Here is a 144,179-nt window from a genome sequence, read left to right as displayed (position 1 = left end):
GGTTTCCCCTTGAATGGAGATTTAGTCATTTTTCCTTTCAGGCAGGATTCACAAGTAGGTAGAGAGTTAATATCAGATATATCAAACATGTCCTCTCCCACTAGCTTGTTCATCCTCCTTGAGGAAATATGACCTAGCCTAACATGCCAAAGATTTGCCGGGTTTTGACTATCGTTTTTCTTTTTATTTGTTGTTACCGGTTTATCGACATAATTCATTGAAACGTCTTTTAATTTTAAGTTATATAGATCGTTTTCAAGTTGTCCATTTCCAATCAAACATTCATTCTTGTAAATATTGCAAATCCCATTCACAAAATTGCAAGAATAACCATCTCTATCAAGCATAGAAATAGAAATAATGTTTTTGACCAAATCCGGAACATACAAAACATCTCTCAAAAATAACTTAAAATTGTTTTGCAAAATTAAATAAATGTCTCCTATCGCTTTGGCTTCGACTCTTGAACCATTCCCGAGTCTCATTTGGGTCTCACCCATCCTTAGCTTACGACTTCTTGTCATCACCTGCAAATCATTGCAAATGTGAGATCCACGTCCGGTATCCAATACCCAAGAAGAAGTATTAAGAGAAACATTTATTTCAATGTAAAACATACCCTTTTCAGTTCGCAACTGATCGAGGTATTCCTTGCAGTTACGTTTCCAATGACCGGGCTTCTTGCAGTAATGGCAAACGTTTTCATCCTTCTTCTCATATGAAACCTTGGCCTTCCCCTTCTTATTCGGTACACTCTTCTTGGGCGGGGAAGAATGCTTCTTACCCTTTCCACTTGGCCCCTTCTTCGAGTTAGAAGAGGACCCAACCAAGAGTACCGGTTTATCCTTTTTTAGTGTGGTTTCATATGTGACAAGCATATTGACCATCTCTTCAAGGGTGGCCTCTATCTTGTTCATGTTGAAGTTCACCACAAAACCGTCATACGATGAAGGAAGTGAAAGGAGTAACAAGTCCGAGCTGAGTTCATGCTCCAAAGTCAAGTCGAGTGTTACCAACTTTTCAATGAGCCCAATCATGCGCACCCCATGCTCACGGACAGAAGTCCCCTCTCGCATGCGGCTTGTCATGAGCTCTCTGACAGTGGCATACCTCTCCGACCTTGACTGAGCTCCAAATAGCTCCTTGAGTGCTTTGTAAATGTCAGCAGCATTCACGGCATCCTCAAATCGCCTCTGGAGTTCATCAGACATCGAAGCCTGCATGTAGCATTTGGCCTTGATATCATGGTCCCACCATAAATCAAGTTTGGCCAACACTTCCGGACTTGTATTAGCCGGGGCTTCCTTCGGGGGCGGCTTCTCTAACACGTAGAAAGCCTTTTCCGAAGTGAGAATAATCTTTAACTTACGGAACCATTCCGTATAGTTTGCGCCAGTGAGTTTGTTTTGTTCGAGAATTGCAAATAGTGGATTACGCGAATTCATTGTAACGATATACTGAAAAGGAAACAGACAATAATCAGTGATTGTTTAATTAATTTACTAAGACATAAAATATGGCGAATTTTAATTTTATGAATTACACTCCCACTATTTTAACGATTTCACCACCCTCTAGTGAAAACGGAAAACTTTTTCCTTAGTGAGAACATGGAGTCCAATTGACAAATCATAGTCCCGAATAATATCAGCCAACCATAATTTTCAAAAGGTAGAGCCCAATTACTTCTAAAGTAACCCCCATGTATTTACCTCATGTCCAATAAGGGCCCAATAATATGACGCCGTTTATTGTGACATGTCAAGATGACCCATCAATATTAAGTTGTGATGGACGGTCGCCATATGGATCCCCCAATAATATGAGCCGATCCCATAGGAGTTCCACCCAACTTACAACATTTGTCGATCCAATGTACAGCTTTCCGACGAACGGGCCCCCCCAATAATATGAGCCGGACCATATCCGCGGGTAGCATCTTATACATTGATCGTTGATGGAAGGTAGGAAAATTTAAACTATATTTAAATTCCCTTTTATTAATCTTGATATAAATTTTAAATCATATTTAAAATGAGGGATTTTTAATTTTGAAAATTTGTCTCATCATTCATTTTTATGTATGCTTGCGGGATTCATACAATTTGTTCTAAACATGCATACATCAATAATATCATATATTATTTAAGGATGATCGATCTCATTATCTATTCGACCCGTGGTTGCCAATCACGAGTCTAAGTCAAATCCTAGGTAATATGCAGGTATGCAATGCAATCCTATTACATTGAGCTTCTAATTTACATTTTTTCAGTCTTCATTGTCTGCTGGGCCCACCATTTCTTCAAATATTTGTCTCCCACTAAGTCTAATAAATTTACAATAAATTTCGATAACAAATATGGGATACATTTGTAGGGTGGGAACGGGCCATAAACCAGGCCCATTTTTATTACATATGACAATCATATTGGGCTATAAACCAAGCCCATTAATAAACACCAACAACAATAAGACAAATGTAAATTCCTAACATACACCTACAAAATTGGTTATGGCAATCGATCATCCCATTATCCAATTTTAAATTCAAAATTTAAATAATTGGATAAACATGCCGTGGCATCATAATTTAAAAGATAAAATCATATTTTATCTTATCCATCCATAAGATCACATCTTATCATCAATTGTACCAAAATAATCAATTTTCAAAATTTAATTTAACGGATAAAATATTTAAATTTTCCAAAAATTTAAATTTATCCAAAAATCAATTTTAAAAATTTCGGACTCGAACAATTCGATCCGATGCCTCGTGATCTTATCAAAAACATTTTTCGATCGGATCAAACACTAGAATTTCAAAAATTCAAAATTTTCAAAAATCAATTTTTAATTTTTCCGGGCTGCCCGGGACAATCCCGGGCAGCCCGTGCCCTGACCGGGCGTGGGCTGGGCAGCCCGCCGCTGCCCATTGGGCAGCGCCGTGCGCTGCCCTGCGCAGCGACGATCGCTGCCCTTGGATCGCTGCCCTTTTTTCTTGCCCGTCAGAAAAATAAAATTTTTGATTTTTTTTAAAAATATGTTTTGTTTCAAAAACCCGAGGCCAAAATTTTTTTTGTACAATCGATTAATTTAATCGTTTGATCTGAGCAACCTTGCTCTGATACCACTGTTGGAAAACCGTGTTCAGATCAATTGAATCGATACCCGGTGCAGCGAAAGTTTAAAATTTTATTTTTCTTTGATATGAAACAATTTCATATCATGGGTATCAAAACGTTTAACGATTAAATCACACAAGTAAAATAAATAATAATTAATTAAATATTTTACCTCCAATCTCGAAGCGAGATTATGGACACCAACAGAATTTAATCTGCTCTTTTTGTATATCCCGGGAACCGATGGCGTCACGATCAATCACCGGAATAAGGTCCACGAACAGAAAACAAAAACCCTCTGATTGACTGCACTAGAAATCAATCAGAAGTTTTGCGTAGAGAATAAACAGATATGATCTGTTAATTCAGAATTGTAATTTTTCGCAAAAATCACAAGTCTGAATTTTCTCCGGGAGGGACAAGGATTTCGAAAAACCCTTAGAATATTTAGAGTGTAATTTCGAAAATTATAAGACACAAAGTGTTTGATTTTCGAATCCAACACCTCTATTTATAGATAATTTCTAGTTATAATTGTATCAGGACTCCAACTCCTTAAAGCCCACAATCCATAACTTAAGCCCAACAAGCCAAGCCCGTTGTTATAGAAATTAATATAAAATTCATCGTGACTCCGATTGATAAACTGATTTCACCAATGTGCACAGAAACCATTTCTGCATCTTTTAGAGTCAAGATAATTTTTCTGAATCCGAATTCAGTGATTTCCAAAAATGCCCATCACTATGTCATTTTAGGAAATTCCACTCCCTTTAGTTGAGAAATCCAATTTCTCTTTCATTAAATTTAACTCTTTAAATTCAACTATCTCTACGGGGTTTTAGTAATCCATTACTTGTGTAACCCTCAATGGTTCAGGAATACAGCTAGCCGTGGGCTCACAACTCCTTGTGACTCGGAACAACAATTTCCGACTTACCCAACAAATCATGGTAAGAGCGTCTAGCAACATCGCCCCATGATTCCCTAGGTATTACTGATAGTGCCTGCAAGAACCAGTAGATTTTGGTTAGCGTACAGTACGGTCCCTTCAACCAAATATCCCGATCGAATCAACAACCATTGGTGCATCGAGAGTCGTTCGAGATTCGATAACTATGCACAACATCTTGGAGATCTATTAGTGACATCGCATGTGTTACTAGGATAACCATTAACCTAAAACACATCATGTACTCTGGCCAGAGATTCGTCACACTAATATCTCCTCAGATCGCATAGGATATCCACACTCGCAAGTATGTGGTGAATCCTTGACAACAAAGCATTGACTCCTATATGCGTCGTAACTGTACCCAATCCCGACACCTGATGACCCCCATAGAGTCGGTAAACGAGTCAAAGCACAGTACTAGCATATAGAGTCTCAACGATGTTTCAAGTAATAAGGACTAATGGTGTACAACCAAAAACGCGGACTTTATCCACTCGATAAGTGATAACCACTTGGAAAGTTCGAATAGGGTAGTTCGATCATTCATCATATGAATATCCATTTGCATGCTTCGAACATCTCTATGTTCCCTACCAATGAAACGTGGTACTTTGCATCGCAAATGCTAGTCTCAAACTCGAGCGATCCTTATCCTTATTTTCGGACGGCTCAATCGACTAGGAACTGTTTAGAATATATAGTGACTATAAGATGTGTTTCATGATAGTCATCCCCATGTACTACCACATCTTACATACACTATAGTATATTCAAGGTCTTTATCAAAACAACAATAGTATGTCACAATATAACAATATGAAGAAAGATAAAGTCATTGCCATTAATAAAATGTAAATTATATTAAACAAAGATTGTTTCTACAAAGAGTCATAAAAGCCCTTAGCCACAAGTTGGCTATCCGGGCACCCACTCTTTCAAAGACAACTTGTTTAGCTACTCATAGTAGTCTTGTTCTTGAAATACATAAGAAAATTTAATACAATAGAAAGAGAAATATTACAACAATTTATTTGTAAAAAAACTGAAGGGAATTATCGATGTCTTCAGCTTCCTTGAACGCTTGTATTTATAGCTGATGTTCCACTCGTTTCACCGAGAAACTTCATGGAATCTTACAGCTGTCTTATATTTCTTTAAGTTATTATTGATGACATCTTTTACTAGTGAAGGAGGCATATCTTTTATTTTTTATGCCATTATTGATGGCATCTTTTACTAGTGGAGGAATCACATGTCTGCCACTTTCTTTTGACTTTATTCTCCTCACATGTCTGCTTTATTGTTGTCGGGGCATCTTTTGCTTCTGAAGTAAGCCCCTATGAAAACGCATCTTCAGTGGTCCTTGTCCATCTTTACTTGTCTCTAAAAAATCCTTTCGATCCGTTCGGAGTCTAAAGGTTTTTCCAAATTCTGGCTCCTTCTGATTTGGGCATTCTGGACAGATATTCTCTGACCATCGTCCAATATGAGCCATATTACACAATTTTCGGCGAGTTTCTTTACTCTCCGACAGCTTGTTGTTCCACAAAAGATTTCTCTTCTTTTCAAAGAGTTCTTCCGCAAAGGCTGTAGTTTTTCCTGTCATTGTGTTTAACAGGAACAATCCATTCACATAATTCTGATAAAATTTAAATGGAAACTTGACTTTGTCCATCTCAGTAAAACAGACCCAAATACCCCATGCCCTCCTGGTTGAGATCTCATTTTCCCCGAAAGTGGACACTAAGGGTATTTCTTCAGTTTTAGGATCCTTGATAAATTTATAACTATTTATATCAGGTCTCCTTAGCTTGATGAAATGAAAGGGTTCGTATGATCCTTTCATTGTTGGTTCTGGAGCTGCACTAAAAAAATATAACTCAAGCACATCTCCTCTGGACAAATGGTCGTTATTTGCCCATGTTTCTTGGACTGCTTCCTGAATCCATTTCGGTAACTGTGATATCTCCGGAAAGCTTAATGACGTTGTATAAACTGAGGTTAAGGCTCCAAATTCATACCAGAGCTTTACATCCTTAGGATTGACATTGTTTTTTAGCCAAACCCTTGGATATATCTCTGCCACATCAACCCTACAAGTGTTAGGGTTAATTTCACTTCTTGTACTTAATTTCTCTCACCTTTGTTGATAAACCTGAAATAGAGAAATAATAGCTGGGTTAGTATCGATCTTAGATTTGCCCTTGCCAGTGTTGAGTCTAAGATTGATCTCTTCCTCTTTTACCCCAGACTCTTCCTCTTTTACCCCAGAGGCGGAGGGTTGACTTGATGAAGAATCCTTATCAATTGTTGCTTCATCTAGATCATCAAAAGCTGATGATAGATTAGCACTTGTTTCTTGAGTTTTATCTTCCTCAACATCTTGTTTCCCAACCGGTGGTTGTATTTCTTGTTTTTGTAAAACCAATGGTTTTATCATATCTTGTTTATGAGAAACCAATGGTTTCTCTAATACCTTCACAATTGGCCCTTGAATAGCAGCTCATAGTTGTGTTTGAGCTTGCATACATCATGTAATTCGATTAGATATTTTGATCCGATCAGCTTGTTGTAACCTGCCGGCCATTTCAGCATTAATGGCTAACTGGTTGAACTCGGTTTGAAGCAACCCAATGTATTCCCTGAGATGCCTCTGTATTTTCATGATGGAATCCACGTCACTGCCTTCCACCTCTTGTTAAGAAATCTGCAAGAATATTTTCATGAGATTTAATAATAACAATATCAAAAATATAATTTTGACATAATGCTTGCCATCTTAATAACCTAGCTTTCTCAGGTTTAGATTCAATTTTATTTCTTACAAAATCTTTTACCTGGGTGTTATCAACCTTCAGAGTGAATTTTTTAGCAAGTAAAAATAATGGTCATTTTTCAAAAGCCATTTTAACTGCATAAAATTCCTTTTCGTTGATATGCCATCTGATGGCCTCTGATTCTGAAAAAAGACAGCTACAGTATCTGCATGGTATTTCCCCATCTGGAGTGATCTTGATAAGGACTGCTGTCCACCAATCGTCACTGGTATCCGTAAATAATACCAGATCATCTTCATCTATGGGTATAGCCATTTTTGGGAGATTCTTACATATCTCTTTTAATTGGTTTATCCCTTTAGTATGGTCATCGGTCCATATAAACCTAGCATCCTTTTTTAACAAAGGACTGAACACCTTTCTGTAAATTGCTAGGTTGTTAATGAACATCCCTGCAAAATTAACTACTCAAAGAAAACTCTGGAGATGTTTTACGTCTTTGAGTTTATCTGAAAAATTCTTTACCTTTTTCACAATATGGGGTTGCAGAATTATTCCAGTTTCATCAATCTCAATACCAAGGAATTCAATTTTCCTTGTTGCTATGAATGTTTTCTTTTCAGATAAGACCAGTCATTCTTGTTTACAAATTTTAGAGAAAATCTCTAAGTGTTTAACGTGTTCGTCTATGTTTTTTGATGCTATAAGAATATCATCAATATAAACAAACATAAAGTTAAAATAATCTTTAAAAAGTTTATCCATCTTTCTTTGAAATATCTGGGGTGCATTAGCCAATCCCATAGGCATAACTTCCCAAATATAGTGTCCTTGTGGAGTAGAGAAGGCTGTGAATTTCTTACTGTCATCTTCCATTCGAATCTGGTAAAATCCAGACTTACAATCAAATTTTGAGAACACTCTAGGATTTCGTACACAGCTAATTAGATATTCTCTACTCGGTATGAAGTATCCATCAAACTCCAGGATTTTATTAATACCTTGGTAGTTAATAACTAGTCTTTTTATTTCACCATGATTTCTAACCAGAAAACCTGGGCTGCTATATGGTGAAACTCCTTCTTTGATTAAACCAAGGTCCAAATGTTCCTTGATAATCATTCTCATATCCCTTTGATCTGTTATATTCATCGGGATAGGCTTATATCTGACGAATTCATACTCTTTGCCTTCCTTTAGAGTAAGACTGGCTTTGAATTGATTTCTATCCCACCATGCCAAAGGTTGCTCGTTGTGACTTTCTTTGAGCCTCTTTTTGACATCTTCAAGGGATACTTTATTCTCTAACTCTATATCTCTGTGATTTAGAGTTACCTTGAGAAGCTCCATATCCTCTATTTGGAGTTTTTGTTCTGTTGTTATTTTCAACATGGTTTCTCCAAACCTTCTTGGATCTTTCCTTTTTGGGTGAAAAAGTTGTCCTTTATCACCACGCTGGCTGCGAAATATTATCGGCAATTGTCGATAAAAAGCAACCTTGAGTCTTTGAACGATAATTTTATGATCACAAATTGTAGTGAACATAAGTCTTCTTGACTCATTGTCTTGTGTGTATTTCTTAAACATTTGTAAGAAGTTATTTCTTAACAGGATATCAGCTCATGTATCATGAAAATAGATTGGTGGTGTTTTTACCTTGTACCAAGGTGTTTGACCTGCACCTCCCATAAGGATCTCTGCTTGTTTTATTCATTTGCAAAGAATTAAAATTCTTCGAGAGAAATCTCGTCCAGCAATTTTTGGCAATTCTTCTTCACATTCTTCAGAGAAGACTCCTCTTTTTGCTGTACAAATTCCTGCTCCCGAGTCAATATAAGCTGCAAAATACTCAGCCTTATATTGTTCATATAACATCCCTATCGTTATGTATATAGAGAAAGGACTTGTTGTCATTTTTTTAAGGGATTACTGAATGGCCCCGCCATTTTTAACAGATTGTGTTGTAACTCAGTAATCCGATTAAGACTATTTACCTTTATTTTTCCTAAGGCCTCAGAAGGTAGAGTATGGTTACTCATTTCTACTTTATCAATGCGTTCTAGTAAATCATGTTTATGACTTACTAATTTCAATTGTTGCTTCTTCCTCTGTTTGTGAACAGAGTTCTCGAATCTGATTAAGAGATTGTCCCTTATCCAATTCTATTGGTTTTTCATTTCGTTGAATTCTTATTGAATCCTCCAAGTCTTTTCCTTTGCCATGAACTCTATTCCTTTTTCAAGGCGTTTCCATGGTTTATGGTCCTCCAGGAATTCTAAACCAAGAATGAGTTGATCCATTTATTTTCCTGGAATTCCCCAGATTTGAACTTCCAATTCTCCAATATTTATCACTCTTTGGTAAGTTCCTTTTTCCTGTTGTTCCAAATAGTAAATCGAGTTACAAGGGAACAAGTTTCGACGACTTGTAATTTCGAATACTATTTTCACTTCTTTCCATCCTTCTGGAGATCTAATTTTTCCTATTATAGAAAACTCTTTTTCTTCTGGTGGAATTTCTTGAATAGGAGATTTGTCCCATCTCCTGCTTGTCATTCTGTCTCCTTGGAAAGATAACATTCGGGGTTCTATTTTAAGGTCACTGTATAGAACCGGTCTGTCTTAAATTTGAATGTCTGTCTCCTGAATTAAAGAAAACTCGATTATTTCCGGGTATATTGCTTGAGCAACTTTTTCAAAGATCTCTGGAATTTCAATGAACTCATTTCTAATAAATAATTCAGAACGGTGAGTATTAGAAAGAGCATATAAAATTTGACACGTAATAGAATATGGCCTATTACCTTCCTTCATTAGTATTTTTTTCTTGAAGTTTTGATGCAAAGTCAAGGCTCGACTAAAATCTCTATCAGCTAAATTGTAGGCTATCCTTGGATAAATAACTCCCACAATTTTTCCTGCACACAAATTTCCCGAGATAGTTCCTAGAACCGCATCTTGTATATTCCCCATTCTTTTATCGCATACTACGATATCTATAGGTGAATCTATTTTCTCTTTAAAAGTAGCTTTGATCATAATCTGGATTGCTCCAATATGAATCCAAGACATTGTCTTTGCTACTTCTGCTTTTATTTTTTTAATTCTTCTTGAATTTCTTCAAAGGGAATTAACTGCATTTCAATTTGATTACTGGTTAATTCCATAGGGATCGCCATTTTCCTTCTGGATACCTTATAAATCAAATTATGTCTTCTTTGTCTTAGCCCTAGGTTTCCTAAGACTCTTTCAATTTGTCCTGCCGAAAATCCTTGGTACTTCTGTAATGTTGGATTTTCTCTCATAATCCTTTGGACCATATTATGAGATATCGTGGTTTGGCTAAAGAACCCAGCCAAACTTTCATGTGTTTCATGGCGAAACACTTCCTCTTTACTCTGATTCTGATTCATCCTCAGAAACTTCTCGACTAAACAATATCTCTTCTTCGTATATGCTTTCATCTGAAGGGATATCCTCAAATTGATATACTTGGACTAGATCTTGAAAAAAGACCGCATCATCCATATCTGGTGTTGCTTCAAAGAGTTTAACTCTTTTTTTCTCGTTTTCCGGACAATTTGTAGATATATGTCCTCTTGCTCCACATGTCCAGTAGTTGCAATCCTTGAAACTTTCACTTGCTCTTGTATGAGTTCTTCTGAAAGTTCTTCTTGATGGTGTTCTTCCCCTACTTTGTGATGAGCCTGTTGCTGGGGATGTTCTTGTAGTTCCACTTCTTCTACCTGATCTATAGGATCTGGCCTTTTGTTTGGACCAAAATGTTCTTGGTTTCCAAGAACTTTTCATTCTTTTATTATAGGGATTATTTCTGAATTTCTTCCTTTTAAATCCCTGTGATCTGTTTCCAATGATCGTTGGAAGATCATTTCCTCTACAACACAAAGGTGTACGCTTATCTATACCCCTTATTTTCTTGTAGTTCTTCTGTAATGCTGCCATATGACACCATTCTGCTAATTTTCCTTTCAAAAAGGAGGCACGTCTTGCCAATGTATCAAGATTACCTGGAACAAATTCTTTAATCAACATTTCTCTCCAGGAACTTGGCATTTTTGCGAAAAATAGCTGAATAGCTATATTTTTCTCGACTCCCGAATTCCATCTGTATTTAGTGAATAACATAATGTATTCATCAACTAAACATATATCATGTAACTCGAGGCTATAAAAAGCTTGAGTATATCTTCTCTTTTTCTCTGTATCTTGATTATTGAAATAGTCTATCCCTATGAATTGTGCTTTAAATAGGGTGGTCATTCTTCCTCCAATCTCGCTGAGGGATTCTCCTGCCAAGATTGATTCCTTAGTTTCTGGCATAGTCATCTCTCATGCGATCTTAACAGATCCCATTAGACTCATTTCTATAAGTTTAATGAATCCTTCTTTATTGAGATTTAATGTCCCTGCTGCTATTCTCATAGCTGACGTCCAATCATCTATAAGATCTTCTCTGTTTTTGAAGTCCAAAACATCAAGGTTTAACATAACCCCGTAAGGATGTATTGGATCTAAAATAGTTTTTCCGTAAGGAGTTTGATGGAGTGAGATTTTACTCCTTTTTGATCTGGTTTCTGCTGGATGTGAATTTTTCTCCAACCTGAAACTCACTATGCGGTACTTCTGTTTTAACCACATATTTTGGGGGATTTTCTATGGGTTGTTCACCCTCAGGGGGTTTCATTTTTAGATCTACTACTTTGAGATTCGCAAAAGAATCCGCAAGATCTTGTAGATCCTCGAGATTTAATCTTTCTAAAGTAGTCATCAGATAGTGTTTTTCTCTGATACTGCTTTTATAAGATTAATCATCATTTCATCATCGGTTAAAGGTTTTTGGACCATTTTGGTTTTACCTTTCTGATGTAACAAAGGTTCGGTACCAAATGAGAGTGGTAACCTTCCTCCTGTATTTCCTTTTCTAGAACCCGAAGTGTATTCTAGATTTATGATTTTATTTTGAAGATCATTTAGAGTTCCAAGAATTTTTTCAATTTGCCGAGGTATTTCATACAGCTGATTGCTGTAATATTGTACCGTCTTTTGAATTTCTCTAAGATCTACGGAGAGTTTAGAGGAATCTGGGTAATCTCTAAAAATTGAGAGTTAGAAATTATTTTTTCTTTATCTCTTCAAAATTAAGAGCATTAATCACAACCTGTTGTAAGTAATCTATTGTGAATAGATTAACTTGTTTATAGGATTTCATATGAATAAAATCCTCTTGATTCAAACTTTCGTTTGAAGTCATCTTTTGTAAAAATCTTCTTCTCAACATAGAAAAGCATGAATTAACGAATAATATTATGTCCGAATAATTAACCTAAGGCTCTGATATCATTTTTGCGGATAAATCTTTGTACCGTGATTAAGCACAAAATCTTCAAATTTTAGCATAAAGTCTTTAGATTTTATGCATAAAAAAGCATAAATCCAGTACAAGAATTTAAACAATTAAATATTCAAGTTTGGTGGTCCTAGGGAGCTATTGCAAAGAATCTTATGGGTAGAGAGCTAGAGCAAAGTTAAGTTTGAGTTTGGGAATTTATCACCAATTTGCTCATATATATTATTATATATTTGTAAAATATGCAATTATAGTGCATAAAATTACAATTATTTCCATTAAAATAACGACAAGCATGCTTCGCCTCGGACTAAAACAGTAACAATGACCAAATAAGATTGCAAGATAAAAACAACTTGACATTGAGCCGACAGGTTTTATCAAATTTCCCAAAAGGAGATCTTATTCCACGACATGGTGTCTATATATAACTTGGCAGCCTAATAGATAAAAACTTCTTCTTGTTGTTATAGTACGTCTTTTAATTCAATATAACTATAATATTACCTTATTTATTATATGAATCCAACTCACTATAAAATTTTTTCAAAACTCCAAAAATACAAAACGTATGCATCGAAATAATAATACATGAAAAACTTGAGATGTAGAGTCTATCGACTTGTTATAAGTTCTTGAAATCAAACCATGTGAATTGTTTTTAAAAACAATATCAAGTACCTAAAAACAATCATAACGCAAAGTTGATCATATGCTTTTCCCTTAATTACGATACCTTTTCTTGATTTTACACAGAATAGATTCATTTTGTCTACGGACTTCTCCTTTGAAAAGAAAAAGGTGTTTGCATATTTAAAACCACTTACCTCTCCCTCAATCATATCAACACATTCACCAATCCATCACCAAATCTCATCTTTAAATTGTCTTTTCAGTTTCGTTTCTTCTTTTACATTTTGACTGAAAAGATACCCTTGCATCATCATCAATAATTATACTAAAGTAGTATTTGTAAATGGTTTTTTTTTCGAAATAATTATGAAATTTTCTTTATATGTATATATTATACTAAATATGTCATTAATTATACAATACAAAATCTAAATATATCAAAAAACCAAACATTAACATATTGTATGAGGGGGATATTATAGGATGTGAGTGTCTACCCCCGAAAAAGAGAGTTTCTCCAAGATGCCACAAAGGGTGAGTTTTACCCGATGATCTATCCGACGTTCAACGGTTCGGGGTTCATACATTTTGTGATAGTCTCACGTCAATCCAAAGCTCATGACTATAGTCTATAGATGTAGCATAGAATCGATCCTTCTGCTCGAATATATGATGATATTGACATATATATTCTGAGTATGCAATCTCGATGTAACTTCAAAAGAGGAAGCAACAATAGGAACTTTGACAAGATATGAAGCATTGGTGAAATACATTAACTTAAAATAATTTTATAGATACAAGTGGAGAATGTCCTTCAATATGAAAGTACTTTATGTTTATAATTAATGACATAGTGAAAAGGAAGAAATAGCAAATTAAATAACTGAATAAATGAAGGTGCCTCTAAACATGTCCATAAAAAATTCCAGTCATTTTAATCGTTCTTACCACGGTGAACACCATAATGCTGTAACATGTATGTATCAAAAGGATAGAATCTTGATTGCGAGTGTGGCCACAGGAAACAGACTCGACCTCGACTCAGCTAAGATTGGATCTCATCCACTCAACAAAATTGTCCAGGATCAACGGCCATGCGAGTTCTGGATCATAATTGTCAAGATCTGGGAAGCTGATCTGTTAAAAGATATCAATGATAAGTGTTTATACAACAGTGAAGTTTCTAACACAGACGAGATACGGCTACAACGGGCAAAGGGGATAACTGGAATTGATCATACAAGGAGGAAGATAAAAATTGAAGGGGGTCAATTAAAGTTTTATTATCTGTATAAAGAGATTATATATTTGCTATCCTATTAAGGAGAAGCACAATTACCTCATTGCAAAACCGATAGAATCCCATCCACTGATCCATGTTGATAACCTTGTAATCAATTTGTATCTGCAATCAACCATAAGCAGGCTTATAGAATAAGCATCTCTTGTATGTGTTATAATAGCAATCACACACACGATGTATTGTCTTCTGCGTTTTTATTTAAGAAAAAACCCATACACTGCCAAATGTTTATAATGCTTATGTTTTGTTTACTCCCAGCAGGGCTAATAAATTTATGAATTGTTCAATCAAAAGCACAAAACATCAAAGCTCTAACCTTTAGATATTGAATGAGAGCATCGACTTGAGGTGGAAAATGTGATCCTAGGACAAGATCCAACAGGACACAAATACTTTCGATGTCAATGCTTTTCTGCTTCTCCTCTGGAAGGACATAGAATGCAAACTAATAAGGGGAAGAAACAAAAACTAAAGATTCTAAAAGAATTAGAGCTATGAATTAAAGTCCATGTAAACCTACCAGTCAAGCAATATCTAAAAGCAAAGGAGTAGAAATCCGCAAAGTTCACTGGCCGTCTAACCTTTTGACAAGGAAAACACAAAATTTCTCAGTTCCAGATACGAGTAGGCAATTCAAACATCAGATCAGCCCCAGCTTCAAAATCCACACGAGCACTCAAATGTTCACTTAACATGCTGGAAGTTCCAAAAACTAAGAGATCATACCTCTCTATCAAGATCCAGTAGCGCCTTCTTCAATTTAATTGTTGTGTCAGCTCTCAATGCTTTAAGGCCTCTTCGCCACTCATCCTAGAGAAGATGTTCCATGGGAAGACATTTTCAAGTAGGTAAATTTTTTGAAAAAGATGACATGTTCGCATGAGAAACATACAGAGGTAACACTGGTTACAAGAAAAGAAATACATTTTTTCATGAGTCCAAAGACTCCAAACAACTTCAAAAACTTCCATCTTCGCCTACCCCAACCATATGTTTACACAAAAAAACTGACAGACGAAAATGACAAAAAACAACTAAACAGCAGTTTAAAAAACAGTGACCCTGAACCCCAAATATAATTTATTTCATCCCAAAGTAACTACTGAATAATTTGAAAGTTGAAATATCCTCAGATTATGTAACTAATTAGAGCAATTATTTCCTGTATAAAGGATACTTAAAGTAAATATGCATTCGTACCAAGGTGAAGTATCCTTGTTTCTCCGCTTGCATTTTCCTATGACCATGAGCACAATAGTCGATTTAAAGTACAGGGGATGGCAACATTGGACAGAAGAATAAGATAATGGAACTCACCATGCAAGCATCAAAATTCGTACATCCGTATGATCAACTTCCAAATCTGAGCAGAGTGACTCAATTCCCTCAGGACTACGCATTGAAATTCAACAAAGTAGAGCAACTTTCAAGTACATTATAAAAACTCAAAAACAAGAGTAAAAAGAAAAAGAAAAAGAAAAAATTGCTCGGTGATTCAAACATAACGAATCTTAACACATCAAGTGATTGCAGCAAACATATCACATCAAAGTAAAAGAAAGAAAAATTCCTCGATATAAACTTCTCTCCAGATAAATAAGAATAGTAGAGCTTATAAAGCCAAGTATAAGATTTTATCATAACTAAAAGGATGCTTACTCAATCAAACCAGAAGAATTGCTGGCATATGAGTAGAATAGATGATCAATTCGCTCCAGCTCTTTAGTCGCCGCCTTACCAGAAGCTGGGGGACAAAGGCATTCTATTCAGTTAAGCACTATAAAAACACTCTTAAAGAAAACGCAAAAAATAGGATGCAGGTACGTATGTTTTAAATGTAATATTGGTCGAGAATAAAACTAATTTATCAACACAACAAAACTTGATACAGAGCAATTATTACTTGTTGCATCATAAACTTACTAAAACTCTGGATAGTAAATTATGAGAAACTCAAACAGATCATACTACCAACCAATTTATTAAACAGTTTCTTGGATTCACCATCCACCGTATAGACACGGGTCATCGGGCTGTGGGCATGACTGAATAACGTGCATTACCTAGTAGCACATTGACCACGACAGTTATAACAAAGTGGTGAAAATGATTTTTTTTGGGTCTATTAACTTGTCCAATTTTATGTTTTGGTCCGTTAAGTTTTCAAAGTACGGTTTTGGTATATTAATTTCTAATTTTCGTCTATTTTGGTCCAATTACCACTCATCAACTGGACCAAAATAGCAAAAAAAATTAAAACTTGGTGTACAAAAACAAAACTTTGAAAACTGAGTCGATCAAAATCCAAAATTGAACCGTTAGTGGAACCAAAAAAACTCATTTTCTCTGACAAAGTGCGTGTGGTGTGTGTGTGTGTCAATCAAATTATTTTTGGTAAACGAAATCATACAAGCACCTCAAATTAAATAATCCAGTTCCCAAATAAAAATCTCAGAAAATCTAAGGTTGACAAATAACATCGTATTCAACCTGAAAAAACCCACAAATAAAAAAGAACTAGGACACTCAAATAGGTATGGACTGATATCCACAGAAACACTACATCCAAATTACGAACTATCTACAGCTTTCCTCCCCAGTTCCAAAGAATAAAATCCACTCCATCTGATGTTCCTAGCTAACCAGCTCAACCTTCACTCAATCAACAAAAGCAACACAAACTGAACATGGGTCAAGTAAATTCATCAAAACCAATAACAAAGATCGTAAATTTGACTGCATCAACAACGATCGAGCAATAATTAAGCCTCATAACGTCAAAAACCTCAAAAAGCAATTTCAATTCAGACAGATGACCCACCGGCGCGAAGCATGTCAGATGAATTGGCGGAGGGTGAGATTTCGGTGGCTTTTCTGGAAGAATTGCGAGGCATCTTCTGCTATAAGAATCTAGCAATGAATCCTTTCCTCCCCGGGAAGAAAAGGAGAGAGGGTTTTCGTTGAACAGCAAGAATTACAGTAAATAGGATGCGTAATTGAGTAGGCGTGTTTCGCGCGTACGATAGCGGGGCGTGCGCTCAAACGAGAATAGGATGCCCACTTTTAAAAGAACACGCACGTGCGAAATTCCTCGGTCGACCATTCGAATCATTTAACTCGATCCAACTATTTGAATGTTAGATAAAAAGATTTGGATCTAACGAATATTTGAACGAATGATTTAAAATAACTTGATCTGTTATTTAAATGTTAGATAAAATAATTTGGATCTAACGAGTATTTGAATGAATAATTTAAAGTGACTCTAAATTATAGAGTGAAAAAATCGGGATAATTCTCAAATATATCCTTATAGTTTTTCTATGTTTTCAATTATATCCCTCTAGTTTACCATGTGCAATTTTATCCCTCATGTTTTAACTTTTATCTCAATGTTATCCTACATGTTATCACACGTTAATTGTTAACGACAGATACACGGGAGATTCACGTGTCATCTTTATTTGCCCCAAAAAATAGAATCTCCTTCCACAATCCCTAAATTCATCGATATCTCATGTCCATTCTCACACAAAGTACTCGACCACTCTAAGTGACGATTTCCACTTGGATTCACCACTCAACTTTGAATCTCTACTGTAATTTATTTTTTCACGATTGTTATTGAAATACATACAACCCAAAATTAAATATAATGTTAGTTCCACTATCCGACCAACAAAAGTTATTGTTTTTTCTTTTCATACATATTATTTAGAAAAAAAATGATGGGTTGTAGTTCTGTTTTCTTGCAAGTATTTTGGCCAATTTGTAAAAGTAAGAAATCAAATCAACGAACGTGTTTAATAAACTGTAGTGTGTAAATGTATGAATATATTGGTCAAGGAGATTAGAGATAATTAATTAATGTTTATTATCCCCTCCAAATAATTCTCTAAAATCAATGCACAGATCAAATATTATGGATTCCAATTTGTAGACAATTTTATACTAGTTTTAAACTCAAGAGATATGTTAAGACCAATTTAGACCATATGGTAAATATACAATTTATTTGAATGAATAATCAAATGGTTAACAATATCTATTATATCTTTGTAGGACAATCTAAAAAAATTAGGACTTGAGCTGTGATGGCTAGACGAAGTAGATGCTTCCTGCAGTTCACCTCAAATTATGGTATTGTATCTTTTGTCTTTTGATATCTTCATTCTATGAAGTATATTATATTTATTATTGTAAAATTAAGCTTATTTAATTATTTCTTAGATTCTTAAATTTTACTCCTAAATTAAGCTTATTATATATTTATTTTTGTGTTAGACATTTACATAGTAACATGAAAAACGATGGTTTCAGAGGTGTGGCTGTGAAAAATGCACTTTGGGAAGCAGCCAAAACAACAACAATTGCAGAGTTTCGTCAAAGCATGGACAAGTTGAAAAATATTGATGAGAGGGCGTATGAGTGGTTGGCGAAGAAACCCGTTGAACATTGGTCTAGGTCACATTTTACCACAACGCCCAAGTGTGATGTACTTTTGAATAACATGTGTGAGTGCTTTAATAGTTTGATACTTGATGCCAGATAAAAGCCAATAATCTCGATGTTTGAAGCTATAAGAAATTTGTTGATGGTGCGATTTCAGCTTAATAGGGAGAAGGCTGAGAAATGGGACGGAAAAGTTTGCCCAAAAATTAAAAAAACAAATGGCGAAGATTTGTATGGATGCAGCAACACATAGTCCGATGCAAGCTGATCACACGCAATTTCAGATTAATGGACCTTTTGGTCAACACACTGTCGACTTGGGTAAGAAATCTTGTAGTTGCAGAAAGTGGGACTTGACTGGCATCCCTTGCCAACATGCGGTATGTGCCATTTGGTTTAAATATCAAGATCCACAAGATTATGTTCATCCTTACTACAGGATCGAGGCATACAAGAGATGCTACGAAAAATCTATTTTGCCCATTACTGGTGCTAATCTATGGCCTGAATGTGAATTGCCACCTCTATTACCACCGGTGTATAAAGAAAAAATGGGCAGACCTGCGAAATTGAGAAGAAGGGAAAGAGACGAACCACCTAGTTCCAGCGGAACACATTTGCGTGGAGTTAAAAGAAACAACAAGTGCAAGAAATGCGGAGGCAATGGCCACAACCAGAGGACATGCAAAGAACCCACAAATACTGTGCATGAACCAACAACACAACAAAGCCAATCAACACATGTTGTTGCTTCAGAACCAATCAGAAGAAAAAAATTACAGGTACATATGTCACATAAAAATATTAGAACTTAACTATATTTCCACTTGTCTACTACTCATATCAATTAATTTTGCTCCGTACAGGTGAGAAAGCCAACCTCGCGGGCTGGTTACAGGTGAGAAAGCCAACCTCGCGGGCTGGTTTGAAAACTGGAGATGAAATTAGCTCCACACTATATCGTCGCTAAATATAAGTTGATAACATTTACTCATATTTTCTTTTTTTGCATTGAAAAATGACATATGACATATTATTGATTTTATTTCAGGTTAACAATGCTACAAATATCTTAAATCCAGTGTTCGTGAGACGAGGGAAAAACTTTGTGACCGTTTCCAAACTCAAAGACTGCGTAGGTAAGAAAAAAAAAGAAGAGTCAATCGATTCCACTCTCAAGTACCCATCTAGATGCGAGAGAGAGTTCAAAAATTAAATCGGCATCAAGAAAATGTGTTGGATCAACTTCAGCAGCCTCTATAAGCAAGACTTGAATTGGCCTTATCGCTACTGTTTTTTTTGGTACTACACTAGAAGTTATATATTTTGGTTTTGATGGTGTTTTATGATGATACATGCCTCAAACACAGTAATGTTTTAACTATTGTTTTGTTATCAGTAGAATTCAAACTTTTTTGAAATGTGACTACTGGAGCATGTATTTTTGTTTACTACTGGAGCATGTATTTGGTGGTGTTTTATTCTATTTCTCATTTCTTGTTTAGTTATTTTACATTCTATTTTGTGAGTCCGTTTGGCCTATCGCTGATATTGGTAGTTTGAGATAAAACCACGTACTGGAATCGTTGATCCAGTAAAGAGTTATTGGTGTTTCCATGTTTCCAACTGAAGATGAAATTGCCAATTTTCAGTTGGCTTGTATGCTCCATAAATGGATGGAGAAGAACACGAGAAGGTTATTTTAACGAGAAGTGGAAGAGCAAAAACGTATAGATATCTCTCTAGTTTTTTCGTTATCTTTATAATACTCGAGCCGAAGGCGAGATATAAAAGGCCGAAAGCCAAAAATCGAGTCCAAAAAGGTTTATCTGAAGCTGTCGGTGAAGAAAGGAGCTGCAGCGGCGAGAAAAAGCCGGCGAAGAAGATGATGAAGATTAGTCCATATTATCTCACGATGAAGTTTGTGGGTTAGAAATTATGCCATAAACAATTCCCTCTGAGCTGTTATGTATAAATAATCCTTTTTGGTAGAAAAAAAAATGAATTTTAGTTAACTCAAATTGAAAGGTCAGAAGGGATTGTTTATTTTGTACTTCATTGTTTTCTTGTTTCAATAAATTTCAGTAAATATTAATGGGGTTATTTTAATAGGAAGTGGAAGAGCAAAAACTCCAAAAACTCAAAACTTGGATAAATAATAGGACAAAATCGGTGTCTGCGTATAAATTGATAAATGACAGAAAATATCATTGACACAAATGGATAATGGTAATTTAAATAAACTTGATACAATAACTTAGAAATACAGTAACATGAACTTTGAAAAACTTGATACAAGAACTTAAAAATACATCATGAGCCAAACTTTGAAAAACCACATCATCTTGATATTTGTCTGGGTTTCGTCCCACGAAAACATGTCTTCTCCTACAATACAACAAAAATTGCACAAACAAAAACATATCAATATCAATAACTATTTATATTTTGAAATTACAACAGCAAACTTAAATCAAATTGCTCACCATCATTGTCTCGGAAATAACTATCATGACTGTCTCGACGAACTATTTCAAAGCCTAGCGGTGAAGCTTGGTAAAATTACAGATGGTAAAGGAAGGCAAATGAAAGAGAACAAAATACAATTTCTTAGCTATAATCCATCTCAGAAACAAGAATTACAGTAGAGATTCAAAGTTGAGTGGTGAATCCAGGTGGAAATCGTCACTTACAGTGGTCCAAGACGGCTTGCCCAAAAAGCTTTTCACGATTCGCAATAGTCGAGCACTTTGTGTGAGAATGGACATGAGAGATCGATGAATTTAGGGATTTTGGAAGGAGATTCTTTTTTTGGGGCAAATAAAGAAGGCAACAATTTTAACGTGTAGATAACGTGGAGGATAACATTGAGATAAAAGTTAAAACATGAGGGATAAAATTTGCACATGATAAATTAGAGGGATAAAATTGGGAACATAGAGAAATAATAAGGATATATTTGGGAATTATCCCGAAAAAATCATATATTATACCAAATCCATTTTATGATTCAATATACATGAGAGTTAATTAAGAAACAACCATGTATTATACGAAATATTGGACATGTATTAAATTACGTTATTCGAATATCTTATCTCACCGTCCAAATTCTTAAAATGAGCTCGTATCGTAAAAAATATAAAATAAAAAGTAATATCAGATGGTACAAAATAATCTAAGAGTGTAATGATTTTCATTTATAAAACTCATTGACTAATTATTTCAATTATTATATGATCAAGTCAATCCCATTGTTATGAAAGTGTTTAGTCAAATAAAATTAAGCTAAACACTTTTTTCATTGGGCTGTGCCTGACTTTGTATTGACTTGGGCGGATGAGTTCTGGGCCGTTTTTTGGGCCATAAACACGTTTTTAAAGCCCACTAAAGTGTTGCTAGGTGTTTATTTTGGGCCAATCTGTCATTCGTGGAATTTTAGAACTCTGGATCATCGGGTATGTCCAGTGGTGCAAACGAGCCGAGCTACTCGTGAGTAGCTCGGTCAAAGCTTGACTCGAGTTTGATTTGACCGAACTCGAGTAGCTCGAGCATCAATCGAGCTCGAGCTCGAGCTTTAAATCTATGTGTTCGAGTAGCTCGCGAGCTATTTAATAAAACACACACATATATATATAATATAATATAAATATATATAAAAATATAATATATATAATATTATATTTATTTATTTATTAATATATTTTTTATTTATATATATATATATATATAATTTTCGAGCTCGAGTACTCGAATTATATACGAGCTCGAGCTCTAATATGAAATTTATTACTCGATCGAGTTCGAGTAGTCAAATATGGATCGAGCTCGAGTAGTCAACTATTCGCTCGTCTCGACTCGACTCGATTACACCCCTATATGCCGCCGTTTTGCCCAACTAATTCTAAGTGATGATAGTCTTTTCCTTGGTTCGTAAATATATATACATATAATATATATTAGAAAATTACGCACGTAATCGATTATTGATGTTCACATATTTTTCATGTAAATATTTTTTTTATAAAAATCCTAATTTGTTTTAAAAAAATCTTTAAGATATTTATTGTTATTAACAAACCATCTAATTACTCTTTTTTTTGGAATAAATCTAGTTACTTTTTAAATTTACTAAAAGTTTTGTTGAAACAATTTTTATTAGATGAACTGATGGATATTTTTGTGGATCCATCAAATTATTAAGTTAGTTACTTTAACGGGTTGGTGATATATATATATATATATATACTTTGGATTTGACTTTTCATTTGATTCATCAACCTTTGTTGGATCTAAACTTGTGACTCGTGTTAGCTCTCAAATGTCTTACCATTATGTATTAATGTTTATTGATGTTTGTTCTAATATCCTTGTTAATATGTAATATATATATATATATATAACAAATAATCAACGTTCATCATATATATTTTATATTATTAAGTGCAAAGTACCATTATCCCATAACTATAATAATAATTTTTAAATAAAATAAATATATCTTCTATATTATAAAGTTCGCGATATAGATAGTAACTACTTTTGATACGTTATTTTATACCAATTTTTAGTGCCAAAGTATCATTATCCCATAACTTCAATAATTTTTTTTAAATAAAATAATTAATAATAAATTAATAATCAAAAACATAAAATTAAACATAAATTACTCAAATCTTATTATACTTCACATAAAAGTTTATTATGCACCAATATAAAATTATATTTTAAATAAAAATTTAATTTATAGACACGCATCATATATATATATATATATATATATATATATATATATATATATATATATATATATATCACTATTATATATATATTAATTTTAAAGGGTTAGGAGTCTTTCAAAGGAAAAAAATTATATGAGATGAAGACCAAGTCAAAATCTCTCGAGTTAACCATAGAAAGAAAATTAATCAGTATTTATGATGAGATTGGATGCATAAGTGACTTTAAGAATTACTCGATTATTGAATAAAATTTAAATCAAATATCTAACAGAATTTCAAAAGATCTGATTCCTTATCATAATTCCACCAACTACCAATTCATACATAATAATTCAACAAAGATCCAGTAATCAAAATTTTACATTCTATTATACCCCAAAAACCCCACCTTTTACATCTTTCAAAACATTTCTCTCACAATGTCATCAAAAATCTCAAATTTAAAACAAAATCTCATGTCGATACGACCACACGTCCACGCTCATATATAATAAAAGTAAAATTAAACTCCTTCACCAACTTTTATATATATATATATATATATATATATATATATATATATATATCAAAATCTTCACCAATTTTTTTTCGCAATAGCATTAAAACTAAAGAAAAAAGAAGTTGTTTTGGTGTAGGATTTTATATCATTATTTCTTAAATATTATTTACACAATTTATAATTTTTTTCATTAAAAAAGGACAAAGTATCTATATTTATGACTCGAGGTGTTGGTGTTCGTTATTTGTCGATTGAGTTATCGACACATATTTGTTATATGATATTATTATATTATATTATAGAGAAGGGGACAAATAAATGACCCACAAAACCAAGTAGGAAGATTTTATTTTTTTTTTGAAGGTCAAGTAGGAAGATTTCCCTATGCATAGGTAGGTGTTTTTTTGATTGAGTAAATGTGAAGAAAGGAACCCCCAAAATCAATTATTATTTTCACATCTTATCTTTTAATTTTCATTATATTTCCTTTTGCGATCCCAAAGCACGCGCAAACTCCCTTTTTTCTTGTCATCACGTACCAATTTAATTTTTTGACTCAAATTTTATGTGCATGAAAACTTTACCTTATAATAGCTAGTTTTAATAATTAATTCCTCGATGGCATCACATCAAAGTTGCCCATTATTACACCTTTTGATTAAATTTTAAATGAAAGATGGCAGCTTTCAAGTTTTAAAACGCAAAAATACAAGATTCAAATCATTTAAACTTGAAGTTTCAAATTAGGAGCATAGACTCGAAGTATATTTTTTGCTATATTAATTAATTTTAGCAACATTTCTATGGACATATGATGATGCTACGAGAGACCTATATATATTACTATGTATGAATTATGATGCTGCAATAATTCTAAACCTAACAATTGATATTTTTTATGTTTATATATTAGATAATAGAATATATTTCAATATTATGGGGATAAGCGTTGGCTGATCTATTAGTACTATTAAATGAGATCATGAAGCTATAAATAGTCTATAGATAAACTCAAATAAGGTAACTACTTAATTATTTATAGGTTTCAAAAAAAAATTATTTATACAAAATGGAAAATTACAAATTTTCAGTTTGTAATTTACATGTTTATCATTTTTTATCACGTTGTTGACAATTTACGATCTTAGTTTTCTATTTTTTTTTCTTTTTGATTTTAATCGTTCTTTGTTGGAGTGCTGACATGACATCGAAAAATATTGATGTGGAAGACGAACATTGGTGAAGTTATTTGATGAGAAGAGACTATCCTTAAACTTTAGAATTTAATTTGGCAAGCTATCCAAAAAGATAAAAAGAGGCCAACCTAGCTAGGGAGAAATTTGACTCCAACTAATAACGCATGCATATCATTATGAAGCCTTTACATAACTATAATATTATTATAATTACTATACGTTACTATATATATATATATATATATATATATATAATTAGACGGGATATTTAAAAAAATGAAGCACTAATTGAGGTAATTACTGTTTGTTTGTACACTATATAAAGGTGTTTAGCAAATAGTAATTAATGATGTAAAATCTCATGATTTTGGCACACTTTTTGCAGACAAACAAGAAAAACCACAGGAACAAGAATTGTTTGGATTCTGAAAAGTCATGAAACCCATAATCATCAATAGGATTTTTGCTTATGATCAGACACCAACATTTTTTTTTTAATTAAGTGTGCACATATTCATAGGTTTTTTTCAATAATGAATGTATTTGCTTTTACTTAAAATTGGCAAGTTGGGCTCATAATTAACCAACAATATTTTGGAGAAATCGACGGAGATTTTTATCATTGCCTTGATTCTTTTCTTTTCTGTTATTGACCAGTCCCCAGAATTTGTAACTAGGGTTGGGAAAAAATGTCGTCATACCGCCTATATCGTACCGAAAAAAAATCGTATATACCAAAAATTTCGGTACGATATGATATCGTATCGTTTCAGTATTGGTATCTGTTAACTCGACAATCACCAAAGTTTCACAGATGAATATCCAAGCAGTAGAAGAAATCTGTTGACAAGAAAAGAGTGTGTGAATCAAAAGAAGAAATCGAAGGAACTCAGAGTGTTATTTCAGAGAGGAAAAAATGGAGTATAGAGCAATTGTTATATCAACAGAGTAATCACAAGATTAGCACATTTATAGATTGCTAAAGTAACTGTTAATAACAAACTAACAATCAACGGTTAATCCATCTTGATCTCCAGTTGAAAAGTCTTGATGAAATCTCAGCCACCCATTTAACAATTCTTCACCTTGGCTAGACTTTTATCCATCTCAAGATGCAACAACTCCATGCAGTATTTGAACTTTGTACCAGGCAAAGATTTAGTGAGCATATCAGCAGGATTCTCATTTGTTGAGATCTTCTCTAGTTTCACCTTTTCTTTCGAGATCACCTCCCTCACAAAATAGAGTTTAACATCAATGTGTTTAATTCTCTCATGGTAAGCTTGATTCTTAGCCAAATGAATCCCACTTTGGCTATCACAAAATACCTTAGCCACTGCCTCTTGAGTCTCCAATTCTGCAACCATTCCATGCATCCATAAGGCTTCTTTAATAGATTCAGTGACTGCAATGAACTCAGCTTCTGTGGTAGATAATGACACGACCTGCTGTAAGTTGCATTTCCAACTCACCACATTTCCATGATATATAAACACATAACTGGTCAAGGATCTCCTTGAATCCAAACACCCCGCATAATCTGCATCCACATAGCCATCCAAAACTTCAACACGTTGTCCTCTGTTTCCATACAACAATCCCACTCCAAGAGTTCCCCTGAGATATATAAAGATCCATTTTACCGCCTCCCAGTGGTCTCTGCCTGGTCTGCTCATATAAAGGCTCACCAAACTTATTGCGTAGGCTAGATCAGGTCGAGTGCAAACCATGGCGTACATAAGACATCCCACATCTTTTGAATAGGGGATCTTCGCCATGTTTTGCACCTCTTCTTCAGTATCAGGTGAATTCTTTGGTGATAATTTGAAATGTTGAGCCATAGGGGTTTGCAGTGGTTTAGCTTGATCCATATGGAACCTCTATAACACCTTTGCAATGAAAGAACTTTGAGAAATGAAGAGTCTCCCAGTAACTCTATTTTTCATGATTTCCATACCAAGAATCTTGCTAGCTGGCCCCATCTCCTTTATTTCAAATTCATCCCTAAGTAACTGTTTAACCATCTCTACATCAGATTTACACTTGGATGCTACTAAAATATCATCTACATAGAGTAATAAATAAGTGTCGATTCATGTTTCACTTTTATTGAAGTAAACACAGTTGTCAGGCTCACATCTAACAAAATTAATTTTAAGCATATAAGTGTCAAATCTTTTGTACCATTGGCGTGGGGATTGCTTAAGTCCATACAAGTACCTTTTCAATTGACACACTTTCTCCTCTTCACCTTCTTTAACAAAGCCTTCGAGTTGTTTCATGAATATCTTTTCCTCTAAATCTCCATGCAAGAAAGCTGTTTTAACGTCAAGCTGTTCCAACTCCATGTTTTCTTGTGCTACCAGGGACATAACAATTCTTATTGAGCTGTGTTTAACCACGGGTGAAAACACTTCATTGTAATCGACCCCTTCACTTTGTAGATATCCCTTAGCCACAAGCCTAGCCTTAAATCTGGCTTTCTCCACCTTTGAAATAGCTTCTTTCACTTTAAACACCCACCTGCAGCCTATGACCTTTTGATTTACTGGTTTTTCAACCAAAATCCAGGTTTTGTTTTCCTCCAGAGACTTCTTGTAACGCCCCGAAATTATCTTAAGTGAGTTTAATTGAGATAATCAGAGATTTTAGAAGTCGAGGGCCGAATTGATTTTGATCAGGGACTAAAGTGCAATTTTTGGAATTTTCAGGAACTAAAATGCAAAATTGGACTTAATTAGATATTTATAGAAGTTTTGACTTATTCCATCTTCATTCCATCATCATTTCCACCGCCTCAACTCCATTGAAGGCGCCCTAATCAAGTTCCAAGCTTTCAGATTTCTCGGTTTGCTCGATCCGTCCAATAGAAATTCATTTTGAAGTTATATTCGCGATCACGACATTGAAGGCTTCGTTGTACCGTAAGTTTTTCTTCGATCGGTTATATTTTGATTTTTGGGTTGAGGATAGATATTGATTTTTATTGGATATATACGTTCTTGAGCTAGGATAGATCGTATATTTGAAGTCGAAACGGAAAAAAGAACGACGTTCGGAATTGTTTTGATTTTTGGAAGATAATTCGAAAATGAGGTTTTGTGATTTGTTGGGTTTGAGTTGAATTGGTGTTATGGCTATTATTATGAGTTTTTTGGATCACTTTACTGCTGTCTGCGTTTTCGATTTATCAGATTATAGTTGTTATGCCGCCGGATTGAGTTTTGAGATATCGTTTGATTGTATTGATTTGTAAACCAATTTTCGTTGAAGCTAGAGTTTGATCTAGTATCTACATTGCTTCATTACAGATAGTTGAAGATTGTTGATCCCAAAGTTAGCAAAATTCGATTCGTCAAAGAGTTAGCTGAAGAGCGGTAAAGAGTTTACCTCGATCGTTTGATTTATTGATTGAATAGATGTTGATATAAATCTCTTCTTGTAGCTTATCCAGAGTTGGAGCTTTTGAATCAAGCAGGTATAAGTAGACATCGGTTAAGCGGGATAGCACACTCAAGACAGATGGTTCTTGAGTTTTCCTAAATCACATACTTGCATCAATACTTGTTCTAGAGGGTGAACTTGTATTTTATTGATTGAAATATGTTTTTAATGCATTCGTTTTCATATGCATTCTCCTTAAACCAAGTTCTTAGATTTCAGCGGGCAAAACGACCCTTTTATTTAAACGTTTTGGGGACTGTAATCGAGTGGCCTAGGTGTAGAGGATCGCCTAGTGACAGCATACTCATTATAGTCGCACCAAAGTCTAGAGGATTGAGATACGTAACACTGCCTCGATCGGGAAAGTCGGTGAGTTGTCTACGTGATCTCATCCTCGGGATCCCAAGAAAATAACAAAAATTCTTTCGATTATCAGAGTTGATATCCCAGTTTTAAAGACATGCATTTCATTTGTATTAGCATTGAATATGTTGTCTTTATATCAAGGTTTGATATATTAATTGCTAATGCATGTTATGTTGCTTTTACTGGAAATATCTGTAACGACCCACTATATCAAGACGGGTCTTTTCAGCGTGCTTATGTCCTCACTCACACGCACCCTGAGAAACTTCCCAGGGGATCACCCATCCTATAATTCCCTCAAGTCAAGCACGCTTAACTTTAGAGTTCTTATATGATGAGCTCCCGAAAAGAAGATACACCTTCTTGATATGAGCAATACATATGAAATCTTTTAAGTCCTGCTCAACTATGTAGTCTCATACCTACACAGTTTCAGAATCCCTCTCATTCCGGCAGGATCGGTTCATTCATGTCCCCATCCACCTAGAAGCCTACCAGGAGCCGCTCATTGTCCGTGCAACCTCTTGGCACCGACGATCACTCCTCGCATCCTCAGCCCCGGGCGTCACATGCCCACCAGCTTCCGCTTGGTTCATCCCCGAACCATACCGTACTAAGAGAGGTCGTCTTTGATACCATTTGTAATGACTCACTGTATCAAGACGGGTCTTTTCAGTGTTCTTATGTCTTCACTCACACGCACCCTGAGAAACTTCCTAGGGGGTCACCCATCCTATAATTGCCCAAAGTCAAGCACGCCTAACTTTAGAGTTCTTATGTGATGAGCTCCTAAAAAGAAGATGCACCTTCTTGATATGAGCAATACATATGAAATCTTTTAAGTCCTCCTCAACTATGTAGTCTCATACCTACACAGTTCAGAATCCCTCTCATTTCGGCAGGATCGGTTCATTCATGTCCCCTCCACCTAGAAGCCTATCAGGAGCCGCTCATTGTCCGTGCAACCTCTTGGCACCGGCAAACACTCCTCGCCTCCTCAGCCCCGGGCGTCACAATATCATTCTCACTGGAGTTATCCGGCTGTTGTCTTGTTTTTGTATGTGTGCATGGAAACAGGTGGGCAGGACCGAGTCAGAGATCGCATGGATATATGTGATGTGATGATAGAGTGAGGACTCGATGTTAGAAGTAAAAATATGTATTCGAACTGGTTGTATTTTGATTGTGGAACGTAGAATTAAAAGCATTCTCTATCTTGTCGATCGTTTGTATAACTCTAGAACTTTTGTATGAATTGTATGAGACTAAATTTATGATTGATAATGCATGTTGCATGTTAAGTTGGAGTTGATTTAAGTCGAGCAAAATTTGTTTTCTTTTCTGCAGATCTATGTCCGCTCGATTGGTTGAATCTTACCAATCGAGCGAGCACCCCTGAAGCAGAAAACAAGGGAGGACAATTTCTTGTCCGCTCGATCGGTAAGACTTTATCGATCGAGCGGGTGCCTTTTCAAAATTTGGGCAGAGGATTGGATTATCTTGCCCGCTCGATCGGTAATGTTTTACAGATCGAGCGAGACACTATTCATATAAAAAAAAATGTTATCTTGTTTTAATCTTGGCTCTTGTATGCTTTTTGAATGGATTATTCTTAATTATATGATTAGAATCGAGGCCTCACACTTAATCTCATCTGCATTGCCGCTAGCCAATGAGTTGAATTCGTATTTCTCAATGCCTCTTTGAATGTCATTGGTTCTTCTTCATCAATCGAAGAGGCTGCCATAAGGGCAAATGACATCATATCAGCGTATCCAAATCTCTTGGGTGGTGTAATGTTGCGCCTAATTCTATCCCTGGCCAGCAAATAATCATCTTTGACTTGTATATCAGTGTGAGTCCTCACTGGTTTCTGATCAACATCATCTTTGTTATGTTGAGAAAGCCGTGAAGGCTCCACCTCAAAATGAACTTCATCATTCCCATTGGAATGATCATTGTTTACTCCTGAATTAGAAGAGTGATACATCTCACTTTCCCTGAACACAACATCTCTACTGATGATTACTTTAGATTGACCCTTCTCATTACACCATAATCGATAGCCTTTAACTCCTTGTGGGTAACCAAGAAACATGAACTTAACTGCTCTTGGTTCTAACTTTCCCTGATTTACATGCACATATGCAACACAACCAAAAAATTTAAGATGCTCAAGATTTGGTGCATGTCCTGTATATTTTTCCATAGGATTTTTAAATCCTATTGCAGTAGATAGGCTTCGATTAATTAGGTACACTGTTGTTGAGACAGCTTCTGCCCAAAAGCTTGCAGGCAAATATGCATTTGACAGCATACATCTTCCCTTCTCCATAATGGTTCGATTCATTCTCTCCGCCAAGACATTTTGCTGAGGGGTCCTCCTGACTGTGAGGTGTCTTTCAATTCCATTGTCCTTACAAAATTGCTTGAACTCTTCTGAGCAGAATTCCAAACCATTATCAGTCCGTAGAGTTCTCACCTTCCTCTCCATTTAAGTTTCAACTAAAGTCTTCCATTCTTTGAATTTAGCAAAGGCATCACTTTTGCTCTTTAGTATATATACCCAAACCTTTTTGGAGAAGTCATCAATGAGAGATAAGAAGTATCGAGCTTTACTTTGTGAGGGCACTCTTGCAGACCCCCACAAATCACTATGAACATAGTCCAGTATACCTTTGGTTCTATGAATTCCAGCTGTGAATTTTAGTCTCTTGGCTTTACCATATATACAATGCTCACAAAACCTGCATCCCTAACACATGATCATTGCCAAGAAGTCCCTGTTTACTCAATTCCTTGAGGGCTAGCTCACTGGTATGACATAGTCTCATATGCCAAATTTGAGCCTTAGACAATTCAGCGTTTGTTGTTACTTTTGCCTCTGCAGTAACTACTCGTGCTTGTAAGAGAAATAGACCATTCTCAAGCCTTCCTTTCATTACAACTAATGAACCTTTCAGGACTTTAAGAACTCCTCCTTCAACCTTACAACAACAGCCTTGAGAGTCAAGCATTCCCAATGATATTAAGTTTCGCTTTAATTCTGGAACATGCCTAACATCATGAAGAATGCTCACTGTACCGTCTGTCAATTTGAGTTTTATAGATCCAATGACGATTACTTTACATGCCTTATTGTTCCCAATCAATACTTGACCTTTCTCACAGGACTTGTATGAAAAATATCAGCTCTTGTTAGGACACATATGGAAAGAACAACCCGAGTCTAACACCCATTCCTGGCTGACTTTTTCATCTATTACACAAATGACATCTTCACTCTCATTGCCCTCAAAGGCTACATCAGCATCTCCACAATCGTTCTTCTGATCCGGGTTGTGTTTCTTGCATACTGGGCAATCCCTCTTAAGATGCCCCTCTTTTTTGCACAACAAACACTTCCTCTTATCTACAAACTTTGATCGAGTGATATTTCTTGATTTGAAATCTCTTTTCTTCGATCTTCCCCTAACATTAAGTCCTTCACCTTTTGATTCATCCACCCATCTGATCTCTTTTTCAGTTCCTTTGAGAATAAGGCAGACTGTACTTCTTCCAGCGAAATTGAATCTCTTCCATAGATCAATGTGTCCGAAATATTGTCGAATTCGCTGGACAATGATCGAAGGAGGAGGAGTTCTTGATCTTCATCTTCAACTTTGATTTCAATATTCTCAAGATCCAATATGATCTTATTGAAATCATCCAAGTGATCTTCCAAAGTTCTTCCTCCAACCATCTTGAAAGTATACAATTTTTGCTTCAAGTATAGCCTGTTGGCCAAATATTTGGTCATATACAAGTGCTCCAATTTCTGCCAAATTGCTGCTGCCGATTTTTCTTTAGAAACTTCCCTCAATACTTTATCACCAAGGAAGAGAATCAGAGCACTATGGGCTTTGTCAAGAACACCTTTCTTTTCCTCCGTCGATAGTGAGGAAGACAATTTCTTCTCACCCTCTAACGCCTCCTCGAGACCTTGCTGTACAAGTAGGGCTCACATCTTGAGACGCCATAACCTGAAATAGTTCTTGCCTATGAATTTTTCAATCTCGAATTTTGCATACACCATTTTGATGAAAGAAGACGTCCTCTCGAACCTAACTCTTGATGCCAATTGTTAACTCGACAATCACCAAAGTTTCACAGATGAGTATCCAAGAAGTAGAAGAAATATGTTGACAAGAAAAGAGTGTGTGAATCAAAAGAAGAAATCGAAGGAACTCAGAGTGTTATTTCAGAGAGAGAAAAAATGGAGTACAGAGCAATTGTTATATCTACATAGTAATCACAAGATTAGCACGTTTATAGATTGCTAAAGTAACTGTTAATAACAAACTAACAATCAACGGCTAATCCATCTTGATCTCCAGCTGAAAAGTCTTGATAAAATCTCAGCCACCCATTTAACAGTATCGGTCTAGGGGTGTAAACGAGCCGAGCAACTCGTGAGCAACTCGTGAGTAGATAGGTCAAAGCTCGACTCGAGCTCGATTTGACCGAGCTCGAGTCGAGCTTTAAAACTATGTGATCGAGTAGCTCGATAAGCCACATATATATATATTAAAAAATAATATAAATAAATATATATATATATATATAAATATAATATATATAATATTATATTTATATATTAATTTATTTATAATATTTATATATTTTATTTTATTTATTATATTTATATATTTATTTATTTTATAATATATATAATATTATATTTATTTATTTATTAATATATTTTTAATTTATATATATATATATATATAAAATATAAAAGCTCGAGCTCGAGTACTCGAACTACAAACGAGCTCGAGCACATATTTTACTATTCGATCGAGCTCGAGTAGTAAAATATGAGCTCGAGCTCGAGTAGCACACTACTCGAGCTCGGCTCGGCTCGAGTAGCACACTACTCGAGCTCGGCTCGGCTCGATAACACCCTTAATATCGGTATAGGATTTTCAAATTTTCGGTATTTCGGTATACCAAAAAAAATTCGGTATACATGGTATCGGTATGATATCGCATATACCGACATTTTTTTTAAAAAAAACAATTTAAAAAAATCGGTATACACTGTATTATACCGATACCGTACCGATTTTTGGTATTCGGTATGGTATCGATATGGATTTATGTCATACCGAAATTTTGGTATACCGACATGTCGATATACCAAAATTTTCGGTACGTTATTGGTATCGAAAATACGAAATTTTTGATACGATATGCAGTATTCAACGAATATCGCTGTATACCGTACCGAACCACCACTACAACAAAAGTGAGTTTTCGCAGCGTGCAAAATAGCTATTCGCAGCGCGCATCGTACGCTGCACACCAGTAAGATGTTGAAACTCTTATAGTATCGAGAGCGCGCATTACGAGCTACGGAAAGTTACATCTACAGCGTGCGTTGCACGCTGTGGAAACTGTATTCCGCAGCGCGCAGTGTACCCTGCAGATGTAAGTTTACGCAACTTGCTCTGCGCGCTACGGATGTTGATTTTTCGCAGCCTACAATGCATGCCGCAGAAACGTACATCCACAGCGCACAACGCACATTGCGAATATATTATTGAAAACCTACAATACACGCTGCGAAAAGAGTTTTTGGCAACATATTTTTAGCAGCCAACATATTGATCATTAATATCGTTTTATAATTCATATGTAACAAAAAATTCAACCAAAAAAATTAAAAACTAAACAAAATATTCATATTCATTCATGAAAACCAAAAAAATAACATCTTTACACAAATTGCGCGCAAGCTTAGCTCTAATATATATATAAAGTTAATAAAAAAACATATATGTTCATCCTACCAACATAGAAGTCTTAACAAAAAAAAAAAGATAAAATCCCTCATAAACTAACTACACATGAAAACGTCTAGAATTTCGATCCACTCAAATCGGTAGAATGTATATCAACAGCACAACATTGATGGGCGATGCTCCGGCGGCAAAGGCAATGGAGGCCCATATTTAAGTCATCATGATAATCCAAGAATCTGCCATTCAACACGAATGGTATTTAACAAGCATCAGTTTTGAGATCCTCATCTACTTCTCTTAATGTAAAAGCATCAGCATAAAAATTATATGCTACCTGAACAGGGTAAAAACTTGTGAGCATCGTGCTACAACAACTCATTAGAGCACAAATTTTAGACCCCAGCAATTGCTCAGGCTCCTTGTTGAAAGAATAGAAGTCTGATCAGGCACCAATAATCCTCCTAGTGGTGGTGGGGATTCTTTACCTGAAAGAAGTAAAGCCACAATCTGCACAAAAAAAAGAAGATAAAAAAAGTTTGTTTTCTAACATCATGAAATTAAAAATCAAGTGCGTCGAAGTTCACCATTGAAAAATTTAAATAGCCGACAATCAAGCAAAAAAATGGAGAACTTACATTATCATAATGTCGGTGGATAGATTGTGGGAATAAATTCATCAAGGTGTATAAAAGACAAAGTAGTTCTTCCTGCAGAGTGAATATGCCAGTGGGCTAGTGTAAATGAACAAGGTAGAAAGGAACCTTTTTCCCACAATTGAGATGAAGGATAAAAAATAAATAAAAATATAAAAAATCATGAAATAAAACATTTACAGACATATGAACCCACTTATGCAACAAAACTGATTTAATGCACAAAACAATGTACAGCAGTAATATATATGTACACACAGCACCGGAGCTATCCGCATTTAACATCTTCAAAGTTGGCTCAATAACTTTCGAAGCCAGAGAAGTACCATCCTTGTTTGCTTCAGGGAATCTACTCAGTCTAACTCATATTATGAGAAAAGATCAAAAAAATTAACCACTCACTTCCAAATCTTAGTATAACAGTATAAAATTAAATTTTTTTTTAAAAAAAAACAAACCAACTGGAGAAGAAAAGGATTTGCATAAACTTTATTGACAATATATACAATGTCACTAAATAGAAGCAATGATCATCTACATTAAATTGGTATAAAACAACCTAATGAAAAGGATAACTTTTCTTCTGAACAAAACCAAGTCAGATATATAGCTAACTTTGAACTCTAACAAAAACACAAATATAAATTTCAACTAGTCAAAACTCACGAAGTTGATGTAAGACCCTTTTTGCAAAGATCGGTTTTTTATTTCTCACCTCCGATCCCATGAAAAATGAAGATAATTTAAGAGCAGTAAAGATGAAAATTTAATGATAAAAGGATAAAAGCATGAAGGCGTGAAATTTTTCCTAAAAATAATCCTCACTCCTCACGACTCGTATTGATAAATAAATAACTTTACTAGTATTTAGATTAGTGACTCATATGCTTAAATTCTCATAAACAAACATAAATTATGACAACTGACAAAAAATACATTTAATTTTTTAAGTTTGCTGCAGGCGGATTAATTAATACTAGTGACCGAGGCACATGCAATGTGTGTGTAACGATATATTTGACAACAATGAAATATACACAGGACAATAAAAATTTATCAAAGAATTAATAAACTATCGATCATTTATTATTAAATTTCACTCTCGATCTTCAACTGAAGCAACCAATAACACTAATTAAGTGACATTTCTCCACTCTCCATCTGAAAAAAATAAGAGAAAAAAAGAAACAATTCTCCATCGCAAAATACCTATTAATGATTTCATTTGTATAAAAATCATTTTCCCAATTTTTTTTTTTAAAAAAAACATGTAATGCTTTAAATAAAAAAGTTTAATTTTTTCTCCTAAAAATAACTACAAACTCAATTATTACCTATTTTTATTTTAATAGAAAACGATGTAGTGGGCACATGCACCATTGTCTCCAACTCCTTGCAAGGCTATACCAAAACTTATATTTCAATACAAATTAATTCCAAATAATTTATTTTTACGATATTAATGACTTCATCCATGGCATTTCAATTTTTTCTTGGAGCATTATATCAAACTCATGAATGTCAAATTCAAATTCTAGATACATAAATGCATATACCTAAGAGACCATGCTAAGAAATATTAATATCGAAAAAATTAAGGATTAAAACAACATTACAATTGCCATCAGATGTACCTTTAGGACCGGAAAATTAACACAACAAAAGAATCAGAAAATGAATATATAAAACTTGAAATAAAAACTTGAAGAGGAACAACAATTCTCACCGTGAAAGCAACTTTTCGATTAACTTACATTAAGAGCTTTTAATCTATAAATTTACAGGTGAAAGCAACAACCCCTCAATTCAGTGACCAACAAAAGGTTGAATAACCATATGAACTCCAAACCCAAGAATAGCACATCCAAAGAAACCAAAAAAAACCAAGAACAAGAAGTTGAAACCAGAGCTTCTGTAATAAAATAGATCCAAAATTCCTAACCAGGACTATAATCAAAAGTTTTTATAATAGACACCTCTCTCTACCTAATATGGTTTGCCATATGTTCGGGCACAAACATACCTGGACCATCGTCGCTATCCTCGAGGTCTACGAGCAGAAAGACGTCTAAATCTTGTTCAAAAGTTGATGATTAAAAATTATTGCTCCCTTGTTTTGAAATTCCCTCTTCCTTTTCAAATGATAGTGTCGGATGAAACCTACTTCACTTCAGTATCTTTTGCTTTTTCCTCACCAGGCCTTCGATTTTGGAGATTAGAGCAGAAGGACTCCGTAACGGCGCTGCGTAACCTGTACGAACACAGCAAATTGACTCGCAGCTCCGAAATAAGAAGAACAAATAACAGATGGGTACGCATAGATAGGTACGAAACTTTGCAAATTAAACGATCGAAGGGAGATTGAGAGCGTACCGATGTAATCAAATTGTTGAATGAGATTTGTGGATTGAGGGTACGGTTAGAAAAAAAATTTGGGATTAAAGGGAGACGGAGTGGAACGAGATTTGGGGATTTGAGGAAAAGGAAAAAAGAAAGGGTTAGGGACTTCAACACTGGAAAGAGGAAAATAATTTTACTTATTCCTATCAACAGCTTACAAATGGAACGCTGTTCATAATATTTTCACAGCGTGCGTTTTTTATCCTGCTGTTGAAAATATCATTTGCAGCGTGCAATTATTTGCACGCTACTATTTTTAGATATATATTGAAATATTGACAGCGTAAATAAATGAGTGCGCTGTTAATAATTACATCCACATCGCGCTTCTCTTGTGCACCATTGATGTTGTGCTGCGAAAACCTATATTTGTTGTAGTGCACCCCTATTTGTAACTTAGGGTAGCTAGTAATTTTATATGTCAATAGGTAAATATATTTTTCAAGATTCAAATAATTTGTAAAAGCGTGTGGGAGCAACCCAATCCTAGCCCTAGGAGTGAATGAAGGACACAAAATCTATGTCAACATCTAATTTTTGTTGCATTCTTGGATTTAATGCGATCGATTGTTGATTTGATATATTTTAATCATCTTGCACACATTGTTTACCTCGTGAGAATGTATAGTAAATGATGCATAATATAATGATTATAAATTCATATCCATGACAACATAATGATTTATACATTTAACATGTTTATAGAAATTTAGTCAAACGTTAAATGAAACAAAACATATACAAATTAATGCATATATCATTCTTTCACAACAAAAGTTTTCGGAGATATGCATGCATGTACTTTTATTTTTATTTTTTCACGATACAAGAATAATTGAGATGTGTTAGTAATTATGCTTGTGTGTGTATTTCGATGATGTGATTAACAATCCTTGGTCCTCACTTGTTCAATTCAAAACAAGCTTATGTTTCGCTTGAAGTACTTATAAAATATTTTTATAAAAATGTTTTCTACAAAAAAATTATGAAATGTTTAAATTAAATTTGTTTTAAGAATAAATATGTACGTGTTCGGATAATAATGTTGTAAAAATATTTTAACATTTCAAAAGTAATGTGTTTTGAGTTACATCATTAACTCATTATAAAAACAGTATATCTTCATTGTCTTTAAAAATTATGTTTGGTGAACATTTTTATGAATATATTTTTCAAAAATATTTTACAAAAATCTTGTTCAAATACATACTTTAATTTTTTTTTTTTTCACTTTTAAAATACTAAAATTTGTACAACAAAACCTTAGTTCCAGTTCCACGAGGCTGCCCTTATCCAATATACACGTACATGTGAATCAATTCCCGTTTCTTTTCCTTCATGTAATAATTATTATTCTCACCGGCCTAGGAAACTACATTAAAATAAGTAATATATATGTAATTTCGACCACGCTAATTTCCAAACCAAATCACTTCTGTCAAACATTTTACTAAAACATTCTATTATCATTTTACACCCTATCACGTCACTTTAATTTAGTATCGTAATCACGTCATTCAAACCAAACATATCTATATCCGAGCGAATAAATAGTGTTAACGAGGAATATTGAGATCGATCGAGGCATACACATTTTAAAATAAAAGACATCAATGTATTTGGATAATGCACAAACATTGCAGCTACAAAGCCATGAGGGAGAGCATAATTATGTGCTAAATCTCTCATGTTTTGTTTGTGGTTAAGAGAGTCTTTATGAGCATACTGCGAGGCACATGGGCAGGTTTTTCCTATGTTTAGCAAATATGTAAAATATACATATAATGTGATATCACCCACATATGGTATGTCTACTATGATTCATATATATATTATTGGGTAATCCCATTCCTCCACGTTAGGAGGCCATAATCTTGCGAAAGATGCATTTCATCTGCCATTGTTGCTAAAATTCATGCACGTCCTTCTATTAAAATAAACACTCCAACAAAAAATATTTATAGAATTATTTAATAACAAATAATACCATACATATTCCTTGGCACTTGAATTCTTTGGTAAAGGCAGATATATATCCAACTCTTTAAAAGTTGAAAATATGTTGTTCTTTATGGGTTTCTTCGATGTTATCTGTGTTGACACTATCTTGAATCATTCACCTGTTGTCACGTGTAAATAAATAGGAACAGTTTGTAAAAAATAAACTCAATAAATCTTTTTGTCATAAAAAATATAAAGTTTGTACGTCAAGCGCTTGAATAGATATACAATATTTTAAAATAACATCGAAAATAACCGGAAAAGTGGATGGACATTTTAGCTCATGTTTCTGATCTACGAGTATGGAAAAAATGAGTCTCGAACTCGAGATCCAATCAAGACAAGAAGGTTGTGACAAAAAGAGTGGCGTAAATTTGCACACCTAGTATCTTTCTGAGTTAGTCTATGCTAGTTTTTCCCCTTATTTCAATACTATTAGATCACGTGAAATCCATATATTTTTATGGAAATTGACATATATATTGATGATTTAATAGTTGATATTTGATCATATCATGAAAGAAGAAGAACTGCAGTTATAGCATAGAATAATCATATCTTTCTCGTACATATCATATGTTAGCCGTAAATTAAAGTTGTTTAAGCTGGCGCGACTCGCGATTACGGGCACGAATGGAGGCATCCAAAGTACTAAAACAAATATAAATGGGAATTGGGAGACGAAAGAGTGTAGAAAAGTCTCGTGGGGTCCAATCTCATGCTTGATTGCCAGCTGAAAGCCGCAAAGTGCGCTTACATAAACCCCCTCGATGTTGTGCTTCTCCCCTGCCATTGTCATCTCTCTCTCAGACATTACCACAAACACTTTTCCCTTTGTTTTTTCTTGTACGAAATATAACTGCAGAACTACTTCGTTTTGCCCACCAGCTTTACCTCCATGGCCAGACAGCAACAAAGGTACCGTGGTGTCCGGCAGCGGCATTGGGGATCATGGGTTTCCGAAATTCGCCACCCTTTATTGTGAGCTCCCTGTTCTTCTCTTCATGTATTTGTGGACTCAAGCTTCTAGTTTTCTGTCTGTGGGGATGTATCCAAGAAAATTCAAAGGGTGGCATAATGCATTAATGAAATTTTCAGCATTGATTTCAAAATCACAAATTTCCCATCAATCGAAGTGTCTGGTTCATTGTTTCTTGAATCGAACAAGTTTGTTCTGTTGTTTGGGTCTAACGAGCATGATAGTACTCTGTTTTTGTTATAATATATTTTAAAGAAAAGTGCTTTTGATCTTCTCCATTCTCGGGGTCATAGTTTTTTATACACTAAAACTGACTTTTTATCTTGTCCATTCAGAAAGACAAGAATATGGCTAGGCACATTCGAGACAGCAGAGGATGCGGCCAAGGCATACGACGAGGCAGCACGCATCATGTCCGGGCCTAGAGCGCGCACAAACTTCTCCCACAACCCGAACGAGCCACGATCATCGTCCGCGAAGCTCCTTTCGGCCACACTAATGGCTAAGCTACATAAATGCCAAATGGCTTCCCTCAAAATGGTCAAGAAACCAGTTGTTAATAATAAGCTAAACGAAGCAGAACATTTTCCATGTTTCGACAGAGGGAACGCCGTCGATTTCAAGAATGATCAAAAGGGTGTTAATGTTAGTAGTTGCGAAATCCCAGTAGGAGATAATGGCAAAAAATTCGACTCTCTTGAAGATGATCACATTGAGCAGATGATTCAGGAGCTACTTGATTATGGTTCCATCGAGCTTTGTACTGTTATGGGAAATTCAACAACGTAGTGTAGAGATTTTAGTGTTGTTTTTGAGCCCTTTCACTCGAGTCTACTTCTTCTATGTTGTGACATATATTCCATCATCAATATGGGATGAAAGTCCATGTGAATTTTAAGACGAATAAAATTTTATTAGATTCGTTAAATCGAAAAATCAATGTGAATTTTAACTCCTTTTTTAAAGAAACTTATGGAGATATATATTTTTTTTAAAGGAACTTATGGAGATATTTAGATATCATTCGAAAACTAGATTCATCTTGCATTAATATCATATGCTGCATTAAATGTAGCATGAGATTCCGTGGGTGTTTCTTGGTAGATTTTAACCTAATATATGTGTAATGCCTCAATGATAGATTTAATATTCAATGATTTATCACGTCAACAATATATAATTAATTACGTCTATGTGTAAAAATACGAACCGTTGGATACATGATTTGGGTATTTTTCATATACTAGGATCTCATCTACCGGTGTTTCTTGGCCTCCATAAGCATTTAATGCTTTTGGGAGAGATGGGTCAAAATTTAATTGCCTATGTGATTTTCTTATCCACATTATGAGTTACAATGAAATTCTATAATACTTTGGTTTAATCATTTTCATAGAGCGAAAACAATTACAGAGTAGATATAAATGTCCATTGTGTAATTGCGCGGGGCTGAATGGTATAAGAGATGGCACCGGGAAATAAGCTCTATGCAGGGCAAATTGCTATATCATGGGAGTCACCTATAGATTTTCGGGGCTGGTTCTAAAGGAGAGATAATTGTAATGTCCCTGTATACTTATTATATATACTTGGTTATATCCCAAATACCGTTTGATTTATATTTGTCATTGGTATTTTTTACATAGCATTTATCTCACATGAACCCTAGATTCATGTTGAATATAGAATAACACACCCGAAGTAACACGTAGTCGTGATAGTAATGATAACATCATGTGAAAAAGGTTTGGGAAAAATAGGGCTCATAATTGATGTTCATTTAAGGACAAGCAGAGTTCAGAATGTTTTCCCATTCGCTTTATTTTTGTGTGATCACCACATAACAGCTGCTGCACACTACATATATATTACTGGAGTCATACTGTTGATTGAAAGTTCTGCTTTTTTGTTTTGTCTTTTTGACCCAAGTTTTTATTTTTCATTATATATTAATATAAAGTGTTATTGTAATTAGGGACAGTGCCCAATCTCTTGGTTTGATACTGTCCAAAAACATTTCAACATCAAAGTCCACGCGCATTCATTCACGAAATTACCCATCTAGTAAAGATTTTCGAAATGAATGTGTACAGTTTGCTTCATTTTCTCCATTGGATAAAGTTGTCTTTTCCTAGTTGTTTTAATGTATTGATTGGTGAGAATTACTAAGAAAATTTTCATATCCAAAAATTCAAATGATCACAGAAATTTTCCATATCATACCATCCTGATTTCACGACTTCTTTCACAATTAATAAGTATAGCAAGATGTATAACAAACTGAAGTTATATACATTAGTCCAGGAGTTTATCTAGTGCACACCGATATATCAATTGTGGATTTTCGCATCATAAAAAATCACGTATAGCAAAATGTGAAAATAGAATATGATGATGAGGTAAGAGTGAAAAATGACCAAAAGTTAATTTCATATAAAAGTTAAAGGGCATTTTGGAAATAAAATCACACATTTTTAGCATATAAATATAAATTGGATAATGCTATGTGTACATAGAGTTTTACAAAGAGGGTTACACGTCCTATTATATTAGAAAAATACATCAATTTTTTTTTTAAAAAAAATATCTTTATTTTCAACCTATAATTGTTTGTCTTGTTCAAAAAAAAAATCTTAACGAAAATATTATTATTTTTTATTTTATTATTTATTGTGCAGTTTTAGGGGTGTCAAAATTGAACTCACCTGTGTTGACCAGATAATTATTGGACTAATGTTGAGGTTTTGGGGTTCAGGTTAGACCCGAAATATTTGATTTTTTAAAATTTTTAACAAAATTATTAAATACACATAATAATAATCAATATATTTTTATTTAAATACATAATAACAAAATCTCACGTATATAGTTTTATATAATTTAATTTAAAGTTTCAAATGTAAAAAATTTAAAATATACTTACTACACAAAATAAAAATTATTTTTAAAAATCAATGTTTTGCAAAATAATTATTGCATGTTGAAAATCAATGATACAATATACAATAATTTTTTTCCAAAATACAATATATAAAAATATAATAAATATTTATTAATTCTATAAATAAGTACAAAACTTTTTAAAAATTTCTCAAAACAAATCCGAATAAATTAATAGTGACCGACTCGAACTCGAATAAAAATTTAAATTTGAAATTTTAATTTTGAATATTTTAAAATATATTTACTATAAAAAATAAACAATTATTTTTTTGTTGAACTTAGTAAATAATTATATTTTTATAATTATATTTTAAAATTTTATAAAATAAATATTTTGTTGAACGCAGTAAAATTAATTCTATAAGTAAGTAATAAATAATAATAATATTTTCATTAAAAAGTTTTTTGAGTAAGACAAAAAATTATAACTAGATTGAAAAAAAATATTAAAAAAAATTGAGATACTTTCCTAATTTAATAGAGCGTGTAACCCTCTATGTAAGACTCGAAAAGTTCTATACTGCCCTTATGATTGCTACCCCAAGGGTAGATCAATGGCTCAAATTGATCTGCAGATCAATTGATTTGATCTACAGATCATCTGGGAGCCGTTGATGTGGGCAGATGGGCAGCATAGAACTTCCCGTAAAACTTTATGTACATATAATTAACATTGTCCATATAAACTCATTTCATTAAAAACAAAAAGACATAATCTTGTATTACAATTATCATGTATGTCACAACAGATGTAACACACTCGGTGTATATATTTACGGTAGAAGATATGTTTGTTACACTAGAAGTGTCTATCTCGATATCGAATATACTATATTCGCATCAAGTATAAACAGATCTACCGGACTTATATGTGTCATGATCTTTGTGTAGATCAATGTTTTTCGTGAATATCATCCTCTATATAAACTTCTTGTTAACTCCAGTGTGACTACTTTCCTAATACATGTATGCTTTCAACAAGAATCCCCATCAATCCCCTTCCAGAGACATCACCAATGCATGTGCCAATACATAATTTGAGGGGGTACAAAACCATGTTACTCACATACTTTGAATGCAATATTTCACTTTGTCCACAACTAAACCATTCAATCTGAATGGGCCCATTTCCCACGACTGCGTCCACATGCCTTCCATCAACTTACATGCATTTTCTCCCCTCAATCTCAGTGTATGGAGGATAAATTATATAGAGGTTCAAGTATAAAAATCTCGAATAGATTTTAATAACATTTACAATCTCTAAAAATAATTGATTATAATTTTTTTAACAAATTTATTAAATTTATGCCGAAACTATATTGTAACGAGGTGATTTACATCTCAAAACATACTTGTATAATTTCTTGAATTCAATGACAAAAATAATTATTATACTAATTCAATTAGTTTGAGATTTAATGAGGAGATAGTTCTATAGGAGGGTGGCTGAGAGCTCATTTATTTAGATCTTCCAATGATACATCGACATGAGACATGCATGTACGTATGATGTGTGAGTTGATTTTGAAGAGACATCCATCAAATCAACGTACCACAACTCTTAACCAAATGTTGTAATAATAGTAATAAATAAATAAATAAATAAAAAGACACTAAATGTTCTAAATAAACAATAAAATAAAAGGGCATTATATTAAACAAACAATGAACTACCTATCCCTCTCAAAAAAAAAAAAAAGGAACGACCTATCATTATTTTTATATAAAATTAATGGGGTAACTTTGTAAAAATTATTTATGTTTTAAGGATTAAAAATCTATCACCATCAAATAACTTAGATAAAAAAAAATTTATAGTCGAATGGTGGAGTTATTCACCAATTGCATAGGAAGATATTTGGTCGTAACAAACATAAACTTATATTCACGCTATATATGGGAGTATGTTTTTTCCATTCCTAGAATTCGAAGGAAAAAAAAAATCATCATCATATATATCCCAATTCTGAATAGAAAAAACTTAAAATCAGGGTTTAAAATGTATATGTTCAAATACGATTCCATGAAATATGGGTTTGTGCGGGTGGAGGAGGGGGTGGTTGTTTGTTTTGACGTATGTTTGGAGTTTGGACTCATATATTTTCTCATTACGTATTTTTAATATTGAGAGATGTTTATATTGTCGTAAAAATATTTTGAAATTATTATCCATCATATTTGAAAATGATGACGTTATCATCACGAATTTCATGATTCATTCACTATTACAAGACATGATATATATAGTCATCTCTATTATATTAGTAAAATTGAGATATTTTAATGTCATGGTTCATAATTTTATATTTTTTTTCAATGTCAAATTTATCCTTATTTTATATATACATTCATTAGTTAAAAAAAAAATTCTATTTATCATAAATTTATCAACACAATTTTGTTATAAAAAAAAACTTAAATCACATAAAAATAATCTATAAAAACATTTCATTTTAACTAATTTTGAAACTTTTTGCATTCCTTTTTTTTTATGCATGTACCTGTGTTTGGGATACTAGTATATAATATCTATACGCATAAATGATGATCGAGTCAAAGAATTAATCCAATTTCTATTCAAGTTTGATCGTCCTTAGAAAGCGTGTTGCTAATGACCATCAATCAACGTCATAATCATGCTTAACAACTTATAAATCGCTGGCAAATTTGATGGATCCAAAGTGTCCATTAAGTTTATTATAAGAGCGCACAGTTTGTTTTTATATAAATGACAATCCATAAATTAATCAATCCTATCAAATTGTTGGTCAATGCCATGCCCCATCATATATTTCAAGAGTTCCACCATTAGTTCCATGATATGATTCTTCTCTCAAAGATTTTAGTATGCAAGGAGATATATAGAATATGAAATCCATGGATTTCGATTATAGTTTTAATGTTTAAGATGAAAAAATAGATCAAATTTTAAATTTACATCTTATTTATTTAGAGATAAGTAATGCAAAATAAAAATGAATTTCAAATGACACAATTTATTTGGTGAATTTGAAATTCATTCTAATTAACATGAAACAATATATAAACATGGGGTAGTTCGACAGTAGTAATGAATGTTTAAGATTGAGCCAAATGTGGGGCCTACATAAAAATTGGTCAATCCTAAATCGACTCTGTTGTTGGGGTACTACCCCCACTGTAGAGTCGAATTACCTGTAAACATGTAAGAGGTGGATTTGAAGTTTATTGTATTACTTCTCCAAACAACAAAAATATATTCGAAATCCATGGATTTGAATTCCATTGATCCAAATACAACCATAAAGAATGAAAGCATAAATGACTCGATTTGAGTTCAAATAGGTTAATATTTGAATCAGATTCATTGCATAAAGTTGAGGTGATCACTACTAGTTTCAAACAAAAATAGCAATTTTCTTAGAACCCTTCTTTCCACAATAAATCATTAGTTCTTGTTCAATTTCCACAAGTACTTGAGTGCCATGAGAATGGTGCATGCATGTGGTTGTATTACCATGTTGGGTCAAAGTTTTACTATCTGGTGTATGTATTCTAGTCTAATCTCTTCTTGCGTCGATTCTAAAGAAAAACACCTGCAGAACACATATTTTAGACAAGAGTTCAAACACAAATAACTCTCAGCATTAATGTTCTTGAAGATTTTCATCGAAATAGGCGGATATGGATTCAAAAAGGGGAGTCGAGAGAAAAATTTGATGTATTTTAGAGGCAGTATTTCTATTTTTTAACAAAATTATACCCGTGGGATAAATGCTTCTTGTTGCTGCTTGCTGTTTGTTGTTTACACCGAACATGTATGGCTCCTACTCTAAACCAAAGCATGAATATCACTTTGGATTGTACGTTAATGGACATATTGTATAAAAGAAAATACTTCTGTTTCCATACAAATTCTTGAAGTTCATCATTTCGCGGTAACGCATTCCAGATCAGGCTGCCAACTATCATAAGATGCAAGTGATAATCTCCCTGGAGACAGTCCACCAGTCGAAAGATCCGAATCCTCCCTATTCCTGTAACCTCTTTTCTTCCCATAATAGTTCATCATCTCCTCTCTGGAAATATCACTATTGATGGATTTAAACTTCTTCCCTGAACCCACTGACCCTCCACTCTTTCCATTTTTGGTCTCTGTCCCGTTCTTGTTGTTCCTAAAGGACCAACAAAACGAGTCCGTTTCATCAATGTCAGTATCTTGATTGCTAGCTTGCTGGTTCCCTTCAAGTACAGAAGGCGAACAATGGAGTTGAAGTTTCTTGACAGTATTAATGGGAACAACATAGTATTTTTTGCCAAGACTTAGCATGGTATCCGGAGATATTATGTCATATGGCTGCTGGAATATCGTGGGATGTGCGACACAGCATTTGGGGTTGCGGTTGAGTAGCTCTGAAGCTAGAATAGGCCGGTCGTGTAGCTCCACATGACCGCCTGGATGAACTATCTTTACAAACATGTTCTTGTTGTTGTTACTACAAAACCAGATGGAAATCGAACTCATGATTGTTTTCCCTTTTCGTATCCTCAAAAGGTATTTAGGTTTATATAGGAAGGGGTACTAAAAGTTTTAGTACAGGCTGTTGCTTTATTTAGCATGAGAATTCATACCAAGATTCTTGTTCTTGGATTGTTTTTTCTGTGGAACTTTGGTTTTGCAGAGAAAATGGTTTTGTTCTTTGTAATATTTGGTTGCAAGATAGAGACAGAAAGCATTTTTTTACGTTTTTTTGGTTACAGACAAAGTTTTGGGATTTGGAAGGTTTGATGATGATTCACAGATTGCTTGCTGTCAATTAAACAGAACTTGGAGACTAGAATATGCCGATTTACATCGACCAATAGCAGAAAAGGCATTCTAGATTTTTCAGACATAAATTGGTGTTCCACTTTATGTAGCATTCATACAGATAAACGGTACATATTATTTAAGAAAATTTTAAAAATAATATAATGCAGATGAATCATTCACATATATTCACCAAACACAAAATTGGCCGCTACTTTGTACAGAAGATCTAAGTTTGAAAAAAAGGTCCTATATTGATCAAAACATCAGAAGCATTACTATGGCACAATGTTCATTCACGTTTATAAGCTCATTTTGGTCCATGTAATAATCTGATATCTCAAAGAAAAACGAAGATTTCAAGTAATTGAACATGTCACGGGCTTAGACCTTCTAAATTCACATGATAAGAGAATTCAGGTTGCCATGATCCTTAGAAATAGGACTCGAGTAAACTTTTCTCGATTCGTAGCCGCTGGATGGGTATTAAATGGAAAATCCACGCAGTTCGTAAAATAAGAGCCTTTCCGATAGGCAGTTTGGCATATTCCTTGCCAGCTGCAGGGTACAATGACAAACCAACAAAACCTTTATCCTTCTTAAGAGCAAAACAAAAACTTTTTGTGAAATATATTATGAATAAGTTTATGCAATCTAAAACCGAAAAACATAGAAACAGGCATTTGGTAAAGAAACACTAACCAATGAGCAAAAGGAGTAGTACTTGTATATGTTCAAGGAGCAGAATCTGTCACTCTAAGGGATCCTCCGAGCTCGAGAGGCACAAGGGGGATGAAAGAATGCAAGACGTCAGTTATGAGTGGTCTATAACTCGGCTCTGGTTGTACACATAGCACAGCTATCGCTGCCACCTAATCAGGAAAATATATACCATCAAATTAGTAAAAATAAAACTTTTTTCGAAATAGTTTTTTACAAGAGTGATTAGAATTTTGTAAAGGGACACACTTGGTAAAGATGTTTCAAATCCATTGTGTTTCTGATGGCTCGATCGACAATATTTGGAAGCTTTGATCTATCCATAAGATGAGGCGTAGCCCAGGTAACAATAGATTGGCACTGTGCATCAGCCAATCTTTCCACAGGACGTCTTCCCAACAAAAGCTCAAGAAGAACCACGCCATACGCATAAACATCACTTTTGTCTGTAAGCTTACCTAAAAATTGTTCCAAGAATTTGTCATTAATATATTTACAGCCGAATGACTATTGTTGTACAAGAAATAATAGTAGAAGGAAACGGTGTGATTCAAATATTTTAAACAGTACAACAATTGACAATCCAAGCATGATGTTTTGATCATGTGCTGGCAATTTTTGCTTTCCCGAAAAACATTGCAGAATGTAATAAGCCATTTTTTGAACAGACAAGTACAAGGAATAGTCTTTACCATCTAACAAGTACTCAGGGGCTAAATAACCCAAGGTTCCAGAAAACTTGTGGCTGTTCGTGTTCAGCTTCGCTCCAGAGATTGCAAGGCCAAAATCAGAGAGCTTGAACCAAAATACTAACTGAATCAGCTAGCTCGAAATATCGACGTAAGATCAAAGTTATGCTTGAAAAGAGAACATTTCTTCTGTAAAATTACCTTGGCATTGAACTTGGAATCGAGAAGAATATTAGATGATTTCAGATCTCTATGGATCACAGATGGGTTGCAAACCTCATGCAAGTATTCCAATCCTCTGGTTAGTGATAAAAAGAGTTTGATAAGGCTGTGAAACCAACGATAAAAATAAAAAGTTCATTAAAAAAAAGGGTACCTTGCAACATCAAGCGCGACTTTCATTCTTAGATGCCAATTCAAAGTTGATCCACGATTACCTTCTGAAACGAATTCATTTATGTAAGAAATACAATAATATCATTGATCGATCTTGCAACATAACCAAAAATCATGAAAAACAGAAATTTACCATGCAAGTGGGATTCCAATGACCCGTTCTCCATCATTTCATAAACCAAGAACCGTGCTTTGCCATGAATACAATATCCTAAAAGAGAAACAATGTTTTGATGTTGTATTTTACTAAGCAATTCGACCTCATTCTGCAAATCCAAACAAAATCGAGCATAATGAATATCCGTAAAACTGACATAAACATTTCCTAGCTACAATCAAAATCAGTCCGAACTTCACCTCAAATTCTCTTTCAGCTTCCAGCCCACCAGCATATATTTTTTTCACAGATGCATGAGTGTTCTCACTGAAACGAGCTTTATACACACACCCGAATCGATCTTTTCCAAGAACATTGCCTTCATCAAAATTTTTTGTACCAGATACCAGCAATTGGTACTCAATTGCAGCAATAGGACCACCTTTCTTTCCACCACTCTTTAGATAAGAAAATTTATCCAAACTCGTGCTTAATGACATCCCTTTGGCAGCATCTACATATGCAGAGTTCACAACTAACAAGAATGAACATAAAATTTCATTCAAAAGGGAAATTGGATATCGATTTTCAAGCAAATATACCTGACTTCAAATCACGCTTTGCATTACATTTCTTCGAAATTTTCAGTCTATAGATCAAGAAACAAGACAGAAGCAGCAAAAGTCCTCCCAAAAGAGTTGAAGCAACCACAAGAGCAATTAGCATTTTCTTGTTCAAGTCCTTGCTGTGCACTACCTCAACCCCTCCAACTTCAAAACAAAGTCAAAAGATACAATCGATTTAAAGTAATATCCCATCATTATTTCCCCAAAAGCACCTTTTTTAAAAAAAAAAATAGCTAATCAAAGCCAAAAGTAAATAACAGGGGAACAAAAATCGAAGTACATGATTTTTCCAATCCCTGTGGCAAGCAAAAAAAAACAGAGAAAACAACAGAATGACTGAAAAATCCCACCATTTCAAAAGTCACAACAACTGAACCCAATGCAGTAGATATTCTTGAGTTACCTGGAGGCGGCGCAATCAAATCAGAAGAATTCTTGAAAATGGGTTCTTTCTCTGTAGGAAGAACAGGGTCAGCCACAGGGGGATCTGCCCTCACATCAAGGGGAGCCGAGAACAAAGGGGAGCTAAGAACCCAAATGGTTACAAGAATCAAAAGCAAAAGCTTCAAACCCATTCCTCCTCCTTTCAAAATCTTACTTCAGCTAAATCTTTCACCTTATCTGAAATTTAAGGCAATCCAAATTTCGGAGCTTTTAAGAATGTGAGATACTTTCTCGAGTGTGTCTTATGTGCATCTCACAGATATTTTTTTAAAATATTTTCTTTCCACTGAATTCCACTTCTTTAATTTCTTTAATGGAAGATGACAAAACACAGTCAGGAAAGAAAACGCAACGATTCCTTTTTATATTTCAGAAAAAGAACAAAAGTGGCAGTGTTTCTTCTTTCCACAGCGTTAAAAGAAGCTATCTTTATGGAGCCACGATTCAAGAATCAAGAACAGTGTGGGCCAAAACGAGACGACGGAGAGCTAGTGCGCAAAGTTAAAATTTTTCACTATTTTTTTTAACAAACATGATAGTAAAACTTTAATCTCTGATTCATTTACAATTTCAACAAGCCAAAAGCTTCGATTTTTAATATATTTAAGCCATTATTTGGTAATATATTATATAATTTTCTCAAAAATTAATAGTTTCCAACTCAAAATTTTAAGATCCACCCTTTTCTCCCCCAGTTGTCCCGCTAGCATAGGGTGGGCATCGTTCAATATTATATTGTTATTTGAATTGAATTTAATATTTAAATTGTAAGACAAAGACACGGAGAATTTTCACAAGTGAGGCACATGATGATCCATCGTTGTCCATTGGTTATCCCGTGAAATCTGATAATTTCACGACACCCTCTTCAGTCTTCACTCTTCTCTTCTTCTTATTCGATAGTTATTTGCACGTCATACCCACGTAAATTAGATTTGTTTACAAATAATAATTTGATACATTATTATTATTTTTTAATACAAGACTATGGAATCAACATTGAAGCCTCCATAGTCTCCAAGCACTTCTTCATCCTCTACGTCTAGATCGAAAGATACATATTATGTTGCACCTGGAGTTTTACTCGAAAGTCGGAACGAAGTGAAAACCCCCAATTTTACATAATATTCATCCTGTTGATGTATAGTAGCAAATATTATGTAGCTGATACTTAAAGTTTTAAATTTTAGAACATGCCACATATCTGTCCATTTGTTATTTGGTCAAAAAATTAAAAATGTGGTTATTTTGTGAACAATTCACATGTTGGACTACAATGAAAGAATAACTATAGAATTTGGGCTCAAGTGGCATTTATTAAATATTTAAACCATCTATTGGCCCAACTTAGTATCAGTCCAGGAAGGCTACTAATTTTTGGCCCTTATATGAATATGAAAAACAGAAAAATAATCAAGACTTCAGAGAAAATTTGTCGACGTGACATGAGAATTTAACCATATAATAAAAGATCAAACATTACGTTAGTGGAACTATTTACAATTAATTTACAATTTTAAATAAAACAATGAATATTTTTAACTTGCATTCTATGTATTTGACTTTTACTACGTTATTCTCGTACAAGTCAACATTGACTTCAAATACATGCATATTATTCAATCTATACATTTAAATATCATTTTGTTCAAGAAAACAACGACAACCACGCCTAAGCCAGAAAAAAAAAATTTATTTTTGAGTAGGTTTTTTGTGAGATACTCTAAAGTATATGGTATAAGTCAATTCAAGTTATATCTACAGTGAAGCGTGATATTTTTAACATAAAAATAATATCTTTCATGAGTTAGCTCGAGTCGAAGAAACAGAATTCAAATGTGAGACAACTTAAAAAAAACTTCTGTGTTTATTATTTATATTAAAAGAAAATATTATTTTTAATTACAAATACAAATTAAGATGACCCGTCTCACATTAACAATATAACACTGAGGCATGTTCTTTTTTGAACTTAGGAGCATAGAAAAGTAGTGTTGGTCTACTTTACACATACACATACACATACACATACATACATATACATAATACATATATGTGTGTGTGTGGATGGTTGCAAAAATACACACACAACACGCCTCATGTGTCTCCTATTTATTATTACAACAGCAAAAATATTAATATAAATTGATTCTTCACACCACATTTTTCTTTTGCCACCATCCCACAATTCCCATTTCCACTTTTCGCATCTCTCCAATCCATCCATCCATCCCAACCACCCCCTACGGATCCCAGCCATGACCTGCGCCGACGAGGAGTGGGTGGCGGCCGCCATGACAGACGACGCCATGGTGGTGGAGCTCCTGGTCCGCCTCCACCACGCGTCTCCGCGGCCGCTCCGTCTCCCTCTCCACCACCCAGCAGTCGTGCCAGTACTGGACTGGAGCGTACGTCAACGCAGGTCGAAGCCTCTTTATCCCTGCACCAACACCGTCCCGAAGAAATCTTCAAGCCACAGGGACAGCCCCACGACGGCCCTGTCATGGAGCGGCGCCACCTCTCTCAGCGGGGGATCCGAAGAGTCCAGCCGCCCACCTCCTCTCCCCAAGCTACTCAACGCCGCCGGCAGAAGATCTGAGGTTCGTACTCGTAAAACACTCAACAGTACTAGAAATACTCGTATTATAAATCCTCATCTACGTGCGTCCTTAATCCTCCGTCCGGCCGGCGGCTAGCTGCGGCGGCGGAGGTGGCGGTTTACATATTCTTTAATTTCTTCGTTATCCTAGGACTTGTATTTTTTTTTCCTTCATGTTTACTTCGTCAATCGTCAGTTGTCCCCTCGTCAGTTTTCATTCGACGAGTGTACGCTAATTTACTAAATTACCCCTTAGAAGATGGATATTTACCGTCCACGCGTACGGAGCAAGTCAGATTCGTCCATCTTAGCCCTTTCCCTTTCTCTTCTTTACCAGTTAACTTTCCGATAGGACAACAATAATTAAATGCGAGGGCAGTCTCGTCAATTCACCTCCGAAGCAACCAAAAAATTGTTCTTCAAGAAAAGTTCATGCTAAATTAATAGTCAGCTCCATATGTTTATATATTTATTATTATTATTATTTATAAATAAAAATATTATTCTTGCCTGTCGTTAATCATTTGTTAATTTAACAATTAACATGTTGTAATAAAATTTGGAAACCCATTTTTTTTTTATATAGATTAATAAATTAATGATATGAAACTAAAAGGCATCCCTTTGAGGTCAAATAATTAGAAGAAAGTCACGTTTCCTTTTTATGTAATGTAATACAATGTGTAGATAATTGGAAAAAATTACATGTGAATTATTTTGTAATCATTAGATTAAAACTTTGGGATATATCATATATGTTCATATGATTAACCGAATTAGAAAAAAAATACAATATTGTAGTAATGTTAGTACAAATTTCCATTAAATTAAATAACTTATAAGTCAAGGTTTGTAGGAAATGAAGCTATCCCCAACTTAAACTCTGGGGAATTGTGTAGAAAATATCATTGGGCTTTTTTGGTAAAAGAATCAGGATAAATGTGATGGTGGGGTATTTTGGTCAATACAGGTTTTGGGTGGGGGTGGAGCCCGGGTTAATCGGTGGCGTGTTTTCGTGGCAATTAGCCGATTAGGTGTGCGTCAGTTTGGTGGAGTGTTGTTAGTGGTTGTGCTAGCTCTTTATATGTTATTTTTATTTTTATATTTATTATAATGTGAGTTGTCACATTACGAGCGCAAAATAATTTATTCTAATAAAATATGATAGATAAATATAATTTACATTAAAATTTAATGTGTATTCAAGAATTGTATGCTGTTAGATGAAGTTCCCAGCAATGAGTTGGGGTCAGTCCAGATGTAATAATTTATTTATTTTTTTAAAAAGAAACTAAAGTTGATAATGTATAAATGTGGATTGCCACTTCGTTTTCTATTGGTGATATCATGTATGTCTCTTATGCCTGTCGTTGTCTTGCATCCAACAAATGCCATTTGTACGCAGTATGTGGTGAACACTTCGAGGCATCACACAAGAAGCCCACATTTTTTTTGTCCTATACGATATTTGATTCGTGTGCGGATTCTTCTAAAATATGAAATTGTTGAATAATGGTTATTTTTTTGTCTTTTCTTTCTTTTCCTTTTTTTTTGATACGTCTAAAATGTAATTGTTAGACTCGACGCAAGTTGTCTGAACTTCGACCCATGTCTGATGTCCCGTTACAACTTTCATGTTCATCATATTTCGAGTTATCGATTGATCAACTTAGACGTACGTACAACTCTTTAATGTTGAGGTCGGATGTATGTTCCAGGCCTCCGGCTTATACGTGTGGGCGTGATGAAATTACAAAAAGCTATTATTTGCGTTACACCTCCCTTGAAGTCGAGTTTTCGGGGAGAAGGGGTTTCTATAACGCCGTGTGTGTACATTGTAAGGTGTGTATGGTGGTACGAAGCTATCAAGGACTTTTAAACCGATAGAGCTAACTGAATGTTTTCTTTCAAACACGTGCAATGTTAGAGGAAAATTTATGTAGTTCGAGTTTATTAATATGGGGCTCATATGGATTTTATGAGGATAATGAGGCGCGCGCGATGTCACACGAAGGGTTTTGGGTAGCCCGTCATGTAAAGTGTGTGATATTTGGTGCAAAATGTGTGAGGAATTGAATGGTGTGGATGTGGTTGAAGTGGAGGGGGACCATTTTTTATTTGTCACCAATATTTGTTGAAGGTTGAAAACATGTTGCTTAATCATCGTCTTCAACCAAACAATTAGGTTCCTTGTATGATACCCTATGATTTCCTTACTCTCCTCCTTTCGGTTTCCTTTCTATATCTCCCTTTTGTGGTCTATTCTAAGTAGAACAGATTATAAAACGAGGTCAATCGATGAATCTGTCGCGCCAAACAAAGTGTAGGCACGTTGATTTTCGAGTGCTCAAAGCCTTAGCCATCACTGCAGATGACCTCGTCAGTGTAAATTTTCTTGGATTTATACATATGACAAAGCTAAACATTGAGTTGTGTGGTTTAGATACATACCTCCTCGCCGACCATCAGTTCAAGGCTGTTGCCATTTTTTTATCAGTCGTCGTCGTTTTCTGTTGATAATGTGATGTTATAATCGCATGATTCTTCAACAAAGTTATAGAATATGCTAGATTTTAAATATTGTTTCATGCAAGCAAATGTTTGGACAAAATCGACCATATTTGCTTAACAGGATACACTGATGATTGTGTTTGGTTTCCGATTTTCGCAGGTTAATAGTACTAGTCAGAAGGCAAGCTCCAAGAGGTCAAGAAAGAAGAAGGTATACCATATATCATTATGTATTTTCTTTTGGATCTGGTTCTTCATATCACTGTGTCGTCAGCACAGTGTTGTGCACCGCAGAGTCGTTGGATCGTGTGGACCCTTTTGTAGTCAGTTTGATCATGTCTGCATAATCGAGCCCTACTTGCAAACTTTTGTTGGCCCCGGCTTGTCATAATTAATATCATGATAGTTGCATTCATTTGTGTAATAAATCTCCAGAACTTGGCTGAACTGAAGGAAGAAGAAAACTCGCTAATTAAGGAAAGAAGAGATCTCAAAAGGGTATTCTACTTCTTCCGCTAACCTCTTTCTCTCCAAATTGTATATGCATTTACGACGTTCAATCCAAAACCCTTTCGCGATGCAGGAAATAGCTGCCTTACGCGCGAATCTGGAGAATCAAAGGTCTGTGAACGAAAGATTGAAGAGAATGAAGGTGAAGTGCAATTCATCAATTCTCTCAACCCTTTCTTCTCTAATTCGTGTTTTGACACCTGATTTTTCCATGACACAAGACGCCTTAACAATTCGCGTTCAATATTCTTGTGCTGATTTTGCAGCTTGAGGTGCCACCACTCAAAGAAAGAGAAGTAACATCTCTAGATTCTCTACCTTTTCTTCCCGATCTAAATATCCCCTTCGACGAAGTTCCGAGCTCTGATGTGGTTTGTGGAGCCAGCTAGCCGAGGGATCGAGCGAGGTGTTAACCAAACATTACCAAATGTAACAAATGACACTACACTAAGTAAGATCTAACCATGATTTTAGGCTATGTGAAATTAAATTTGTAGCCTATATATAGTCTTAAGGCTTTGTGGTAGCGAATGTATTACTTGAATAGTTAGGATACTTATAAATGAAGGTACAGATGGTCTGTTTTAGCCTTTAGGGATCGTGGCTCGTTAGAATTAAGTAGCCAAACTTTTTTGGAGTCTAGTCCTTCGAGTGTATTATTTTTATGCGATTTAATTTTTAAAAAAAAAATTGAGATTTTAGATGAATAAATTTTTGTCCTTGAAATGAGATACTATTTTTTATATTTTCGCGTATGTTTTGTGCTATATTACTTGATTATTTTATAAATTTCTTGGTGAATCTTCTTGGTAAGTATTCGATACGTGATGGTTTGGTTTGATTGATAAAATAAATTTGAGTGATTCAACCAACTATCAACACCACCGCCAAATATTTTCCCTATAAGAAATTACACTACATAAATTTTTTTTATTTTAAATTTCTTTTATCAAATTCTCGGTCTAAAATCAACCCATATTTGAAAAAGAAACAAACTAATTCTTACCAGAAACATTACCCAAATAACACGATTAGATTCATATCATTATAGTTTCAAAAAAAAAGATACATGTCATTATTTTGACCGTATTTTGTATTGTGGACTCCAACAAGTGAGAGCACCTGCGTTGCTTGTAATAACATATGGCATATTAATATTATCCTCTTACCATTTTAAAAAATAAAAACTCGTATTCTTGTATTGCAAGGGCGAATTACAAAAAAATCTGTCCTATTTTTTAATATAAGTTTGATATATTTAAAAAAATATTGATAAGAAAAATTACATTTTGGTTTGTATTTATTTCATTGCGATCTTAATCTACTTTATTGTAAAATTTTAATATTAATTTGCTATATTTTCTTTCTTTTTAAGCTATTTTAGTTTTTTTCCCCTTACGTGTCATTGATATGACACATACATATGCAGTGAATGAAGTGGCCTAGATATGAGCATGCATGATCCCATTAGAATTTTCGATATAAAAATGTTATCCAACCAAATGTTTCACTACAATTTTGTTTATTGATTTTTTTCTCCAACTCACACATATGATAAATATTTATCTTACATTAATAAAATCATTAAATGAAAAAAAACATAGTACTATCTTTCTTTTATTTATATTATTATACTTTGTTTCAAATAAGAATACACGAAATGTGTGAGCCGAGCATCATATCGTAACAGCTGTTTCTGCAATACTGCAAATGAAGCATGATTGCATCATCCAATGTATACTAATCAATCACTCATTAATATATCTCCTTATCCCTTAATTTCTCTCTACTGTAAAATGTAATCTTCGTATCGTTTCCACTTCGGATGAAAATATTCAGCGTCGAGAAGTACACAATATCCTCACCTCCGGCCCCGGGCCCCCGCCTGTAGCCCGCTTTTCGTGGGAGCCTCCAGTCCATCTGAATTCTGATACTACATTCCCCACAAAATCTTGGATTTGGTTCTGACTCAAAAAGTTAATAACCACCCTCCGCAACACCTGCCTTTATTCAATCTTTCCAACTCGAAATCTCGTTCTAAACTTAGTATTCAAGATTCGGGCCGGATATCTAGTTGTAGTTCTTGATTCTTGGATTGGTGAAAGTAGTGTGAAATGTTGATGCATAAGTGATTTCAAGAATCAAGATAAAAACTGATTTAATAACATTATGTATGGAGATGTATGAGTTGATAGCAAAAGTTTATAATGTTCCATGTAACACAGAGGAAACTGAAATGTACATAATCAAGAACCAGCTTTACTTGTCATTATATTACCCCAATTACATACCAAAACCTCAAAGATTTATCCATGTCAAATGCACAAAAGGCCTTGAAATCTGCTACTAAAAGAGACACAAACCCTAAATTTTCAAAACCCCAGAATATGTCAAGAGAAAAAACTACTTTATATCTCATGGCAGACATAGACCATCTAAGCTAAAGCAATGCATTTATAAATTATAATTAGTTCATAACACTAACGAAGAAGCCCTCGTTGCCTCACTAAATCCTCCATTGAACTTCAAACCAAGCTCCAAGTTAACAACACTCCTCCTGCTCTTCTCCGCCCCCGAATTCGAGCTAAAAAGTTGCGAAGCAGAAGTCACAACACAGCACTTCCTTCTCACATTCTGAGGTTTCCCAGATTTCGCATCGGCCCTCAACTTTTTCGCCTCAGAATCAATAGAAGGGAGTGGCAAAACAGGAGGTATCTGAAAGTTGGTCCGTGCTTTGGAACCCCTCAACCGCCTCGCCGCCGCGTCGTAAGCGCGCGCAGCCTCCTCAGCCGTGTCGAACGTTCCCAGCCAGTGGCGGCACCGCCCTATACGGTCGCGTATCTCCGCCGACCACCTCCCCCACGGCCTCTTCCTCACACCCCTGTAGCTTTTCTTCACCCCAAGATCATCATGATCCTCTTTCCTCGCCTCATCATCACCCACGACAGAAATGTTCTGGAATAACTTCTCCTCGCCGCCGTTGCAAGAATTACCAGTCATGTCGGCGCCGCCGCGGCTTCCGAAGAGAACACGCTCCCCGACAACAGCTGCGATCCCTTCAAGAACCGCGTGGCTTTCATCGGGAGCTGGAGAGTGGAAAGGAGAAAACCCACCTGAAACGCGATTCTTGGTGGAATCATCGGCCACCGCAGGGACCGGAACTGGAGAGAATGATGGGAAACCCGGTTCAGAATCGAAGTGATTCCACTGTTGCAGCATTTGAAGAGGGTGGAATAGTTCCAGTTGAGGGAAGAAAGCGACGTTTGGCAACATGAGGAAATTGTTGGTAAGAGTTTAACCTGCAGTTCCCAAATTTATAGTCAGTGGGAATGATTGCTTGTGTTGTGATATTATTCATGATTTCCTCACAGCCCCTTTATTTTTTGTGTGGTTTTCATTTTGATTCATATATATTGTTATCTTGGTGGTAATTAGTAAAGAAACTATAATATTTCATTCATCCCATATTTTTAGGTGTTGCGCTTGTCAAGTTTATCTTCTATTAAGTTGGATAATTCTTCATATTTGAATAAAATTTGACATTATATAATATAAGTTAGATAATTTTTCATATTTGAATAAAATTTGACATTATATATATATATATATAACTTAGTAGAATATATATATTGTTGATCCAATGATTTATTCAGATTTCAATATTGAATAATCGTTTTGTTGCAAGGAATATTATTTAATCATGGTAATGGTAAATTTGTAATTTTTTAGTCCTGCGTGCTTTTTTTTTATTTGGATTTATTGCGATAAATTTTTATTTGTAGTTTTATAACTTGTCTATTTTTTTTTTCATTTTTTCCTTTATAACATGTATTTTTTTTCATTTTTTGGTCATTTTTTACCGATAAACTTGATGGATTTCAGTCGAAATAAGACCAAAAGTGAAATAAAATGCAAGTTACATAACTAAATAAGATTAATGATTAAAAAAATGAAATTAAAGGACTAAATGTGAAATCATTTTTTTTAGTGCAAATGTGAAATCATTGTTAACCATATCAAAATTGAAAAAATTATAAATCACAAAACAAAACATATAACTTTCACTTCATATTTCGTTAACATGATTACTTGTAAAAAAATTGAGGAATTTCATAAGTGTGGTGGTACATGTATAATGACAAAAATGAGATCGATATAATCAATGCATTAATTAAATTTCATTTCTTGGCATATATATAATTTTTCAAGCCCAATTTGTTAGTTGAGGAATAATATATATATATATATATATATATATATATATATATAATTAAATATGAAAATCTAGGTGAAGATATCGGTGTCAATTTGGAAAAGACCACATTTACTTACACACTCGTCCTTTGCTTGGCAGACGGGATATACTGTCCTCTCCTCCCCTTTTTTCTTAGCATGACATCATCATATCACATTTGCCTCCAAACCCACGTAATCAACGTACTACAACTATTAATAATTAATTAAGAAATTATATATTTATTTTTTAAATGAAAATATAATTACCAGATTAATATTTCTTACACACTCTTACAGTAACAGTAATTTCTCTTAATTCTTAGTTTACAAGTGTGAAATAATGTGTATCAGAATTAACTCTTGAATTATGTGGAATAGTATTACAAGTTACAACTACAAGTTACAATGAATTTAGGATGGAATCAAGAAAAAGATCAAATCAACTTAGCTTCCACTATGGCCAAGTTATCCTCTTTCTGTCAACTTCTGCTTTATGGGCATTTAATATTTGGCGAAAGTATATATATTTTTTATTCTTTAATTTGTGCGGGAAAAAAATTCAATCCTCAATCCGCATTTTTAATTCATTAATTTAATTTTTTTTTTCAATTTTAGTCATTTTTATTTAAACACGAAGATATTTTTGCAATCTCACAATCTTTGTTCACTGTTGGAATTTAATGCTTAAAAGCAATAAATCGTGTGTATTTTTTTTGCGAAAAATAAGATACACGATTGTTGGATCTCTGATTCGATCTGCAAGCAAGTTCCTCGAACAAATCCCACGAACAGTATTTTTGTTCCTTTTGCGGTCGTCTAGTAATATTTCGATCACACCCACACACTTTAAACCCTTAGAGATTGTGACGATGCTCCAAGAAGTACCATAGAAAATATTTAATTGTGTATATTGTGTGTTGTGAATTCGTTTAATCTCGTGTGTCTACCGATGAAGGTTACATATATTTATAAGACACCTAGTATGATTTGATTAAAATTTTACTCTACCTCAAACTGTGGATGCACTTTGATATATCAAATATTTTATATCAAATAATATATTATAGGATAATAATATTGATATATCTAATCTTTTGAAATATGGTATATCTAAAATCCAAATATATAAAAGATCACAATAATATACAATATCCACTAATTTGTACTTTTTAAATTTTAATATTTTTTGTCAAAATTCTTACATGACATCATATCAATAATTATTCATCATTTTTCAGTATCACGTCAAAATTCCAATAAAAATGACTAAAATTGAAGCAAAAATGCACTCTAGACTATTAAAACTCTAAATTTTCCAATATATATATATATATATATATATATAAATAAAACATGACTGAAAATTATAATTTACCTTAATATATATTTTTTATAATATATATGTTGTCAAAAAAAATATTTTATAATATATATATATATAATAGGGTGTATTATATAAAAATAAAAATGAAGGAGTCTTGTGGCCGTTGGATTACGTGACTTGTAAGAATGAGAGTTGCCATCAAATGGAAAAGATAGTGTTGAGTGATGGCCATGATTACCCCAGGGATAACTTTACGTGCATGGATTTAACCCCCTACAAATCCGCAGGGTAAAATAGGGTTTTCTGAGAAGATGACAATATTAGGGTTTGAGATTTTGAGTAAATACACTTTAGGTTGCATGGGAAAATGAAGGGATTTTATAAATCACATCAATCAAGTACCTGAAATAATATATTTATAAGTCTTGTGTTCTTTTCCCGTTTTTATTTTTATAACGCAATAAATTAAGGTAGTATTTATTTGTATTGGAATCTTGAAGCTATTTTTTGTAATATTAGACGTAGTAAATTTTTTTTAAACTAAGCATTTGTTATTTTATTTTTTGAGTAAAGTTTCCGGGCATTTTAACAGTAGTGATGATGTGTGGTAATGTAGTCTTTAGGACCCCTAGTGATGTGATCACGTTTGCTTGTGCTAGTTGGGAACCCAACCTTTCTATTAAAAAGACTATTTTCTTATTTTAAAATATAACCATAAATTAATTAGCTCTATGATTTCGCAAAGTATAGTTTACTAATTAATAAAAAAACATATTTTCTATAATATCATATTATAATATCGATGTATGATGCTTATGCAACCTAAGTTTTTTGAGGAGAAGAAGTATTCATGTAATAATAAAGGATAAGAAATGCTCAAAAAAATTATAAGGATAAAAAGTTCCAATGAATCAGTGAGTTGATTAAGATATATATGAGTAGGTTGCATTGGATTGATTTAAAGTTAATTTGTTACCGGACGATAATTAATTCGGTATCTGTATATAGTGAATTAGAATTTTAGATCTTTAATATATATAACTCATTAACACTTACCTTTTTTTTTTTTTAGAGCCACGGTCTCATGGATCATTTAATGAAATATTTTGAAATTCCCTAACGTTGTATTAAGATAAAGGATTTCAAATATAAATTACTTGAATTTCAAATATGAAATAACTTTAAGTTATATGCATTTTCAATTAGATAAAAACTCATATTTGACGATTTCAAGGATAATTTTTTTTAGACGGATCTCTTATATGAATTATCCATTAAAAATATTACATTTTATGCCAAAAAATATTACTTATTACTATACATATGGGTAGAGCTGACCCGTTTCACATATGATACCGTCTCACAAGAGTGTTACTCCTTGAATTAATATATTCAATCGTATTAACTAGAAAAATAATACGAAATTATTGAAGGAATGATTTTAAATTCAACTACCCAACTTGTAAGATTAAAATTCTTATGGAACTTACTTTCAAAAAAAAAAATTCTTATGGAAGGGCAAACGTATATTGAAACAGAAAGTACAAAGACAAAAACTCCTGTGAGACGGTCTCAAGGGTCATTTTTTTTAGATATGTCTCTTATATGTGTTATCTATTAAAAAGTATTACATTTTATGTCAAACGTATTACGTATTATTATAAATATGGGTAGGATTGACCCGTCTTACGGATGAGACGATCTTATAATAGTGTTACTCAAGTACAAAATACACGTGATTTTGAGATAATTATCGAATAAGAATTCCATAAATATGAGATTTTTGTGATGTATGTAAGATTGCTCGGGCTCATCATGATTCATGCATCGTTCGTAAAGATATATATTCAATCCATTTATAAAATTATTTTATTGAAATAACATTGATCTAGTTAACAGGTCTTGATTATATTACATATCACACATATATAGAAATCATGTTAATTTGGCATTAGACATCCTTGAAGGAGGTTGAAGTAATTTTCAACCAAATCTTAAAAACCAATTTTCATGTTCCTTGAAATAAAAAGAATGATAAATATATATTAATAAGTATTATTATTATAATCAAAACTATTCTTTTGAGAAGTGAATCATGAGTTGATCAAGTTAAAGATTTATGGACCACAACTACAAGTTAGCTTTTGTCCAAACAAAAACTACAAGTTTCCCTTTATTGATCTGTGTAAGATGGCCTCTTTGGGACACATTCCCAATGTGGCAATGTCAAATGAAACCTCCCAACTTGCAATATTTTAAGTAACATTTGCAAAGGAACAAAAGGGAATGTCGGACCAAATAAAACTTGTGCATCGCATTGGGAAGGGTGGCTAATTTCCCATTGTTTTCTTGAAGATCAGAAGGGATTTCGATGAACCCCTTGGAAAAAAACAAAGGGAAAAATATTAAAGAGGAGTTTCCCAAGAAAAACAAGCACTCTTTGGACTGAGAGATGATAGGGGAAATGGGGTATTGTGACTTTGGGGTTGGAGAAAGAAACATGAAAAAGAGGAACGAAAGCGGAGTATGTTTAGATGCAAAATAATTAAAGAGGTCGTCAATTTTGACACAGTCTCACGGATCTATATATGTTATATATTGAACCGATTGATTCGATCCATGCATGCAATGAAAAATAATATTTTTTATACATTAAATCGGGTCAAAAATCTACATTAAAAAATTAATCCGTGAGATGATCTCAGAAAAATTTCATCATAATAAAATCTTAGGATCTATGCCCTTTTGTAGTGTGTGCAAATTGCATGTGTCAGTTGACCTATTTAAATATTTCAACAAATAACAAGATGTATTGACATTCATGTGAATCTCAAAATTTTATATCGTATGGTTGGATCTGTTGATAAGTTTCATGATCAAAATTTTATATCGTATGGTTGGATCTGTTGACAAGTTTCATGATTTGTTTTAATATACTTAATTGACTTTTGTTTAATTGTTATTTTTTTTATATAATAAATAAATAAATTTTACGCACGTGGTCAAATGATATTGTAGTATCTTGTTATGTCTTAATTAAGCCTAAGTAGTAAATTACATTTCTTTGCCATGTGAATAGCATGTTTTTTGTTTTTTATCATGTTATTTGTCAATTTACGATCGCAATTCATTAATTCGCATTTTTTTGGTAATTTTATTTATTTTCATCCGAATGTTAAAACGAGTACATAAGAAACAACGACAATTTTTGATGTTACATCATCACTTTGCTAAAGAAACACTATAACTAAAAAATACACAAATTAGTGGAATAAGATTAACATAACTTGACTGAGAATATGACAAAAAAAAAAACAGTTAAGTTAAATGGAAAAAAAATGTAGTTTGCTTTGGGATACCTATAAGCTTATAAGTGTTCGAAGTCTCTAAGCACACATTATTTTTATAAGATCACAAAATCACATCACTTACTAAAGGATTTGAGTACTAATCGATCTATAAACTCATCGAGAGAAATGGAAAACTAACAAATATTCAATATTCAATATCCGCATACGTTTATCATATAGTTTAGGTTTGAGAGCGAGAAAGTTTGGTGTATTGTTAGTGTATCAATTTCTTTAAGGTAATACTATAATTATAATTTCCATAAGAAGGTATAATAATTTTTATACTAATGTGTAACAATTTTGTAACTGTTAACATATGGGCCGCATTTTTTTGTTAAGGTGGCAAAATTTACTACTCAATTCAGGCCCAACATTTCTCGGTACCCCAAGTTTAGTTTTTCTTAAAAGTTTAATTAAATTTAAAAAAACTCGTGTGTGGTTTATTATAATTCGATCTCAAAAATAAAAAAATTACTCCAAAACCAAGGGAGTGTTTGCAATCACTAAAAATAAGTTTTTTTAAAAAGTTTAATTAAATTATAAAAAAAAACTCATGTGTGGTATGTTATAATTCAATTTCAAAAATGAAATTTACTCCGAAACTATTGTAAGATAAACTATAAGTGATCGGCTACCAAGCTCCAAGGTTTCTAATTCTATACTCACGAGTCCAACACCCAATTTTTTTTTTTTTTATCAGAGATATTTTTATTTTGATAATAAAAAGATAGTGTGTGAGCAGCAAATATTATACGAAATACAGTATTATTTCACCATCTACCAATCAGCAAAATGGATCCATTTTTCAAGAGGGTATCGAGAGAAAGATAAGATCAAATAATGTAAATACAATAATTACATAATTTCCATTGTTATAATTCGTATTTGATTGGGTTAAATATACCTAGACCATTTACACTAAGGTCAATTTGTTTTTACCCCAAAAGAAGTAACGGAACCTATTTAAACCTCAAGCATAATCTTTAATTCCTCACAGTCAATATCAATAAATTAATCATGACTAGATTGCGGAAATGTAACATCCAAAGAGAGAAGAAACCTTATCCCAAAATGTGTTAGTCCGAGATTTACCAGACAGCAAGCGACGATTATAGGGTCACAAACAAAAACGAAGTATGAACCAAAACATGTTCTGTTTTCACCCCAACTCGAATCCGAGGTTTATTAGGTAACAAGTGAGGATTATAGTGTCACAAAAACAAAAACCAAGTATGAACCAAAACATGTTCTCTTTGCACCCCAACTCGAATCCAAATTTCGACGAACAAAGCTGGATTAACCAGATTCGTCGAGCCTTCGATCAAGAAGACGATCTTGAAGAAGAATCTGATATGCCAGTCTCCATTTTCAATGTCCCCAAGTCCCTCATGCTAAGCAGCTCCGATTCTTATATCCCACAACGAGTTGCGATCGGTCCGTATCACCATTTTCGTCCCGAGTTATATGAAATGGAAAGGAACAAGATCTATGCTGCTAAAAGATCGAAAAGGCAGCTACAAGCCCTCAGATTTCAGCATCTTCTTTACCATTTGATCAAGTTAGAGCCCATGTTTCGGGCTTGCTACCAAAATTATCTGAATTTCAACGGCGAAACTCTAGCATGGATGATGCTGGTGGATTCTTGCTTCTTGCTGGAGTTTCTCCAGGCATATGCTCTCAAAGGAGATAGGATTCTTACTAGAGCTTCATCAAGAGCGTCGCCGCCGGGCCGACAATCGGCAAATCATGATTATGCTATTGTTAGGGACATGATAATGCTCGAGAACCAAATCCCATTGTTTTGTTTAAGGAAAGTGTTGGAATTTCAGTTAGGATCATTAACCATTGAAGCAGATAACAAGCTTCATGCTTTGCTGATCGGGTTTTGCAAAGAGCTTTCGCCTTTCAAGAACATGATCCAAGAATTGCCTGATTCTCATCAGGTAATGAATTGTGTCCACTTGCTGGATTTGTTGTACCATTTGATCGTACCAAAATACGAGGAAATTACATCAGCTGAAATCATGTTAGAAATCGAGGAGCAACAAACAGAGGAATGTGGCAAGAAGGATCTATGGAAAACCATTTCGAAATTTAAGACAGGCCTTGTGAGATTGATCAAAAGAGTATTGGTTTCAAAACCAGCGCACTTGGTTTTCAAAATTCCCTGGAAAATCATATCCAATCTTCCCGGATTTATAATTCTCAGGCAGCTGGAATATATTTGTTCCTCACGAGATAAAGAACGAAACGGCGTCGAAAACATAATTAGCAACAACACGAACATGCCTCCAACCATAGAGGAAATAACAATCCCATCTGTCACAGAACTCTCCAAAGCTGGCGTGAAGTTCTCAGCAACAGATGAAGGGATTTCGAGTATCCGGTTCGACGTCGAATCGGCCACGTTTCATCTCCCAACAATCGTTTTAGACGTCAACACAGAAGTAGCCATAAGAAACTTGATCGCCTACGAATCCTGCACCGCAACAGGGCCGTCGGTTTTGACACGGTACGCGGAATTAGTAAACGGTATCATAGATACGGAAGAGGATGCGAAGGTTCTTAGAGAAAAAGGCATCATTTTGAACCATTTGAAGAGTGATGAAGATGTGGCTAGCTTGTGCAATGGGATGACCAAATCTGTTCAACTGACGAAAGTGCCCTTCTTGGACAAAGTCATTGAAGATCTGAATGTGTGTTATAACCAGAGTTTGAGGGTCAAGATTGGGAAATTCATGGCACAAAATGTGTATGGTTCATGGCAGTCTCTGGCTTTAATGGCTGCAGTAATGGTGTTGAGTTTAATGAGTTTCCAAGCTTTTTGCTCAGCTTTTAGATGTGCTCAAATGTTTAGAAGATAGAAGAGAGGAATTTATTTGTAGAATGATTTTATGAATCATTCAACCAATTATGGATAAGTTATTTATTATTTAATATAAAAAATATAATTATATGTTATTAATATATATATACATATATATTTTATATTTATATTTATATTTATATACCAATATATATATATATTGGCGGGACGGGTTCAGGACTGATTTGTTCAATTCCGGAACCCACCTCCGACCCGTATGTAGACCCGTTCCACCGGGCTGGGTTTAATGCAAAGTCAAGTTTAGACCTGACTCATTGTCATCTCTACATTTTTTTTTGTTGTGTAATTAATATTATAATGTTGATATGACAAATCATAGATTATTAAATCTTTTATTAAGATAATATTTTTAAGATATGTTTAACTAAACCGAATTAAACTTACACACAAAATTACAAAATACATTTAAAATTATTTGCGACGAAAGATAGACTGAGATGCACGGTATGCACTTGAATTAAATAATGTTAATGCTACCATAATGGTTTCATTCATTGGGCTGATAAATATGGGCTGCGCCATAATGGTTTAGGGATGCTCTGTGATCTCTGTGATCTCTATTCTCTCCTCCCTTACACATTTAATGGTTGGTTCTTGCAAACAATGAGATGAGATGGAGCTATCGTTCTATTATTATTATTATTTATTATCCTTATCGACTTAGGAACACATGAGTCATGACTATGGTTGACATACCGGATCAAAATACCAAGTTTTCGGCATATCGTATCGAAACTTTTTTGATATACAAACTTTTTTTTGGTATACCAAATATTTTTTTCAGTATCTATACTGTATCAATATGAAATTTTTCCGTACCAAAATTTCATAATTTCGGTATCGATATTGGTATGAATTTTTTTCATACCAATATTTTCTATACGGTATACCGAAAAATCACCCCTAGTCATGACGGGACCCGTCGGACAAAGTTATTTCTTGTTGATTGAATTCATTAAAAAATAACGTTAGATCAATATCATTTTTTAAATTATTCATCGGAATCTTAACGTAAAAAATACATGTTCTTCAGAAAAATCTAACTACATATGTCCTAAAAAAATCTAATATTTCCTAAAGATCAAAATCTTCCCCAAATTATTAAAACTCTATCATTGTTACTTCCCAAAACCTAATCAATTAATGTTATCTTCTGAATTATTCATCGATACCGTAGTGCAGAAGCTACATATATCTCTATAGAAATGTTTATGAGTGACCGAAGTCATTTTAATCAATGTTTTTGGAACCGGACCGGACCGGCCGGTTCGACCGGGAACCGGTCGGTTCTCCGGCCCGAACCAACTCCAAAAACCGGAAAACCGGTCAAAACCGGTCAAGAACCGGAAAACCGGTTCAATCGGTTGAACCGGTTTTCCGATTTTATTTTTTTTTTTTAAATTTAAGATTTTTTTTATTTTTAAAACTTTAAATTTATTATTTATATATATATATATATACATTATTATTTAGAATTTTTACTTTATTTAAAAAATTATTTTAATAATTATTGTTTTTTAAAAATTAAATAATTTATTATTTAAATAATTTATAATTATAATTGTTATTTTGAATATATTTAAATGTTTATTTAGTTTTCAAAATATGTTAAATATATATTTTTTTGTCTATTTATATAATTTTTGAGTTTTTAAAATTTAAAATATATTATTTATTATATTAAATTATATAAACGATTTTCCGGTTCGACCGCCCGGTTAAAACGGTCCGACCGGTTGGACCGTTTTTTCCAGGTAAATCGGTTCGATCACCGGTCCGGTTATAAAAACACTGATTTTAATAATGTCCCATTAGTATTTTTCGATACTGTGACGTAAAAGCTACATATATCCTTCAAAAAATGCAATATTTATAAGAGATTGAAATCGTTTAATATACCAAAACTGATAAATGCTACTTCGTAAATTATTCATCGATATCGTGGTGTATAAGCTACATATATCTCTGAAAATATCTTTTTCAGAGACCGAAGTCAGGGGCGGTCCTACAGAAATGAGACCCTGAACGAAGATTAAAATATGAGGTCTCTTATATTAGCGTTAAAAGTTAAATACAATTAATCTATAAAAAATTATCTTTCGTATTTTGTAATCATGAATTCTCTTGAAAAAATTACAATAAACTATCAAAATTCACAATAAGGTGAAAATTTAATTTATAAACAATTAATTTAGCTATTCAAAGTTAATTAAACAAAAGCCTCAATTTTTAAAATTAGGTTTCAAAATTCATGCCCCAGCCCCAATCCATGAATTTTCAACCTCTACATGAAATTAACAACGAATATTAGCATCTAACATGAATTTAAATTAAATTGAACAACTAATTATAAGTCAAATTTTAGTGCAACTAGAGGCAGATAATGATTCACTCGATTCTCGAACAACTCAAGCTAAGAACTCGAGGCTTGAAATGTCGATGATCACGAAATACGATGAAGAGCGACAGTCGACGTCAAACAACATCAGAACGAGAGATAATAAACCTAGTGTAGATTGAATATACATGTTTAAGAGGCAGTTTTGTTTTAGGTATTCTTCGATTTTTTATAATAATAATTTTAATATAATATTTTTTATATAATTAATTGATATTATTAATACATAATAATTATATATATAATAAATTTTTGTTAATAAATTGGGTGGGGCCTTGGGCGAGGGCCCTGTACGCCTTGAGGCAGGACCGCCCCTTACCGAAGTTATTTTAAAATATTAACGTCAGATCAATGTCATTTTTTTTATCGATATCGTGAGATCAAAATTACATGTATCTTTAAAAACAAAACGATATCCCAAAATAAAAATTTGATCAAGATCATTTTAAAATTATCTCTTGATATGAGATATAGTAAATAATATTATATTTGAAAATATGTTCGTATTCTACTATATAGATACCATTTAATTTGGATTCGTGTGATCCAGGTAGGATCTTTCCCTTTTTGCAATTTTGACCCAAACTAATTCAAACAAAAATACCCTAAACACCAAAACCCTAAATTTTTGTTGGTTCCCTCCCTTGCCAGCACCCAGCTACAGTATAAAGTTGGGATCTTTTTCCTTTCCTCTCAGTATTTCTCTCTCTACCTTTCAATTTTGCCTTCCTCTCTAATTTTCATCTCTCTTAGTTCAATTACAGTTGAAGAAAACGAAGAATAAACAATGGAAGTGGCAAATCTTTACCCTGCTCCTGCTGTTTTGAAGAAGATGATTTGGGTTTCTGTTGTTCTTCAGGCACTTGTCACTGCTCAAAGCTCTCTTCTTTTACTTATTTTTCTGGTATACTTTGTGATCCTTTACTTTCTTTTTTGAATTTTTGTTAAGTTCCTTCATTCAGGTGCTGGAGGTTGAGTTGTTCTTTGCGAAATTTGGGTTTTCATTGTTTTTTGTTTATCAATGGGGTTGGGATATGGGATCTGTGACGAATTAAAGATTCCTGTGTTGAAAAGATACAACTTCGCTATTTTCTCATGCATCTTGCTTTGGAATTCATTCTTACTTTTAGAATTTAAAGTGATTGGACTCTTGGAAGTTGGAGCAGTCTCAAAAGATTTTAGCTTCTTGCAGAGGATGTTACATTGTTTTTGTCTTGGATTTGTTCCATATCATGTTGAATTAATCTGCTCTGGCGGTTGTTTCGATGGAAAATGGGAAGCGAAATGAAAATAGAATTGAAGTCATAATCATAATCTGTTTGAGTACATGTGTTCTTGTTTTAAATATGTCTAAAACATAGCAGACAGTTGATCTTGCTATGGCTTCCCAGTGCTGATCGGGGTGATACCTCGGGTTTTGATTACAAGTATAACATCACGTGATGGCGTAGTTGCATGCAAGTTAAATATATACACACTTGTTGCATTAAGATATAGTCATGGGTTTAGTAAAAGCCTCGTGATGATTGGAAAATTCTATTCAGTAAAACTCCTCAAAGATTCTTACATGTTCCTTCCCTCATATTGTTGTGACTCCCAATGGAGTGTTATGAATTCTTGGTATGTTTTGTGAAGTGTGATAATCCCTACCTTCCTTGTTTATCTGTAGGTCTTATCGCGAGTTTATTTATGACATATGAAAGGAGTAAGATAATAAATTAGACGATCGTATGACTTTCCATATTGTTAAATGGATGTTTTCTCCAGTATTGAATTACTCTCTTATTTTTTGGTTCGTGATATAACTGTCGATCACTTGATAAAGGTTAAATCTTGTCCGAAATTATGACACGTGGCTGAACTAGGCTGTAGAGAATTAAATGTAGACGCTTACTAACGAATGTGTGATACTTGTTTCTAGATCTTTTTGTAGATATTTATTTCCGGTTGATATTCGCCTTCTTTGAAGGCTCTGTTGAAATTTATTTTTTCTGTATTGGGGAAAGTTCAATCATGTGAAAGATCCGATTTTTCAATTTTATTTTTACTTCGAACAAGCATGGTGATTAATTGAGTGTTTAATTAACCAAGGAGATAATTTTCTTACTCCTAGTGAGAAACTGATGCAGGGTTTAGATTTTGGACATTTAGCTGAATCCAAAATTCAAAAACAACCTAGAAGTAATTAAGATCTATCAATCAGTTCATGGCATGAATCTTTCTCCTGGTGCCGACTTGTTAGAGAAAGTTGTTAACTCGGTTTCTCTGCATTCCTTTGTATCATTAACGTGTTATGATATGGATTTTTCAGAGTGGAGCTTCTCTTCATGATGTCGATGTGGTTCCACATCTCTTAACTACCAAAGAACGGTATGTTTTCGGTGCTTGTCTCTAGACCTAAAATGGTAGATTAGTATTAAATTCCTACGCCACGTGTAGATTCCCATTCAGCAATCTTTTGAAAGAGGCGGGAGCAGAGGAAAACAAAGATGCCGCTGAAAGTGATGATGGCGAGGAAGATGATGATGATGACGATGCCAACAATGATGATGATGACAATACTGAAGATGATGACTATTCTGGAGAAGAGAGCGATGACGATGGAGATTCTGATGGTGGGGCGGGTGCCCGTGGAGATGGAGGAGACGACGATGACGAGGAGGAGGACGACGACGATGACGATAATGAGGACGACGACGACGATGAAGACGACGAAGATGACGAAGAGGAAAACGAACCACCTTCGAAGAAGAAAAAGTGAGAAACATCATCTAGTTTCTCTATGTTTCAATTAGGATCATTCATATTTACATATCTGGGCATGTTAATTTGGTATGACTACATCTGCTACAATGGTTTGGTGTTCGTCATGTAGTCGTAGGCGAATCTGCGGTTAGCGTATGAGTATATGGCGAACATTCGGTCTGTTGCAGAATATTTCAAACTATGCTACTCACATCCCAGCTTAAAGTAATGGTTGAAATCGCCCATTTATATTAACTTCGGTGTCCTGTTTTGTGTGTGTGTGTGTGTGTGTGTGTGTGTTTTTTTTTGTTATTATTTAGTTCTTGAAAAAGTCAATCATGGCAAATTTACTCGGAGTAAGAAAATTCCTAGTATAAATTATATATTTTTTTAAAAAAAATCTATAAATACAGTATATAACGAAAATCTTGTAAAAATAAGTTTTAAAGTTTTATAATCCAAACAAAAATATTTATACAAAAAAATTATGTATATACACGCGTGATTGTTGCCAATGGTCGCTAGTTTTATCATGTATACTAAGGTAGTGTTTGAGAGAGCTTCTAGGAAGCATTTCTCAGTTTTTTCTTAATAAAATTTTGAAATTTTGTGAAATTTTGTTGACGAAAAGCTGAGAAGTGATTTCTAGAAACTCTCCCAAACAGTACCTAAGTCCGTTTGGATTAAAAAACTGGAAGATAAAAAGTTTATTAAAAAAGAAGAAATTTTTATGATACTTTTTCAAATACTTTGCTGTTAATTAAAACATTAAAAAAAACACCAATAAGAAAATTATTTTTGTTTATTTATTTAAACACAAAATTATTATAAATTACTTTTAAAAATACTTATAAATACAACTTAAAAAAAACCTTTTTGAAGCAAAAAAACTTATTGTGTAAATTAAAATATGGAAATTATAGATGATGGATTCAATGGCATAGCCTAACCACCAGGATCGGCCCAATTCAGTCTAAGGCCTTTCAGGCCCAACTTAAATTTGGGTGAACGTAGGATTCAGGCCTAATAGCATTCCACCCCTTGTGAAATTTTTATATAACACAAAATCCCCTATAAAAATTTAATTAGCTATTAAGTCTTTTACTTTTCAAAAAATTAGCTAAAATACCCTTGCGTCGGAAATTGTACTTACATGCGCTGGAAGTGAGATTTGTCATGATTGTTTTTATTTTTCATTACCTCACATGACAAAAATACCCTCAAGTACTTGAGTAACTATTTTGTTAGTGGGTTTTTATTTGTCCAACTATTTAACATATGATTTTTGAATTTTATTATTTTAAAATTTATGAAGTTGAAAAATACTACTATTTGAAACAGTGAATTCATCAACTTACTAACCAAACATGTTATTTTTATTATTCTGTAATTTATAAAAATACATAATAAAAATCATTGATTATATTAGTGATAAACTAAATAAAAAATTAATATTCACAATAATAATTATTAATATTAGTAATATTTGAATACAAGATAAGGGTGCTTAAAAATCAAAATAAGACAAGTTAAAGAAATTTATCAAAATAAAAAAATATATAATTAAGGAAATTTTAAATTTTTTGAAATAAATTAATATTAGAGTTAACATGATACCTTACATTAGAACCGGAGTATTTGGGTATAATTTGATTTTACATTGTTAAAAATTTGATCTAAAACAAATATATCAATTATGCTTAAAAAAAATTTCCATAAAATTCTAATAAATAATTAAATGAATAAAATTATTATGAAAATCTATTAACTTATAATGAATGAACATATTAATAAAAATTCAAAACATATTTATCATGTCAACCGAAAATTTTAATTTTCAAATCATTTATCATGTCTGTCATAATTTCTTTACCGATATTTACTAATTCATTAATATAATTACTATATATTCATATTATATATATACATTATATATAATATAATTTATTCAAAACAGTATACGAAATAGGGCTTAAAATCAAATAAAATGAAGTTAAACTGATCATTGATAAATATAAAACTTTATAATTGAGAAAATTGATTTAAAAAATAAATAATTATATATATATATATATATATATATATATATATATATATCATCTTGAATAATAACAATATATGGTTAATTTGAATCACTTGAGAGATAAAGAAATGGATTTTGTTTATAAGATTAATTGAATAGTTCTTTAAATTTGCTAATGTTATTATGATTTTATTAATATTTTCATTTATTTAATATTTTCACATTATTATTACTACGATTATTAATTATATTTCATATTATTAATTAAAATAATATGTTCGGTTAGAATGTTAGTGAATTCACTGTGTTCCGAATAATCATATTTTTAAAATTTATAAAATTTAAAATAATACAATTAAAAAATCATATGATAAAAAATTGGACAAAGAAAAATACACTAACAAATATTATGCTTAATGATTTAGGGGTATTTCAGTCATTTGAGGTAATAAAAAGTAAAAAAAGCATGACCAATTGCATTTCAAACGCGTGCAACACCAATTTTCGATGCAGGGGTTTTTAGCTAATTTTTTGAAAAGTGAAGGACTTAATAGCTAATTCATTTTTTATAAGGGGTTTTGTGCTATATACGAATTTCATAAGGGGGCGGAATGCTCCGTATAAATCCATGGCGGAACATAAGTTCCAATAAGTTTCAGGTGAAAGAGAAGAGGGAAAACGAATTTTATTGATTCAGCGAGAGGGGGAATCGAAGGCGGTGGATCGTTCCTTGCGTCTACAACCTGAGTCATGGTAATCTATCCCTTCTATTTTCACTCTACTTTCTCAAACTGAAATCTTTTCAGTAGAAATTGTTTGTTCTATTCAAAGTTTGAAACTTTCTTCGTTAGGTGTTGATTTTTCGAGGTCTCCCGACTGGCGTGGTTTTTCTTTTACATATTTGATTGGGAAACTCGCAATCTACTTTGCCATGCTTGTGTAATTTGGTTTCATGATTAATAGATGTGTATCAGTGTTCCGAGACGATTTTATTATAATGATTCTGTTTTCTGTTTGTGAAGATTGTATTATTATTTGCCTGAGGTTTTACTGGAATCCGAGTGTGTTGCATCTGATTTTCATGTTTATTTATTATTGTAGTTTGTTATCTATATTACGACTTGACTGTTTAGGGTTCAAATTTTCAGGACATGATAGAAGAAGATGATAATTATGTTGAATATGTACCCGTGTCCAAGCGTCGGGCATTGGAGGCTCAGAAGATTCTGCAGCGAAAGGGAAAGTCTTCTCCGCTTGATGAGGAGATTGAGAAGCAGAAACTCGTCGAATCCAAGCCGAGTTTGCTCGTGAGAGCCTCGCAGCTCAAGAAAGAGCAGCCGGAGATTACACAAACGGAGCAAATCGTACAGCAGGAAAAAGAGATGATCGAACATCTATCAGATAGGAAAACTTTGATGTCTGTTCGGGAGCTGGCGAAAGGCATCACTTATTCGGAGCCATTGTTAACTGGGTGGAAGCCACCCTTACCGATTCGGAGAATGCCAAAGAAGGCTTGTGATGCCATTAGGAAGCAGTGGCACATTATTGTGGATGGAGATGATGTTCCACCGCCCATCAAGAATTTTAAAGATATGAGGTTTCCAGAACCAATATTAAAGAAGTTAAAGTCTAAGGGAATTGTGCAACCGACCCCTATCCAGGTTCAGGGGCTTCCGGTTATTTTGTCAGGAAGGGATATGATAGGGATTGCTTTCACTGGATCTGGGAAGACGTTAGTCTTTGTGTTGCCGCTTGTTATGATCGCTTTGCAAGAAGAGGTGATGATGCCAATTGCTTCTGGAGAAGGGCCGTTTGGATTGATCATTTGTCCTTCTAGGGAACTTGCTAGGCAAACATTTGAAGTTGTGGAAGAATTTCTTGAACCAATGAAAGAAGCTGGTTATCCAGAATTGCGACCTTTGCTTTGCATTGGTGGGGTTGATATGAAATCACAACTCGATGTCGTAAAAAAAGGAGTTCACATTGTAGTTGCTACACCAGGGAGGCTCAAGGATATGCTAGCAAAGAAGAAAATGAAACTTGATAATTGCAGGTTTATTTTCTTCTCTCCATTTTCTTTAGAATTCTTCAGGATTTGGTTTTGCTTATGTTCACTTTTCTGTTTTGCATTTTAAAGTTAAATTTGCATTGATGAATTTTTGCATCGACTAGTGTCGATTAGTGTTGGCCCAACCATTACCGATTCTGCACTTGCCTTCAAAATCATAAAACCACGTGATGGTCATTATTTTAAAGTTCTCTTTTCACCTCTCCAAACAATGTTGTTGCTGTGTTGTAGAAGTTTGTCTCTGGTACATCGTTCCTGTAAATCTCTGTTACGATTTGGAATTACAATTTAGAAATGCATATCTGTTATGGAAAATATTTTAACCTTGATTATGCTTTTTTTTCTGTTATAAAATACATTCTAGGCATCAGTTTATGGGTTTTATCTGATAATATAACGCTTGATCTGATTGTGTATCTTGACCCTGAAAATATGGCCTGACCACCGGTTGGAATGAATGGACTTAAATATGGTTTAGTTCGTTTTGATTTTGTTTGAATTTTAATTTTCAAAAGAAATATAAATTTTGAACGTGTAGTAATCAGAGTAGTTAAATTTAATTATTAAAGATTATATTGCAAAGTATCATGAATATTTAAAGAAGTTGACGTCGTCGTCGTGTTTAGGTAGCAAGATGAGAATTTAGCTATCTATTTGATACTTTTTCAAGATATTCATCATCATCATCATGATGTTACGAGCAAGATGAGAATTTAGCTATTTACTTGATACCTTTTCAAGATATGTTTAGGTAGCAAATTTGATTGTCTAAACAGTATATTGGGCTTATCCGAGCCTTGTGCTTGTACTTTTGAGAACGTTGAAGCAGTTAGATTGTTACAGTTGAAGCTGATAATGTATGATGCCTGTAGTCCTGTTTGAATGATTTCAAGTACATTTTTCCTTTAGAACTGTGTTTTTCTTCCTTACACAATTATGAAATAGATCTGAACTGGCCGCATGGTATTCTGCAGATATCTAACTTTGGATGAGGCCGATCGCTTAGTTGACTTGGGCTTTGAAGATGACATAAGAGAAGTCTTTGATCACTTCAAAGCGCAAAGACAGACCCTGCTTTTTTCAGCTACAATGCCCACAAAGATTCAAAATTTTGCTAGGAGTGCTCTAGTGAAGCCTGTAACTGTGAATGTTGGAAGGGCCGGAGCAGCTAATCTTGATGTGATTCAAGAAGTGGAGTACGTGAAGCAAGAAGCAAAGATCGTTTACCTACTTGAATGTTTGCAAAAGACCCCACCTCCTGTTCTGGTGTTTTGTGAGAACAAAGCGGATGTGGATGACATTCATGAGTATCTTCTTCTAAAGGGAGTAGAAGCAGTTGCAGTTCATGGAGGGAAGGATCAAGAAGAGAGAGAATACGCCATCGCAACCTTTAAATCTGGCAAAAAGGATGTTTTAGTAGCTACGGACGTGGCTTCCAAAGGTCTCGATTTTCCCGACATCCAGCACGTCATCAACTATGATATGCCTGCTGAAATAGAAAATTATGTTCATAGAATCGGAAGAACGGGCAGATGTGGGAAGACGGGAATAGCGACAACATTTATCAATAAGAACCAAAGCGAAACCACCCTTCTGGATTTGAAGCACCTCTTGCAAGAAGCAAAGCAGAGGATACCACCTGTTCTTGCAGAGCTCAACGATCCAATGGAAGACGTTGAAGAAATAGCTAATGCAAGTGGAGTGAAGGGTTGTGCTTACTGTGGAGGGCTCGGTCACCGTATCCGTGATTGCCCCAAGTTGGAGCATCAAAAGAGCATGCAGATCGCGAGTTCAAGAAGGGATTATTTCGGGTCAGGAGGTTATCGAGGGGAGATTTGACTTATACTCTTGTTTACTCATCTTCAATTCGGACACTCTGTCAAGATCCTTGAGAGTCGAATACAAATGTATGGCAACAATGTCTTTTGTATCATCCTTTTTATATCAAGTACAATTAATCATTCATTTTCTCCCATCTCCTTTATGTTTCTTTACATTTGTTCTTGCGGCATGAAATCCTACAAAATTAACTCGATTATTATGGTTGGACGTCTGCTTTTATGCCCTCTGCTGCATTACTATACTATACTTCCACTTAATTTTTCAGGTGTAAAAATTATACAGTCTACTTCAGAAAACATAAGATAAATAGCCATCCAAATTCATATAAGCTAAATAGGACATGGCAATTAGTCTCAGAATAGGGAAATTAGACGCCATCCAGCTAGGAGAAAATGTGAAATATTGGCGTTTCCGTCTTTGATCTGAGAAGTTCGAAGTATTGTACTGACAATGTTGATATAAGTTGATCAATCTATCAATGGCAAGCTTTCAAATTCTCCAATGTCACAAAGTGTGAAAAATGTTAGTTTTTATATTCGAAATTTTTTTAAGCACACATAGACTTTTTTTTTTTTTTTTTTTTTTTTTTAGCAAACCAGACTTTTATATCACACCAAAAATGTGGGACAATTACATTAAGAAAAAAAAAATTAAGAAATACTCATCCTATCGGATCAGACATAGAAATAGTTTTTCTAGTCAATGATGGAGCCAGAAATATCAATCTACCCGGACTAGAATTTTAAGCCCTTCAATACTTTAATTTTTTTGAATCAAGCTATCCGAGCTAATATCAAATTAATCTAAAATTATTAAAAATTTCAAAAAAAATTTGTGCCACCCGGACTAAAGCCCGGGTGACAATATATGTGGCTCCGCCACTGCTTCTAGTAAACCTTATTGTCATGATTCTGTAAATTTGCTCTTTAGAATATATTGCAAGATAATCATCTCTTGAATATATTGATCTTCATTTCTATGATTATCATTAAATATTTGAACTAGGCCAGCACATGAGATGAGATTCAAAAGACGTTCCTCTTACAAAACTTCATTTCTAAAAAGGTTGAAATATATTATTACAATCAACACGTGTCTTCATTGTCTCCGCTTACTTACTTTTTTAACATTAAATATCTCCTCAAAAATAAAATATACACGTCAAGTGCTCAATAGTCAGTCCTTGTGTTTAAACCTATTTACTCCAATATAATGGAAAATATTGTTCAAAGGACCCATTAAAATTTTCATTTTGACTCTTACAATCGAATATTCGCATCAAGGTCTTTATCTCCTCTTTGGTCTTTGTTCATTAGTTTCATATGGATCTATTACATTATATTATTATATTTGCAAAATATCTAAGAAAGTGTCCAAATTGGTTGCTATCAGAGAAGGTATTCGTATGGTACGAGAGCGAGGGTTGGAAATTCATGAAATTATTACTCATTTTCTTTTGGCGATGCAAGCAATCACCAACCCAAATGAGGATCTCAGCTATAATGGAGATATTGCATCCGACATCAAACACTTTCTCGAGACAAGACCTACTATCAGATTATTTCATGTTCGACGCTTAGAGAATATGGTTCCATACTCTTTAGCTTATTTTGCTATTTCTTCCCCTTTTCCTTTTGTGTGGGAGCTTGGGAATTTTCCATCTAGGCTGGTAAATATTGTAACAAATTTTAATTCTCCAAATTAATAATATTGCAAGTTTTTTACTGTCAAAAAAAAAAAAAAGTACCACAAGGAAAAATTTAATGATGTACTTGGATTAAAAACCAAGATAATTTAAAATTAAATATTTCTACTCATATATTGAGTCTATTAAAACAAACCAGGATCTCACATATGATATATATCCACATCTGAATGCACTCTTATTACGGTCCTCAGAAAAAGGTCTGTCTCATTTCACGTCAAGATACACAGAAGCCTAAAAAAGCAGCCCAAATCATCATAATTCCAATGTGCTCCAACAAGGCAAGAAACAATATAGTTGAAATATCTAAACAAAATATAGAATTAAAGAAGTCTATGGATCCTTGTAAAAACAAAATTAAATGTCAAAATGAAAACTAGTGAACTAGCTGTTTGTAACATGGATCAAAACAAAATCTAACATCCAATTTCGATACCACCATGGCAAAAGCATGGATTTTCATCATCATCCTTACCCTCACAATCATAATAATAATCATATAAGAAAGGGGACTCAGACACCTATGGGCTAAACTTAAAACCTTCCATAAAGAAAGTGACAAAATACAAGAGAAACGGGTACAAACTGCAAGGACCAAAACGGATGATGCCAAGACACTCCTTTGCCAACTTATCTGTACTTCATATCTTAAATAGGAGACCACCATGAGTGGCAAAGAAGGGAGCAAACACGAGCGACTCAACAGCCATGAGTTTGATGAGGATGTTGAGTGAGGGCCCTGAAGTGTCTTTAAGAGGGTCTCCGATCGTGTCACCAATGACAGCTGCCTTGTGTGGTTCTGATCCTTTGGGGCCAAGGGTTTTTGCATGCTCTGATGCACCAGCCTGTAGAATAGTGAGGAGGTAAGAAATCAACGACCCTAAAATGTTGAGCTGGTACAAATATAGCCATTTACACTTACTTCAATGTATTTCTTAGCATTGTCCCATGCACCGCCAGTGTTGGAAGCAGAGATGGCAATCTGTGAGGATACAAATAGGGGTAAATAAAAACTGTCAGCAGTCGACAATTGAAAAAATTAGTTAAACAGGGTAACTATAATCCCTTCAGGCACATGACCAGATGCAAGGTGCGGCACTCTGGAAAAAGGAAGGCTTCTAATGCCTGGTGCTTTGAGCTTGCCATCAATGCAAATGTAATGTATTCTCCATTGTCATTCATGGGTTGAAAAGAAATATAGAAATACCGTACATACTTCCTTCCGTATACTTAAAAGAGTTCACAAATATTATCACTTTGTCTAAGTCGCTCTGATAAGGCATGTACCCAGTTTTATAACAAGGCACAAGGACGTGCAAGCTCCATACGCATTTAAATCGTTTCAACAAGAATTGAAAAAACATACCTGGACACCAGAAACAAGAGAACCGGCAAGAACACCAGAAAGGGTCTCGACACCAAATAAGATTCCAACTATCAAAGGAGTAAGCATGACAAGAGCACCAGGGGGTATCATCTCCTTGATAGATGCATCGGTGGAAATCTTCACACAAGTAGCATAATCGGGCTTGGCAGTACCTTCCATGAGACCAGCAATAGTGTTAAACTGCCTACGAACTTCCTCCACCATCTTCAAAGCAGCACTGCCAACACTCTTCATGGTCATGGCAGAGAACCAGTATGGAAGCATGGCACCCACTATTAAACCAATGAAAACTTTAGGAGTCAAAACATCAACAGTAGTAATTTCAGCCCGGCTCACAAATGCACCGAAAAGTGCCAATGAAACAAGTGCAGCTGATCCAATGGCAAACCCCTGAGAACAAAGCATCAAGTTGGATTAAAGTTATAACCATGTGAGTTAACAAGAAAGGCAGATAGATTTTTTCCCCACGCAACAGTACCCAGGCAAGACCAAAAAATGGTAGGTTTGGGAAGTGATTAAAGAGGTTTTAAACTAAACTGAAAGATATTCTACTTTTATTGACTTATCTATTAGTTAGCATAAACATATGTTTAGTATTTATATTAAATATCTTGAGACTTGAGAATGTTTAAAATGAAGCAGGACTCATTGAAGTCAATCAACTGATACAAAAACAAAACAATCTTTCACTTTTTATCAATAGAGACACTCTTAAACATAAAACTTCTGGGTGAGTAGAGTCTCAACACATAGAAATACTTGATAATCATAAAATACTTATTAAATCAATCGTACAATACCAATAGAGCAGCAAAAGAAAGATATAATACCTTCCCAATTGCAGCAGTGGTGTTACCAGCAGCATCAAGGGCATCAGTTCTCTCACGTATTCTATGGCTCATGCCAGCCATCTCAGCTATTCCTCCAGCATTATCACTGATTGGACCATAAGCATCAATGGCCAACCCCGTGGCAATTGTGCTCAGCATTCCCAGGGCAGCTACGGCAATACCATACATCGCAGCAAACGTGAAACTTACGAATATACTAATAGCAATCGCAAAAATTGGAATTATAACTGATTTGTATCCCAAGGCAAGACCGAATATAACATTGGTGGCAGCACCAGTTCTGCAGGAATCAGCAACATCTTGCACAGGGCTGAACAAAAAAATTGAGAAAACCAAGTTATTACAATAAAAGAGCCAAGAAGCAAGATGGAAAATAATGATCAATATGCTATATGTCAATCAGACATGTCAAAGGAATTCCTTGGTGCACCTGTAAGCGTTGCTGGTGTAATATTCAGTCACAAACCCAATAATAAGTCCAGCCCATAGCCCAACACAAACACAGAGGAACAGTTGCCTGGGAAAAATTGCAATGGAATGTCAGACAAATTGGAATCACAACATACGATTATCAAAGTGAAGATAACCAAAGTACAAGACCCAAAAGTAGATTTGATTGAAAGTGGGAACAAATCACATTCTTCAAACATGTTTGTAAACTCCAGGAAACTCAACCGACCCTCAATTTTAATTTCAACAAAAAGAAAATTTGCAACTATGAAGGAGAAAGGGATCCATTTCAATTAAACACCCATACAAGATTGCTCATTCAAAAGAGAATTTGAAGATAGAAAGATAAGATACGAGTAGAAGTAGTTCCATTTTTCAACAGCTGAATCAGTTCTTACCAGTTCTTCACAACTTTTTGGACACCAAAGTTGAAGATGGTGAAGGATGATGGCAGGCAAGTCCAGGTGACAATTGCAATTCCCACAGTCATAAGAATAGTGGAGATAATAAGCTGCTTCTTCAATGCTGGTTCGATTTCATTGACAGCCTTGATTTCAAAAAAGTCAGTAGCAAAAAGGGTTGTGATTAAGCAAACAAGGATTCCCATGGAACTTATAAGCAAAGGATAGCACATTGCAGTGAAGTCATGGGTTATTCCAAAGGAGGATATTGAGGCCACAACAAGGGCAGCGCATGACGATTCAGCGTATGAACCGAAAAGATCAGATCCCATTCCAGCAATATCTCCAACATTATCACCAACATTGTCAGCAATCACCTAACAAGAAAAATTAAGCTGTTAACAATATGTCGCTGCTGTTAACAATATGTCGCTTTTGAAATAGTAATTTCAAATAAATACAGTAACTTACAGCAGGATTTCGGGGGTCATCTTCAGGTATGTTCCTTTCAACCTTTCCAACTAGATCAGCACCAACATCAGCAGCCTTAGTGTAAATACCACCTCCAACTCTCCCAAACAAAGCCATGGAGGAACCTCCAAGACCATATCCAGTAATTGCCTCAAAAAGGCCTTCCCAATCATCCCCGTAGTAGAGCTTGAAAAGATTTATAGTAATATAAAGAACCAATAAACCATTTGCAGCAAGGAGAAAACCCATAACTGCACCAGATCTGAATGCCACGATAAATGCTTTCCCAACACCTTTCCTAGCTTCCAATGTTGTCCTTGCATTTGCATAGGTTGCAATTTTCATCCCAAGAAAACCAGAAGCAACGGAGGTGAGAGCACCAAGCAAGAAGGATACAGTACTGAAGACAGCAGTTGCAAGAGCTGGTTTGCATAACTTCTCCTTGTCATAAGTGCAAGGCTGGCTCTTTGTGCTGAAGCCCTCAACTGAGCCCAGGAAGAGGAAAATCAGGATTGCAAAAGCAACCATGAAAATTCCAACATATTGATACTCGGTAAAGAGGAAAGATGTTGCACCTATTAAACAAGAACAATATATGCCTCAGCTATAACAAGCCAGTTACATTGAATAGGACAATTATATCGAATGCAAAACAACGTGAACAATTGTAAACCACAGAATTTCATACTAGCATGTAGGTCCAAACATTAAATAAAAATTATATGGCAAGCAAATCAATTGTGATCCTAAATTAGCAGCGCTATACAGCATCTTAACTACTTGTCCACTTCAATTTAGAAAACGGATAGAGCAGTTACAGCACAGCTACCAGAAAACTAATCCACAATCAATGTTCTCTGGCTCGGGTTCTTGGATAGCATTTAATTATTTAACTACTAAAGTTTCTCCCAATGCAGTTATTTATGCTCAGATGATTAAATTGTGTTATTTTAGTTAAATAAATAAATGATAGATTGGAAATAATGATGCACCAACATGGACTTGCAAACATTCTTGTATATCAAAATAAAAGAACTCAAAATCATTCGCTTTTCAAGTCTCATGTAAAACTTCATGCCAGTCCAACCAGCATTTCTATCGTGGACAACAAATTATAATTTTAGCATCAGCATATACACAAAAATATCGAAATAATTATTACCCAACCGCGAGCACTTAATAAGCCAACGTCACATGATTCCATTTTCTAGAAAAACCAAACGCAATAAAGAGAAAGCTACATAACAAAGTTGTTGGATGAGACGTCACACAGCACCATATATGGTATACGTGCAGTGCAGTAAATTATAAAGATTCATATATGATGTAGTATAAATGTATAATAATGTATTAACAATTTACTTCACACACTGAGCACTAGTTCAAAAACCAACAAATCCAGTCATTTCTCCTTAAAAATGAGTAGCATTGTCGATAAAATACTTTGGTAAACCTATGAAATGCAATTAAATAATGATGCCACGTAGAAAAAAAATGATAAGATCAAAGTATTCATCATTCCTCAGTTAGTAACATTCATATGTATCCTCTATGTAGGCCCAAAGGTTTCTAATCAGTAAAGCTGCTACCTTTTAAATATGGAAATTTATACTTTCATTAGCTCACATGGTGTTTTTTTCCCACATATCTTAGAAATAATTCATGATGCACCACCATGGACTAGCAATCACTCTTGAATGTCAAAATATAAGGATTTCAAAAAATTAACTTTCCAATGCTCATGTAAAACTTCATGCCAGTGCAACCAACATATCTATCGAGCATCGAGGACAGTAAAAAAATAATTTTCGCATAATCAAATATATTAAAATGCAGAAATAGTTAATGTCCAACTGCAAGCACTTAATACACCCACGTCACCTGATTCCGTCTTCTAGAAAAACTAGTAGCAATACAGAAAAAGCTACATAAAAAAGTCGCTGGACGAGACGTCACACAGCACCATATCTTGTACACATGTGGGGAAGTAAAATATTCTTATTCATTTATGATACACAGATAGTCAGATAGTCAGATTTAGTGTAATACTGTATTAATAAATTAATTCATACACTAAATAAGTTGAATAATCAACAAACCCAGTTGTTTCTCCTTGAATAAGTAGCACAGTCAATAGAATACTCTACACTTTCCAAAACCTTGGTAAACAAAACAACTAGTTATTAAATAATGAGGCCACTTAAAACGAAGCATAATATAATCAAAATATTCACCATTCCTCGGTGCCAGCTATCTAACATTATTTGACTTCCAACCACATTGCACCAACCTTCTAATCGAACCCTATTATACTATAAACTCTAACATCAAGAAGATCCAACAAAAAAGTTTATCCCATTATATTTGAAATAATTAAGAACTCAATACTTATGAAAACGTAAATAAAATAAATAAGTGTGGAGAAGAAATATTATTTCTTTGAATTAATAAGTGTATTATTATACAATATGATTTAATCCTCATTCCGCAGGACACAAATTGTACATACCATATTAGTTTAAGATCTTTCTGACAAACTGTATATAAATTAATAAAACTGAGAGACCTATACATTTGACAATTCACTCATATTGAAAAAGTTCGATTTGGAATCTAGGGAGCATCACAATTCCAAGAATCAAATTTGAAACAGAGAAAAAAGAAAAGCTAAAGCAGTCATCTTGCTAACCAGAATCACTCTACTAAGCAAAAAGCTTAAAGAGGAGACTTCTGTGTAACCAAAGATGAGCTTATAATTTATAATGATGATGATATATCAACAACTCAAGATTTCCTTTCAAAATCTTTAGTTTTTAAGCTCTCCACAGACAAATCGCGCCAAATCCAGCAAGAACAAGAGAGGGGAAACATGATACACACACAAACACACAGAAAAAACTTATATCAAAATAACTAAAAATTAGATCTTGCGGAACCGAAACATTAAAAAACTATTCTGACCCTCAGAGATGGCGTTTTGGATGTCGGCGCACTTATCAACGACGCTTTGGTCGCTCATTCCATCCTCCTCCTCTATCAAGTAGTCATTATACCCATTCTTCCCGTTGTTAGAAGCAGACCCGCCGCCGCGTTCGGGGGTCATCTTCACCTGCGACACCAGGTACCACTGGACGAGCGAGAACGCTATGCCGATGACAGCACACACCGGAATAACGATCTCCGTCCCCAGATCTGGTAGCAACGCCGAAGACACCATTCTCGCCGCCGCAATAACCACCGCCTCCGGAGACTCAAGAATACAAACGTAGAGCGAGAGAGAGTAGAGAAGAAGGAATACAGAGAGTCACGATTTTGGGGAGGTTCTGAAAGAGTGAACGAGGGAATATTTATAGGATAATATCCGGAGACATGGAATGGGGAATCTTAATATGCATGAGAGTCCACCGTAAGGCCAATTTAGAATTTTTTTTTTTTGTTTTAAAAAAAAGTAAAAATAATTTTTGGAATGGTATATAAAAAATAATAATTCAAATTATTCAATTCAATGGATAATTTTACATTTTTTGAACATAATAATAATAATAATAAATAATAATAAATACAAAAAAAAGATGAATGTGAGTAAGATTGGGTCGAATTCAAAGTTTGATTCCTTAGGATCATGCAAAAGAATATACTTAATCCAATCTCTTTATAAATATCTTCTTAACAATATTAACATATTAGGAAAAACGGATAAATCATATGATAATAATAAATAACTTAAATCTACTCTCGTATCCAATAGATTTCAATTTTCGCATAATCTTTTCCAAAAAGAGTAACACTCCTGTGCAACGGTCTCATTCGTGAGACGGGTCAACCCTATCCATATTTATAATAATAAGTAATACTTTTGACATAAAATGTAATACTTTTTAATGGATAACCCATATAAGAGACCCGTCACACGAATATGACCCGTGCAACGGTTGCATACAAATGTTTGCCTTCCAAAAATACATATATTTCAATATTTATCGATACTTTGATACACTTTTTCATGTTAAAATTAAAATATATGAATTGGAATTTGGACAATCCATTTGTCAAGAATTTAAACCAGATTGGATATGGTTTCTTGCCACGTTAGCTCGTATATTGAACCAAAAATAATTGGGAAAATATAGTAAAACGAATCAGTGTTCGTATTAGGAGATAAAATAATTAATTAATGCCCTCTAAAACAAACCATCACTAATGAAGTGGCACGTATAGAGAAATATGGATATGAGGAAACATCAAGAATTCAACGCCGTGACACATAAAAATGTCCACGAATCATAAATAAAAGATAAAAAAAAATTTAAATTTGTAGGTTTTTTTTCCCGATTAGGAGAGGGTTTGTTATAATCCAAGACTTCGTCAATCGTCTTAAATTTATTAAAGTTTTTATGTCATATGAGTTATAAATTATCGGCCAAAAAGTGATTTTAAGACACCGTTTGGTTTTAGTGATATGATAAGTAATATAATATAAATTAAAAATAAATAAGAAAAAATAATTAATACATTATTTGATTTGATGGATAGATTATAATTTATTTGATTTAATTGATGTAAAATTATTAATTAATAAATAGATAAATAATATGACGAAAATAAGGCGAAATTAATTGAGATAAGTTATACATAGATTAATAATACATCAAACCAAACAATGTCTTAGTTTTTAAGTTATGTACTCGTGTCAGGTCCATTTCACTAAATTAATTTTTTTTAAAAAAATTAAAGCATTATTACTGTTAGGTAATAAATGTTAAACGTTTTTATGGTGACGGTTGATTTATTCCATGTTCCCTTTTCAAGATTGGTTTACTTTTTTTTCTTTATTCTGATCTGTGTAAATAAATAAATAAAAATATATATATGTACCAAAAAAATTTAATTGAAAGCTACAAATTTAATGTATGGGACATATAATATATATGTGGATTCAATAAGTGCATTCTCTGAGCTGCCTTTCTTCAAATCGAATGAATTGAGCACATAAATGAATCACATGCCTTGTTTTATTTATATTTTTTGGGAATGTTTTCCCTTCAGAATATAATCATTTTATAAAATATTATATTTTATAATACTCTAAAAATTGCTAATTTCAAATATTAAATTAAACAATATCATTCGGCAAGTTTTGATATGATTCGATATTTATAGTGAAAATTTTATTTCCAAAACAAGAAGCCAACCATATTAGTTACTTCTCAACCTCCAATCATATAAATTTCCAAATCATTAATTTGATTTTTCGTTAGTTGTAGATCCAATAATTATTATAAATTATCATATATTATTATTATAGTATTAAAAGCACTCAGGATCTTGACCCCAATTCCATGGTACCCGCAACTCGATCGGTGGATCGACAAATAAATAAATAAATTATTTTGTTTAATGCCATGGAAATAGGTTGGTGTAACTTTTTGTTCACTCCAATGCATGGGGTCACAAAAATAATAATAATAACATGGGTTATTTATCGATAAAATTTGTCCCGTGCGACGTATTTAGCTAACAAAATTTGATGGTTATTATGTTAGTTCAAGAGCTTATCCGATTCACATTAAAAAATATATCTGTCACATATTACAATGTCATAAAAAAACAAAAAAAAACTAGTATTACATAGGTAGAAAAATACATATATATTTCCAATATAATGCACGAATGACCCAATTCCCTCTGTTGAACCCTAAAATCATTGACCCCAGCGGGGCAATGATCGTACCAACCAAAAAATGCATTATAAAAATGCTAGTGTCGCAAATGTAGGTTACAAGTCATTAAGATTTTATGGGCTCGTTTCTCAACAGCACATTTAATAATTTCACACCAACATTTTTTAATAAAAAAAATAAAATTTGGTAATATTTCCCTGCAAATTACCTAAATGAATATCATTTTTTTTAACCAAAAAAAAATCATTTTTTGAATTATGAAGTTATATGAGTAGTACGTTTTTGTACGTATAGTAGTGTTAAAATAAATATAAATACTTTATAATTTATTTATTTATTGAATTTGAAATATGAAAAAAAAATCAAATAAAAGGAATAAATTTTTTTGATCATTTAACTTGTATTTTTTCACTTTTGGTTATCTTATTGTCGGATAATGTATGGATCAATCAACTAATTAGCAATTTTTTTCCGATTAAAGTAATTTTTCCTCCAAGAGCGAATGTGACAAAACAGCGGAAGATGATCGATCACATTCGGTGAAATATGATTAAAATTGAAAATAAAGTACAAGCTCGTGATCGATTAAGATTGTAAATTAACAGATAACAATGTAATAAAAAAAATTAAATAAAATACAAATTATATGACAGAAAAATGCAGTTTCCATGTTCACAAACAAACGTGTTTTGAAAGATGATTATAAAAAAAATGACTGAAATCAGTTATTATTAATTATTAATTATTAAATAATTATGGTGCAATGAAATAATCTCTTTAACATTGGCTTGTTGCACAGCACCAGCTTACAGAAGAACAATATTCAATTCTCGGGCTCTTTTTGTTGAAGGGCGTGCCATTAATTTCTATTGGATAACCTTTTCTAAAATATGTATTCCCACTATTTTATTTTCCATACGCTCGCGTTTTAAATAAATAACTCAAAATATTTTAATAGAAATGTTTTTGGTAAAATTAGAATTAGATGCCGATTACTCCTCGAAAATGAAATTGACCGATAAAATTTCATTATCAGACAGATACTTTATTCTTTCGAGATGTAACGTTTGCTTCTTTATAATTATTGTAAATTTGTAATATTGTTATATAAATTAAAATATGAATGCACATTTATTGGGACAATCGTTTGGTATGTTAATCATATCTAATGACAGCAAATTCACGATCACGAAACGACGATGACGACGACAATCATCGTCGAACATGATTTATGCGACATCTTACGGTTCTACGGATATTAAACTGTTCGACTTCGATTTCTCATTGTAACAAAATTTTTATTCGCCTAAAAAAAGATATGTATATACTGTTCGTGTAATTTGGAAATAAATTTTATCATATTATTGCCAAAAAAAATATTCACTTTTATAAGATATTAGTTAAAACCAAATAGCTTTCGATGTGCATATGACATAGATGAAATTAGCATCTTGTTGCATGCATTGTGTGCTAAATAGTTTGTTTTTATAAAAATTATATTTCAATTAAAATGTTTGTATTACATATTAAATACAAAAAATGAGGAGAAAAAAAATAGTTAAATTTAAAAAAAATAAATCATAATGGAGGGAAAAAAATGAGATAGTGGAGGGGACAATTTTTTTTTCCTTTTTTCAATTTATTGACATACCAAGAGACCAAACGCTCTTACATAATATATAGTAATATAAGTAATAGATAATAACCTTCAAATAAATTTTATTGAAGAAACAAATAAAGAATAAAGGAAGAACTCTTCAAAAAAAAAAAAGAAAAGAAAAGAAATGAAGAATAAAGGAAGAAGGATATTTGATGGAATTCAATTTTGATCGGAAACCTGTTCGAAGTCAGTAAGCCATTTTGATTAATTGGGGCAAGATGTGAAGGCCTAATAACTTATGATTTTCCAGCCCATATGAGAAGATCTGGCTTTCAGGGCCCAATGACAAATAAACTTATACATATAACTATAACATAATTTGGTGTTTAGTAACAAATCTTATCCATCTTAAAAAATCTCATAATTTTATTAAAGTATCTTATCCGTCTTAAAAAATCTCATAATTTTATCTATCTATCTATCTATCTATCTATCTATCTATCTATCTATATCATTAAATTTCTAAATGTCATTCATAATTAAAAAAATATATGAAATAATCAGTGATAATTATTTCAATTGCATAAATATGTATCGTGTGCATCATAACACTAGTAATAATAATAATAATAATAATAATAATAATAATAATAATAATAATAATCCTCTCAAAAAAATAAAATAATAACCTTACCATTTAATTAAAAAATACGTCTCTTCTAATAGCTAACTCTTAATTAACTTAGTGAACACCAAAATGAATTTATATTAATGTAGTTTTTTTTTCTAGTTTACCCATTTTTTTTATACTCATCAGTAATTTGAAACTTATTTTTCCATTTCCTAAAATATTATTTTTTTAAAATATTAAATTATATCTTTATATTTTAAAATTCAATAATATCTTTATTTATAATTTTTTGATTTAGATAGTCTATCACTTCTAATGAAAAAAATATTTAAAAAATTATTAATATATTTGAAAAAAAACTTATCATTGTTAGATAAATATTTCAATCCCAAAGTCACTGATAATAAATATAAAATATCTCTTGGTTATAATCTGTGGAGCGAGAGGAGTAAAGACAGGCTAATTGCATTAATTTTCCATATGAAAAGTCTAAAAATCATAAAACTCTCTAAAAAATATTAATAGGCTAATGCATCCCTCGGTTTTTTAAAATGTAGCACATTTCACCCATATGTTATACAAACTCGGGCACATTTATACCCTCTCATAGGGGTTTTTATGCTAATTTTTTTAAAACATAGGGTTTAACATGCTATTAATTTTACACAAGGTGTTTTATGTCTTTTAAATTTTTCACAAGGGATGTGGATGCAATTAGCCCAAATAAATACCTATTTTAATTGTGTGTGTATATATATTTGTACCTGTAAGTCATTTTTTATATCTAAAGCTGACCAAATATTGCCAATGAGCAATGACATGTAATTTGGCATTATGATATTAAATTTGAGACAAAATCTTACACTCGAGATCCAATTGTAATAATTATTTCCGTCAAAATTAAAAAGCAAAATCGAGTAAAATATTATTATAGCAATTACATTTTTTTTGACGTAAACATTGAAGCTTTATTGAGAAATATCTTTCAACACAAGGTTTATAAGATTTGCAAGCTAACTAAAAAAATTTTCAGACACCCAACAAAAAGATGCAGGAGAGTAACATTTAGCTAACTAGTGAGCCACAACATTGGTCGTTCTCTTTACATAAAAAATCGATAATATTTCGAGGTCCGAAATACTAGAATTAATATTAGAAGCAAAGAGACCCACCCACATAGCTAAGATAACTAGAAGGCTGCGTGACTGCTTGCACCGTCACTAGTGAATTCGAGGAGATACTCACCTGTTTAAATTCTCCTGCACTATCCTGATTCCTTCTCTAATCGACATTAGCTCCCTCAAAACCACCGAACTTGGCATCGGAATAGATTTACCAAATGCCGCAACAGGTTGTCCCTCGTGATTTCTTACCACTCCACCAATACCCACATTGATTTGATGTATCATTGAAACTAGCATCTACATCCATCCGAATTGTTGACCCTCTGGTGGCACTTGCCAACAAATTGGAGAAGGCGACACCACCACCCCTTGATTTCCACGGTTCAGATCATGCATCGCCTGTTGATAATCACATAGCATTACATGACCCACCCACAGATTGAAATGTTTGTAACCCTAAAACGCAGTTACAGGATCCACTTATCCTGCAAAATATCAAGGGAATACCATATATATGATATTGTCATCTTCGGAATACCGTTATTTTTACGAGAAAACATATATAATAAAAAAAAAAATACAAATCGAAACAAATCATAGAAGAAATTATATTTCTCGAAAAACCTAATTTTGTATTAAAACTTAATGCATATATATATACACAATATTCAATAGAAACCAAAATTTCGAACACAAATCATTGAGTGAAAATTTCATTTAAAATTATATTTCATGTTGAAATTTAATTTAATATATATATTTATATATTTATATATATCAAGGGGGAGTGAGGTAGACCGACCCCTTATGGCCTTATGGCTAATTTTAAAAATTATCAAAATATTCCCCGATTAATTTCTAAAATTTAAATTAGAAAGAGAACTTCCATAATAACATTAACAAATAAAGTTGGAGTTTATAATTGCATTTCACTTTTGATTATTAACGTATTTTTTTACAATATTATCTCTATTTAATTATTCCATATTTTTATTAAATTAATATACCCTTCATCAATCATTCAATCTTACTACTTATTCCCTTTTTCTATTATATTTTATTTATTTAGATCATTTCAAAATTTTAATTTCTTTGTCCGTATTTCACTTTCCTTAACATGGGAGAATGATTATATTATTCAAAATTTATAGTTTGTTGACGATATTGAGAAAATAATAAAAATAGCATCTTCAAAAAATATTAAATTAAAGAAAATTCTTACGTAGATTGTTGTCACTCTCTCAAAAATAATAATTTTTAATCTTTGAAGTAATTTTTTATTTTTTGGACTAATTTATTGCTATCGAAATTTAAGTTAAATCTGAGATTTTTCTGAAATTTTTAATCAAAAGATAATAGTGATAAAATTGGCAAAATGTACATATTCGTGTAGATATTTTCAAGTTTTTATATTTGTCAAAAAAAAAAAACTATATTAAAGGGTGATTAAATCTTCAATGTTAAATGAGCCACGTTTTTTTGTTCATATAATAAGTTCACAAAAATATAAATTTACATGTTATTAAGATTATTGTTATTCTAATTAATTCTGTTGTATTCAATTTCTATACATGGAGTTAATTAAAGTTTGAAATATTTTTTTTCCAAATGACATGTTAAATTCTTTTTCTTTTTTTTAATTAGTTATGCACATATTATAATTTATTGATGTTCATACAACTCGAAATAATTATAATTATCAAGCAAATATTCAAAGAAATCCCCACACCTTATTTATAAAGTTTTTCAAAATTTATGATTACATCTTATGATTGCAAATCAAACTTTGTAAATCATTAATGTATTACATTTTAAAATATTATCAAAAATAATTTTGATTTTATAAAGTTTTTCAAAATTTATGATTACATCTTATGATTGCAAATCAAACTTTGTAAATCATTAATCTATTGCATTTTAAAATATTATCAAAAATAATTTGATGAGAAAACGTGAGATGCTTTTTATAACTCATAAATGTAGTGAATGTTTTTTGCAAGAGACACATAAATAAAAAGGTTATATTATTCCTTAAAAAATATGGAATAACTAAGTGGGGGTAATTTTGTAAGAAATAACAATAAAAGTTAAAAGTGGAGTGTGTTTATAAATTTTTGGAATGTAAATATCATTCCGCTAACAAATATTATATAAACACGTAATTTGCAGGCCAGACATTAATATTAATCACAAAAACTCTCGTAAGATCCTCTTACAGATTAATTTTGTGATAAAGATTTCTTTATTGACTCGATCCCGTAAAAAAAACTTTTTATTTCAAATTTAGTTTTAATTATATATATAAATCAGACCGATTTATTTCACTCATAAATTCCGCGTGATAGTCTTAAAAAAACGGGTTTTTTTTATTTTTAGTGTAAATTAAATAATAAATTTCAAAAATAATGTAAAATTAAAAAAAATTTACAAATACTGTAAAACTCCAAATCTGACAGCGGACTTTCATTCCCACGTAAGCATCGTCCTCCGCCACGGGGCGCGGACGCTGCCTATTTGGCAGCGACCGCGCCTCGTGGCAGAGGATGCTGCCTAGTTGGCAGCGTCCTCCGCCACAGGGCGCGGACGCTGCCTAGTTGGCAGCAGCGTCCGCGCCCCGTGGCGGAGGACGCTGCTGCCAACTCAGTCCGCGCCTAGTTGGCCCGTTAATTAAATAAAACGCGTATTTAACGCGTAATAAATTTTTAAATATATTATATAACGCGTATTCAACGCGTAATAAATTTTTAAATATTAATTATAACGCGTAAAGAATTAATTTAACGCGTAAAGAATAATTCTACGCGTAATTGTATTACTATATATATGTTCACAAATGTTATTCGGATATCACTCATACAAATATTAAATTCTTTAAAATTTTCTCTTTCCTTTTATCCGTTTTTCATTTTTATTTCAAAAAAATATATCGAGAATGGAAAACATTGATATATTTTTATATTTTGGTGGTCATATTATTGTGGATAGTGGATCGATTGTGTATAGTATTCCTTATACTAGACCGATGCGAGTTCTACGTACCATTACTTTGTCCGAGTTGGTTGAAGCTGTGCATCAAATATTGAGGATTGATCCAACTACTTTTACCCTCAAATTGTCAACGAAATATTCTTTTATGGAAAATTCATCTTGGCATGAAATTCAAGTCAATCTTGTCGATGACAACGCTTTAGAGTTTATGATGCAATCTCCCAATATACGTATATTGCATTTGTACGTGGAAGCAAACCAAATTGACCATCACGTTGGTCATGTCGACCAAGAATCGGATATTTTACACGTCACCGAAGGAATGGACAACATGTATCTTTATCCTGAAAGTGGATCGTGGGATCAATATATCGCCGGCACATCAGAACCTGATCCTGCAAGTTGGCCGGAAAGTACACGTATTTGGGAACAAAATTATGGTGAAGCAAATTGGAATTCAGAAATTCAAAACTTTGTGCCACGTGTTGATGATCCTAGGAGTGAAAACGAAGATGTCCAGATAAGCGATACAGAGCCAGAGATGTCATACGGGGAGTCTGAGGAAGAAGATGATGACGATGTTGAAGATGTGAATGATGATGTACATGTGAATATCCATGCAAATACTGATGAGGGAACATCATCTCGTCCACCACCTCGTCAGAAATTACAGAGGCAAGATGTTCCTTTCTTTTCTACCACTTCTGATATGCCATCTTTTTTTAATACATATTTTGGAGAAGAGATTCCTGATTCTATTGGCGTACCTCATGACATGCGGACAAGATACTATAATGAGGAGAGAGGAGAACTATGTGTAAACATGGTTTTCAAGGATAAAAAAGATCTGATTGCATCTGTGAAGGATTATTCGGTCAGAGTTTCTAGGCGTGAATATCTTGTTGTTGAGAGCACACGCATTTTGTGGAAAATTCAATGCAAAAATGATTCTTCCACCGTCAGATGTCGTTGGGGTCTTCGCGCATCTTTCAAGGAGAAAACAGGTTATTGGAAAATAACCAGATATGGTGGGCCTCATACATGTATATCAACCAACGTCGGCATAGATCATCACAACTTGAATAGTGATATGGTTGCACATACACTATTGGGAATTGTACGATGTGATCCTTCGTACGAGATTAAATATATAATAGAGAGTGTGAAAGATAAATATGGATATCAAATCTCGTATACGAAGGCGTGGCGGAGTCTGAAACGTGCAGTGGAAATTGTTTATGGAACTTGGGAGAGCTCTGTTCAATTACTGCCAAAATATATGCGTGCTCTTTGCAAATACAATATTGGAACAATTGTCGACTGGAAGCATCTCAGAAACAATGAAGAAATAAAAACATTGAACTATTGTTTTTGGGCATTCAAGCCGTGTACTAATGGATTTCAACACTGTCGAAAAATCATTAGTGTCGATGGTACACATTTGTACACAAAGTACAAACACAAAATGTTGATCGCTGTCACTCTCGATGCTAACAATCAAGTTCTACCATTGGCTTTTGCAATTGTCGATGAAGAAACGTCTGATTCCTGGAAGTGGTTTTTGGAAAATGTTGGACGACATGTTGTATGTGGCGAAAATGGTGTGTGTCTAATATCTGATAGGCACAAGGGAATCGTGCGAGCCGTTGAAGATCTACCCTATTTCAAACCTCCATAAGGTGTGCATCGTTTTTGTTTGCGGCACGTGTGCTCAAATTTTAATTCCAGGTTCAAAGATGTGCATTTGAAAGATTTGTGCTGGGAAGCAGGTAGTCAACATCAAATTTGTAAATTTGATGCAACAATGGAGGCAATTAAGAACAAAAATATTTTGGCACACAGATATTTGGATGGAATATCAAAGGAAAAATGGAGTATGGCCCATGACGGAGGTTGGCGTCGTGGAGTGATGACGACCAACATGTCCGAGTGCTTAAACAGTGTGTTAAAGGGAGCTCGTAGACTGCCTATATCTGCAATAGTACACTTGACCCTTCTGAGATGTGTCCAATACTTCATTGAACGTGTGACAAAAGGTCAACGTATGGTTCAAGAAAATCAATTGTGGTCGGATTATGCACGGCGAAAGTATGAGGAATGGGCAAAGAAATCTAGTGAACATCGTGTTGTTAAATATGATGTACGATCACAAACTGCTCAGGTTGCAACCGGAGGAAGGCCAAGTCGCGGCCAACACATGCAAGTGGTGAGAATATCAACAACAGATTGTTCATGTGGTAAATGGACAATTTTCGGCATCCCGTGTTCACATGCTATTTGCACCGCTAAATGGCACTCGTTAGATCCCACGACACTTGTGCAGTCATGGTACAATATATCGGAGTACCTCGCAACGTATGAAGGAAGATTTGAACCTCTTGCAGATGAAAGATATTGGGATCGTCCTACCTTTGAGTTGCAACACAACCCAGTTAGACGTGAAAGAAGAAGAGCAGGTAGGGATACAACGACTCGACTAAGAAACGAGATGGACATGCCGATAGCGAGAGAGAGACAACAACGAAGAACTAACAGGTATAAACTTTGAAAATTTAATTTGTTCCTAAAAATATGTATTGTAATATATTTTAATTTGTATATGTTTTTTTTTTCAGGAGTATCAGATGAACGTGGACAATTGATTGCTTGACGAAAAATGTATAACAAATAAATGTTTGTTGGTAGCATATGCGTTTTTATAATTGTGTCATATAATGTATGCATTGAATAAGATATGTATTTGATATTGGTTAAATGCATTGATCTATTACACTAATAGCATTTTTCTTCATATTTGTTTTAATCAACTTAATAAAGTATTTAAAATAATTGTGGTGTAATAAAAAAAATCATACGGAAAGGAAAAAAAATCACATGCATAACTAATTATCAATTACTATAACACAAAAAAAAATATTATTATTGTTCATGACAATTGCAGTTATACAAATGACCACCGGTACCACAAGCAGGTGGTCTACGTCTACGTTGTCCTCTACGCACAACAGGAGCATCAACAATTTCTTCACTCCTCTCTTGTTGCTCATCTGAATAACTAGGGAATATTACAGGTGATGGAACGTTTCTTTCAGGAGCCAGAATATTGCGTTGACCAGTATTAAGCAGATCTGTAAAACTTTGGATATTTTCACAAAATGGAGTATGATAACCGGCATCAACATATGAACCAGATGGTCCTGCACCGTAAAATCCACCGAATGGTCCGGTATTGTACAACCCACTAGATGGCCCTGCATTGTCGAACCCACCAGATGGACCCGCGTTGTAGAACCCACCAGATGGACCCGCGTTGTAGAACTCACCAGATGGACGAGGAGGAACAAACCCTGATGATGACTGCTGCGAATCAGAGGATGACACACTAAAATTTTGTGGAATATTACTGTGTCTGCCAATATCTAAATTCGGTTGATATGGCCTAAAACCAAGCCCAGTTACTGCAGGCGATATAAATCGTACAGTAATGCGATCATACCATGGAAAGTAATCATCATCGACTTCGCTAGATCTTCTGTAACGTTCTCCTCGGGCAACATTACTCAATTTTCCATTCCAAAGAATAATTGCATCTTTATGATACTCTCTCCAATCAGTGTTGCGATGACCTGTTCTATTAACATTGTGTAGGTTATCGTTGTCAAGTGCAGGCCTAGGAATAGATTGTCGCATTTTGAACTGCCTCAAGACCCGATCAGGACGATGCATCTCCACAATATCAAAACAAATCAGAGGACAAACACATCTCCAGATTCTATTATCGTATGTACTAATGATCGCTTTAACATCAACATCTTTCTTGTTGTAAACTATCCAATTAAACTGCATAATAATAATAATAAAATCATTTTTAATTAATAAATAGAAATTAATATAATTGCTGAAAAATTTCAATAATCCAATAACACACCTCGGCATTAGTCATACGATCGAAGCAATCCCTTATAATTCTAACAGCGTGCGTTGGTGAATGAGTGTAACTAAACACATTTGACCACCTACAATAAAAAAAGATTATTAAAATTATTACAAAATGAATTTGTAATTTATAAAAAAGCTAATATTTTTCAAATATTACCGTGCACCATAAGGAGCATATGGAATATCTTCCTCGAATTCATTTTGAGGCACAGTCAGAGATAATCCATTTATATCAGGATTAACAAATGTAATCCTGCTCCATGCCCATACCTGCCATCAGTAATAAATTAAATTATAAATTATTATAATGTGATATTAGATGCACTTAAAAATTTATACCTGTAGGATAAATAGAGGCCCGGATATTATAGCTTTTCTTATCCGTGTTGCATTGCATAACTCACGATATAGGAATGCTAGAACTGCACTTCCCCAACTATAAGATCTGATGCGTTCAATATCCCGAAGTAGTTGCAAAAAAATCAATTTAACAGATCCTCCTTGATAATCTGGAACCATGATTCCTCCAATAATCATTAATGCTACACAACGGGTATATTTTACGACATCTATTTCTGGACTATTATCATCGATATGTGCAGCCATGCAATGCTCATATAAAGCGGTCATCGATAAGTGACCACCTTTGAAATGCGACGTCAGTGGCGTAAATCCCAATAAATCCAAACATATATGCTGCCACTCTTCAACTTTGCGTGAAACATCTATACCAATTACAGGCTCACCATCAATAGGTAGACCCCAAATAATGGAAATATCCTGTAAAGTGATGGTTGCTTCACCACATCTAAAATGAAAGGTATGTGTTTCACGTCGCCATCGTTCAACCAAAGCAGTAATTAAATGATTATCATATTGCCGAGATCCACACAACAAAACACCATAAAACCCCATATTATTTAAATATGCAATCACACGACTGTGCAGACCATGCTCATTAAATAACTGCCAAATCAAATTATCGGATCGTTTGACTCGAACTATGTCATCAATTGTTATTGTGGAAACTTCTGACGACATATGTGTGGCTTGTAAATATAGCACACTGGAATCTATTGGTCCTCGATTTGTTGTCATCCTGACAAATATACTAACAATTATATAATGCAAACCAATAAACACATATTATAAAATTACATGGTTTACAAAACATAAAAATAAAATAAAATAAAATATAATAAATTTTAATATATGCATATAACAATATATGTCTATATATTGCACATTTTTAATATAATAACGATAACAATAAATTATATATATATATATATAAATAATATATATATATATACATACATATATTATATACATATATACGTACATATATTATATATATATATTATATATATATATATATATACATACGTAATATTATATAGTATATCAATAATACAATAATATCACCACATGCATATATATCTAATATAATAACAACCACAATAATAAAGTTTATATATATAATTTTTAGTATTTTAATATATATATATATAATTCTATATTTATATATATTATAAGATTAAAATAATAATAATAACAACACTTAACGTAACATAACTATTTTTATTATTAATACATTTAATTTTTATTATATTAATATAATATATTTAATTAAAAAAAAAAGAAATTTGAAATATATACTAAAACAGATTATTAAAATAAACTCAAAAAATCAAAATAATGCTTAAAAAAATTCTGAAAAATAATTCATACCTTCAAATGGTTTTTTTAGTACCTGCGACCAACAATTAAACATATTTCAATTATAGTAACTCAATTAAACCAAAACACCCAAATTAAAAAATCATAATCTCGAATTTACCTTAATTTTGAAATAGAGCTCCAACCAACCAAAATATCTTCTTGCTAGTTTGAACAACGATAGGCGGTGATGGAAGATGTGAAAATGCTCCGCCTGTGGTCGGACGATGTTTTCAATACGGCGAAAAAAACTCAAAAAATTGGTGTAAAAAAAAACCTCTCGTTGTAAGGATTCCGAAACTACTTTCGGATTTGTAATTGGAGGAACGATTCTGGAGAAATCTAATGTTAAAGAAACAAAAAATTGAAGGAGAGAAGAAGGAGAGAAAAGCCGATGATTTCTGCAGAAACAAATGAATAATTGAGCATGATAATGGAGCGGATGCTGCGTGTGGCAGCATCCACTACAAGTGGCAGCGGATGCTGCGTGCATGGCACAACCCACGCCACGACGCAGCATCCGCTCCAAATGTTGGCGGATGGTGCCAACGTGTACTGAATATCCGCTGTCAGATTTGGAGTTTTACGGTATTTGTAAAAAATTTTTAATTTTACATTATTTTTGAAATTTATTATTTAATTTACACTAAAAATAAAAAAAACCCTAAAAAAACCTATTCAATATTCATATAATAATATATTAGGTTGGTTATAAATTTTTTTTTTGACGGTAAGGTTGGTTATAAATTATAATTAGCAATTAGATAAAACAACCAGCCGCGTGGTTAGATAAGGTTGAACAATCGAGTCAATCACGGTCCACAAATAATTGATAAGTTGTCCTAATATTTATGACGTCATCATGTAACAAAAAATATTATCGTGGAGTTTTTGCACTTTTAGTTTTAATAAATAAATAAATAAATAATGATGATGATAAAAACCGACTGGATTCATGGACCTCGCGTGATATCCTCCAAAAGGTCACGAAAACTATGATCCCTCAAAAATAAAAATTACATGTCCTTTTGCTTTTTCATATTCTTTTGCTGAAAAGATTAACACCAAAAAATAAAATAAAATTATCCATCCTCCAAGATGATAATTATCTTTTTGATGTTATCGAAAAACACCACAAAATACTTTTCAAAATTTTTAAAACGACGTAATTTTTATTTTTTAGATTACTTGTTAGTCTCAGATAAAAAAATATAAATACAATAAATTTTAAAGTAACAAAATATGGGTTAATTGCATACACTGTGAAATCCCGAGATTTATGAAAATATTTTATGATCGTGTTAATTCTTTTTGTTTTTAAATTTCGAGTATACATATTATTGAAAACACGTACAAACGTGTACTCGAGATGTGATTATCTCAAGCAAAAAATTGAGTGAATCATTATTTTTTCATAATTTTTTTAACAATCTCAAAATTTTAGATAAGAGTTTTTTTTTTTTTTTTGAATAAATTTTTAGATAGAGTTTGTAGTTAATAGGAAGAACCTTAATTTCAGCCAACCACTCTTAACAAACAGGGACGTAACATCATTAAGGTCTCATCCAAAGTCAACACAAAACATTGATAAAATCCATATAAAAAGGGGAAATTGGAATCAACGAAGTTCCAAATGGTCAAATATCCGATCTTTAAATAATCATTGATTACTCGAATCATCACCAATTTATTGGATAAAACAAAATAAAAATCCCTTCGGATCAACTCCATCACCATTCCCAAGAAACTCAGCCAAAGATGTCGGGGGAAGATGTATTCGTGGGTTCGATCGATCAAGGCACCACCAGCACAAGATTCATCATCTATGATCGCGCCGCGCAGCCCATTGGATCTCACCAAGTCGAGTTCACACAGTTCTATCCTCAATCTGGGTACGTGTTTTTCACTTTAAACTGTTTAAAGATCGAATCTTTTTTCAAATTTACTCGTGGTTCATGGCTGTTTTATTTTCTGGGGTGTATGTGTTTTTCTTTGAATCATCAAAAAGGTTGAATCTTATTTGTATTGTGTTTGGGTTTATCAGTGTATGATCAGTTGATCACTAATTTATTTTCAGAGAATGTACATCAGTGACGAAAAACAGTGTTGATGAATTAATCTATAAATCAGTCAACGAGTTCCTATGTTTGATCAGTAATGTATTTTCAGCTCGCAAATCCAGTTTCAGAGGCCTGTTCATAAAAGCATATGTTTGATATAAATTTAAAAATAAATTAACGACATTGTTCGAGTAGGAGGTACCATTTTGGAACAGATGGAGAAATATCTGAAATGGCGATTTTGAGTGTTTTGTAGATGGGTTGAGCATGATCCAGTGGAGATCCTCGAAAGCGTGAGGCTCTGTATTGCAAAGGCTGTTGATAAAACCACAGCTGCAGGCTATAATGTGGACAGTGGATTGAAAGCCATTGGTCTTACAAATCAGAGAGAAACAACTGTTGTTTGGAGCAAATCCACCGGCTCCCCTCTCTACAATGCTATTGTTTGGATGGATGCACGTACCAGTGCTATCTGCAGGTAATTTTTGAATTTTGGATCCAAGATATGAATTTTTTTAGCCTACTTGATGTTCTTTTGTTGTCTAGCGACAGTATCTGAATTGGGTTATTATGCTTACTTTTGTCATCTTGGTGTTGAGAAGTTTTGTTCTGAAATGGATTTTTATTGGGAAAAGCATAAAGTTCCATTCACTAGCATTTCTTTGATTAACTACCAAAAGAAGACTTTGTATCATGGAGCACCATTGCTTCCAAGAGGTTGGTCGTGAAGCAAGAAAAATTCATGTGTGATTTGTCAAATGAATTTTGTTTTTTGTGTAAAAAACACGGTCAATTGCCGATTCTGGTTTGCTTAAGTTCAGATTCATTATTGTTAGACGACACCGGTGTGTGATCATGTGAATTTTTTTTTCTTTTTTGGTATTTTTGGTTTTTCTCTTATAGAAAATTGGAGAAAGAGTTACCAGGTGGAAGAACTCATTTCGTAGAGACTTGTGGTTTGCCAATAAGCACTTATTTCAGTGCTTTGAAGCTGTTGTGGTTGTTGGAAAATGTGGATGCTGTGAAGGAGGCGGTGAAGCGAGGAGATGCATTGTTTGGCACCATAGATACATGGTTGATTTGGAATTTGACAGGAGGGAAAGAGAAAGGTTTACACGTCACAGATGTGTCGAATGCTTCAAGAACCATGTTAATGAACCTCAAAACACTTGATTGGGATAAACAAACTTTGAATACTCTGGGGATCCCCGCTGAGATCTTGCCTAAAATCATTAGCAACTCTGAGATAATTGGGGATATAAGCAAAGGATGGCCGATAGCTGGCATCCCGATTTCTGGATGCCTCGGTGATCAGCATGCAGCAATGGTAGGGCAAGCATGCCGGAAAGGTGAAGCTAAAAGCACGTATGGCACCGGGGCTTTTATACTTCTCAATACCGGGGAAGAGAGTGTACAGTCGAAACATGGGCTTCTGACCACCTTGTCTTATAAACTCGGACCAAAAGCCCCCATTAACTATGCCCTGGAGGGCTCGATTGCCATAGCTGGTGCAGCAGTTCAATGGCTTAGGGACAGTCTAGGCATAATCAAGACTGCAAGTGAGATTGAGGAGTTGGCTTTGCAGGTTGACTCATCTGGGGGGGTATATTTTGTACCTGCGTTTAATGGTCTGTTTGCGCCATGGTGGCGTGATGATGCTCGTGGCGTTTGTATAGGAATCACGAGGTTTACAAACAAATCCCACATTGCTCGAGCTGTGCTGGAGAGCATGTGTTTTCAAGTGAAAGACGTGTTGGATTCGATGAGCAAGGATGCTGGAGAGAAGGGTGAGGCTAAGAATGAGAAAGGGGAGTTTTTACTTAGAGTGGATGGTGGTGCCACTGTCAACAATTTACTGATGCAAATTCAGGTATCATTCTCTTGCAACTCCGGTTCCTAACGTTTTCTTTAGAACACGGTTAAAAATCGATTCCTAAAAGAAGTTGTTTTTGAAAATGTACAGGCGGACTTGCTAGGAACCCCAGTGGTGAGACCAGCTGATATAGAGACTACTGCTCTTGGAGCCGCTTATGCAGCTGGATTGGCTGTTGGTGTTTGGACCGAAAACGAGATATTTTCTTCGGGCGAGAAGACAAAGAAAGACACCAAGTTTTTTCCCGTCATGGATGAGGAATTGAGGAAGAAGAAGGTGGATTCTTGGTGCAAGGCAGTTTCAAGAACTTTTGACTTGGCTGATCTCTCTCTGTAATTGACTTGCTACAATTCTGCAATCTCGTTTGATTTATCATCTACTTTCTTGTTTATTTACATCCCAAAAGATAGTAATATTTCAAGAGAAATGGAGAAATAAAGGATGTGACAGTGCTGCTGCTGATGCATTTCTTGAAATTTCTTGTTCCTTTTGGATATATAAAGCCTTTTGCTTACTTCAAGAACTTGCTTGCATCTTTTGTTTTGCCTTTCGGTTCAGCATTTTTTGAAGAGATTTATGATATCCTAACATCATGTTTTTGAAAATATCGATGTAGTCCACAAGCAAATACTTATATATTTGGTATCATCCTTGATGCTGAGACATATCGTATGACCAATAAGTCGTGAGAGCGAGCTACACTCTTCTACCCAATGGTTGAGCCTCTTGTTGGGTCGCGTGACCACCCCTTATATTCGTAAGTTGGAGCGACTCCTTGCCTCTCTCTTTACGCGAAAGGAATCAATGCCGATACGCCCTTGATCCACGGGGACTCAAGGGCGGAGCTGTGTATAGTGCTACCCGGGCTTTAACCCGGGCGGCACAAATTTTTTTCGAAATTTTTTATATGTAAATTTTGAATAATTTTGGAATAATTTGATATTAGCCCGGGTAACTCAATTTAAAAAATTAAAGCATTGGAAGAATTCAAATTCTAGTTTGGATAGATTGATAATTCAGGCTCCGCCATTGGGAGGCGCTTCTCAAAGTATACAATATACATGGGGCAAAGGATCTTGCAGCTACCATTGGAAAACATTGAAATGTCACAGAATGGTCATGTTACGAAGAAAATTATTACTATGAGTAATGTGGAATGTGGAATGTGGAGTGTATGTAATAATAATAATAATAATAATAATAATTGATGATTCATTACTTTATTTGTTTGATGATAAAAATGGAGGGAAAAATCCCGGTTCAGTCCTAAATGTTTGGACATATTTTCGGTTCAGTCCTAAATGTTTGAATGTTCCCGGTTTAGTCCGAAATGTTTTTCAAGAATTCGTGGTTCAGTCCCAAATGTTTTTATGTTACCGGTTTGGTCTCAAATGTTTTAAAAAGTTGCTGGTTCAGTCCTAAATGTTTTACGTTCCAAATTTCGTCCTAAATATTTTCCAAAAGTTCTCGATTTGGTACTTTCATCTACAAACAAAGCGTGATAAAAAAAACTTACAAACAAAAGACGAAGTTAAATAAAATAGAAGCTAATAATAATAATAATAATAATAATAATAATAGTAATAAATGAACAATAATTTCTTTCAAATGAAAATATAATATAAATTATGGAAAATAAAATTATAGAATAAAAAATAATTGAACCGTGCAATCTTATAGTTAAAAACATTATTAATCACAAATAAATAAATAAATGTTTTAGCAAATAACTAGTATTACTTATTTAACAAAATATTTGAAATTTTCATCAAATTTTTCAAGAGAAGAATACTTATGGTTAACAATTGAGAAAATATAATGAAGTATTTGACCACCGTTGAAGTAGTGATATGAAATTAAGTTTTATTTAATAATAAATTTTTTTCAAATAGTATTTTTTAAATTATAAAAAGAGTTTTAAAAATATATATATCTTTTTCCAACTTTCAAATGTTTTCTTAAATGTGCAAGCATCATGAAAATATAACAAAATTAATAGAAAAGTGAAATAACATCATTAAATTTTAATTTCTCAAGTTTCGTTTATTTTATTTAAGTTTTTATTTTGTAGCATCATGAATTTAATATTTTTATTTTGAACATTGTGTAAAATTGATTTAAATTTGGATAAAAACTCTAATAAATTTGTGTTTTATTTACAACTTGTTTAATGTTAAATATATAATAAATAATATAAAACTCAATTATAAATGATATAACACTACGCGGTGTTAATTTTAACAGACGAGTAGATGGAAGGATCAAACCGGGAACTTTTGAGAAATATTTGGCACGAAATCGGCAATGTAAAAATATTTAGGACTGAACCGAAAACTTTTGAAAAACATTTAGGACCAAACCGGGAACGTATAAACATTTAGGATTGAATCGGGAACTTTTGGAAAAGATTTAGGACCAAACCGGTAACATCCAAACATTTAGGACTAAACCGGAAATGTGTCCAAACATTTAGGACTAAACCGAGATTTTGTCCATAAAATGGAACACTTGAAAAAATGAAGTGTATAATAGATGGATGTAACGATTAGATATGGAATAGGATATATTATGTCATTTATTCTCTGTTGAGAAAATGATTTTTTTCGTCGATTTCTCAAATTTTAGGATTTGATCCATTAAGTTTTTTAAGTTTAATTTTGATATACTAATTTTTTAACTTTCGATAATTTTTGTTCGGTCGCTAACATGACATCAAAATCAATAATTTTTTATGTTATGTCTTTCAATGTTATCTAAACATTTTCCAATGTTATATCAACATTTATAATGTCATATCAACGATTTCATCAAAATAATTGAAAATTTAAATGTAAAAAATAATCAAACTTTAGAAACTTATTGCAATTTCGTGAAATCATTTCAAAACGAGTGCAATAATGGGAAATCGTTTCAAGACGGCAAAGTGAAACTTGTTGACTTTGTTTATACGCCAAGAAATGCCATTTGATAAAAGAACTTTTAATATTTTCTTAATCATATACACAACAAACTACAATTCACTGAGATTTTAAAATAAAATGAATCGCAATTAAATTAAATTATATACAACGCTAAATAATAAAATTTCATAAATTCTTGTTCAAATTGGAGAATTTTTTATATTATTATTTTCATTTATTCCATTTTTTGTGACTTGAAAGCATTAAATACTATGTTCAAAAAAAGAAAGAAAAAATAAGCATTAATTTCTGCAATCTGAATCACTGACTGATGCATGCTTTGTCCCTTGTAAGTTGCAAACTGTTCTATTAAATGAAGAAAATTAAAGCAATATTGTTGGTTCAAAATCGTGACATGGAAGGTGTTGGAAGGATTTCTTCGATTTTGTTTTAATTTTGTAAAAGTATATTGTGGAAATATATCTAATCTAATCAAAACGAATGCCGTACATATTTAATAGAAAAAAAAATACATTACTTTAGAATGTGGAAATATATTTCTCGTTTTCATTCTCATTCTCATGCTCAAAGCTTGCATAATTTCATGATTCATTGACAAGATGATGATTGGATAATATAAAATAATAAATCAATATACTTAGATAAGATATACAATTTTTTTATAAAACTCTAATCAAACATTGAATAAAACAAAAATAAATAATTGATTATCAATATTTTTTTTCTCACACCAATCGGTGACTAAGTTAATAGGCATTATATGCATATTGTTTGGAAGATTGTTTAGGTTTTTTGCCTTGTATTAGAAGTCAAAATCTTTCCCAATGTGAAGTCTTAGCAAAACCATAATATATGTTTTCAATTAGCTAGTTAAAGTTCAAAAATAGTACTACTTAGAACTTGGAAAGCTAGTCAAGATATGCGATTATGGTGTCGTCCACACTAAACATTTGAAAGCATTGAGTGTTCCATGGGCAATATATCCCATGCCTTTCCAAGTCTTCAATCTCAAAATACACGACAACCTACTTGTAACTTTTGACCATAACAAAACATAGACACCCTTGAAAAGGCAGCACATTTGAGACGAAGTCTCGAATTCAAAACCTAATCGTAATCTCTAAGAAAAAAAAAAAAGTGTAATATTTTACACATGAAGTTTCGAGTTCGAGACCTAATTGTAATATCTCTTTTTGCATTTAGGTTTTGTATTTTTGAAACAGGGACTCAAAAGTAGGTCATCAAATATGTATTATAGTTTTTAGTTAAATAAGCCACTTGTTTCTCATAAATATCATTCCTTATGTTAGCTCATTAACAAAAGGGTTTAAATTTGTAATTTGTAACATAAATTTTATTGGGAAAAAAAGTGGGATCGGAACATTATTTCGTTGGATTATTTATTACTATATATTAATACTATTGCAGCAGCAAAATGCAGGAAGGAAACACATCCCGTGAAGACTGAAAAAGCAAAGAAAACTAAATACATGAACATATTCATATCTCGCTAACAAACAAAATCCAAAAGCTGTTTTTATTAAATTTAGAAATGGTGCAAAATATATAAATTTATTCACTTCACATTCCCAATCATTCGAATGAGTATATTGATTTATTTGGTGTTCTAAAACACTTTGCTTATAATTAGTGAAGTTGTAGAACCCAAACGAAAAAAAAAATTAAAAAAACACTTTTGTTCCAATGCTTATGCAGTCATGCTTCATGCCTTTGAACACAAAAATCATACGAAAATATGAGACTGTCTTACATGTCAAGTTTATAAGACAAATCTTTCATCTGATGTGATCTATAAAAAAAATATTATTTTTCGTTTTAAATATCAATCGAATCAACAAATTTTAAGAAAATGTGGATAATATCATAATACTATACAACTTAGAGCTACAATAATCGGAGGGAAAGAAAACAAAATACATGTATGCATTAGGATGGTACAATTTCTGACCCAATCCATCAATTATTTCATCTGTTCTAAGTCCACTCCTCGTTTCCCGTTTCAATTATTTTTAAGGCTTCCACACACACACATTCAATAACATCTATCAATGGATGTAAAAACATATATTTTTCGACCATTTAAATGAAATAAATTTCTCCGTGACTTGTTTTTAATATATCTATTTTACTTCCTAAAAAAATTAATAAATTTAAAAATTATAATAAAATTATTATTTTTAGGTCATTCCTTTCAATATATAAATGATTGAATTCATGCATCCAAAATCTCGAGATAGTTGGAAATATAACATTGATCATATATTCTTTTTGAATTATGAACATTTTTTGCAACATAACTTCAAAATTTACATGTAAAATAAACACCAAAAGATGTTACAAATTCAGAATATTAATTAAATTGCTAATTCATCATCAAACAATTATCACTTTGTTAAAAAATAAAAACATAAAAATTCTACACAACACACTTGAAAGGCCGGATAATTATTAATACTAGTCTATGATGATGCATGCATAAGCGTTCCTTTGTGAGTGTAAATTGACCGTCATACTTATACATCTTACTTCATTCATTTTACTTCTGATGATTATATAATTAAAGCTGTTTGAGAGCTTTTAAGTTTTTAAATTTTGTTTGGCAAATTTTTTTAAAAAACAGCTTATAAGCTGTCAAAATAAGCTGTTTTTAAAAAAGTAAGGGGAGATACTTTTTTTAAAAATATCTTATTTTAATATTTTATCTTTCTAAAATATCCTTAAATATTTTTATAAATCTCCATCATATCCTCCACCCATTAAATATTAAATATTATTTTTAAAAATAAATTACAAATCACATAAATTTTTCTAAAGTAAAATATTAAAACAAATTTATTTTTTAATATATGTTTATTCTAAAACTATTTTCGTATGTGTATAACTCAAAATTTTATGTTCATAGAATTACATCTTTTTTGGTAATTTTGACAATAAAAAGATCTTATAATACCAAACATATCAACATCTTTAAGTTGTTTAAAATAAGTTTACCCAAACACTTTAACAAGCTCGTAAAACAACTTTTAAGCACTAGAAGCTTATAAGCTCTTTTTAATAAGGTAAGTCAAACACCATCTAACTTTTAAATTGTTTGGTGAAATTTAATTCAAAATTATAATTATACTCTCATTATGTGAAATTTTTTCTTATCTTTCCATATCATTTAATTTTAAATCGTTCAATCTTATCTTTATCTATATTTTTAAACTCAATCCTATATTTATATGTATTTTCAAATTTTAGATAACTATATCACTCTTAATAAAAAAATAAAAAAATAATCAATTTAAAATCAATAAAAACAATTATTTCAATCATATTAGTACTATATCAATTGAAAATTTGAAGTTATATTTTACCCCTCTCCATTTTTTTAGTGTAATATAAGATAGTATTTAATTATTTATTAGTTTTTTTTTAATAAAATTTTACAAAATTTCGTTGAAAAAAAGTTGAGAATTACTTCAAATATTTTCAAACACCGCCAAAGACGCAAGATGACTCAAGTTTATTAGATACTATATATATATATATATATATATATAATATTTATTGATATTTTGTAAAAAAAAAATATATTAAACAACCATAATTTTAGTTGTATTCTATTAATAAAACTTACGTGGTGTATTTAACACACACTCTATATATCTATTCTTCTTCTTCTTCCTTCCCGCTTCCATTTCCAGCTTCTCCAATGGCGGCTTCTTCTTCCTCCTCCACCACCACCAACTCCATCTCCGCCCCTTCATTCCCACCCACATTCCCCAACGTATCCGATCCCGCCTCCATTCCCAACACCACCTTCGTCCAAGCCGACCCGTCGACTTTCCGAGCCGTCGTCCAAAGACTCACCGGGAAAGCAGCCTCATCCGAAATGGGTCCCCGGAGGCCCCCCTTCAAGCTCCACGAGAGGAGGCCGACCGCCGCGAGGAGGCTGGAGATCAAGCTCAACAACGGCGTCAATGGCGGCTCCAATGCGAGCACCTCCGCGACGTTACATTCTCATTTCTCTTCTCCGAGGACCCTTCACCGGCATTTCCTCGTGGAGAATATGGTGATGGTCTCGCCGGTGTCGCCGTTGGAGTACTTGGCGGCGCGTGGGGGTCCGAATACTCCGAGGTCGAGTGTGGAAGATGAAGATAGAGCAATTGCTGAAAAGGGTTACTACTTGCACCCGAGTCCGTTAAGCACTCCGAGAGGATACGACCCGCCGGAGCTCCTGCCATTGTTTCCGCTGCAGTCACCGAGAGATAATTATAATAATAGTAATAATAATTCTTCCTCTTGAATTTAGCTATTATATTATATTACATTATTATTCTTAATTAATGGAGTTTGTAATTATTTCTTGGATTAATTTATTAATTATGGGTACTAATCATATTGTAGCTACTTTGTGCATATAATTGTGGCTCTTTTTTTTAAAAATAAAAATAATGAATAGGATTATTGTATTTATTTATAAGTTTTTGTTAATTTATAGATTATAAAAAAGTTAAAGAAAAATCAAAAGTTGGTAGCGTTTGGAAACAAATGTGAAAATCTAAAAATCAAAGTTTGGTAGTGTTTGATAAATAAGTGATTAAAGTAGTTTAACAATGACCTTTTTTTTAGAATCACTTTTAGAGAATCATAATCACCACATGACTAGCTTTTAAATTTCAATTAAGTTAAGCATAAACTAACACATAATCTAAGTTTAAAAAACACACAAAAATGATTTTTTTAAGACAAAAGCTAATAATCATTTTTTTTAGTAATTGCAAACACTTCGTAAGTGCTTTCCGGATTTTGGGGGACGAATTTGACTACACAAGGTTTTTTTTTTTTTTTTTTTTGCTTGCCATTATTATATCGAAAATGAACCCAAAAGAAAGTTCTTTAAAAAAATGGAAAAAATTACATTAGAAAAGTTGCATTTTCGGGGAAAAGCAAGAATCAAATGAAGTTCGAAGTCTTGTTAGTTGTCGTGTGATATTGTAAAATGTACCTAATTTTGTTGAGTTTGTTTTGAATGATTTTGTTCGTATTTCTTTTGTGATGGCACAAATTTTAAAAGTTGATGAAAATTTTAAACTCACATGGAGGGTATGCCGTTCAAGTTAAACTATTTATTTTTATCCTAAAGACTTGTTATTTTATAGTTATATATTTGAATTTAGATAAATTTATGACTAAAAAAATGAATTTCAATAAACAAGGAGAAATGACGTGATCAAATCGAACAGAACACGCCATTGATTGATTTTTTTTTTTTTTTTTTTCATATTATACAATACATTAGTCTGTATGAAAATATATGTATGATTTATTTTTGGTCATTAGATATACTTTTGGTGTATTACGTGTATTGATTTATGTTCTACATAGGTTGGCTAAATAGCCTGGACCTCTTTATATGAACAAGGGCAAACCTCACCTCTTGAGCTAGCTTTTGAGGTGAGTTAGGTCCAAGTTTAATTTCTAACAAGGTATCAAAAGCCCGGGTTCTCGTTATGTGTTGGACGGCCCATAGTTGGCCTCACCCGTCCCATAGTTGGCCACCCATTTAATATATCCACGCTCCAGTCGTTTCATTCTTGGGCGTGAGAGGGGTGTGTTGGTGTATTGATTTATGTCCCACATAGGTTGGCTAAATAACCTGAACCTCTTTATATTAACAAGGGCAAACCTCATCTCTTGAGCTACTTTTTGAGGTGAGTTAGGTCCAAGTTTAATTTCTAACACAGATTTACACTAGTGATCTGTCGTTGGTTATTCCCTTAAAACACCTCGAATAAATGAGAACAATGAGATGTTATGAACGAATTTTTATTAATCCATATGAAGTCTATATTTTTCCAATAAATTTCACATATGAGGATAAACATCCATTTCTAGATGCATAATTGAGATAATTAATATTCTTCGCATGAAATAAAATTTTTCGATAAATGATATGACATGATTAGGATAATCAAAACCTAGATCATCTTTGGTGGGGAAAAGCATTTGGGATTGACATGGACTTGTATAAATTAAATTCCGTTTTAGGTTACAAGACAATTAACTCCTTCCATCAAAAAGGACATTAGTTGGATACTTGAAGTTACATAGATTGTGACAAATCCTCGTTTTTATTTCCCATCCAATTTACATAGAGTAATAATTATTTCTATTTTATGATCAAACATAATATTTCGATTATTATACAATTTCAAATATTGATACCAACACTAATATTATTAGTTACAATTTTTGATAAAACTATAAGATATCATTCTTACCATTAGTATCATAGATAAGACCACACATTTGATTTTGGTGAGTTGCAAAATGTGTAATTACTTTTAAAAAAATGATTTGACGTAATAATTATTCATGTTAGAAGGATGACATAACATTTTGGAGTAATTTTTATTTTTTTTATAAAAAAGTTATGTAATATATATGATATGTTGGAATACAAATTGACATTTAATAGTATGCACATTCAAACATCCATTGCTTCTAAAAGGTATTGTGGTTATTTACATTCGACCCTTGATCAAATTGGCTGTTCTGCAGCAAATGAAGTATAGAGATGCAAGCTTAAATCTTAATACATTTCACGTGGGAAAACCCAAAATGGAAGAAAATTTATAGGCTTATTATTCAAGAAATTATTTTTAAGCAACATTATTATGAAAATAAAATAAGAGCTTGTCCCTGGGAGACTGATCAATTCCTCAAGAAATTGCATCTTCATAGAGAAACAGAGCTAAAGCGCAAGAGAGCAAAGAATTAACAAATTTATACCAACATTTAACCAAAAAATTCCAAAAAACCACGACACTCTCCACCAATCGGACACTCCGGGGGAATTTATTGAGAAATACTTGCGGACACCTCCACCATGATGCCGTATCTTGAACTTTTCCACAACTTAAATTTTCATGTGAAGGCACACACCTCTTACATTTGTCATCGAAGAAGCATATGTTAGTGTCGGATACCAACAATAACTTTTTGATTTTTTGAGTTTTGTGTTATTTATTAATGTTGTCAATACTTCAAGACACACTACGCAGCAGAATAATTAAATAAAAATAAATAGCACACAAATATTTATGCACAAGTACTAAGTATTTGCACGATGACTCATGACGAAATAACCACTAAAAAATAAATCAGTTTACAAAACCAACTAGTGATTGTATATGAAAAATCTATTTTTCTCAACAGATTGAAAAAATAAATAACTTCCTAAAAGTCAGTAAGGACTAGAATATAAAAACCAATGAAAAGTTCTCATAAGCCGAAAAACAAAAAACCAAGTAATCACTTTCAGAATAACACTTCACTCGCGTGTTCTTCAAGTGTTTCCAACACTACTCGGCAACACAGTAAGACGGTAGTAACTTCTTCAGAAATTCATCAACAATCGATCTTCAAATCTCCATAATTTCTTCAGTAATAAGCGTATATTTTACGTGTATTTTGCTCTCTATCTCTCGTCTCTCTTCTCTATTATGAAATATCCATGCATTCCTTTAAATAATCTACAATATCTTGAGAATCCTTCCATAAATAGAATCCTACAAAGTATGAAAACAAGGGATGGGTCGATGCTACCCTCAAGGTAGCACCCCCAAGCTGATCTAGACGGCCCAGATCAGCTCAACAGATCAAATCATTTGATCTGCAAACTGATTTGATCCGTCCAGATCAGTTTTTGGGTACTACCCTAAGGCTAGCACGTACTGAACCAAAAACAAACACTAGTAGAATTTAGGCCTTTTACTTCGTATATTAACTGAAGTCGTAGATAGATAAGTACCGAAGTAGATGCACGTGAAGTAATAGGTACCATTTTACTTCGCTTAATAACCGAAGTATTAGGCATGAAATTACCGAAGTAATAGGGTACCATTTTACTTCGCTTCATATTGGACCGGTTCTGAAGTACATGCTTTTTACTTCAGCATTTACATTATGTGACGAAGTAATATAACATCTATAACTTCGCCATTTACGTTGACTGACGAATTAAATGCGCGTATTTTACTTCGGCAGTTTTCTTAAGTGACGAAGTAATAGAACATATATGACTTCCGTTGATTCATTAAACGACGAAGTAATAGAACATATATGACTTCAGTATTTACATTGAGTGATGAAGTAAATGCTCTATTTAACTTCAAATGTTATGTAACTTGGCGAAGTAAAAACATGCCCTTACTGCAGCAGTTTCATTAATTGACGAAGTAATAAACTACATATGGCTTCGGCTTTTACATTGATTGATGAAGTAAAAATATATGTATCACTAAATCAACATTAAACAATTTTAATTAGATACAATAACACCATTAATATATATATATATCTGAAACGTAAAATACACTAATTAGATTGATAAATTATCCATCCAAAAGTACATCCATCAATATAAAATTATGCATCCACGAGTATTTCTACAAAAGATTGATAAACTATCCATCCAAAAGTATATCCATCAATAAAAGTATTATACATATATCCCAACGTGCATATGACCAATTTATGAACCTACATAGGAGTAGATGAATTCGCTCCATTCACTTCTAATTTCGTCAAATTGAGCTTGGTCGTAATATTGGTTCCTGATGGATCCTGAATACTGAAATGTAAAAAAAATAAAATACATTAGAATAAAATTTAAGATCAAGGATTCATATTTATGAGCAACTCAGTGAGGAAGTGCGGCATAGAAGCAATTATATGGTATTCTTCCTCCCTCGGTTGATTTTCTCATAGTGAGAAACAACTCGCACCAATAACCATTCATCTTCTGAAGTAGATCAATAACAATTTGCTGGCACTATGAAGTGCAGTAACCATATTCTTTCACCTGGCTTTAGTGAGTTCAATGCATGTCAGAGAAGCTTATCATTTGATTTCTAAACAATGGATTGCTTTAGCATGTAGGTGAGAGAATATATACCACAAAAGGTTGTGTCAATCCAATGAAAAATCAAACACAATAAGAAATTCTTCCTTCACTTTAGCCTTTACAGCTTTAGAACAGATAAACACACTTTGAGCTATGTTTGAGTTTCCTTTGAAGAGGTCCAGTATTCGAACTGTGAAACATACTATTTTTTCGTTCTTTGAGCTTATAATTAGATTCCTGATTATATTTGTTTCTCTTGGCAGATACAAGGAGATTTTGTCCTTGTTACTGGAGATACCGTGAGCAACATGTCACTTTCACAGGTACTCAAAGAACACAAGGAAAGAAGAAGAAAGGATAGCAATGCTGTAATGACAATGGTGATTAAACAGTCGAAGCCATCTACAGTAACTCGTCAATCTCGTGTTGGAAACGAGGAGCTGTTTCTGGCTATTGACCCTGATACGAAACAGCTCCTGCATTATGAGGAAAAGTCTGATAATATGAAAGGGACAGTCAATCTAGACAAGGAAACTAACAGTGCTAAGACAGAAAGTTTGGAAAGAAGAATGCCAAAAATGCCAACTTCAAAACAGATGCCAACTTCAAAACAGATGCCAACTTCAGATTCATTTATGAGCAACTAAGTAGCAAAAAAGGATGGAAACAGATTTTCACGTAAACCAAATCATAAAATGAAAAGGAAACTCACCATTTTATCCAAATGTAGATTTTCACATTCAACTATATCTTTCATATACTTCATCACACAAAATCCGCATTCAACCGAACCACTTTGTTTTATATTACCCTACAATGAAATAAAAAAAATATTTCAGCAATAAGTTTAGAAAAAAAAAACTGAATTAGGTAAGCAAATGAGTAAAGTTCTCAAATATAATATAACACTAAAACACCATCCCTAGTCCCTATAGTACAGTACTTTAACGCCATCAAAATATTTCAATCACATTCATGTTTTCATATGTAAGCACAACACATACCGTCAATTGTTTAAAAAGTGGCCCTCTAGGAATACCTCTTGAAGCATTGTACATCTTGACCCCACTACATTTGATAAAGTCAAAAATTATTTTTTTTTCATGTGTATAAGAGAATTGATTCGTCAACATAATCTACTACCTACTTTGTCACTATCTTTTTCCATTCCTCATCTCGACATCTGTTAGTAGTAGAGTCCAGCAAATAGATCATATTTTTATCTTCATTGACGATAGTCAAGATCCAATGGTACCTGCAAAAAATAAAAAAAAAATATAACATTGACTATCATGCAGTATGAATTTTTATATAATTAAAATCATACCCAGTGTTGTATGGGATGAGGCATATGCTGTCTCTACACACTGCTTCCAACTGGTTAGCAATATGCTGTGATAAGTGGCTGCCATCTCTGTCAATTGGGCATGTAGGTATGTGGCCAGGATCCACAAATGAAATACTATCAGCCCGGTTTGCTTCCTTCAAATATTTATAGAGGTGACTGCAATAAAGATTACAAACACGATGAGAAATCTTTTCAAGAGTGACAAGTTCCAAATAAAATATTTAATATGCAAACATTGAAGGTTAGACACAAAATTACCCCATATAAACCAAAATATGTCCGGCACCTATCTCTCTCATCTCCATAAAGGATATGATATCTTGTCTCAGCAACCGTGATCCTTGAGGACGTCCAAACATAGCATCATCAAACTTCACGTAGATGCTGTCATATTCCTCCATCAACCTAACAACATACGAGTATATATACTTGCATGCCATGGGTAATGTTTTTTCAACGTCCTTGAACTTCTCACGCTGACCAACAACATCCGAAATAGCAAATGGTTGCTGTCTCTCCTTCTACAGAGCAGCAAGCAACATTCTTATGTCATGAACAAAGCATGTGCTTAAAAGAAATCATAATGCACAAGCAAAGAATAAGATGGGAGTGAACAAAATCTTCAACACGAAATCATATTCCCGATTATTAATCAAAATGCATCTCTTCATCTCAAATAAACTTCAACCAATGATCTACACATGTAGAGTGCAAGTGTATTATTCGTGAGAATATTTCTTATAAAACCAATAAGTATACAAATCAAGACAAATGCAAACTATTTTTCCTTGAATTTTGTAGATGGAGATCATACAGACACACACATATATATTCTAAATGTTAGCAATAAAATCATCTCCTCTCCCAATTTTCATAATTAAAAATCAGTATACTTGGTCACAATACCTTTTTCTTTGGAAAAATTACCAACTCTTTAGGCCAACCAACAATGGCTCCAATTGCATCAGTAACGATTGTTGGTCCAGACTTAATTGGGATTGGAAGCATTGCTGTTTCATCTAACACAACATCAACAGACACCTTGAAGTTCTCTTCCCCAAGTGGAACATTGTGAATCATGACATTTGGGCCTCCCTCTGATATTACTGTGCCATACGCCACCACATTTTCACATTTTTTGACGGCAAGGTGGCATTTTTTACCCTTTAAGAACAATAAATTATTATATATACATATGTAAAATGTGATTAAAAAAATCAAATTTCCCATGAAACATATGAATATCGAACCTTCATGTCAGGAGGGCCGCATTCATAAAAATCTTCCAAATCCTTTGACAACTTTGGGTCCATATCCTTCGATTGTTTTTGCTTTGGACATTGAATTTCTGAGGACTTGTTTGATGCTACAATCTCAGAACTTCGATCATTGATGATTGGCAAAACACTAGCAAGTTGAGCCTTCAACTTCTCTAATTCAGCCTTCAAAAGTCTAGTCTCCTCCAATTGTTCATTGCTGTTTCCCGTCGTAGTTTTCTGGAATGATTCCCTCTTTTTTCTTGGAGTCTTAAAAAAAACGTGAGGTTTTACAAATCCTCCCACGCCTCGAACCCTTCCATGGTGTTCCTGACTTCCTAAGGCAGTGGTTAAAACATCATTCATTCCAAAAACCTTGAATTCTCCTTTTTCCTTTTTCTCCAATAAGTCATCCTACAAATGAGACATAAAAAATCAATCGAAAAAATTTAATATATCTAGGGAATATGGTGATTGATAAAACTAAACATTTACAATTTTTTCAGCAACTTCTGATGTGTCCGGACTCGTAATGATTCCAGATTTGTCTTCACGAGCTTTTCGCCAAAGAATCGATCTATCAACTACTTCGTCTTCAGCAATTATGTTTTTCTCCCTCTACAATCCCAAAATTTTCATCTTACGAACATTAATTACTTTCTGAAAATGAAAAATAGAATGATGCATAGCTTACCAGTTCAGCCTCCAATCCGATGTAACCCTTTCGAGACATTTTGTGGTGATATCTACAGTGCATTGTTCGTTCTTTTTGCTTTTCGTGAGTAGCCTAAATCATTTTGTTCATAAGTTTAAGTATGGAATTAATAATTTTTAAAAGAAACATGAAAATTGTCATCAAAGTACCTCCCATGATGGATCTAGTCTCGCATTCACAAATTCCTTCCAATCTGCTATTGGGAGTTGATACTGACTAGGCGGAGAAATCAATTTTTCAGGATTATCTCTGTTAGGCCAAACAAATCTGCTGGTCAATTTGTTTTTGAAATCTCGCCATTTCTGAGCTGCTGAACTCATCACCGAAGACTGACTTTCTGGCGCTACCTCGAAGACATTCTGCAACAGAAAATGTTGGATTTTATTTCATATGATATATACCATTAGGTGAAACTGTACAATAAAATAAGAAATGTTCATCAAATAGGTAATTAAGGTTGAAACAATTTAAAGTTTTACTATTTTTCAGAATTGGTTAGCTGGATCTAATCATAAAAAAACATGCTACACTATCATTATTTTAGTAATAAAGAAGTTCCAAAAATAATCAATCATCACTGACCGAGTACAAAGTAGAAGCATACACATATCATGCCTAAGATTACAACAAGAATTGTGTAATGCATAACTTTCAAAATGTCAGAATGACAAAGTATAATGAATGGATGCAATTAATTTTCATATTTTCCTTAAGCTATCAGACTAAATTATTCTTAACAAAATCAGAAATAAAGGAGGAAAAAAGGCAACATAACAAAATAGTTATGGTCCAATTATAAAGGGCGAACAACTAAAGTCAGCTTATGGATAATCAAGCAAGATTGTAATGCCATTATTGAAATAAAATCTTGAACTCACCGAGATCTCTTCCCACACTTTTTGTTTGATGTTTTCTGGAACATCAGGCCACGATTTTATATTGATTGGCACCATAGATCTAGCAATGGATCCAATGTATGATTGTAGTGCCCTACCATTTGCATTGTATGCTGGCCGCCCCATATCATCATAATCGATCTTCGTTTTTTTTCCCCATCTTGCAGCTGTACTTACTTTAGCCATCAATGTAGGGCCTCGCTTCTTTTGAATATTTACATGATGTGCTTCTCCATCAGTAAGCCCAAGTTCCTCTTCATCTCCATGATTTTCATCAGCATCTAATTCTTGAAGCTGCTCAACTAAAACTTTCTTTTTATGTTTTCTTTGACTCATTATATATGTTTAACACTGCATAAATGTTTTGAAAACAAACGTTAAATAATAATGATAACACAAATGTCATAAATAATAACAAGAATTCAAAAGACAAATAATAACAATAAGAAAAAATAAATAAATAATAACAACAATAATAATAATACTAATAAACGGGTCATAACATATGTTTTTACAACACATAAAGTGTCTTTGCTTATCCATAACAAAACATGACATAAAGTACAAAACATCATTTTTTCTTGTTCGTTTCCCAGACACCCTCGTTTTCCACTCTAAAGTATCTTTCGTGAATAGGTATATCATGAGTCTCAACATCATCAATTGGTCGAGACTCTGGAATACTATTCCAACCATCATCCTCCCCCTCATAGCACCTATTTGGCACTGGGAGCACAATTGACCATCCTTTTTTTGATGGGTCATCAATATAAAAAACTTGATTGACTTGACTTGCAAGGGAAAATTCATCATTCTTGTGCCCTCTTTTGTTCATGTTGACCAAAGTGAAGCCACATTCATCGTTGTTTATTACTCCCTTATCATTTGCAACCCAAGCGCACTTGAAAAGAGGAACTTGAAATTGATGATAGTCTAATTCCCATATTTCTTCAATTACTCCATAAAAAGACACATCAGCAATCAATGGATTTTTATCTTTGGCACTACAGACAAGCATGGTGCTGGCAACTAGAGAAACCCCACTGTTTTGGCAAACTCTATCATCATCCCGCGCCTTTGTTTGGTATAAGTTGCCATTTATCACATAACTACTGTACTTAATGACTTGCGGGCGTGGTCCATGAGCTAGCCATGTCAATGTCGATGTCGTTCCACCATTGCAACTATCTATTTCAGCAGCCACCTAACATGTATTCAATTAGAAAAGAGTGATTAAAATACTAGATAAAACATGCTCACCGCAAATTCTTTAATAAATATTTTTTCATCTAACTAACCTTTGCGCGAAACCAGTCAATGAACCTCTTATTGTGAGCATCTTGTATCCATTTTTCATCTTTCTCTTTTTTCGGAAACATGGACTTCAAAAAGGTTTTATGTTCACTGTGGAAATATTATGTATAATATTTTTTAATAAACATATTTTGATAGTCACAAATGTGCAGAATTATATATTAATGAGTTGAACTTACATTATGTAGGGAGATACTTCTTCTGTATTTTCCAGAACAGTCAAATGTGCTTGTTGCATATCACTTTGCGGCACTACAATTGGTGTTTTGCATGCTAAAAATCCAGGAACATTGGATTTGGGGTCTCGGTTTGATTGAGGGACCCCAACAGGATCAAGTCCGTTGAGGTATTCAGAACAAAACTCAATTGCTTCTTCCGCTGAATATCTCTTAACAATGCAACCTTCAGGATATTTTCGACTGCCAAAATAACTCTTAAACACCTTCATGCATCTTTCGAATGGATACATCCAACGAAAGTAGACAGGTCCACATAATCGGACTTCTCGAACAAGGTGGATTGTTAAGTGCACCATAATGTCGAAGAAAGATGGGGGAAAATACTGCTCCAATAAGCAAAGTGTAACAACGAAGTCAGATTGCAGCTTATCTAACTTGGCTACATCTATAACCTTGCAACAAATATCTTTGAAGAAAAAACATAATCTTATGATGGCGTATCTAACATGTTTTGGCAACGCATCACGAATGAGTATTGGTAGGAGTTGCTGCATTAGAACATGGCAATCATGGGATTTCAAGCCAGTCAACTTCAGCTCAGACAAGCACACAAGATTCTTCGTGTTCGATGAGTAACCTTCTGGAACTTTTATATCCATTAATGATTGACACACTTGTAACTTCTCTTTTTTTGTGAATGAGCATGCAGCAAGAGGGAGATATGTTCTTTTTTCTCCAAATTTAGGTGTCAATTCAGGCCTAACTCCCATTTGAAGCATGTCCAGCCTAGCTGCCAGATTGTCCTTAGATTTTCCTTTAACATTCATCAAAGTATTAATGAGGGATTCAAAGACATTTTTCTCTATGTGCATCACATCGAGACAATGCCTAACATGAAGATGTTTCCAATAAGGAAGATTGAAAAAAATTGACTTTTTCTTCCAACATTTTTTAAAATCTGTTTCCCCTAAATATTTTTCTTCTTTGCTGTCTTCCACATTATTCTCCTTTGATTTTTTTCTCTTTTTACCTTTCACACTGACCTTCTTTCCAAAATCACATCTTATGTCCGCAAGTTTGTCAAACAAGGCAACCCCAGATAATGGTGTGGATTTTTCTCCATGTTCTTCCATGCCATTGAATTCCTTAGTTTGCCTTTGATAGGGATGAAACATTGGTAGGAAACGTCTATGACCAACAAATGACATTTTCTTCCCATTTTCCAAATGATTTGCACAAGTATCTTCTCCGCATACTGGACATGCATAATAACCATGTGTAGTGCATCCACTAAGGTTACCATAGGCAGGAAAATCATTAATGGTCCATAATAAGACTGCTTTAAAGGTGAAAAACTGTCTTCGATAAGCATCATAAACGCCATCAACTCCTTCCCACAATCGTTGCAAATCTTCAACTAGCACCTCGAGGTAAACATCTATATCATTTCCTGGTTGTTTAGGCCCTGAAATGAGCATAGTTAGCATGATGAATTTCCTCTTCATACACATGCTTGGAGGAAGATTATAGGTGGTCAACATGACTGGCCAGCAGCTATACCGACTACTAAGATTGCTATGAGGATTAATGCCATCAGCTGCAAGTGCTAGGCGAAGATTTCTTGGTTCACTTTCGAAGTCGGGCCACATATGATCCACCAACCTCCAAGATGGGGAATCAGATGGATGACGTAACTGACCAGCAACTCTTGTGGTTTCTGCATGCCAAGTTAAATTCTTTGATGTCTCTAAAGATTTGAACATGCGCTTAAATCTTGGTATGGGAGGGAAATACCACATCACCTTGGCAGGAATACCTTTCTTCTCAATGTTCTTCTTGTTTAGCTTCCAACGCGACGATCCACATTTAGGGCAACTTACACAGTCCTTATATTGTTTCCTATAAAGAATGCAATCATTGGAACAAGCATGGATCTTTTCATGACTCAACGACAGACAACTCAACGTCTTTTTTGCATCATACGTTGAGGATGGTAGATTGTGATTATCTGGCAGCATATCCCCAAAATCCGTTAGTAGATCTGAAAATAAAGCATCACTCATCCCATGCCTTGCTTTGGTGTTGTATAATTTTACAAGTGCACTCAACTTTGTGTAACGTGTACATCCATTGTACAAAGGTTTCTCTGCTTCCTCCAAAAATTTCATAAACGCTTCTGGATTTTCTGTATAATTATCATATGCTGCCTCACACATATTAGTGGTTTCAAAGTCGTCATTATAATCACCAATTGGCTCCTGGTTGGTGCTTAAATTCATTCTATCATTTTCGGCAGACTCGCCATGCCAAATCCAAGTCATATAATTCTGACTAAAACCATGGAAATAAAGATGCTCTCGAATGGACGTAATCGGTCCTTTCTTCAGATTTTTACATTTGCAACAAGGACAATGAATTAAATTCGAGTCAATATGGGGATTTTGTAAACAACCGCTAATGAACTGTTCCACACCCTCCTCATATTGTTTCGACCTTCTATCAGAGTGAATCCAAGATTTATCCATAATTAACAACTTACCTTCAACAAAGAATTAAATAAAGATAAGTTATAATAAAACATAATTAAAAATTTTAATTACATGACAATCATTTAGTGATTTTCACTTCAAACACTAGTTACTGCGACTCTCCAACCAATATAAATTGTGAAATTATATTCGATTAAAATACAATAAATAGATTAAATATTGCAACATTGATTTAAAAAATAAAAAATAGTGAAAGACACATTGTCCTTTAATTTGGATGGATTCAGTATCATAAAAAATGAAATTCCTGACGCAAACAATGAATCATCATATAATCAAAATATTGAAAGCACAGGGATAAAATATGCGATCAGGTTTAATTTCAAAGCACATTAAAACTCCACCAAAGCAGAACAAGTTCTAAAAATACCTGATTTTGTTGCGGCAGTGAAGTTTGCTGCTTATACAAGTTTCGTAGTCTTTTAAATTCTCTTTTGAGCCCTTAATGCTCCACTACAAAAGCATCCAGAAAGTTAAAATCAGATTCCATAAAAACTTGTTAAATGTGTAGTGCAAGAATCCATGTTCAGATTTGTTAGATTCAGGTACGAGCGAGAAGAGCTAGTATGCTACTTTCAAGTTCAGCAATATATATTGTATACCAGCTAAATTTATTTCAGCAAATTTGTAAAGATTTCTAGCAAGTGAAATGGTTTTCTTGTTTCCTAGGAGCATCGCTGTGAAAAAACTGTCATAGGTGCGGTGCGGCTTCGTAGCCTCATCAAGTCATCATTTTTTATTTTTTCAAGCTAAAGTACCAACAAATTCAGTAAGTCACAGATACATAATAGATTTTATTTTCTGTTCAGTTTCTCATGCATGATTTAAAGATATATAGCTATATTACCTTCAATTCTTTTTCAGTGGCTATATCGTGAGATAGTAGAAGCTTTCTGATTATTTCAATAGGATCACCAGTATCTCAATTGAGAGAATTTTTCCCACCATAAAATAGTAATTGTATATTAAAAAACAACTAAATGTTAAATGATCCGTGAGAAACACGATATGCACCAGAAATTTTGTTGTCAACATGTGATTAACCACAGTTGCAAAATTTTGTGACTTTTTCTTTTCAGTATGTTTTGAATAAAAGAATTAAGAAGTTATATATCAATATACCACTGTTTGTGTTTAGGAAGTAAATTTTTGCAACAGCTTGAACGCTGAACCCCGAAAAATCTGGATTAACATATGAACCCAAAGAATGAATTTTAGAATTCCATTGATAAAATCCATGTGGTGAATAGAGATATTAAAAAAACATAGTAAGAACCCCGGAAGTTGCTTATTTGTGATAGCCAAAACAGCATGAACACGAACAATCAGTTTGAAGCAAAGTACTGATACGTATGTACAATGTTATATCAAACCACAATGGCTAGAAATCGATAAAACATGATTATTGAACCAAAAATTTTTTGGCTCCAGATTTTTAAATAGTTACAAAGCAAGCAAATTATGATACAGTTTTTTAAAAAATAAAAAAGATTCATGGATATAACTCCAGAATACCAAAGTTCCGTGTGGTTCAAAAAATTTTTTTGATTCAAGTGGGTTTTTGCGGCAGTGAAGTTTTTACCTCGTGGTTCAAAATAATACCAAAGGTGCATTTTTACCTCGTCCCTATTATTACCGCCGTCGATTGTTATATTTTACTTCGCAATTACTAATTGGCAAAGTAAAATGTGACGAAGTAAAAAGCACAAAATACCTGTTGTTGTTGCAGCAGTGAAGTTTCCTGCTTATACAAGTTTCGTAGTCTTTTAACTTCTCTCTTAAGAACTTAGCGCTCCACTGCATAAAATTCCAGAAAGTAAAAATCAGATTCCATCAAAGAACTTGTCGAATGTGTAGTGCAAGAATCCATGTTCAGATTTGTTAGATCCAGGTGCGAGCGAGTAGAGCTAGGATGCTACTTTCAAGTTCAGCTATATATATTGTATACCAGCTAAATTTATTTCAACAAATTTGCAAAGATTTCTAGCATGAAAATATCCAACTATAGAATTTATACTTTGTTTTTCTATTTATCATTTTTGTTAATTAACTAAAGTATTCTCATCCAAATACAGCACAATAAAAACATGTTAAATCGCAATGGATATCATTTTCCTCCAAAAACAAAAGGACAAGTGCTACTACAACATCAAGTATATATATCAAGTACTGTGGTGCGCACGATTCATTTATCAATGTCTCTTGTTAAGGATTTTAGAAGCTTCTGTATATATTATTACTCAAGCTTCTGTAGGAATGGAATGGTAGGGCAGGCAAAATGTAGGCAAGAATAAATTATATAATTAGTGAGTGGAGAAATATATATAGCTCAAATACGAGATGATTGATTTATGTATATCAGCAGAATAGCATAGGAATGGTGATTTCTTGCCCCGGAAACCAAACACTACTTCTTCTCCCTTATCATCTGTCACTACAAATACAAACACTCAAATTACACCTCGATTTGATCTTTCATCTCCCACTGTTTTTAACCTTTGCCCCTTTCCTTAGCTTCTGATCTATAACATAAGCAACAAAGCTTTGCTTCACTCTTTCTTTCTCTCTCTCTTTCTAGTTTGCCAGTAAATGGCAGTGGCTCAGTGTCAGTGCAAGAAAAAAAGGGCGAGAGTTTTCATTTGGAAGGTAAAAGCTTTTGCTCGATAACCCTCTAAAATAAATACACTCAATCTTGCCCCTTCCATGAACACACACACATAGTGGTGTCTCTTTCTCCCCTGCAAAACACAGCGTGCACTCTGCAAAAAACTCTCTCTCTCTTCTCAATATTCATCAGTGAGTTCCTTTCTTTAACTCATTTTGTTGTGTCTGTGCAGAGGCAGCAGAAGAAGGGAGATTTTTAATGCTTGTGTTTGCGTGCATGTGTAAATTAAAGAACCGGAAGGAAACATAAAAACACTAAAAACCCATTTCCAAAGGATAAAGATAACCTGGGCAGGCTACTTTCTCATACCCATATCATATCCAAGACCCCAAAGATTTTGAAACCCACCCCACCCCTTCATCCACTGATCACTACAGACTCTACCAACACTGTTTGGGATTTTCTGATAAAAAAGCTGAAACCTTTAGCATAAAACTCGGGAGGGAATTGCGTGAGATATAACACAAAAGATAGCTTGATGAACTAGAAGAATATTTAAAACTCGAATCAACAGAGAAACCCAATTGACGTTTAAAAAAAAGGAAACATTGGCATATCTTTGTAGTTTTCTGGATCGAAAGACAAGTAAAACGCAAAGAAAAAAGGAAAACCCAAATTTATGTTCAAAAAAGGGCATCGTATTCATGTAAAAAAAGAAGAAAGAAAACATCTTCCAAAACATGTAAACCCTAAATTGAAACCAAAACAGAGAGATTCAGACCTTTTGCTTTCGAAATGTGGCGTTGGCGTCGGTTCCCGGCGGTGGTTGATGGTGGGCGGCTGAAGAAGAGAAAGGGATCGAGCAGGGTTTCTTTTCCCGCAATGAAGAAGAAAGGGGATCGATCGTGTTTTGTGATGATATTTTACCAAGTGTTGAAAAAGTTAGAAAGAAAAGTCATTGGAGTTAATATTTTTAATCCGGTTCATCCTTTTACTGCATCAATTATAATTAAAAATTTTAATTTATTACTTTTTACTTCATCAATTATAGTATGCTGAAGTAAAATACTATCCAAAATTATTAGTGAAGCCCGGGTTTTTTAAGTACCGAAGTAGAAGGTGCGTTTTTACTTCGTTCGTGTTATTAGCGAAGTTGATTGTCACATTTTACTTCGGAATTATTAATTGGCGAAGTAAATAATGGCGAAGTAAAAAGCGAAAATTCTACTAGTGAAAATATTATTAGAAATCAAATATTTCCATGAAAAGATAATATTTATCACCTATTTTAAAACATGTCTAATAAAGGCAAAACTCTAAAAATAGAATTTGATTGCAAATAGGAAACAAATCTAAAAGATGTGTAGAACACGTTCTTTCAGCATAGAATGATCGTCTCAATCTTTCGGTGTCCTCTCTTTCACCTCACAGAAGCACAGATTGATTTCCGACTGTACAAGCCATGCACACCATTAGGGAGTTGCTGCCGGTTTTTTCTGCGTTTTGTTACAAGTGTAAACTCTTCGCTGTCACTTGTCTTGTTCTTATTTACATCTTTGATTTGATGAGCATTTCTGTCATTCCCATCAAATATCTTTATGATTGCACTGTCATTTGCAATTGCTTCGGCAGAATCACTAGAATATTCATTCTTCATGTCACTAATAGGAGCAGTGATATTGCTAGTGGGTTCAGGAGGATTCTGTACTGATTTTATTATGAAGCTTAGAAGAATCTGCCTTGCTAACTCTGCCTTCACCGTGTCGGAACCTTTTTTCTTGGACCTTTCAATTACTTCTTCGGCGAGATTCTCTCCTCCAGAACCTGTATGCACGATTTTGTCAAATGAATTGGTATCATTGCCAAGTTTTGAACCTTTAGTAGCGACATTAATTTGCCATGCATTTCTACGAACAAATGCAGGTGCATTTGGATTCATGGTAAAGCAGTTTAATTCAAAAAATGGGATTTGGTAACTTGGGAATCCATGTCTGACCCAGAAAGCATGGCTTGCTCTACGATACATCGGCGATCTTGGACCACAAGGAATTCTAACAGCAAATGATTGAAGCCCCATTGGCTCTGTGAGTGGACCTTGGCTGGCCACTACGTCATAGACACTAATTGCAGAAGTGGAGTGTAATGTGTGCGTCAAAGAGTAGGAACCTGTACTGAATGGTTCGGCAGAAGCCGAAAGCTTGCTTCCATTTTTTTCTACCGAAGTCTCCCGATTGCTTGGACATGAAATATCTTCATTATCTGAACAAGAATTTGCCAACTCGGATCTAGCTTCAATAACTTCACTTTCACTGTCACCATCTGCGTTTTGGGGATCTGGCAACGAGTCTTCTACAGAAGCTCCTGCCCTTCCATCCTGTTGTGTTGTCTCTTTCGAACTAATGGACAACTGGTTGTCAGATTATTCATCACTTGATTCTTCTATTTTCTCCACTAAGGGCTTTAGAACAGTGCCCTGTGTTGCCAAGGCTACTTCTTTGCATGACAATTATTTTGACGCTATGAGAGTGGAAGGAACTGGAGAAGTTTTGGTCACTGATGCAGGACTTCTGGACGTCAAAATTTTTGCATGCGCTTTACTTGAACCATCAATCGTATATAAGGTAGCTTGTTTCAGTGGAGACACTTCAGCAGGAACTGTCTTAAATGTCGCCCTACCCCCCGGTGAACTGACCTCCTTCACACAATTGTCGTCCTTGGAATGATCAGTGTTTATCTTGGCAAGATCTGGACGCCTTCTGTTGAACTTTCTACCAGCTCCATTAGCGGGCTGTGATTTCGAATTGGCGTATCGCCACCTATAAAAATCGAAAATTTCCTAAGATAAGGTGAGGACTTTTTTTATTTTGTGAGTTAATTAGTTTACCGTAAATAAGATAAGTGATCAAGATTTAGATGAAATTAAATCCCATGAGATAAGAAATTTTCATTCAACTTTGAATATCAAGATCTTGTTCTATCTTAAACTTCTTTTGGATGCCTATAAATAAAAGAGCAAAGCTTAGAAGAAAAAAAAATCACACAAAAAGTTCTCTACTTTTCTTTCATTTTTTCGAGAAGCAGCCTAGCAAATTGGTCAAAGAAATTTGTCAACCCTTTTCTCCAAGAATCCCAACTCTTTTTCAACGCCTTGAATTTCTGATGATTTATGAAGATTGTTGTCGTGCAAAGCTTCATGGTGGTTTTTATAAAAATATTTTCATTCAAAAGTTTTATGATTGAATATGTGGATTTTCGGATCTTAAAATTTAGCCAGCCCGTATGTATACATACGGGGCAGGAAAGACCTACAGAGAGTCTAATCCACTTTGACAAATGACATGTCTACTTTTCGGTTAACACTAAAATATAATAAATAAAAAAGGGTATGTGGGGATGGAACCGGTTGGTTTCTCATAAAAAAAAAAAAAACCCGACATTATTGCAATGAAAAAATTACGATAAAAAAATCATGATTTGTAAAATTCGCTTCTTTTTAAAAATAAAATAATAATAAATCAATCCTTTCTTCTTCTTCTTATTTATTTATTTTAAAAATAATAAATAAATAAAGGCCATTAGTTTTCTCTCTCCTTAAACCTCTCATGCCATGTTCGCTTTCTCGCCGCTTAAACATATTCTCGTCGCCGCAGCCGTGCCGGAGCGGAGATCTATGGTGTAAGGATGACAATAGAGCGGGTCGGGGATGGGGATACCTCCCCCATCCCCGTCCCCGAATACAAAACCCAACCCCATACCCACCTCATTTTCCGTTATTTTTTTATCGGAGATTTCCCGTCCCCATACCCGCGGGGACTTAATACCCGTCTTCGTACCCGAATAAGTATATAGTTTTATTTTTATATATTTTATTAGTCAATTTTATTATAATATACATAAAAAAATTGGTGTACAAAATTTAGATTGTAAAATTAAAATTAAAAATATATTTTTAATTGGAAATAACCCTGTCAATCAAGATTATTTTTTAAGTTGATTAAAATTATTCTTTTAAAATAGTACAAACTAATAAATACTATTATTGTTAATTTTAATATTTAGAATAATTTATATATTATTCAAAAAATTATTAAAATTTGATAAATAAAAAATATTTATTCTTTATTATAATAATAATAATAATAATAATAATAATAATAACAATAATAATAATAATAATAATAATAATAATTATTATTATTATTATTATTATTGTTATTATTATTATTATTATTATTATTATTATTATTATTATTATTATTATTATTATTATTATTATTATTATTATTATTATTATCGGAGCGGGTTCAGGAATGGAGATAGCAATCCCATACCCGCCCCAATATGATTCGGAGATTTTTTAAAAATCCTCGAACCCAAACCCATACCCGAAAAATCCCCCACATACCCGTCCCGTTTCGAATTTTCTCCGCGGGTCCCGGAACCCGTGGAAAAAATTGTCATCCCTGCTATATTTGGCTGGTTTATTCCTCCAAAACTGATTGAGCTTGTTTTTCTAAGTAATCAAATTTGAACTCTACTGTAATCAGTTTTGAACGTGTAGGTAGTCAGTTTTCTTAGGTTTTTTGGATTCAATAGAACACATTAACTAAAATTATTGTGCATACAGAAAAAGATTCTGAATTAAACAAAAATTTTGCATCAATTTCTATTACAATTTATCAGCATATAATTGAAATTAGGCTTGTGTGCTCTCAGTATGTGTATCAAGTTTCTTCGCTATCGCTTGTTTGACGAAGAATTTGACCTGTATTAACTAATTTTATTTTTCTTAAACACAAGAGATGACTTTGGATGAGCTTGTGACTGGACGTGGACAAAGTTTTATGAGTTTCTTTTAGATAAATTTTGCTTCATTAGTTGCGAATCATTTGGAGATGGTTGCATCATATTGTTTCCAGAGACATGCAGGACAAATCTTCTTCATCGCAAATGTCTTGATACATCACTAAAACACAGTGTTACTAGTTGTGGACTTTGCCGTACCCCATACCCTGTTGTGATGACGAATATTTTTACGTGGTTATTGCTCCTCCCGTTAAACTCGATTTAAGCTCTAACAAGACTAAGGTACCTTCGGGTATATCCGTCGATGAGGTTGAAAATATTTTAGGAAGAAATCTATGTTGTTGCGATTATCATTTTGTCGAGATGGATCTCACCGTCTTTCCGGTACCATGTGTCATGCATCCTGTGCACTCAACCTGTTATCTTATCAACATGTTGGGGGATTGAAAAAAGTGATATTTTGCCCCTATCTGAACCGTGGTATGCAATATGATAGGATCAATTTAAAATGTGCACCCGTTGTTTCTAACATAAATTGTGCCCCAAGAAGATGACCCTTATGCCGCTGTCGATTTACCCCATAGTTTTATTTTTATATATATTATTAGTTAATTTTATTGTAATATACATAAAAAAATTGGTATACAAAATTTTGATTGTAAAATTAAAATTTAACATATATTTTTAATTGGTAATATCCTTGTCAATAAAGATTATTTTTTAAGTGGATGAAAATTATTCTTTTAAAATAGTACAAACTATTAAATACTATTATTTTTAATTTTAATATTTAGAATAATTTATATATTATTCAAAATTTTATTAAAATTTGATAAATAAAAAATAATTATTCTTTATTATTATTATTATTATTATTATTATTATTATTATTATTATTATTATTATTATTATTATTATTATTATTATTATTATTATTATTATTATTATTATTATTATTATTATTATTATTATTATTATTATTATCGGGGCGGGTTCGGGGATGGAGATAGCAACCCCATATCCGCCCCAATATGATTCGTGGATTTTTTAAAATCCTCGAACCCAAATCCATACCCGAAAAATCTTCCCCATACCCGTTCCGTTTCAATTTTTCTCCGCGGATCCCCGAACCTGTGGGAAAAATTGCCATCCCTTCTACGGTGGAATATTTGGCATGTTTATTCCTCCAAAACGGATTGAGCTTGTTCTTTTAAGTAATCAAATTTGAACTCTATTGTAATCAATTTTGAAATCGTACGGTAGTCAGTTTTCTTAGGTTTTTTGGATTCAATAGAACACATTCACTGAGACTACTGTGCATAGATTGATGATCATAGAAGAAGATTCTGAATTAAAAAAAAATTTTGCACCAATTTCTATCACTATTTATCAGCATATAATTGAAATTAGGCTTGTGTGGTCTCATAATATGTATCAAGATTCTTTGCTATCGCTTGTTTGACGAAGAGTCTGACCTGTATTAACTAATTTTCTTTTTCTTAAACACAAGAGATGGCTTTGGATGGGCTTGTGACTGATCCGCGGACACAGTTTTATGAGTTTCTTTTAGATAAATCTTGCTTCATTAGTTGTGAATTATTTGGAGATGGTTGCATCATATTGTTTCCAGAGACATGCACAACACATCTTCTTCATCGCAAATGTCTTGATACATCACTAAAACACGGTTTTACTAGTTGTGGACTTTGCCGTACCCCATACCCTGCTGTGATGACGAATGTTGTTTACGTGGTTATTACTCCTCCTGTTAAACTCGATTTAAGCTCTAACATGATTGAGGTACCTCCGGGTATATCCGTCGATGAGGTTGAGAATCTTTTAGGAATAAATCTATGTTGTTGCGATTATCATTTCGTCGAGACGGATCTTGCCGTCTTTCCGGTACCATATGTCATGCACCCTGTGCACTCAACCTGTTATCTTATCAATATGTTGGGGGATTGAAAAAAGCGATATTTTTCCCTTATCCATACTGTGGTATGCAATATGATAGGATCAATTTAAGATGTGCACCCGCTGTTGCTAACATAAATGTGCCCCAAGAAGATGACCCTTATGCCGCTGTCGATTTACCCCATAGTTTTATTTATATATATATTATTAGTTAATTTTATTGTAATATACATAAAAAAAATTGGTGTACAAAATTTTGATTGTAAAATTAAAATCTAACGTATATCTTTAATTGGTAATATCCTTGTCAATCAAGATTATTTTTTAAGTGGATGAAAATTATTCTTTTAAAATAGTAAAAACTAATAATACTATTATTTTTATTTTTAATATTTAGAATAATTTATATATTATTCAAAAATTTATTAAAATTTAATAAATAAAAAATAATTATTCTTTATTATTATTATTATTATTATTATTATTGTTATTATTATTATTATTATTATTATTATTATTATTATTATTATTATTATTATTATTATTATTATTATTATTATTATTATTATTATTATTATTATTATTATTATTATTATTATCGGGGCGGGTTCCGGGATGGAGATAGCAACCTCATACCCGCCCCAATATGATTTGGGGATTTGTAAAAAATCCTCGAACCCAAATCCATACCCGAAAAATCTCCCCCTTATCCGTGGGGAAAATTGTCATCCCTGCTACGGTGGACTATTTGGCTGGTTTATTCCTCCAAAACTGATTGAGCTTGTTCTTTTAAGTAATCAAATTCGAACTCTACTGTAATCAATTTTGAACTCGTAAGGTAGTCAGTTTTCTTAGGTTTTTTGGATTCAATAGAACACATTCATTGAGACTACTTTTCATAGATTGATGATCACAGAAGAAGATTCTGAATTAAACAAAAATTTTGCACCAATTTCTATCACTATTTATCAGCATATAATTGAAATTAGGCTTGTGTGCTCTCAGTATGTGTATCAAGCTTCTTCGCTATCGCTTGTTTGACGAAGAGTCTGACCTGTATTAACTAATTCTTTTTTCTTAAACACAAGAGATGGCTTTGGATGGGCTTGTAATTGATCCGCGGACATAGTTTTATGAGTTTTTTTTAGATAAATCTTGCTTCATTAGTTGCAAATCATTTGGAGATGGTTGCATCATATTGTTTCCAAAAACATGCAGAATACATCTTCATTCTCGCAAATGTCTTGATACATAACTAAAACACGATGTTACTAGTTGTGGACTTTGCCGTACCTCATACCCTGCTGTGATGACGAATGTTTTTACGTGGTTATTGTTTCTCCTGTTAAACTCGATTTAAACTCTAACATGATTGAGGTACCTCCAGTTATATCCGTCGATGAGGTTGAGAATCTTTTAGGAAGAAATCTATGTTGTTGCAATTATCATTTTGTCGAGACGGATCTTGCCGTCTTTTCGGTACCATCTGTCATGCATCATGTGCACTCAACCTGTTATCTTATCAACATGTTGGGGGATTGAAAAAAAATGATATTTTGCCCCTATCCGCACTGTGGTATGTGATAAGTGTGTTTAGTATGCATTATTTTATGTCTTTTTATTTTTATTTTGCATGCATTTAAGTTATTTTCGTGAGTTTTATTAGTGTTTTTTTATTATGTGCATGCATTATACTCTCTGGTTGAATTTTGTAGGAAATTAAGCTATTTTTTAGGATTTCTGTGCGTACAAGCCGCGCGCGCGCGAGCCTCTTGCTCGCGCGTGCGCAGAAGAAGATTCCAGTGGCATCCAGGACAAGGCGCACGCGGGCGAGATCCAGGCCCGCGCGTGCGTAGAAGAATTCGACAGAGGAGTTGCAGTGAAGTCGCGCGCGCGAGCTTCTTCCTCGCGCGCGCGCGATATTCTATGCGCGCGCACGCGTATCCGTGAGACCTAATTTCCGAGAATTCAAGTTTTACGAGGATTCTAATTGGCGCGACCCTATAAATTGAATATTTATGCTCTTTTTACAGACTTTTTGTCTTTTTGAGTACGGGAAAAGCTTACGGCGGCTGTGGGGCGAATTTTTTCAGATTTTCTTCTACTCTAGTATTTTTATTTTATGAATTTAGACTTGGTTTATTTAATCATGTTTATTAGTGAGTAGTAGTTTTTATTCGATCAAGGCCACGTGAGTGGGCCAGAAAATTTATGTAAAAAACTTGATTTGTTTATTTGAGATTTTCAGACTTGATTTGGTTTTATTGGTTATCGACTTGGCCAATTATTTGTTTGCTTGTTAATCGATTCCAAGTCGACAGAGGAGGTTTCGAATTCGATCACTTCAATAATCAACATAGTGTAAAACTGACTAGAAAAAAAATTCGGTTTCATTATGCGATTTAGGTGTTTACTGAATTTTCACGGTTATTCATGCATTCAAATTTGATTAGAATTACGAAAGATTGGTTCATTAATATTTTAATAGGTTTGATTCCTCTAGAAATAGTCCTTCGAACAATTTAGAAAAATTCCCGTGAGTTAAGATTAAGTCTGGTATTTTAGATTTACTGCCTGTTACATAAATTGTCTGGTACCTACGTATGTCCTTGATCGAATTTATCCCATATTTGAATTAAACCAAAAATTTCTGTTGCGTTTTATTTAATTTAATTTTAATTGCAATTTTTAATTATTAGTTAAAATCTGAAATCGCTAATTTTTGATTAGTCTAGATTAAGTAGAAATAAATATATTTTGGTATTCATATTTTTACAGTCCTTGTGGGTTCGACATCTGGACCTTTGTCCATTATATTATAATTTGACCTGGTGCACTTGCCAGTTGATTTTTAATAACACCGATTTTGCCGGTCAAGTTTTTGGCGCCGTTGCCGGGGACTGTTTTTGATATCAGAATTTTTATTTCGCTTGAGTTTAGACCTTATTTATTTTCTTAATTTCTGACTATAATTTCTTGGTGATTTTCAGGTACCTTCTGTTGTTCATGCAAAGCATTAGATCAAGGAAATTACTACCGCTTGATTTGGAGATCGAACGCACGCTGAGCAGGATCCGAAAATCCAAGAAAGCTATCAATCTTGAACTAGAGTCAGAATCTGAATCTGAAGTAGAGATGACAGACAACCGTACTGTTTGGGATATTATCCGTCCGCCAACTGAAGGATATGGATCTAGCATAGTTCACCCCGCTGTTGAGGCGAACAATTTTGAGCTGAAACCCTCTATTATTCAGCTGATTCAACTGCAAGCTAGATTTGGGGGTACATCTGTGAAAGACCCTTACTCTCATCTGGAGCGTTTTCTGTCGATCTGCGACACGTTCAAAGTGAATGGGATAACATCTGATGCAGTGCGACTACGGTTATTCCCATTCTCTCTATAAGGAGAAGCTGCTGAGTGGCTAAATGATCTGCCTGCTGGTTCTATCACTACCTGGAACCAACTTGTTCAGACCTTTTTGAATAAGTATTTCCCCCCTACAAAGATGGCTAAACTGTTCTCCGATATCATCTCATTCAGGCAGAAGGAAGCTGAATCTTTACATGCTGCTTGGACTCGATTCAAAAAGATGTTGAGGATGTGTCCTCAACATAATCTTACTCAGAGCCAGCAGACTCAGACTTTCTACAATGGGGCTGATCAATCTGTCCGATCCATGTTGGTGCCGCTGCTAACGGAAGCCTATTCAGGAAGACACCAGCAGAGGCATGGGAAATCATTAGAAATATGGCTGAAAGCAGCATTGGATGGCCAGATGTTAAAAAGGAGAAAAAGGCTAGAGTATTAGAAGTCGATGCGCTAAAAGCACTGAATGCCAAGATTGATGCTCTTACTCATCAGATGGCAGCTATGCAAACAACTTCAGCCAACCAAGTGCAAGTTCAACAGCCTGACGAACAGCAAGTATTTGAAGTTGATGCTGCGAATTTTATGGGAAATCAAGGGAGACAGCAGTACAATCCATACAACAATACGTACAATCCTGGCTGGAAGAACCATCCAAACTTCTCTTGGAAATCTGCAGACCCCACAGCCAATACATCGAAGCCAGTCGAGAAGAAGCCCTCCTTTGAAGAAATTATGATGAAATATGTAGCTGGTATTGAGACCTGTCTACAAAATCAGGAGGCAATGTTGCAGAAGTTAGAAACACAGATGAGCCAGATAGCAACACAGCTGTCTACTCGGCCAGCAGGATCGTTTCCTAGCAATACTGAGAGGAATCCCAAGGATGTCAATGCTATTCTGGCGGTGACTAGATCGCAAGCAGACACTGTGGAGAAAAATACTGAGGATGAGGAAGCATGCGAGCTAAGCAAGGAAAAAGGGCTGGAGGAAGCGCCAACCCAGTCAGACTCGACGCCTACGGGCAAGAAAGGTAAGTCCTCTCACCCAATTATTAATGAGAATATTGATTTGAGTAAACTTCCTTTCCCCCAAATAGAAAAACAACTGCAATTGGATAATCAATTTGCAAAATTCTTAGAGATTTTCAAAAAGCTTCATATTAATATTCCCTTTGCAGATGCTTTGGCTCAAATGCCCAGTTATGCAAAATTTTTGAAAGAGATTTTGTCTAACAAAAGAAAACTTGTGGATTTTGAAACTGTGAAGTTGTCGGAGGAATGTTCTGCTATTTTAAAAAATAAGCTCGCTCCGAAACTTAAGGATCCCGGTAGCTTTTCAATTCCATGCACTATTGGAAAATCAATTTTTAATAAGGCTTTATGTGATCTAGGTGCAAGTATTAATCTTATGCCTTATTCATGTTTTGAAAAGCTAGGAATTGGTGAAGTCAAGACAACTACTATCTTCCTGCAATTAGCTGATAGATCTATAAAATATCCAAGGGGTATTGTAGAGGATGTGTTAGTTAAGGTTGATAAGTTTATATTTCCAGTGGATTTTGTTGTGCTTGATATGGAAGAGGATCGTGAGATACCTCTTATTTTGGGTAGACCGTTCTTAGCCACTGGAAAATCTTTGATTGATGTGCATAAGGGAGAGTTGATATTGCGTATGAATGATGAGAAAGTGATATTTAATGTTTTTCAGGGCATTCGATATCCTGCAAACAATTCTGATTGTTTCAGAATTGATATTACTAATGATTTGGTTGAGTGTTCTCTGCAGGAACAGTTGTCTGTGGATCCATTAGAAATATGTTTGACAGGTACAACTGATGAAGAGCATGTTAGTAAGGAGGTTCATGAAGTAGCACGGTATTTGGATTGGAGTCTACCCTTTGACAGACTCATCAATACCAAGATGGGGGAGCTTAACCATATTCCAAAACCACTGAAGCCATCCACCGAAGAGCCCCCTACTCTTGAACTTAAACCACTTTCTACTCATTTGAAATATTTGTATTTATTACAGAATGATAAACTTCCAGTAATCTGTTCATCTTCTTTGACAGGTTGTGAGGAGGAAAAGCTGTTGCGGGTGATTCGAGAGCACATAAGAGCCATAGGATGGAGCTTGGCCGATATCAAGGGGATTAGTCCAACCATGTTCATGCACAAAATATTGATGGAAGCAGAGCACAATACATCTACTCAACCACAGAGGCGACTCAACCCGGCGATGCAAGAGGTAGTGAAAAAAGAGGTAATCAAGCTCCTTGATGCAGGTATTATCTATCCTATATCTGATAGTGAATGAGTGAGTCTAATTCAAGTAGTGCCTAAAAAGGGAGGGATGACTGTTATTGAAAATGCCAACAATGAATTGATTCCTACTAGAACTGTCACGGGGTGGAGGGTTTGTATTGATTATAGAAAATTGAATGATGCCACCCGTAAGGATCACTTTCCCCTTCCCTTTATTGATCAGATGGTTGAGAGACTTGCAGGGCATGCGTTTTATTGTTTTTTGGACGGTTATTCCGGATATATGCAAATTACTATAGCACCTGAGGACCAACACAAAACAACTTTTACTTGTCCTTATGGTACTTTTGCATATAAACGGATGTCATTTGGTTTGTGTAATGCCCCTGCCACTTTTCAGCGATGTATGATGGCTATTTTTCATGATATGGTTGAAAAGTTCATAGAAGTGTTTATGGATGATTTCTCTGTGGTAGGATCATCGTTTGATGCATGTTTATTAAATCTGAAAAAAGTATTGCAGAGATGTGAGGAGAGCAATCTTGTATTGAATTGGGAAAAATGTCACTTCATGGTGAAAGAGGGCATTGTTTTAGGATATAAGGTGTCTGAGGTAGGTGTGGAGGTGGATAGGGCAAAACTTGAAGTAATTGAAAAACTTCCACCTCCCGCGAATTTGAAAAGAATTTGAAGTTTTCTTGGGCATGCGGGTTTCTATAGGAGATTTATTAAAGATTTCTCTTCTATTGCTAAACACCTTACTAATATGTTAATCAAAGAGGTGCCTTTTAATTTTTCTGCTGAGTGTTTATAGGCTTTTCAGATTTTGAAGCAGAAATTGATAACTGCACCAGTGATAGTAGCACCTGACTGGAATTTGCCGTTTGAGTTGATGTGTGACGCCAGTGACACTACCTTGGGAGCCGTGCTTGGACAAAAAAGGGACAAAGTACTTCATGTGATTTACTACGCCAGTATCACCCTGTCAGCTGCCCAACTGAATTATGCAACCACTGAAAAAGAACTTCTCGCAGTCGTGTTTGCCTTGGATAAATTCAGATCTTATTTGGTGGGAAGAAAAGTCATAGTTCACACGGATCACTCGGCATTGAAGTATTTGATGAGCAAAAAGGATGCTAAACCCAGGTTAATTCGTTGGGTTTTATTGTTGCAAGAATTTGATTTAAAAATTGTTGACAGGAAGGGAGCGGAAAATCAAGTTGCGGACCACCTTTCTCGTTTGGAAAATCAAGGAGCTGAAACGCAAGTGATTCATGATGATTTTTCTGATGAACAGCTATTTGAGGTATCTAATTTACCATGGTATGAAGACATCGTTAACTATTTGTCAAGTAAGTTTCTTCCCTCGCATTTAACTTATCAACGGAAAAATAAATTTTTCTTTGAGTTGAAATATTTTTTGTGGGAAGATCCGTTTCTGTTTAAGATCTGTGTAGATGGTATAATTCGTAGGTGTATTCCAGCAGAGGAGGTAAGCCCTATACTCTCACACTGTCACACAGGTCCGACTGGAGGTCACTTCGGCGCGGGTCGTACCGCCGCTAAAGTACTTCAGTCGGGATTTTATTGGCCTTCATTGTTTAAGGATGCATATACCCATGTGCTTGCTTGTGATGCTTGTCAGAAAGTTGGTAATATTTCTAGGAGACACGAGATGCCCCTAAATAATATTCTTGTTTGTGAAGTTTTTGATGTATGGGGTATAGATTTCATGGGACCGTTTCCTATATCTGAAGGGAACAAATATATTTTGGTTGCGGTCGATTATGTGTCTAAATGGGTTGAAGCACTGGCATGTAGGACGAATGACTCTAGGGTGGTTGTGAAATTTTTCAAAAAATTCATATTTTCTAGATATGGTACCCCTAGAGCCATAATTAGTGATGGAGGAACCCATTTTTGTAACCAGCAATTTGATAAGCTTTTGACAAAGTATGGGGTCACTCACAAGGTGGCAACACCTTATCACCCCCAGACTAGTGGGCAAGTTGAGATTTCTAATAGGGAGTTGAAAAGAATTTTGGAAAAAACTGTGAATTCAAACAGGAAAGAGTGGTCGAATAAATTAGATGATGCGTTATGGGCCTATCGAACTGCTTTTAAAACACCGATAGAAACTTCTCCCTTTAGGTTGTTATATGGCAAAGCGTGTCATCTTCCTGTTGAACTCGAGCATAAAGCACTATGGGCTACTAAATTTCTGAATTTTGATGTGCATGCTACATGTGAAGAATGTTTACTATAATTGAATGAACTTGAAGAGCTTAGGTTGGAGGCCTATGAAAATGCCAGAATCTACAAAGAAAAGACCAAGAAATGACATGATCAGTGCATTGTCTCAC

At 33.7% G+C, this 144,179-nt stretch overlaps 16 protein-coding genes and 1 long non-coding RNA gene across 20 annotated transcripts; 9 read left to right on the top strand and 8 right to left on the bottom strand.

The window, feature by feature from the left end:
* Positions 1–13,622: 13,622 nt before the first annotated feature.
* LOC140863530 (uncharacterized) lies at positions 13,623–17,186 on the bottom strand. Its single transcript, XM_073267015.1, has 9 exons — positions 16,988–17,186; positions 15,826–15,910; positions 15,484–15,558; positions 15,367–15,403; positions 14,893–14,976; positions 14,687–14,747; positions 14,483–14,589; positions 14,203–14,268; positions 13,623–14,000 (listed from the first exon to the last, which is right to left on the bottom strand). The coding sequence occupies exons 1-9, from the start codon at positions 17,058–17,060 to the stop codon at positions 13,905–13,907; spliced, it is 684 nt and encodes a 227-aa protein (XP_073123116.1). The 5' UTR covers positions 17,061–17,186; the 3' UTR covers positions 13,623–13,904.
* A 3,656-nt stretch (positions 17,187–20,842) lies between these two features.
* Positions 20,843–21,446, bottom strand: LOC140867456 (uncharacterized). The gene is made up of 3 exons (XR_012145150.1): positions 21,312–21,446; positions 21,105–21,170; positions 20,843–21,006 (listed from the first exon to the last, which is right to left on the bottom strand). It is a non-coding gene; the product is annotated as an uncharacterized lncRNA (long non-coding RNA).
* An 18,929-nt stretch (positions 21,447–40,375) lies between these two features.
* Positions 40,376–41,585, top strand: LOC140866489 (ethylene-responsive transcription factor ERF003). Its single transcript, XM_073271488.1, has 2 exons — positions 40,376–40,683; positions 41,017–41,585. Exons 1-2 carry the CDS (start codon positions 40,601–40,603, stop codon positions 41,468–41,470), a joined length of 537 nt encoding a protein of 178 aa, XP_073127589.1. The 5' UTR covers positions 40,376–40,600; the 3' UTR covers positions 41,471–41,585.
* Positions 41,586–48,576: 6,991 nt separating this feature from the next.
* Positions 48,577–52,025, bottom strand: LOC140864265 (probable receptor-like protein kinase At1g80640). Of its 4 annotated transcripts, none has more exons than XM_073268331.1 (10): positions 51,348–52,025; positions 50,921–51,088; positions 50,579–50,832; positions 50,355–50,487; positions 50,202–50,262; positions 50,027–50,123; positions 49,829–49,949; positions 49,386–49,594; positions 49,119–49,288; positions 48,577–48,974 (listed from the first exon to the last, which is right to left on the bottom strand). In XM_073268331.1, exons 1-9 carry the CDS (start codon positions 51,517–51,519, stop codon positions 49,151–49,153), a joined length of 1,353 nt encoding a protein of 450 aa, XP_073124432.1. In that variant the 5' UTR covers positions 51,520–52,025; the 3' UTR covers positions 48,577–48,974; positions 49,119–49,150. The 4 variants fall into 4 exon arrangements, with proteins under 4 accessions (XP_073124432.1, XP_073124434.1, XP_073124430.1 ...); XM_073268333.1 differs by having other exon boundaries at positions 48,579–48,974; positions 49,829–49,931; positions 51,348–52,023; XM_073268329.1 differs by having other exon boundaries at positions 48,580–48,974; positions 50,202–50,265; positions 51,348–52,023.
* A 1,505-nt stretch (positions 52,026–53,530) lies between these two features.
* On the top strand, positions 53,531–57,732 carry LOC140864671 (uncharacterized). Its single transcript, XM_073268965.1, has 5 exons — positions 53,531–53,988; positions 56,659–56,709; positions 56,934–56,996; positions 57,082–57,150; positions 57,275–57,732. The coding sequence occupies exons 1-5, from the start codon at positions 53,647–53,649 to the stop codon at positions 57,395–57,397; spliced, it is 648 nt and encodes a 215-aa protein (XP_073125066.1). The 5' UTR covers positions 53,531–53,646; the 3' UTR covers positions 57,398–57,732.
* Positions 57,733–59,480: 1,748 nt separating this feature from the next.
* LOC140862021 (ethylene-responsive transcription factor ERF084) lies at positions 59,481–60,281 on the bottom strand. The gene has a single exon (XM_073265026.1). It carries the CDS (start codon positions 60,279–60,281, stop codon positions 59,481–59,483), a length of 801 nt encoding a protein of 266 aa, XP_073121127.1.
* A 6,869-nt stretch (positions 60,282–67,150) lies between these two features.
* On the top strand, positions 67,151–68,782 carry LOC140862020 (putative UPF0481 protein At3g02645). Its single transcript, XM_073265025.1, has one exon. It carries the CDS (start codon positions 67,151–67,153, stop codon positions 68,780–68,782), a length of 1,632 nt encoding a protein of 543 aa, XP_073121126.1.
* A 3,008-nt stretch (positions 68,783–71,790) lies between these two features.
* On the top strand, positions 71,791–74,203 carry LOC140866788 (uncharacterized). The gene is made up of 4 exons (XM_073271838.1): positions 71,791–71,873; positions 71,957–72,107; positions 73,515–73,573; positions 73,643–74,203. The coding sequence occupies exons 2-4, from the start codon at positions 71,991–71,993 to the stop codon at positions 73,962–73,964; spliced, it is 498 nt and encodes a 165-aa protein (XP_073127939.1). The 5' UTR covers positions 71,791–71,873; positions 71,957–71,990; the 3' UTR covers positions 73,965–74,203.
* Positions 74,204–76,590: 2,387 nt separating this feature from the next.
* Positions 76,591–80,004, top strand: LOC140865002 (DEAD-box ATP-dependent RNA helicase 35). The gene is made up of 3 exons (XM_073269476.1): positions 76,591–76,724; positions 77,120–78,024; positions 79,014–80,004. Exons 1-3 carry the CDS (start codon positions 76,722–76,724, stop codon positions 79,876–79,878), a joined length of 1,773 nt encoding a protein of 590 aa, XP_073125577.1. The 5' UTR covers positions 76,591–76,721; the 3' UTR covers positions 79,879–80,004.
* Positions 80,005–81,883: 1,879 nt separating this feature from the next.
* Positions 81,884–88,480, bottom strand: LOC140860292 (pyrophosphate-energized vacuolar membrane proton pump 1). Its single transcript, XM_073263234.1, has 8 exons — positions 88,108–88,480; positions 85,147–85,721; positions 84,673–85,052; positions 84,255–84,341; positions 83,804–84,134; positions 82,953–83,363; positions 82,509–82,568; positions 81,884–82,431 (listed from the first exon to the last, which is right to left on the bottom strand). The coding sequence occupies exons 1-8, from the start codon at positions 88,361–88,363 to the stop codon at positions 82,228–82,230; spliced, it is 2,304 nt and encodes a 767-aa protein (XP_073119335.1). The 5' UTR covers positions 88,364–88,480; the 3' UTR covers positions 81,884–82,227.
* Positions 88,481–97,060: 8,580 nt separating this feature from the next.
* LOC140866530 (uncharacterized) lies at positions 97,061–99,880 on the top strand. The gene is made up of 2 exons (XM_073271545.1): positions 97,061–99,705; positions 99,786–99,880. The coding sequence occupies exon 1, from the start codon at positions 97,115–97,117 to the stop codon at positions 98,846–98,848; it is 1,734 nt and encodes a 577-aa protein (XP_073127646.1). The 5' UTR covers positions 97,061–97,114; the 3' UTR covers positions 98,849–99,705; positions 99,786–99,880.
* Positions 98,975–99,820, top strand: LOC140862019 (uncharacterized). The gene is made up of 2 exons (XM_073265024.1): positions 98,975–99,626; positions 99,786–99,820. The coding sequence occupies exons 1-2, from the start codon at positions 98,975–98,977 to the stop codon at positions 99,818–99,820; spliced, it is 687 nt and encodes a 228-aa protein (XP_073121125.1).
* Positions 99,881–100,089: 209 nt separating the features above from the next.
* LOC140862018 (serine/threonine-protein phosphatase 7 long form homolog) lies at positions 100,090–102,083 on the bottom strand. The gene is made up of 4 exons (XM_073265022.1): positions 101,449–102,083; positions 101,267–101,379; positions 101,099–101,186; positions 100,090–101,010 (listed from the first exon to the last, which is right to left on the bottom strand). Exons 1-4 carry the CDS (start codon positions 102,022–102,024, stop codon positions 100,090–100,092), a joined length of 1,698 nt encoding a protein of 565 aa, XP_073121123.1. The 5' UTR covers positions 102,025–102,083.
* Positions 102,084–104,433: 2,350 nt separating this feature from the next.
* Positions 104,434–107,305, top strand: LOC140863743 (glycerol kinase). The gene is made up of 4 exons (XM_073267361.1): positions 104,434–104,720; positions 105,145–105,366; positions 105,792–106,758; positions 106,852–107,305. The coding sequence occupies exons 1-4, from the start codon at positions 104,587–104,589 to the stop codon at positions 107,095–107,097; spliced, it is 1,569 nt and encodes a 522-aa protein (XP_073123462.1). The 5' UTR covers positions 104,434–104,586; the 3' UTR covers positions 107,098–107,305.
* Positions 107,306–113,369: 6,064 nt separating this feature from the next.
* LOC140867212 (VQ motif-containing protein 11-like) lies at positions 113,370–114,080 on the top strand. Its single transcript, XM_073272288.1, has one exon. It carries the CDS (start codon positions 113,401–113,403, stop codon positions 113,992–113,994), a length of 594 nt encoding a protein of 197 aa, XP_073128389.1. The 5' UTR covers positions 113,370–113,400; the 3' UTR covers positions 113,995–114,080.
* Positions 114,081–118,227: 4,147 nt separating this feature from the next.
* LOC140862017 (uncharacterized) lies at positions 118,228–120,387 on the bottom strand. Its single transcript, XM_073265021.1, has 6 exons — positions 120,206–120,387; positions 119,927–120,103; positions 119,747–119,854; positions 119,604–119,667; positions 119,312–119,410; positions 118,228–118,326 (listed from the first exon to the last, which is right to left on the bottom strand). The coding sequence occupies exons 1-6, from the start codon at positions 120,385–120,387 to the stop codon at positions 118,228–118,230; spliced, it is 729 nt and encodes a 242-aa protein (XP_073121122.1).
* A 2,998-nt stretch (positions 120,388–123,385) lies between these two features.
* Positions 123,386–126,832, bottom strand: LOC140862016 (uncharacterized). The gene is made up of 3 exons (XM_073265020.1): positions 124,308–126,832; positions 124,113–124,218; positions 123,386–124,018 (listed from the first exon to the last, which is right to left on the bottom strand). Exons 1-3 carry the CDS (start codon positions 126,830–126,832, stop codon positions 123,386–123,388), a joined length of 3,264 nt encoding a protein of 1,087 aa, XP_073121121.1.
* Between the last annotated feature and the right edge of the window lie 17,347 nt (positions 126,833–144,179).

The sequence above is a fragment of the Henckelia pumila genome, chromosome 4, assembly GCF_033568475.1.
Source record: "Henckelia pumila isolate YLH828 chromosome 4, ASM3356847v2, whole genome shotgun sequence".
Classification (NCBI taxonomy): domain Eukaryota; kingdom Viridiplantae; phylum Streptophyta; class Magnoliopsida; order Lamiales; family Gesneriaceae; genus Henckelia; species Henckelia pumila.
This window is presented reverse-complemented; position numbering and strand designations above follow the sequence as displayed.

Excerpts from the sequence above, each read along its gene's own strand:
- LOC140864671 (XM_073268965.1), top strand. The coding sequence starts at position 53,647 with ATGACCTGCGCCGACGAGGAGTGGGTGGCGGCCGCCATGACAGACGAC. Across the intron at positions 53,989-56,658 it reads CCGCCGGCAGAAGATCTGAG|GTTAATAGTACTAGTCAGAA; the intron begins GTTCGTACTCGT and ends CGATTTTCGCAG. Across the intron at positions 57,151-57,274 it reads AAAGATTGAAGAGAATGAAG|CTTGAGGTGCCACCACTCAA; the intron begins GTGAAGTGCAAT and ends CTGATTTTGCAG.
- LOC140863530 (XM_073267015.1), bottom strand. The coding sequence starts at position 17,060 with ATGCCTCGCAATTCTTCCAGAAAAGCCACCGAAATCTCACCCTCCGCC. Across the intron at positions 14,748-14,892 it reads TACTGGATCTTGATAGAGAG|GTTAGACGGCCAGTGAACTT; the intron begins GTATGATCTCTT and ends CCTTGTCAAAAG. Across the intron at positions 14,590-14,686 it reads TTTTAGATATTGCTTGACTG|AGGAGAAGCAGAAAAGCATT; the intron begins GTAGGTTTACAT and ends ATGTCCTTCCAG.
- LOC140862020 (XM_073265025.1), top strand. The coding sequence starts at position 67,151 with ATGAACCAAAACATGTTCTCTTTGCACCCCAACTCGAATCCAAATTTC.
- LOC140867212 (XM_073272288.1), top strand. The coding sequence starts at position 113,401 with ATGGCGGCTTCTTCTTCCTCCTCCACCACCACCAACTCCATCTCCGCC.
- LOC140862018 (XM_073265022.1), bottom strand. The coding sequence starts at position 102,024 with ATGGGGTTTTATGGTGTTTTGTTGTGTGGATCTCGGCAATATGATAAT. Across the intron at positions 101,380-101,448 it reads GGCCTCTATTTATCCTACAG|GTATGGGCATGGAGCAGGAT; the intron begins GTATAAATTTTT and ends TACTGATGGCAG. Across the intron at positions 101,011-101,098 it reads ATCGTATGACTAATGCCGAG|TTTAATTGGATAGTTTACAA; the intron begins GTGTGTTATTGG and ends ATTATTATGCAG.
- LOC140865002 (XM_073269476.1), top strand. Across the intron at positions 78,025-79,013 it reads ATGAAACTTGATAATTGCAG|ATATCTAACTTTGGATGAGG; the intron begins GTTTATTTTCTT and ends GGTATTCTGCAG.
- LOC140866489 (XM_073271488.1), top strand. The coding sequence starts at position 40,601 with ATGGCCAGACAGCAACAAAGGTACCGTGGTGTCCGGCAGCGGCATTGG. Across the intron at positions 40,684-41,016 it reads GAAATTCGCCACCCTTTATT|AAAGACAAGAATATGGCTAG; the intron begins GTGAGCTCCCTG and ends TTGTCCATTCAG.
- LOC140862017 (XM_073265021.1), bottom strand. The coding sequence starts at position 120,387 with ATGGCATGCAAGTATATATACTCGTATGTTGTTAGGTTGATGGAGGAA. Across the intron at positions 119,411-119,603 it reads CACTTTTTAAACAATTGACG|GGTAATATAAAACAAAGTGG; the intron begins GTATGTGTTGTG and ends ATTTCATTGTAG. Across the intron at positions 118,327-119,311 it reads ATCTACATTTGGATAAAATG|TATTCAGGATCCATCAGGAA; the intron begins GTGAGTTTCCTT and ends TTTACATTTCAG.
- LOC140862019 (XM_073265024.1), top strand. The coding sequence starts at position 98,975 with ATGGAGGCAATTAAGAACAAAAATATTTTGGCACACAGATATTTGGAT. Across the intron at positions 99,627-99,785 it reads ACGTGAAAGAAGAAGAGCAG|GAGTATCAGATGAACGTGGA; the intron begins GTAGGGATACAA and ends TTTTTTTTTCAG.
- LOC140864265 (XM_073268329.1), bottom strand. The coding sequence starts at position 51,519 with ATGGGTTTGAAGCTTTTGCTTTTGATTCTTGTAACCATTTGGGTTCTT. Across the intron at positions 50,488-50,578 it reads AAGCTGAAAGAGAATTTGAG|AATGAGGTCGAATTGCTTAG; the intron begins GTGAAGTTCGGA and ends TTGGATTTGCAG. Across the intron at positions 50,124-50,201 it reads GTCGCGCTTGATGTTGCAAG|AGGATTGGAATACTTGCATG; the intron begins GTACCCTTTTTT and ends ATCACTAACCAG.
- LOC140863743 (XM_073267361.1), top strand. The coding sequence starts at position 104,587 with ATGTCGGGGGAAGATGTATTCGTGGGTTCGATCGATCAAGGCACCACC. Across the intron at positions 104,721-105,144 it reads CAGTTCTATCCTCAATCTGG|ATGGGTTGAGCATGATCCAG; the intron begins GTACGTGTTTTT and ends AGTGTTTTGTAG. Across the intron at positions 105,367-105,791 it reads CGTACCAGTGCTATCTGCAG|AAAATTGGAGAAAGAGTTAC; the intron begins GTAATTTTTGAA and ends TTTCTCTTATAG.
- LOC140862016 (XM_073265020.1), bottom strand. The coding sequence starts at position 126,832 with ATGGATAAATCTTGGATTCACTCTGATAGAAGGTCGAAACAATATGAG. Across the intron at positions 124,219-124,307 it reads GAAGTATCTCCCTACATAAT|TGAACATAAAACCTTTTTGA; the intron begins GTAAGTTCAACT and ends ATATTTCCACAG. Across the intron at positions 124,019-124,112 it reads TTGACTGGTTTCGCGCAAAG|GTGGCTGCTGAAATAGATAG; the intron begins GTTAGTTAGATG and ends AATACATGTTAG.
- LOC140862021 (XM_073265026.1), bottom strand. The coding sequence starts at position 60,281 with ATGTTGCCAAACGTCGCTTTCTTCCCTCAACTGGAACTATTCCACCCT.
- LOC140866530 (XM_073271545.1), top strand. The coding sequence starts at position 97,115 with ATGGAAAACATTGATATATTTTTATATTTTGGTGGTCATATTATTGTG.
- LOC140860292 (XM_073263234.1), bottom strand. The coding sequence starts at position 88,363 with ATGGTGTCTTCGGCGTTGCTACCAGATCTGGGGACGGAGATCGTTATT. Across the intron at positions 85,722-88,107 it reads CCAAAACGCCATCTCTGAGG|GTGCAACATCTTTCCTCTTT; the intron begins GTCAGAATAGTT and ends CTTGTTTAATAG. Across the intron at positions 83,364-83,803 it reads CCACTGCTGCAATTGGGAAG|GGGTTTGCCATTGGATCAGC; the intron begins GTATTATATCTT and ends CTTTGTTCTCAG.
- LOC140866788 (XM_073271838.1), top strand. The coding sequence starts at position 71,991 with ATGGAAGTGGCAAATCTTTACCCTGCTCCTGCTGTTTTGAAGAAGATG. Across the intron at positions 72,108-73,514 it reads TTCTTTTACTTATTTTTCTG|AGTGGAGCTTCTCTTCATGA; the intron begins GTATACTTTGTG and ends TGGATTTTTCAG. Across the intron at positions 73,574-73,642 it reads CTCTTAACTACCAAAGAACG|ATTCCCATTCAGCAATCTTT; the intron begins GTATGTTTTCGG and ends CGCCACGTGTAG.